Raw genomic sequence first — 134,820 nt, forward strand, 5'->3', positions numbered from 1 at the left:
GTTTCTCCTGCAAGTCCAGGCAGACCATCTGCATCGGGGTGATGATCAACTTCTGGCCATCCCACTGCACGGTGCTGTCCGGGGATTTTAGATCGGTTAGTGCGCGCATCAGCGACGGGGAACGGACGCTGTCCACGTCGGCGGTGATGTTGTCGCCTCGCATCGCTCGTTCAAACCATCTGGTGCCGTCGCTGAAGAGGGACCGTAAATCTTTGAGTTTCTGATCGGGACGCTGTGTGCTTGAAGGCCAGAACGTCGCCTGTAAAGCAGAGCACTAATTTAACAATGCGATCGAATAGAACTTTTACAATGAACACTAGCGCTATTTTCTATCTTTAAATTAATCTAATTTCTGTATTTATTCGCATGTCAAAGTCATTCTTCACATTGAGCAAAACAAATAAAATAATATAAAGTGTGTCTGCGTGCAAAAACTATGGTGCAATAACAATCATTTCGAATAATAATAAAAATATGCTTACTATATTTATCTAAACTTTATATCAATTTCGAGATTTAAAAATTATGGGAAAGATAAAATTACCTGCCACATTGCATCGGATAAGTCACCGGAAAAGGTCACATTGTGGCGGAATACAGGGGTCAGCTTTATCATCTGGTCAACCATCTGCTCGTCATCGACATACTCATCCGTTTCCAGGACCGGATTGAGGCTACTTGTCAGCATCTGTTGCAGGAGCTTGTGATAGAACTGGTTCTCCACAAAGACAAATCTGCTGGCGTTGAACTGGTCATTGATGGATGCAAACATCGGGGAATCGGCTAGGTGAATGCTGTTGACGCTGACTTCCGCTTTGCGCGGATAACGCTGTGCAGCTAGACGGAAATTCAACTGGACATTGAAAAGAGTACTGGGCATTTCATGGCGAATTGTCTTCCGGATGTTCTCGCACAGGTCATATCGGATGCAGTGGATGTTGAGCGAAAAAACTTGAGGATCGTCTTGACAAGACTGCCATTTTGTCCGCATCTCATAACGTCCGTCGCCGGTTGAGTATTTGATGTGCATCCATGCGAATGGAATCGGCAGAACGTGGCTCTGGGGGTCCTCTGTTATACTGTGGACAAGACTGGTGATTTGCTGGTGATAGCCACTCTCTCGCAGTCGTAACTGGACGCGGACAGAGTACAGGCCACTCGTGGGACTTTGTAATAATTCGGCGGTGTTGGTAAGAAGAGTGACCATAGGTGGATAGTAGTACCAGGGAAGCGATTGTGGTATCGTGGGGGCGGGGGCAGCCAACGAGCCAAAAAGGCTATTCTGGTACCGGGAATCTGGTTGCGACACTGCTTGGAAGATTCTGGTCAGATGTCCGCGGTATGGAACCACAATTGCCGGACTTGAAATGTCCCAGGTTTCTGCAAATAATCAAATTCTTACTTTACTAAAATTATATTGGAAAACTGAGATGCAAAACGATCTTAAACCAACTCCGAAAGCTAACGCGAAAATATAACCCATAGAAACATTTTTCTCTGCGGTGTGCAACAGATACCAACATGCAATTAAACCCTGAAAGGTCAACAAATTCGGCGAAAATGTAACCCCTAAATCGGTTATGATATCATGCATTAAAACGCAACAGCACAAGCCGGGTATTAAATTGCCGAATAAAAACCATACCTGCACCGATGGTAACCGTTGGCAGAAGTAACAACAAGAGTATTTGCATCGACATTCTCATAAATAAAGGTACTTCTATACAAAACTTAGCAGCATTGAGCAGATGTTGTTTAGGAGCAGCAACAGCAGTATTAGTCTCCAGTTGGAACTGAAATAAATACTCTAACTAGAAAGACAAACTGCTTACTAAAAGCAACTCTGATGGGTGAACCAGTGCAACAACAGCAACTCCCTGCGCAGAATGAACTGCGAAAGCCGTTTCTGTTGGCCTAATGCATCACAATATTAGTTCTAAAGTAGGATCCGTAAGCAGACACTAGTACTGTTGTTCCTTAAAGCCTATTATGCCCACAAAGCGCTGTAAAATGTTAGTATAATTTCGGATAACCGATTACAATTTATAGGGTTTTATGAGTACGGATAGCGCAACATTGCTCAACATTTTACTTTAATCTTCGCAGAAATATTTCCTGTTTCCAGTTTCACCAGGTGCTAGGCTGGCCGCTGCTGACTACACACTCGCTAAAAATCTGCCGACTGCGGGAATCGAACCCGCAGCCTCTATACTCTAACCTGGCCGAGAGAGGCACCACTAGGTAGGCTATCGGCATAACTGCAGAATATCGTAAGATATTCTTAGTTACAAACTTACAGCCATCAGCTCAACTTACAGCCGGCAACCTAGCGACAAGAGCCACGCTCCTAACACAGGGTACTTGTTATTTCATTTGGATGCGCCGGAAATTTTTTCTACAGAAAGCGATTACTGAAAACAATTTCCATCTGGTCAGGCGTTTTGAACGGCACTGCTTGTTTCTCTTGTTATGAATCCAATTGGCAAGCGACTCTGTTGCTGCTGCATACTGTATTTGCTTCCATTTGAATGTGTATTGTTAACTAAGGTTTGAAGAAATTAATAAATTGCGGTTGCTGTTTTCCATTCGTGAAAATGAAGAGGTCGCCTTAGAAGTTTACACAAATTACAACGCATAAGAATATATTCTAACGTTGACGCAGACTGTTATTAATATGACTGCAAATTAATATCTGTACGCGGAAAGATTATTAGGTCTGTTTGTGTTTTAAACATGATTAACGTTTCACACTACTCGTAATAAGATTTCGCGAATGCTCGTTAGAAAAATTAAGCGCCGAAAGCATCTGCAAATAACGCCGAAAAACAGGAAACATCCCAAGACGCGTTTTCCAGTATTGAAACCACTGCCAAATTTTTATAAGAAGCGTTTATAAAATTAATATAAAGCACTATACTTAGGTAACAATCGAAATTAAGTTGTTCTGCCTTGTGAACTTGGACAGGGCTTACAATTGTCTTTTAGTATTTTTGTTGACATAATAACTGCCTTGCCAGTAGCAGTTTCCTTGATACGGGTCAATATCGCAGCCTTTGGGTGGCGGTGGAGTGGTCACGGGGTGCGATCCATGCTGAGCAATTCCGGATGAAGGTCCGCGTCGTCGCACTCTCAAGGGGGCCACTGCTTGTGCGGTTTCATAGTGAAAAAAGCGAGATTAAGGGGCTTATGTGTGATGCTGTCGCTGTCAGCAAGGATCCCCACAACGCACTGTTAAACACAAAAGAAAGGTCGTAGTCGAACGTTAAAGAGCAACAGAAAAACTGGACTCACCGCGTAAACGATCAACAAGCGGAAAGAATGCATTGTAGTAGTAGTAGTAGTAAGCGCGGCTGGTCTTGGACGATGCAGTGACACTGGGATGTTAACAGGTTTCGGATTCGGAGATTTGGAAAATGTCGAGAATGGAAAATATGTATTCAACGTTTTTGTGCTTTGCTTATATACATTTGACTAAAGCATTTGTCAACAAAGTCAAGCCGTTGAGGCACTTAAAAGTAGCAACAGAAAGCATTTTTTATCCTGCTGTTCTGTGAAATCACTTATGTGGGCGGCTGGAAAACTGCAATGGTGCTAAAACATAAGCGCAGTTGTCCTGAAATGATAGCTAATACTTACTCCTGCTGTTGAGAATGAGGAATATTTAACAAAAATTTTCTGGAAACCTGTTGGATTTTTCAAGCGTTGGCTACCTTGAAAAGATAACACTAATCGAATTTCGGGAAAACGCTTCTGCGAATACCGCGTTCACCAAAAACCGGCACATAAGATGCTGTTTGTTTGCTAAGATCAGCACATTCTTCAGCAGACAGATCAGTGTACTGTACCGTATATTAAGTTGGCAGTCTTATGTGATAGTGCAAAGATTTAGCTATGGTTCCAGGCACTGCGGCGTTAATCCTGTTGCATTAATCAGACAATTGTTTATATGTAGTTGTTTATAAGTAATTGTTGTTTATATTTCTACATTTTTATCAGGCTGATGGAGCGATCGACGGACCGGAGGCTAGTTTGTTACTGATTCATAGCGGCGCCATAGGCTGGTGCCTATTAAAGTGTAATATTCCCGATAATCCAATCGAATACTGCTGCTGTCGTCCCTTAAGTAAATATAAGCAAATACCAACAGATTGCATTACCTGCTGACAAACAGACATGTCAATAAGCTACGCATTCACACCTTCCAAACGTTCACGTACAAACCGGGATCAAATACTTTTGAAAATCGATTTTTTCTCTTCATATGAAAAACCGTAATCGAGACACTGAGATCGCGGTATGTACCCCTTTTTAACCCATGCAGTGAAAAAGCCGACAAACTTTACTTTGCCAGTCTTTTTTCATCCACCGTATTATTATCTCAATACATTGTAGCTGTGATGTTTTCCTTGTGATATCCCTGTTAGTAATTAACCGTAGCACAGCTGACTGATTGATTATTTAACCATGGCTATCCATGTAGAAAAAGCTCCAATTTTTCGTCGTCACTATGTCGCAATTTTATTAGGGACACCCATATACAGCAAGCCGGAGAGCGGTTTCGCGACATGCTTTTCCAAAATCAGGATTCTTTCCCATCGTGTTCAAAATCTTGTGCATAACGTTATACGGTTCGTTATACCGTCTTTTCTCACTGTAATTTTTATTTCTGACTTTGGCGAATTTTTAATGCACAACGATGAATTAGCCGAAAAACTCGGTCAAGAAACTCTGGGTATTCACGGTCGCCAGAGTCCCATCATTACGACACTGGCGTATTTAACAACGCAAATTATTTTCGCTTCAATAGCGGCAACACTATGGGTGATAATTTGGCAGTCCCCGGATATAATAGACGCTATCCAGCAACTTCATTGCCTGCAGAGAAGGATGCGCTACTCAAACAATGATGGATCGATGACACTCATTCCGGTAAACACCGATGCCAGGTTCCGTCGACGTGTCATCGTCGCGCGGATAGTTCTGCTATATATTGCCCTATGTATTATCGGTAAATTTACCTTCGCTTCTGCAGTGTATATTCGATCGTTTAGCTGGAAAAAGGTGCCATATTTTTTGTTTTACCTTCCGCGGAGTCTCTTGTTTTTAATCGTGTTCCAGACGTTTTACGCTGCACAGTTTATGTTACTGAGCATTTATTTTCTCTACATGGATCTTCTTACAAATTACACACAATGTACGCAGCTGTTCAATGAAAAGCTGCACGCTGCGAGGAGAATGTTGACGGACAACGTCGATGCCAACGAACTGATCGCACCACTTCTCTTTATCGGCCGACATTCCGAAGCCGGGTGTCTGAATCATGTTGCCGTGACAAAAAGGTTTTCCTTCAAAGATACGGTTACCGAATTAAGCGTGCTGGATGATGAATTGACGCGTGTACTGGAATGTTTGGGTAGCGCACTGTCACCGATTATTATTGCACTGATCATCGGGAATTCAGCGTATCTCGCCGCGCGGACTTCGTTGTGTTTCATTGAGGGCGCGGCCGTGGGAATCACCAAGATTATGGATGTGGTGACGGCGCTATCTTTTCCGCCACTGCATCTCGGTTTTTTATTGTATTTTGCCGGCAAGCTGCATGAAACGGTAAGTGAGTGAAGAGTTGCAGATGATCAATTGCCGAGATTAAAATGTTTGTGTTTTGGCAGAGTTCTGACTCAATCGATTTGTGGAGGCGGTTAATAAAAACACGACAACTGAGCAGAACCGATGGCGATGTGGTACGCATTCTATTACATATAACCAGATTATTGTACGACGCCATTATTTGAAAATTGTATCACAACGTAATTGTGTACATAAAAACATTAACTTAAAATACATAAAACAGAGAAACCATTCACAGATTTGCGAAGCAAGAAACTGAACTGAACCAAACCAGTATTGAATCCTATTATTACAAGTATCTTTTACGTTATTACCAGATGTTCTTTAAAAAATTTTAATTCATAAAAAAATTTCTTCTCATTAATGATTTAAATAATATGCGATATCTTCCATGTTTCTTTTATGCGAGCGAAAACTCTTTTTAGCCTTTAACAAGGCCAGAATGCTTTTCTTTCAAATTAGCAAATTTCGAATAAATTTGAGCATGTCCTTAACGTACCTGTAGAAGGAAACGTGGAGTTGGTGGGAAGAAGACGCCTGCTTGCTGGTGCGGCTCAAGCTTGCTCAATTCCGATCCCATGCCCTCGTACTTTTCCAGACAGCTGATTTTAACCGACGATTCGGCAATACGGTAAATAATTATGAGATACTTACTATTGCATTGATTGGATTTGGAATAGTTGTTCTGCGTATACAGTACACCGTCATCAACCGTTGACTTTTCATTGCAGCTGGTGACAGTCTTCCTAGGATTTGTCTGCTTTGTTATTGAGCGCTCGGAAAACTACAACCCGGTACCTTCGCCGCAAATCCCACAGCCAGAAGCGATAAACCATACAATAACTGTGAACTCCACCCAAAATTTAATTTGATACTTTATACCTTTTGGCTCTGTGTGTGTACTGTTTCCATACCCAGATATGAAACTTGGTGATTCAAAACGATTGATAAAAAAAATTGAAAACCAGGGCGAAACTAAAAGTTTCGCGCTCTTTCTCAGTCAGTTCCCAGTGCAAACAACTGTGCGCAATAATAATGATTTCCAACGGAAGAATCTCCCATATTTCTTTTTTCTGAATGATTCACACAATCAATAAGTGTATTTTAAACAGTGGTTCCAATTTTAACAACTATCAAAAAAATTGCATTTAACGAACTGATTGACTGCTTGGTTGACTGGCGACGGCACCACACAACGTAAATACGTAAAACGTTGGTACTGAACCGTTTTCCATCACTTTGTGCTGTAAAACGGTACCTTTAATTGCAGTAGTGAACTTGCAGCCATGCGTGCCTAGGCAGTTGGCATCATTCAGAACTATGTAGACTACTTCTTCTTTTGCTGTTTAGCGACTTAGCGCCACAATTTTTGTACTTAAAAGTACTGTACTTGTTCATGGATAAAAAAAAGGAAAATTGATAGGCATCAATCTTGCGCAAACAAAAATCGTTATGGTTGCACAAGTACAGTATGTGGTACTATGTACGATCTAGGTAAATCTATCAGCGGTAGCTTCTATTAACAACATCAAATGAATGCTACGCACCATACCAGGAAACAATTAATTATCTCGCGCCCCATTATATGTACTTGCTTTAAATCGGCTTTGCCCGATTAAACGCAGACGCAGTTCAACTTCAACTTTAACCTGCTTCTGCCAGAACCAATCCACAACGATGGTGAATCGTCCGCTGTACAATAATAATTAGTAATTAATCACTTTGTTTTCTTTAATTCTATACTCATGTCAGCGGGCCGCACAAACTTTAAAGCGGGTGTATACAAACCATTTGGTTGTAATACATACAAGAAGATGTACTCGTACCATAATGCGCGAAAGGAGAGCTTTAGTGGATTCGTTTCAAAATTGTTACGGTCGTTTCTTGTATAACAGCTATGTATTAATTTTGCCGGGCAATAAAATTAAAAGGACAATCAAATGGGCTGTGTCACTACCGACTACGTGCTTAAAAACTCTGTATTGTGCAGTTGTTTCTCCAGCGAAGAATTTTCCGCTGTCATCGGAAGTTCGGAACTCAAACCTGTTGCACAAATCCCGACCGCACATTCACGGGCGGCTACAGCTTTGCGACGCGGGCGGTGGCGAGAGTCAAAAGTACTGGGCTGCAGGGGCACTAAACCGTTGGCCAGGGGGAAAAGTCTTCTACAAAGTATGATTGCTTCTGTTACTTGCAGCGTTTTGACTTTTAGAGTTTGGCTAAACCAGTAATCCGTACAAAGAACGCAGCCTGCACTTTCTGATGTTTAATACGCCATACAGATTTGCGAAATTGCGGATGCCTGATTAGCAGTACTTCGTGCCAAGTTCGTGGTTTAAAGTTTTTCTTAGATTTTCCAAAGGCGTTTTGTGAATTTGGCTAGACTTTGCGACCGACGAATATCTTAGTCTTGGACGATCTGGTGTGGTGCGGAAAACAAGCAGAAAACATGGCATCATCATGCAGCGTCTCCCAAGGCAAAGGCGCGATCGGTCTCCTGGTCGAAGTCAAAACCCACGCTGCTGTTTTGCGCGACTGCGTAAAGTCAGGTGCCCGTAAGTTGGCTGACAATATCTGCAGGATAACCTAATCATTATTTCGTGACATGGCAAGCGTTCTACATACATTTGTCTGTTCTCATTCATGTATGGTTTGCTGGTGATTTTTCTGCAGAGTACGTACGCAACACCCGCGCCAAACTGACAACGGAACAGTCCTACCTGGCAGAGATGAAGGCATACTGTAACGAAACTCGAACTGCCGTACGGGCTGGCACCCTAGCTACGCTGCGATTTCGTCCCGATGTGCAGGAGCTCGTCAAGCAGTCCGCAGCCGACCAAGACCGCCACTTCAATGATATGCGCCAGCGAGTTCAGGATGGTAGGTGCCGTGAGGTGTACAGTGGTCTGCAGAGGCGAGGGTAACCAGTCTCCTGGTTCCCGGGATGGTAGATCGTGTGCTGGTATTTTTGACAATTTTCGATCCAGTTTTTGTTAGCCGGGAACCAGCGCAACAGGTGAAGCATTTGCGGGGTAGTCTGTTTAGGGCATTGTAATCTATCAGCTAGGTTTCATCTATCCGCTCGGTAATTTTGCAGTTTCACCTCATATTCTATATGTAGATTTTTGTGCGCGAATGACGAAAACTTCTTGCATTTTCTTACATAGTAAGATCGAAGAATACCTTAAAAATCACGCGTTACATTACATCACTTCAGCACATAGTACGGTTCATCGGTTTTTGTTGTATAGTTTTTGTACATTACATCACTTCAGCACATAGTACGGTTCATCGGTTTTTGTTTTGTTGAATCTGTTTGTCACATCGTGATGCTAACGTCACAACGTGATAGTATATAAGCAGATAGCTGAAAATGTTTACTAAAATATAACGAAGTGTAACTGTCTGAAAATCCCCGTCTTTTCGAGATTGCCAGTCCTATGTTGCTACGCGCACGGCGCAACTACGGCGAGCAGCCACTGCACTATTGTTAAATAGTTATTTTTGATATAATTTTTCCTTCGTAGAGTTTAATAGCGCGGCAACTCAGCGCTCCATGTGGATGAGCACGGCGACAGCTGCGCTTCACGGCGCAATCGGTGCCGCCGTTTCGCTCACTGCTCTACAGATCCTACAGGCCGAAGAGCTCCGCGCCGATATGCTGGCGATCTACCAGGACTTCGTGGCATGTGCAGGTGAAAATTTAAATAGGAGTTACTGTACATTTTCGTTTCATGTCGCAGAGGACTTGACAGCGGCCGAGAACGTATAATGAGCGATATCAGAATCTGTTGAGCCTTGAAAGTTAAGTTAGGCGTGAACACGGGATATTGCTTTCTTTTACGATTACTCTGGTGTAATACACAGACGACGCCAAACTCCTGGAAGAGGACCTGCTGCGCTGTGGATTGGACAAAGTATTTCTGGAACAGGATTACGTCGAGGTGGTAAGTGAAAGAGAAACTGATTTCTGGGCTTACACAGTGGATAATGCAGCGTGCCTTGGTCCAGTGTATCGTTAAGATTTTCTTCGTTTATTGGTTTTTCTCGTTCTCTTTATAAAGATGTAATAGCTTTCCTATTTGTTGGCAAATAATCACTTTGTTTATTGTACTTTTTTCTTTCTAGGTGAAGCTAATTCAGGCGGAAAATGCGAGTCGAACTCCGCCTTAGATCTGTCTGGAACCGGAACTGAACTGCCCACGCCTGACTTGCGGGACGTTTCTACGTTGCGATTGACACTGGCCTGAAAATGTTTCTTAAAACTAGCAGTGTCGAGTCTGATGACCTTTGCATATTTTTAATTACATTGTACCGCGGTTTTCTTACGTTTCCATAAAAGCGATTGCACTCGGATGTTTGTTTTCTTCTACTTTATTACACCTGATCCCTACGCGTTGCCCGTTCGTAATGTGTCATAAACTCCGAAATGTTTTCCAGCAGTTTGCTAGAATTAGTCTAAGTCAGATACCAGTTTTTGCATAACGAATAACGAAAACTTAACGAGGTGAGAGTGAATTCTGGAATGTAATTCTCACATTCGGGTTTATTAAATGTAAGGAAATTTCCAATTTAGTGCGTGTAAATACGATAATACTTGATAGTGCAATCAGCAAGAACAATACTCAAGTGCAGAGAGAACACAGAACAACCGAGAAAAAATAAATGCGACAGAAAAATCGTTATTCTAAATATACGGAAGGTCCCGGTACGTTTACATCTTTTTTACATTCGAATTTTATTCTAATACACAATAAATGAACCTAATGTAGGTAGTGTAGTATCACTCGGAATATTTTATTAAATTCTACCGTTCATCTCGCAGTACTTCACGTGTCGGGTTTATATGCACCTGTGGCACGTTTAGTACCAAAGAAAAAAAATGAACCGTTTTTTCGCTCCTTGTAGTCACAGTAGACATCTGTATACATGCTGTAGACACCCTGTAGACCTATCAGTTGTCTCCTGGTTTCTTAGGATATATACAGCGTGTCTTCAACGGTGTCTACAGGTTGTCTACCGATGTCTACCGCTGTATACAGGCAGGCCTTCTCAGGTTCATCTCGATACTGTGCCCGTATACACCGGTAGTCATCTGTAGACAGCCCGTAGACACCACTGTAGTCTGTAGACATCTCTAGTCACCGTTTTCTTAGGCTTTTTGGATGTTTACAGGGTGTCTACAAGTTGTCTACAGATGTCTACCGGTGTATACAGGCAGGCCTTCTTAGGTTCAGCAGGATGGTCTGCTGTATACATCTGAAGACGCACTGTAGACAGCCCGTAGACACCACTGTAGACATACTGTAGACATCTGGTTTCTTAGGATGGATACAGGTTGTCTACAGATTGTCTACAGGGTGTCTACAGGTAGTCTACAGATGACTACAGTGACTGCAAGAAGGGAAAAAACGCTCCACTTTTTTCTTTGGTACGAAACGTTCCATATATGTACGATAGCAACAACAAAATATTGATCACCGACGATTTTCTACGGAAACAATTTGAGCGGAGCCGTCAGACCCCTCGAAAGTAATCGTAACTTTCCGTTTCCTTCTCCCAGCTTAGAAATAAGAGCGGATTGTGTGGATGAATTCGGAGACGCGAATGCCATCCGTTGGAATCTTTTGGGCTGACAACACAGCAGTTTGCCGCTTTGGACTGATGCTTTTCTCCAATCGCACCATCACATTAGGCACGATATTCCCAGTCAGACCTAATAAAAGAAAAGTGGGAAAATATAAATAAAACTGAAATAAACTGCGATGTCGTGTTCACCGCTTTTCCCGGCCAAACACTTATACCGGAGCTACAGTTGCGCGATTCACAACATAAGATCCTTCAGGTACGTACATACATAGTAAACGGCTACCGATACTTTGGACATTGAGGGAAACTAGCGCTGAATCCGCATCACCCATAGTCTTCTGCGTACGCAAGCGTTTAGCCGATTCCTTTCCAGTCAGACTCGAGCCAGCGGCAGTCGCACTGGAACTACGCTTTCGACTCTGCCGATTAAAGGTGACGGAGCGGGTGGGCAGTATGACCTCCTCTTGGGTTATGGGATTCAAACCCTTACTGATAGGACTTGGCAACAGCGTTTGCGCCGGATTGCTTCTGTGGCCGCTTAATGTCACATTCAGCTGGGAACTGATGGGTTCTGCAAACATCCTCGAAAAAAAAGGAGACGCCGCCAGGTTTGCGGGGGGCGTCTGTACATATGTGCACACTAATTACTATGCTTCGTACTATTCTTTTTGCTGGGAGCCACGGCCCCCTGGGCCGCGGTTCTAGTCTTCGATGGTTGCTTCTACTACTGCACTTGCAACGATTTTAAGTTTCCCTGAATCCTAAAAACAGTTAAAAAACGTAGTCTGTTTTTACGGTTTAAGACTAAGTAGTAATTTTTCTCTGATTTTCTTGAAGGCTGTTGTGACTTTGGCCAGACTTTGCAACCAGCGATTATATCATCTTCGGTACGATCTAGTGTGGTGCGAAAACCCAGCACAAACATGGCATCATCATGCAGCCTTTCCCAGCCCTGTGGCGCGTTCGGTCTCATGCTCGAAGTCAAAACCCATGCTGTTGTTCTGCGTGACTGCGCTACATCAGGTTCCCGTAAGTTGGCTGACAATTTCTGCGGGCCAAGTCAGGCACGCGAAATCACTTTTCTGCGACATAGCCAAATGTCATACCTCTGAGTTTCTTATTTTTTCTGTCCGCAGTTGTTCATTGCTTGTTGATTCTGACTTCTGCCATAGGGTACGTGGACAATGCCGGTGCCAGACTCGCTACGGAACAATCTTCCCTGTCAGATGTAAAGGCACGTCATAATGAGACTCGAGCTGCCGTAAAGCCTGGCACCACTGCCACACAGGCGATTTCGTTCCGATGTTGAAGAACTCATTAAACAGTCTCCAGCCGACCAAGAGCGCCACTTTGCTAAGATGCGCCAGCGAGTTCAGGAAGGTTGGTCTACTGATGTATTCTTGCGCCCTGTGTAACCGAGGGAAACCAGGGAGACCTGGTTCCCTAGATAGTAGATCTGAGATGGTGGTTTTAGAATTTTATATCATTTTCGTTCACCACAGCGCGCAACAGGTGCCTATACCGCGGATACTCTGCTCATGCCTAGTTGGTTTGGGCCCTGTCGCTTGCATAATTTTATATTGAATCATAATAAATTTTCGGTCGTAGAGTTTGATCGCGCGGCAACTCAGCGCTCCTTGTGGATGAGCACGGCGACAGCTGCGCTTCACGGCGCCATCGGTGCCGCTGTTTCGCTCAGTGCTTTACAGATCCCGGAGGCTGAAGAGATGCGCATCGATATGCTGGAAATGTACCAGGACTTCGTGGCATGTGCAGGTAAATACTAACGGTAGCATTTATACAGTAAATCATGCATATAACAAAACCAGTTGGCTCCGGACGGCTGGGTTTCCTAGATGTGATAATATTTTTTTACGATTGTTCTTGTATGATACATAGACCGCGCCAGAGTCATGGAAGAGGGCCTGCTGCGCTGTGGATTGGACATGGTAATTCTGGAAGAGGAATACATCGAGGAGGTAAGCAAAATTGATCAACATTCAACGGCAGTCGGCATTCGGCTCAATATGCTGTAATGGTACATGCCAATTAGTCTCCGTTTTAGGCGTTAACACTCCTATTATTTCTTAGTTTTTTGGAATTGAAATTTTGTGATGTATTGGGTTTTTCTTGTACTCTTTTTGTTTAAATAGTGACTTTCCCTTTATTCGGCAAATTAACACCTTAAACTTCTACTTTTATATTTTCTACCAGGTGAAACTCATTCAGGCGGAAAATAAGAGCCAAACGCAGTCTTAGATCAGTCTGGAACCGGAACTGAACGGCCCATGCCTGACTTACTGGACGTTAATATTCTGATTAACACTGACCTGAAAATGTTTCTAAAAAGCAGCAGTGACGATTTTGCGCGTTTAATTTACTCATATACCACGGTTTTTCTTTAAGTTTGCATAAAAGCGGTGACGTTTTCTTGGTGTTTGCGTTTTCTCCTACTCTGTTTTCTCCCGATCTTTCGGAGCAGTAATTTGTCGTGAACTGGGAAACTTTCGTGTGAAGACTGCAACTTGCGCTTGCATAGGCATCCAGCAGATGACAATTTTCAGTAGCGTGACTTTCAGTTCTACTCTAGACGTGCGGGTGTTCGTTCAATAAACACCCGTAATATCCGACTAAGGTCTTGTTTGACATACTTCTACGTATAGTGAAAAGAGCTCATAGGTCTTACGCATGGAGGCACACTAAACGATTGCCAATCGTCTGCATAAGATAACCAACAGAAGCCATCACTGGAAATAGAATTAACGTTATCGAAATATGGTCTGTATAACGACTTCGCTACTGATACCGTCCTTCTGCCATCATCGCTTTATCAGATAACTTACCGGAGATGTAAGCGGTATCCGTAGGGCCTCCACGGTGTAGCGTATACGCCGCACAGACCATAAATATGCATTAATTTTATGAAGTTTCAAGTTTTACGTATTCCGTCCTTGAAAAAGCGTTTTCCTTATTAACTGCGTACCCTTACTGCGTGCAAAATTATGGAAGTAGATGCTAACCAAGAAACTAAAAGCGAAGTTTTTGGTGGTGAATGCGAGTTCACAGTAGGTGATTTCATTGGAAGCGGAACTTTTGGTATGGTCTACAAGGGAGAAATCACGGTACGCAATGATTATGGAGGGCAAGGAGATAATGTGGCAGTCAAAATTGTCGATTGCGGGGACAAAGATGAAGTATCGGTCGAAATGCGCCAGAGATTTCAAACGTTGGTTCGTCTTAAACATGAAAACCTGGCTGTTTACCATAAAATTATCATAAAGACCATACAAGGAAAAACGTCGATCGAGCTGGTCATGGATTACTATACCGGTAAGTTAGAACGGTATGCATGAGCTTGTAAGGGCAGCACATTGGAAATCATCAAATTACGTACTACGAGATGTACATTGTACAGTACACTGATGGCGATGCACAGTACAGCTACTCGCGCTTAATTAACGGTCGTTGTCCGTAGGTGGCGATTTGGGGACAAAACTGAGCAATCTGAAGGAAAACAAAATTTTGCTCGAGAAACCGATTGCACTTCGCTACGCCGAGGAAATCACCAAAGGGATAAGTTTCCTGCACCACTGTCATATTATTCATGGAGATTTAAAACCAGCAAATATTTTATTTAAACAAGCCAATAACGGTCTGGAAAGTCTGGTTATTGGTGATTTGGATGATCTTGTGAAACTCCATACAAGCATTACAACTTCATTCGACCTCAGCAACCTTCTTAACATCTGCGGCACACTGCGCTACATGTCACCGGAAATGCTTCAGAAGTATATGTTGCGTCCCGAAAGGGCGCCTGAACCCGGACGCAAGACTGACATATGGAGTTTGGGATGTGTCATACATGATTTACTGGATCGCGTTATTGGTAATGAAGAGAGATGGCTTCAGCGAGAAGAGGAAAAAATGGAGGCTGGGGATAAAATTGGCGAACGGCCTTACGTTATTGCACTGGGCGATGGATTTCTTCCGTGTGTTTCTGAGTTAGCTCCGTTGGATCTGATGGAAATTGTTTGTCGATGTTTGAATCCATTACCTGCAGCTCGGAGTTCGGCACTTGAGGTTTTATGTCTTCTGCAAGATGCCAAAGAAACCCTTGCTGTGTAATAAGCTGTCTTTTCACTTTTTACTTTAATATCTATTTCATTTTATCGTCATTATCGTAACACTGATTATCAGTAACCGCATCAGTAACCGTATCGTAACACTGATTATCAGTAACCGTCTGTCTGATTATCTGCATCAGTAACCGTTGTTCTTATTTCTGCACGTGGCTGTGCCAATCGTCGGTTCCATGGCGTATGGCTTATCGTTAAGGCTAATCGTACAACACTCTTTGTATCGCTCCATACGGCACTTGAAACATCAGTAATGTACGTCGGGGAGCATATAGTGTATAACGTAATTCCCGGTTGTAAGTAAATAGTATGTATGAAAATCTCCAACTTTCCAACCGGCAGGTTGAAAATTCCTGTACTGCTCCGGAGATAGCACTGTTGGTGCAAGTAACTCAATTACATTATTTTTTACGTAGCTGGTAGCTATGTTCTCTTTTTTCAAGATCGAATCCCATGCCGCTTTTTAAACGACGATAGTTTGTTAGATTGTGCGCGCGGAGACGGTTGTAGTTTACAATTAACTGAAAGGCTTTATCCGTAACTTTTTTTCACGGCTTATGATTTTTGTCAGAGACAATTTTCATTCAAAGATGCTCTCATATTACAAAACCGGTATAAGCAAAGGGAAGAACAATAACTTTTCTTATTGTTTTCAACGGGTATATTCAAGGAAAAACACTCAACTCATAGTTTCATATTACTAAGCACCAAGAATTTTGTGACACTGCATCTAAAGTAATATTGTGGCAACACAGCTTCGGTAGTACTTCTACTCGACGTGCGTGTGAAGCTGTCAAAGCAAGTAGGGAAATATCCGGGGAGAAAATGATGAGGCGACTCGTGCTCCTGCACGGTCAAGAAACTTGTTAATGACATCAAGTGTTGGATAGAGCGATAAGTTACTTATAAGAAAACAAGCCGCATATTATTTCTTTTCAAGAATTAAGTGTGTTATCCAAGTTGTTTTAGACGAAATCAGGCGCCTAACTTTGTTGAGTGAAAATCCGGATAACAGCAAAAGGACGACATCGGTGGCAAGACGGCGCCTTTTATTTTAGAGAAATTATAGTTGATAGTCAACGGTCCAAGGCATTAAATATGTCCATGTGGTGGCGATTTTTGCTCCTGCACGGAAAAGGAACGCGTTGATTCCGTCCAGCGTTGGATAGCGTCATAATTTCCAGTAGATGCCGGTATGCATTTCCGGGTACGACATCGAGAAATTAAACCGTGCTGCATCATTTCTGTAATTAATTGACGAGGAATATAGTTCTTACTACCAAAGTTCTGGGGAATATTTGGAGGATTAGAATTCGTGTCATTATTTTTTGCCGGCTGCAAAGTGATTGACGAATTCTGCGGTTCACATTGTAATTAATGCTAACAATTATTCCGATCTGTACTAACCCCTCAACCGTGTGCACGTCGTCATCTCGTTCCCTTAAAGTGATGGTCAGTGTTATGTCATTCATCGTAACGGGATTGGCATCGTCAAAAGCCTGTTGCACTGCTGATATGATTCGGTCCGAATTCTGTAGGTCAAACTAAATTTCCGGCTAGGTAGTATTAATAACAATATCGGAGTTGCAAACGCCGAGCTTCCGTTCAGCATTTTCGTTACAATCGTGAGTGCCCTACTTACCAACATTTTTGCTGTATCGATATAGTAACTTCTCTTTCAATTAAATCGAAACGTGAAGACATAGCTCCAGTCATCTCAACGGTCAAAATAAATTCTTCTGTCACCGGACAGAAAGATTTCGGAAAGCCAAAGGATTCCTCTTGACAAGCGCGCATAATAGATTCCTGGAGTAGCGCTCGATCAGGAGGAGCATGTTTGACCAGCGTAAAGACGTTCCTAGGAGAGTCGCCGTCCGATAGCTTCGTGTCTAAGGTCAGCCCTGCCAATTTAGAGTATATTACAACGGAAGGCTGACGGTGTGCTCCCGTTTACTGTGGGTTGGCTACACGCCGCGCCACGCCGCTAAAAGGACCGATGTTGGTGGTCTAATTGTTCGCAATTAGGAAGTTTTTTGAACAGGAAATGGTCTTACTGTTTTCCGGGAAGAATGCTGCGTGATTAGGTGGAAGAACGAGAGGTTATTTCGACCGAACGAACGACAGAATGTCCATGGACCAATTTATTCAAATTTAGGAAGTTACTCCATCACCGACTGATCAGCGTCCAATTTCCCATTTCACATCACACCGTTAAACACCGTTAACACACTAGCCAGCTGTGACTCATCAATCCACACAGACTGACCAATCAAATAAAGTTCTAATTATTTGAATTTAACCACAGTCGCTATATCCCCGCCGTAAGCGGTTAATTAGTGAATTAACCAAGACACAAAAAAGAGATTACAAAATCAAATACTGTTATTCCAGCAAACAGAAATGAGCAAATTATTAGTAAAAATCCATGGAAATTACCGAATTCCATTCCGTCCATGCCTGTCCGACACTTCACTTGTCCGCTTCAGAATCTTCGTCCTTGCCATTCTGTCCGTTACGTCGCTCCTCGCGCCATTCCTCTTTCTCTTTCTTACGCTGATCCATCATCACCTTCAGATCATCCTCCAGCTGCCGTTTCTCTGCTTCTTCCTGCTTTTGCTTTTCTTGCATACGTTTGATCTCCTGCTGGTACTTCTCTGTTTCCGCTCGTAATCGTGCCAGCTCATCGAGATCACCACTACGAATCCGCTCTTCGCTCTGACTACGCTGTACGTCCGCTGGTAACTCTTTCACAATACGTTCTCCAATCTTATGAATGTCACGTTCCATTTCAATGTGATGTCCGCAGCTCCACATGTCAATCGAAGCATACTGTCTGCGGCGATCTGCATACCACTGTTGTCGCATACGGTCCAGCTCACGATACATACGCAAAACATATTCACGGCTCACTTCGTCATATGTTCCATCCCACATACAGTCTCCCGACCAAAAGGCAATGTCATCCGGGAAGAATCGGTTCGGATTAAAGTACAAAGGCGGCTCTTCACTACGTCGGAATCGTCCCTGAATAAGTTTAAACACCTGTCCATAACGATTCTCCCAACGAGTCGTACCGTCCTTCTGGGATTCATACGTGATCCACGAAGTCGCAGCGAAACGATCATAGAACCAAGTCTCCACATACTTTGGACTGAGTGACGTCTTTATAGGCTCTGGATACGTTACGAATCGCTTCTTATTTTCCGCTTCATTACTTCGCAATAACTCCAAAAATGTCTTCAACTCTAACACGTGCCATCGTTCCGCTCTACAAGTTTCCGCTTTGTCTGGATTCTGTTCGCTCTGCGCCAGTGTGTTAAGTCCATCCGCCATGCGATTCAAATCTGCCATCACGACACCATACTGCTCTTTACGGAGACGTTTTTCCATACTCATGAATGGATGAATCGGCAAATTCCCAGGTACACCCGGTTGGATACGGTACTTTACGTTCTTCAGGACAGCTTCTCCCTGGCGTCTACGCGCAATGTCCGCTTGCTGCTGATTTGGCTGCAGCATACGCTGTGGATTTTGCTGGGTCATACGCTGCTGCTGATTGTGCATTGACTGCACTGGTCCACTTTCCGCGACACGCTGTGCCATTGTCCGGTTTTCCATCTGCACATACGATTTAAAATAAGTATCTGACTCAACATACTTCTGTTCATCAGAATAACATACATTACGATCTGCGGTACGTTGCTGTGTCTGCTCTCGCGGATCGGAACGCATCATACGTGAGTTAACCGTGGCTTCGCGTCCATCCTTGAAAGTAATCGGAGGATGTGCTCTACGCTGCTCTGGCTCATTATGCTCCACAGGTTCATTACGATACACCGGCGTCATCATGATGAATGGCATATTGTCCCGCTCCTCATCATCACCACGATCCACGTGCGACGCTGGTGGCATACTATTCTGCTGCTGACGCTGACCACTCATACGCTGTTGTCGACGCTGGGATTCGAGCTCTCTGCGATACTTTTCCCGATCCCGAGCTTCCTCCTCTTCACTCCACGAAATAGACTCTGTCAGACGATCTACTTCCTTACGCGCACCACGGAGACGTTCTTCGGCTATTTCTATTTCAAGCTGATCTCCATAAGCTTTAATTTGTCGCAACTTCTCACTACGCTCTTCTACTTCACGACGCCATTTATCGCGCTTCTCCTTGTCTTCCGCACGCCACTGCTGTCTTTCCCGCTCACGCTCTGCACGTTGCACCCGCTCACGTTCTTGTTGGTCACGTTCACGTTGTTCACGTTCTCGTTGGAGATTCAAAGCATCAGCATCCTTACGCTCCCGTGCCATCTGCTCCATACGACGCAGGCGCTCTTCTGCAGTGTCGTCATTATTTCGCTCCATTTCTGTTAAGAAACAAAACATACTTTGTACAGATGCACAATACGTACTGGAGTAAGTTTACTACGAGTATTTCATTTCATTTTCTTATGAATTACTGGACAAGGTTTCGCAGACACTATACGAGTATTCTTGACGGACGAAACTATCGTCGGCTTATTATTTGCGTTATCTGTTTTAGTAGCTATACGCTCACTTCTACGTCTGATAAAGTCATTTTTGCTATCTAATACATCCGGATCGTATTCTTTATACGATTTTAATTTATCCATATGTACAGTAATTATCTGACGACTACGACTTGATTTATCCATTGACTTCAATTTGACGTTAACTACGTCTGTAATCTCTAAAATTCTGTACGGTCCTTTATACAAGTACTGTAATTTTTCAGTACTGCCAACTGTACGCTGCTCATCTTTCACCCATACGTAATCACCTACTTTGTACGTACTATCTTCACGATTTCTATCATAATTCTCCGCATTCTTTTCATGCATACGGTCAGTCAATATTTTTGAAAATTCCGTCGCAATTTGTAACGCTCTGAACATTTTGTCAAAATACTGCTTTACTGTTACGTTATCAGTATTTTCCGACTTAATTTCCTTGAATAACGTGTCTACTGTACTGAGCGGCTGCACACCAAACATTAAGTACGATGGTGCATATCCAGTAACGCTATGTACTGTACTGTTATACGCATACGTAATAAAATCTATGTAATTTGTCCAGTCATTTTGCATCTTGTTTACGTATGCAGTTAATTTCTCAGCAATAAAACGATTCATTCGCTCTACTTTGACATTCGACTGCGGATGATAAGACGTCGTAAATCTATGCTGAACTTGCATAATACGATTCAATTCTCGTACGATTTTGCTGATAAAATTCGAACCACGATCTGTCGTCAAATGCTTTGGAGGACCAAATTTTAAAATAATCTCCTTTAAAATAAATTCTGCGGTCTCTTTCGCATTCGTAGTTTTCACTGCTGCACATACGACAAATCTACTCGTGTTTTCCACAGCAACAATAATATGTTTAAAACCTTCTGCAGTTTCATGGAATGGTCCCAATATGTCTATTGACCAACATTCCAACTTATCATACGATTTTAACTGTTGTAAATACGCCGTCGGAGGTATATTAATCGGATTGCGCTTCTGACAATGTTCACACGCTTCTACATAATTACGCACATAATGCAACATTCTTGGCCAATAATACCGTTCAAGTACACGCTCTAATGTACGTTGTAAACCAACATGTCCACCACTCGGACTGTCGTGCATTACGTATAGTATGTCAGCACGCATAGTACTGGGAATACAGTACAACAATAAGTTCTTGCCTTTTCTGCACGCCTTTTTCATCAGAATTTCATCTACTATCCTGAACATTTCTAATCGCTTCTGTTTACGCTTCGTCGCTCTCTCATAAGCCTTTTTATCTGTAAGTAACATAATTATGTTACTACAGTATATATCTGTACGTTGTTCTTTAATTAATAATTCGTCTGCCTTATTATCCATAATCGAATGATACATAGGAATCTGATATTCCTCTTCTCCACAAGACTTTTTTACGCTATATCTGCTGAGATGATCGGCATCTTGATGTGCTTTACCACGACGATACGTAATTACATACTCGTACTCTTGCAGCATCAGTGCCCATCTCGCTAAGCGCCCGTGCGGTTCTTTTAAATTTAGCAAGTACTGTAGTGCGCTATGATCTGTGATTATGGTAAATTTCAGTCCCATTAAGTAATGACGGAACTTTTTACATGCGAACACTATCGCAAATAGTTCCTTTTCAGATACGGAGTAATTGACCTGGTGTTGGTCCAGCATACGCGATGCGAAACACACGACGTGCCATCCGTCGCTGTGTTTTTGCTCTAATATTGCACCTACTCCTATGTCGGAAGCATCTGTTTTCAGCTGAGTCTGCAATTTATAATCAAAAGGTTTTAATACCGGTACGCTCATAAGGACTGTTTTTAAATAGTCATACGCTTGTTGCTGCTCTACTCCCCACATAAACGGCTCATCCTTACGAGTTAGTTTTAGTAACGGTTGGGCATACGTAGAGAAATTTTCTATAAAACCACGATAATACGTTAATGCTCCGATAAACGATCGGACGGCTTTAACGCTATCGGGTACTGGTAATTTTGCGATCGCATCCACTTTACTTTTATCTGGCTTTAGTCCGTCTCTACTGATTAAGTATCCTAGAAATTTAATTTCGTCATACGCAATCTCACATTTCTTAGGAGATACTGTGAATCCTGCCTTCGCTACTGCAGCTAATACGCTATCCAGTAATTCCATGTGTTCGTCAAATGTTGCTCCGCCTATTAGGATATCATCTACGTAACATACGACACCCTTCCACTTTAAATGTGAAAGTATGCTGTCGATTGCTTTTTGGAAAGTAGCGGTTGCTCCCGCTAAACCAAAAGGCATACGTAGGAATTCAAATTGACCGTCTTGGGTCACGAATGAGCATTTTTTAACATCTCGCTCTGCCATACGAATTTGCCAAAATCCGCTATTGAAGTCCAGGCTAGTAAAGTACTTTGAGTTTCCAAAGCTATTTACGGCATCCTCTACGTTTGGTAACGGCCACTCCGATTTATGATATATCTTATTTAACTCTCTAAAATCAATGCATAATCTCGGTACTGCATTTGGATCTGCCTTCTTAACGAGTACGACAGGAAAACTCCATGGTGAAGTTGATTTGCGAATTACACCATTATTTTCCATTTCATCTACCTGCTGCTTAATAATCATACGTTGCGCATAAGAAGTACGATACGGTAGTTTCTTAATTGGCGGATGATCGCCTGTTTCTATCTCATGCGTTACTTCTGAACATTCGCCTAATTTACGATTCTCACAGGGGAATACTGCATGATGCTTTACGAATAAATTAACCAGACGTTTACGCTGATCGTTGGTTAATTTAGGGTTAAATTTCATCTCACTAATTTGATCCAATACGTTAACTTTAACTCCATGATCTGTCTCTTCTACGACAGCTGTAGAACTGAATACATTCTCTGCGACCACTTCACCTTCTTCCATAATTTCTGCAACACCAACCATAAGACCTTTACGTAAACGTATAGCCCGATCAGAGAAGTTAGTGATTAGTACTGCTGTTTTACCATCCTCCACTTGTACGATACTGTTACCGACCGATACGTGATGGTTAAACAGTAAGGTACCTTCAGGAAAAATTCTCATATTACCTGTGTACTGATCAGGTACATTCACTTCTAGAAGTACACCAGTTTTCGGTTTAATATGAGTATTATTACTCAATTTAATTCGCGTGCAATTCCAGTCATATTCTCCACTCGCATCAGTTGCAACATTAACTGCTTCATCGATTACGTCAGTCTCACTACGTACTTCATTGGTGCTGTGTACTTCACACTGTACTGATTTATCTGTACTAGCTACTGTCTGCACGACGATGGGATTATCTAGTACTACTGTACTAGTAGTCTGTAATTCTTCTTCTTCAATTTTATTCTGCATACGTTGCACTCTTGCTTGTGTTTTCGTTACGTAATTAAAATTACTCTTAATATCTTGCGTATCTGATACGCACTGTTTCTGTAAGTACCGGTCTTCATACTTTTTATGTACGAAATCTGTGCTTTTATTTTCAATCTCAAATCTGAATGCATAATTTTCTTCAGTTACGTATTTAATACGATTATTTGCATAATATTGTTCCATTATGCACTCTACGCACTCCGCTTTTGATTTCATATCTGTATCGATACTAGCAATTAATTTCGAAATTTCACGTACAGATTCATACGCTTCAAATGATATGTAACCTTTCTGAGTATTGATCACTACGCCTTCACGCTTAATAAAATCATTTCCGAGTATGCAAAATTCTTGTGGTGCAGTACTTAATAACCAAAAGTCCTGCTTGAATTTATGTTGACCCATAATAATTTCACATTCGGTGTAGCACGGTCTACTTTCTTTCACATCATTACTTATGGTGGTAAATCTTAGCTGCTGCCCTTCCGGTGCTTCAATACGTTGCAGTTTAAGATCTAACATCACAGGATAGCTCATTATGCTTGTACTCGCACCTGTATCTATCAGTGCCTCTACTTCCTGTCCGTTAATTACAACGCTTACCTTTGCGGGTTTACAGGATGCAGGTCCGCCATGTAAGTTAGTACTCAGCTCACTACGCTTCAATGGTACGGTGCCACTCAATGATACAATACGGTCTACAGGAGGCTTTCTATCCACGCGGCCATACGGACCTCCGTTTACGTATGGCGACAGTCTTTTCCCTCTTCTGACACCCAGAAGTTATCGTTCTGATTTCCCTTTTCTACTTCATCTTCATACGCTCGCTGTAGTTCTCGCTTCTTATCTTCAGGACATTTTGGCAATATAGATTCTAAATCTCTACGACTCTTAATGAAAGGACACATACGAAACCCATGCCGATAATCGAAGCACTTAGGACAAAAGTACAATCCATTATTTAGTCTGTACGATGAGAAATCGATTTCATTACGACTGAATTTCCACTGCGTAATAGGCAAATCACGTTGTCCAGGGCTACGAGAACGAGAAAATCTACGATTATCATTACGTTCTCTGTTGCGATTCACATCACGATCTCGACTTCCACTACGACCACGGGAGAAATCAGGGCGAAATCGGTCACCACGATCGCGACTACCACTGCGTCCTCGCTCATCCCGGTTCCATCTGTCATTTCTGCCACGATTCTCATACGTACGTGAATCGCGATTGCCATAACGAAAATCATTACGAGTATCGCGGTTATTATTATAACGATTATCAGTACGGATATCCCGATTTGCATACGTATTCCTGCTATTATTACTATATCGGTTATTACTGTACTGATTGTTACGGAAATCATTACGATCGCGAGATCCACTACGTTCCCGAAAAGATCTAAATTTGTCAAAAGATCTACTTCGGTCTCGCCGGTATTCATACGCATTAACTGCCTGTGCCGTACTCGCTTGCATAGTTTCTTTCGTTTCCGACTGGTCAATACGTGCCAAGTTACTTAAAACTCTACGCATTTCCGGAATTGTATTCACTTTAGCGACCGCTAGGAGCTTACGATACTCGACGTTACTGTCAATAGCTCTGCGTATTTCAGCAATCTTATCCTCTTCCGCCATATTTGGATTAATTTCCTGCATTAAGTCCAACATTTCATCGAAGAATTCCTCTACATTTTCACCAGGCTTTAAGGTTTTCTGTGCCAGCTCCATACGCTTTACTTGCTTATAGTCTTCCGGCAGATAACGTAAACACATGATATGCTTCCATTCCGCATATGATTTTCTGCTATTCGTTGACCACATACTTTCGAAAAATTTACGCGGACCTTCTTCCAAATACGTTGGTAACATACTGATACGCTTTGCTGATGACCAGCTTAAATTATCCGCTACCCGGTCAAACTGCTGGAAAAATGCTTTTATGCTGTAATTCGACTTATTTTTAAATTTCTCAATTGTATGGTCTTTTGTTACGTTTCTGCTGTTGTTATTAATAACATACGAATTTAATGCCGAAATTAACGAATTAATATCTGTATTCGTTACGGTCTGCGAACTGGCGATATTTTCTTCAGTCTGAGTACGTTCATTTTTAACTGGTTCATAATTATCTACATTATCAGCTGCATTACTATGTACTTCAGTTTCTTCATCTTCTACGTTGATAGTCCGATTTCTCAAGTGCAGATTTTCTCTTTCCAATCGTATTAAACGATTTTGCAAATCACTAAAATTTTCTGCTATCTCTGCATCTTTAATTTTAAGTAGTTTCGAAACTGCTGCCAGATCTGCGTCCGCTAAATTACTTCTAAGTTGATTCGCAATACGATCACACTCTGACTGCACATTATCACTTGTAGGTTCAGTGCCCAGTATGTTTCCTGCTTCTTCAGGCTTTTTACTTCTACGCCAATAATCCGATTCCTTAATGTCTGCAGTTGTCTTTAGATCTTCATACGAAATTCCAGTCTGAATACAGTAATTGGCAATATGCTCCACAGCTTCATTATTATTCATCGTTACTTTTAATACTGCATTAATTTTACTGGCAATTTCGTTAACTTTCGCCCTTTTCACTTGAGTCAACAACTCTACGATCTGTCTGCGCTCTGCTTCCAGTTCCTCGTCTTTTGTTCTATCGGCGCTGCCTCGCGCTGTCGGTTCAGTGGTCGACATGCCGACGCTCACTTATCACGATTTACAATCTCAAGCTTACATGCAAATCTTGCACGTCTAGGCACGTTTCGGAAAATCCTCACGAGAAACGAAAATTCTGCTCTTCTACAAATCGTCCATAAAACACGGCCGTTCTCAAAATTTTCAGATGGATTTCATACGAATTCAAACCAGAAATTGTCATAAAACTTCATACGATTGTATCAGAATTAAACCATACGAGTATGGACACACACAGGATACTGCACTACGTTAAAACGTCAGTCCTCAATACGAGTAAAATGTCTTTCCAATGCGTCGGTTTTCACACATAAAATCTGCCTCAAAACCTCACAATCTCTACGATTATAAACTTTGGGATAATGGTGCTTACCCTTACGTGTCTGCTCCTGCTGTCTCCACCACTTGTAATCCGACCACGAGATTCTGTACGCTATGGCTTCGGATCCGAGGTACTCTTGATGCTCTGATGCACTTCGCTCTACGTCCGCTATTCCAGCTCGCATACGCTTCGCACCACGATTCTGCACTACTTTCCACTGTTCTTCTACGTTAGGAGCTGATGGGGGCTCTTTGCGATCCCTTGAGTCAGGAAGCGCCATACAACGGAAGGCTGACGGTGTGCTCCCGTTTACTGTGGGTTGGCTACACGCCGCGCCACGCCGCTAAAAGGACCGATGTTGGTGGTCTAATTGTTCGCAATTAGGAAGTTTTTTGAACAGGAAATGGTCTTACTGTTTTCCGGGAAGAATGCTGCGTGATTAGGTGGAAGAACGAGAGGTTATTTCGACCGAACGAACGACAGAATGTCCATGGACCAATTTATTCAAATTTAGGAAGTTACTCCATCACCGACTGATCAGCGTCCAATTTCCCATTTCACATCACACCGTTAAACACCGTTAACACACTAGCCAGCTGTGACTCATCAATCCACACAGACTGACCAATCAAATAAAGTTCTAATTATTTGAATTTAACCACAGTCGCTATAATATGGCCTGCGCGTACGACAAACGACCATCGAGAACCAACATCTCTTCTCATGGGCGGTAAGTGAAGTAAAAACAAAAAAGTTAATGGTCAACCCATCCGGATCGAAGTTCCAAAGACGCACCTGCACTTTTCTTGTGGTAATAGTGCGCCGGTCAGACAGCCAGTGTTGGAGTTTGCGGAGTTACTGCACAGTGCACAGTTTAAATAACATAACATAATATATATATTCATGTACCTTTTCCCATGAGGGTTTTGTCGTTGAGACGCTCTGTCATCAACTTTTCCAGCTCTGGTAACAGCTGGATACTCATCGGGCGGTCCAGGTACATTCGAAAGGAATAAAGTCGATTCATTGGGTATTCCGGCAGATACGGGATACGGGATCGTGCTCGACTGCGAAGACTCGGGTCCGGTTGGAACTGATAGTATCGGTTAGTGTAATTTTCCAGATTTGATTCGTCCAGTCTATCGACGTACATTTTGCCCTTCACGGTCGCCACGAAGGAAAACGGCAGAACACTAATTCTAATGGAATAAACACTGATATCTTGCCAGAAGCAACAAGAATAAATGTAAAGGCTACTGATTAGCAATTACTTAAGTACTGACCGAGCTTTCTAATAAATGTACTACCTAAATACTGTATTTTCAAATTGAACCGCGAACCAACTCAATGTATGCTGACAGTAGGAGCCCAATGTACTACTTACAGTTAATAGCTTACTCAGAAAAGCTGCCAGCAGATCGGTTGGTGACTATTGCCCCGGTTCAAATCTTGCAAAATGTGGCTGGACGTCATTGATTCCATCCTCGCCGCAGTTCTCTCGCTTTCTACCTTGCACAATCAACGCGTTCAGATCAGAGTGCAATTGGTCAATATCAAAATGCACGGTCGCTGAACTGTTCTCCGATAGATAGTACGTGGAATACTGAGTTCGATAAGGGGCGGCGTTACGAAAGATTTTTCCAGTGGGCGGATCTAAGCTTTTTTCTCCTAGCCGCTGCCAGAACATTTTGGTGGAAGGAGGTATGATTTTTGGCAGGGCGAGGGAAGAAACGTTCTGAGCCAGGGGTCTAACATCGTTGTTTAGCGGTAGATTATCCACAGGCAGAATGTACACAACTGATGTTAGAGGTGACCTTCAAATTACAGCAAAATGTTTATGGTAATGGAACCAGTTGAATCTGTTGATGTGATAATAATAAGTGCCGATTTGCAATTTACCCATTGCTAGAGGAAAAATCCCATGTGTCTCCCAGCTTTATGATTTTAACGCGCTTCGCAGTCCAGTTACTTCTTTCGGGTAGGAATACGAAGAGCACCGTTGTCCCGTATTTTATTTGGTGGTGCTAATTGCAGCGGAGTGAAGAGCGCATGCACATTTTACTGCTGCATTATGAAAATTAATTTACCGAAACTGGGTGACCAAGCGTACGTCAGAGCTTCTTCCAACGCCGCAACGCTAAGGTTCGTTTGAGGTAATGCGATCCGGTGCATGCCGATATATTTTGGGATATTTAAGAACTTTCTGAAGTTCGTTATCAGGAGATCACGCTTAAAGCGCGCGTAAAACGCAATCGATTCGTATCCGCGCAGAATGAAAGCTTCCATACGCCGAAATATTTCCAAGGTCGTGCTGTCAGTGCCATCTTGTATGATGTTTGAGCAGAGACTCATCGTTGCTTCAAATGTTTCACTGACACCTACAAAGTACTGTAAGAAAAAAACGAACTTAAGACTTAAATTTTATTTAAAAACTGTTGTGTGCATGATACGAATAAGACATAACTGAATAACGGCATCAGATAATTATAACGCTCAATCGAAAGAATACATGATACGCACCTGGTTGGCTTAGTCGGTACATTCTCGTATCATTTGCGTATGGATGTACAATGGAATTTACAGCTTTGATGTGCCTTTCGGATTGAATCAGCGGCATAGATGCCATCAAAATCATTGGTCAGACAAACATGGTGCTATTGTTATGGTGCGTATTGTCAATTGCTTCAAATGCTTAGTAGTCAGAATAAAGTAAAAAAGATTGCTAAAACTCCAGTATACACGGGGAACGAGAGAACTTACCTATATCATTCTGTTTCCCAGTTTAAGCTGTTCCTCTGTAGTCAAAATGCACCATGTCCTGTAAGACAGATGGCCTTTGAATGGTCCACGGAATAAACTCTTGAGTTACTTAGTCATAACTCATAACTGCAAAAGTTTTGGGCGTGACCTGCATTTTTAAGAGCCTGCAACTTTTTGACCTTCTACTTTTCAAACATCTTTCTACCCGTATTATACTATTATGCGTGAGTTACCACGCCGAACATCTGGTTGCATACATTAATACAGCGAATGCGCTTGCCACATACAGTGTTTAATCAGTTAACAGCTTCAAACTCATTATAACGTAATCACTTCTGAAGGGTAGCAATCCATGTGGAAGACCATAATTAACTGCCTACCCTAGTGGTTCCCAAATGCTGCGATATTTTCTTATAAGTGCGGATAAATCATTTTCCATGTCACATTTGCGGAAGATGTGAACAACCAAGTGGTCTGTGATGCAATTTTAGTGGAGACAGTGATGGCTGCTTGCGGCATAACTATTTTTCAGATCTCTAACTTCTTTTGTGAAAAGCGCTCCTTCCGGACTGACTGTTCTTCAACTACTTTCCATAAATCTCTTTGAAAACCTTCGCAGATCATTGCAAGATGTTAAATAAAAAGAGCGAAACTCATCAAAAAACTTTCTTCAAGTACGCGCTTTCGCAAAATATTAATTAAAAATATTTTTTGCTTGGTCGTTGTGTAAGTATTCTTGTGACCTTTTTTACGCTAATAACCTAACATCCGTGTACCAATGAAAACATTGTAGTTTTACTCTAGTTTTTTGTGCGTTAAGGTTATTACAGCTGCAGGCTGAGATAAACCATGAACTTGAGAATTTGTCTAGTTTTACCGCTGCAACTGTACGTATTATAATAAATTTTCCAAATTTAAGCGAACAGTTGATTTATAGACTCGTTGGGCTTAACTGAGCGGCGGTAATTTTTAGTCTAGTTTCTTCCACAACGAACCGATAACATTCTCTAAGAAATTAAGGTCATTAAAAAATTTTTGACTGAATGGGATCCCAAAAGAATAAAAGCCCAACGTACGAGTAGATTGTCTGGCGTAATGGATTATTGCACGATTTTCATCTGACAGTACTCATAATAATTATTTGTATGACAGCTGCATTTGCGCGCCTTTTAGATAACAACGTTTAATTAGCACAAAAGGGCTTATGTAAGTTACGAACATGGTGCACACCAACCAAGGCAACAACAACGCGTGGCCGTAAGCTCAGGCATTGATTTACCAAATTTTTATCCTCAGGCATTACAATTAAACCAATTTTATTTAGCGCACGTGAAAGAACGGATGGCTCACATGCATTTCAGTTTTATTTCAGCAATATTTTCTTCATCACCACCGCTGCTGCTACTGTTTTTGGGTTGCAGGCAAAAATTTGTATGTACAAATATGCAAAGCGGAACGTTATCTTGTTGGGTGTTCCTCTTGCTGCTTTATGGTAACCACAGCATTGAGCTATCCAGTGTCCGCCGGTTCCAAGGCCCCGCCCCCGACCAACCGTTGGAGATCAGCTGGGGCACGAACGAGTCACACATTGAAGTGCAACTGTCATATCCGACGCACGGCTGGCTGGCCATGGGACTGTCACCCGACGGCGGCATGGACCAATCGGATGTGCTGTTTGGATACGTCGATGATTTGACTTTGGAAGTTATTGTTCAAGTAAAGATAACCAAACTTAAAGTTGCAGGTGACACCAGTTTCAGACTGCCAAGGTGTTGCATTTAGGACCGTTATTTACAAACCAACCCGGCCCAAATGGCGGTGAATTTAAGTTTGGATGCCCAACAAGACTGGCAGAAAATCTCTGGATACAAAAATGGAACATACACGAGTATCCGAGCAGCGCGTTGGTTGATAACGTGTGACGAGGCTGACCGGTCCTTTCGGGTAATTTTGTGATACAGTTGTAGGTCGGTCACCATTGCTGTAAAAGTGTAAATATTGCATATTTCGCCTTCTGTACAGGATGTTGCGCAGTATGTTATATACAGTCTACACAGCCAGCCGCTGACAAGTCCTACGTCGCTTGTGCCTTACCACACTTTCCGTGGTATGGCCAGCATTAATTTTGTTGCACAAAGTAAAGCCGACGAGGGCGATCGGCAAGCAGATCATGAAACAGCTACCAAGCTTCACAGCGAAGAGACCAAAAAGATGCTCTTCAGCATTGGAAATGTGAGTTAGGTACCGGCTGCAATATCTAACACCAATCGAGTGATACTTGCGTAAGCTTGCTATGTAAGACACATTGTAAAATGCGTCTACGAAAAAACGATGCGCGGATAGTGTCTTGGTGCGGTTTGCAAGCGTTTGGCTATCTTGAGCACGAGTTTTCACAATAAATATACAACTTAGTTTACTGGGCTTTTAAAGCTTTGCTTTACACAGGATGGTACGCATCTCGATTGCTGCCACGCGTCCCAGATATTGTGACTAAAAGAAAAAATACTTTTCTGCAGGTCGTTGTGACGAACGATACGGACTCGGTGTCCTGGTGCGCGCTACATACGGTGCCGAAACTGGAGAAAAAGTATCACGCTGTTGCAGTATGTTATGCGCTGTGTTATGCAATAATCTCGATAAATTAAGTGTACTTTTCATAACATGATTATTGCTGCCATGATCATGCAGACCCAACCCGACATCGACAAGCAAAATGCCGAAAATATTCGCCAGATACTGGTGTATGCATGTAATGACATTCCTCAGTATGCGCCGGAATTAATCAAGGGCAAATTTCGTTGCAATCCCACGGATGGTGTGTCGTTCATTTTGAAGTACTGCCCCGTCATAACGGTGGCATGGGTCATGGGCCAAGCGGTACGCAGTTTCTCTTAGATCAACCGCATTAGTTTTAATGCTAATGATTTGCCGATATGCGATGCTAAAGCCTGACCGTCGTATTTACATCGCTTTACCAGTTTCAGCGTTCTTTGACTTTCTATTGGTAATTTGAATTTTTGTTCGTTTTAAATGCCCCTGTTACAATTCAGAGCATCACTTCCTATCCCAGAGTGACCGGTCAACCATGGGAACCGGAAATGTCGGGGAAGTACCTACTCTTACAGGTGCACTACAATAATCCCGAGCGCCGCTGTACGTTCTATGTTATTATTTCTTCGCCGAATGTGGAACAAGAGGTGCTTTTTGTTATATTACAGCGTTTGCGGATGACTCCGGAATAATATATCACTTGAGCGAACAACTGCAACAATACGACATGGGCACACTGATGGCCGGGGTGACTGGTATGGATTGTGAGTACTTAAGAAAATTGTACGAAAATAATTTTCCTTTATCCGTGTCTTCGGATTATCTATCACATAATATGAAATGCTACATTTATTAAATAAACTCAGTAAAATAACAGCAAGTTGGACATTAACGAATGAGCTCATTTTATTTCACTACGGGTAAATGAAGCTCTCTTCTGTTTAAATGGTATTTAATTAATTTCTAATTCTATTTTATCTTTGGAGCAGTTACTATGACCTTGCCTCCAGGACAAAAAGCCTTCACGGTGCAAGCACATTGCTCCAGTTTCTGTACCCATGTGGTGCGTATAATATTATCTGGAAGCGTTTTGCGGTTTTGTGAATGATCAATGTGATGATTACAGCTTCCTACAGACGGCATTACAATCTTCTCCAGTGTTTTTCACATGCATACACGAGGTAGGCAAAGCATGCCGGTAGCGGAATGCAGGTAGCCTTTATATAAGTGGCAATTAGTTACTAATTGTCATTACTATTCAATGTTGTGATCGGTATTGTTTTCTAGGTTTGAGTGGCGTTATACGGCACTTCCGAGGCTCCAGAGAACTGCCGATCATCGATGCCGTTTCTAATTATGATGTCATTCTTCAAACTATGCGACCTGTTACTCCGTTTAGGAAATTTCTTCCGGTAACGATCGGTGCGCGCGCTTATACAAGTGACATTATGCACATCATCGGACTTGTGTTTATTGAGTGCGCCTAGAAAGACCAACATCTCACCGTGACTGCATAATGTTTGTTCCATTAATTTTATTTAGGGTGATCGGCTCGTCGTGGAGTGCAATTTTACCACGCAAAAGGACATTCAACCAGTGTTTGTACGTTAAGTTCTTAGACAACAACGGAACAATATTTTCCACAGGCTATATCCCGGTTTAGGGCGGAGAAAACTTTGCGGGAGAAACATGCCAAGCGTTCATCAACTATTACCCCAAGTCCGCACTGCAGACTTGCGGAACGCAATTCCGTGTACCGGGTTACTTGGCAATACTGTCGCAACCACGAAAAAACCGGTACTTTTATCGTAGATCTGTGCGTGCTAGATGAAATGACCATTTTGCTTCCTGATATATACCCGCAGTAAGATCTTCCGGCCTAAACTAACGCCGGAAGTGGCTAGCATCCTGCTGATTGGAAGTAGTGATTTACCTGCAGTACGTCGCTTCATGGTCCAGCAACTACAACCACAAGTACAAAAGTACTTCAGCAGTCACATGTGGAACGATGAGGACGTCCGACTACTGCAAGAATTCTACACGAAAAGTGGCAGCTATCTGGGCATTTGTGACGTGCAGGTTAGCGCCCATCCGTACGTAAATTTTATGAAAGGCTTATATGGGTGCGGGAATTATAATGACCTTTGTAGGGAAATATGACGACGATTCCCAACGACAACCCACCGGCGATCGCGCAATGGACTCCTAAAGATAGCGATTCGTGCCAATGAAGATACAACTGAAACACGTTATACTACGCAATCCGTCTAAATCAGAGGGTTCGTGCTTCGATAATAAAAAGGTGAAGGCTCCGCATACCACCTTTTACCACCGTTGGCTCCTAGTACCACCTTTTGCACACCACTTTTGACTCCGCATACCACCATTTAATTTTTCTTGCAGCGGTATTATTATGAATTAATAAGGACATCTGGTAAAACCGAATGGTTAAATCCTGGTCTTTTCAAATTACTTCACTAGCCATGTTCGGATACCGTGTTTGGTGTACGATGTTCGCAACGTAACGTTATGTACGGATATTACGGGCACACGCTTCCATACAAACAGTACGCATAAACATTTCCCGTGTGTGTTCGTACTGTTTTTCCATAGCGTCGGTTGCGATACTGAATGCCTTCAAGTTGCCGTCTTTATCCGGCCGGTAAACGGAAAGATTATCATCTTGTTTCTTGATGTTAAAAAATTCACTTCTAAAAATTTTAAAAATTAAATGGTGGTATGCGGAGTCAAAAGTGGTGTGCAAAAGGTGGTATTAGGAGCCAAAGGTGGTATGAAAGGTGGTACTAGGAGCCAACGGTGGTATAAAGGTGGTATGCGGAGCCTTCACCTAATAAAAATTATGAAATAATATGATTGTCTACCTATTACCTAATTGCTTTGTTGGTTAGCGCACGATTGGCGATTTTTTGTTATGTCAATAGTTACACTAGTTCACTTTACAGAGTACTAATTACACTAGTTTTTCTGTTATAAATGCCGTTTTCTTTGATACATAGTTTGTACTCGCATAATGATACTTATTAAAGTTCCGGTAGTTCACTTTGTATCCATTAATGGATACAAAGTGAACGGTAAAGAAAAATGCAAAGAAAACGGTAATACCGTTTTCTTTGCATTTTTCTGTGCCCTCAGAAACTTTCACGGATCCAGTTTGCATCAAATGCTAAAATTACTGCGTCAGGTCAGTTTGCGTGATAAGTACAAATACTTCAATGATCTACAGTATCATATACCTACAATTAAAATTAATCTTTCAGTCACTGTTGTTACGCCCAACTCACTATTTCTGGGAGTGGGAAGTATAAATACAAAATACAGTACAGACCTGTAAAGCATTAAAGACAGATACCTACATTAAACACACAGTATAAAATGCAATATTCATAACGTTTATCTAACGATAAGGTGCCTTGCTTTTAAACAACACAACTGAATTTTATGATAGGAGTTCACCCAATCTCAGATTTATCCCACTTTTATATCCGTGTTATTGTTAACAGTCGGCATAGGCTTTATTTAAAGTTTAGTAAAATACCAGTGCACAGTTTTCTTTATTCACTATCAGTTATCACTTATTACTGCATCATAACACTTGTTATTGCGCGCCATTTCATTCCCACGACTGCTCTTCGTTCTCATGAAAATTACAGCTGAAAGTCAACGGTCAAAGGCATCGAGTATGTCCAAGTTGTGGCGATTCGAGCTCCTACACGATCCAGATACTTGTTGAGGACCTCTTGTGCTGGATAGCGAAACAGCTTCCAGTAATCACCGGTGTTCATTTTTGGATACGATAAGGTGAAATTGAACCGCGATACATCGTCCCTGTAGAAGAGCCAGGATATACGAGATAGTCACAAAAAATACCAAATCTATGGCGGAAAGTTCTTGCAATATGATAAATACAAGTGAAATCATCGCCAGCCGCAAAACAATGGTCACGTCTTTAGTGCACAATAATAAAGTCGGTCTTTTACTCACCCCTCAACCGTGTGGACGTCGTCGTCGCGTCCATTTAAAGTGATGGTCAGTGTGATGTCATCTATCGTTATGGGGTTGGCTTCGGCAAAAGCTTGTTGGACAGCGGCCATAACGCGATCGGTATTCTGTGTACAGTAAATCAAACTGAGTGTGGTAAGACAGTCTTAGTGATTAATCCGTAAATGGTTGTTACAGATCCCCTTAAAACACTTGAGAACAAATCTTGGGTTGCGGAATAAGATATTACGATATGGGATAGCCGATAGAAGAACAGTCATGTTTTTCAGCTAACAAACATGAAGCTTCTACACGCTACTCTCTTGAAGTTCAGGTTCATGTTAGCAGGTATAAATTTGTGTTAAGTCTTTTCACTCACCAACATTTTTTCTTTCGATGTGTAATAACCTTCCTTTACAACTACGTCGTAGCGGGAAGACGTCGGTTCCATAAGTTCAACGGGCAAAATAAACTCTGCTCTTACCGGGCAGTACGGCTGTGGAATAACAGCAACGCTAGTTTGACAAAGATATTTTTTCATATCTCTTAGCAGTACGCGATCTGTCGGATCCTCCCGGATGAGCTTAAAAACATTCCCGACGAAATCGCCATCCGATTGCCTTTTGTCTAAGGTAAGCCCTTCTAGCTTAGAGTATATGGTCTGTGCGTAGGAAAGCCGACCATCGAGAACGGCTTTCTCCTCAAATATGCCGGTGTTGAAGTAGACGAAGAAGTTGACAGCTAGCCCTTCCGGGTCGAAGTTCCAGAGACGCACTTGCACGGATCCTGTTAAAATACTGTAAGTCAGTAGGCATTACATAGCTATTGCAGCTAAATGTTCAATTTGCAGCAGAAAATCAGTGACGTTGGATTCATATTTTTTTGCTCTACCTTTTCCTTTTAAATCAGTGTCGGCATTGAGACGGTCTGTCATTAATGTTTCCAGTTCTGGTAGCAACTGGATGCTAATCGGCAGATTCGTATACATTCGGAAGGAATGGGCTCGCATGATGGGGAATTCTGGCAGGTAGGGGATACGATTCCCCTTTCGGCTTTGGGCATCTGGGTCGTATCTGTAGTAGCGGCCCGCGCCATCTGCTTCCAAGTTGGATACGCCCATTGTTTCTTGATATATCCTTTGCTTGACGGTCGCCACGAAAGAAAACGGCAGAACACTTATTCTGGCAAAAATAACGCACAACAATAATCCAAGAAAAAGACCGCTCGGTTGTCAAAGACTGCTGTAGTTTATATGAAGTCAGCCTTTACATTTCCCGAAAGGGTATACAATAAATGAGATTACAGAGCAATGCTTGCTTCAAAGTGTACAATAACCGGCGAGTAATTAATCTACACTAGGCGCAAATCTCAGGACCCTTTCGTTAGTAATACTACGAAGTTATGAACGTACTCCGAAAATGCGCCATTTGATCTGTTGATGGCTATCGCTGGTTCAAATGGGGCAAAATGCAGTTGTGCATTGCTGGTTCCGTCCTCGCCACAATTTTGCTCCACTCTATTTCGCAGGATTATAGCCTTTTGATCAGATTGCAACTGATCAGTATCAAAATCCCCGGATGTCGAACTGTTTCCCGCCGCAAGATAATATGTTGTCGCGGAGGTATGATAAGGGGCGGCATTAGTGAAGACTTTCCCAGTGGCGGGTGTTAAGCCTTTTTCCCCCAGCCGCTGCCAGAAAGTTTCGGCGGAAGGAGGGGAAATTTTTGGCAGCTCCAGGAACGATAGCTTCTGCGTAGGTTTGAATCTAGGCGTGTAATCACCGGGTGAAGGAAGCTTATTCGCCGGCAGAATATAGATGACTGACACAACAGGTGACCTTCAATAACATCAACATTTGCACAATACCCTCGCATAACCCAAATTTAAACGAGCGGCTTGGAGAGCTTTACCCGGTGCTAGTAAAATCATCCCACGTATCCCCCAGTTTTACGATTTGAACGCGTTTCGCAGTCAAATTGCTTTTTTCTGGTAAAATCACAAAGCGGTGAATACTACTTTGAGGTTAAAAATCTAATGCCATTCAAAAACATTGGACTTTCGAAAATCATCGAAATCACGGTTTATTGCTATAGTTACCGAAACTGGGTGACCAGGCGTATGTTAGTGCTTCTTCGAGTTCCGGAACGCTCAGGTTATTTTGTGGCAGGGCAACCCGATGGAGACCGATAAACTTCGAAATGTTAAGGAATTCTTTATACTGCATTGCAGGGATGTCCCGCTTGGGTCGTGAGTAGAATGCCAGAGGTTCATATCCGCGCAGAAAAAATGCATAAGCGCGCCGCTTTTGGACATTTTCGCTGTCGTCAGCGCCTGTGTTGTTGGTGTCGAAAACGTCATATCGTGAACCGTTTGAGCAAAGACTAACTGTCGCTGCGTAGGTTTCGTGATCACCTACTGCAGAAAAAAAGCCATTTAAAATCGCTATTTTCGCCATTAAAAATCGCTATTTTCGCCATTAAAAATCGCTTTCAGCCAATTAATGGCAAACAATATTTAACGCATGTGAAACTGTTTTCGGTCAGTGACGTGGCAGTATATTGACTTGCAATACATCGCCTACGTAAAATAATTTGAGGAGTAAGAACTTACATGGTTCGGTTAGTCGGTGCAATCTCGTATCGTCTGGATATGGATTTGCAATGGTATTGACAGCCCTGATATGGCTTTCCGATCGGCTGAAAGTTGAAGATAACATAAAAATTAGAAAAATGATAATCATGACGTCAGTGGTAGTGTTGTAGGCTTCTGCCTTCGATTACAGTAAAAGCGCGTTATAACAGCTACTCTGTGTAAAATGAAGGCAGAATTTGATCAAAGTCGTTTTCCCTTGGTCGATGTGATCTGCCGTATAAAATCGTTTTGTTGTCGACACAATGAGTCGCCAACTTTGCACCGTGTTAAGGCACGAGGAAAAACAGGTTTACCAGCACAAATTGGACCCAACGCTTGCACTGCTTATCAGATTTAACAGTGCAATAAAGGAAGTCTCAGTAATGCATATATCACCCACAGGCTTAATAAATTTCCTCTTATTTAATTTTTCCTCATAACGAAAGGAACGTCAACCAGGATATAACCGCTTTAAATCAAGGTTAAAGAGATAAATCAGCACAACCATAATGATCCTTCTAATTACAGCTACGACTGTCTAGACTGAGAGCGCAGTAAACAAGCTAAAATGGCTAGTTAAACAGCAAAACAAAACGCAGCCTTCAAAAAACCCAGGTCAAACTGTCCTGATTTATCTTTACTGAGCTTACTGTTACCTTAGCTTTACTGAGCTCTAGGGGACAACTTAGTCACACAGATCGGTTAGTATCATAAGCTCACAATTTAGAGTTTTTGGTGATAATCGGTAAAATCCAGTAGTAATTCGGAAGAAATGTGGTGATAGACGAACATGATTTAAGTAAAACTTAAGCTGTAGTATTAGATAGATCACGGTAGCATACGGTAATCGTGTAACTGTTCAGTGAGTGTGCGCATGCAGTAAAGCAATCGCCCGGTCGGATTCCGTGATTTACGTACGTGAGTAAAAGTGCTAAATTTACTGATCGATCTCGACGTGAGCAAAAGTGAAAGTAACAGTGGGCACATAAAATCCATCATTAATTTTAGAGTTATGCCGACAGTAATACCAGAACTGCTATGGTACTCTGTACTGGCGAGACATTTCATCCACCATGACAACTGTTCATCAGAAGTTAAAGCTGATTGTCCATGGTCAAAGGCATCGAATATGTCCATGTGGTGGCGATTCGGGCCCCTGCACGGTCGAGATACTTGTTGAAGACCTGTTGTGTTGGATAGCGCCACAACTTCCAGTAAGCGCTGGTGTTCATTTTCGGATACGACAAGGTGAAATTAAATCTCGATGCATCGTTCCTGCAAACGATCAAGGATATACAAGGTGGCGCGCTCGTAGGTACATCGTGCGTTGCTACCAAATTATCAAATCTACAGCGGAAAATTTTGAAATGTAACGACTATAGGCGAACTTACGAATATCGCCAGTTGCAAAACAATGGCGAATTTCAGTCGTCCGTAGTAATAGGGCACTCACCCGTCAACCGTGTGGACGTCGTCGTCACGTCCATTTAAAGTGATGGTCAGTGTGATGTCGTCCATCGTTAAGGGATTCATTTCAGCAAAAGCTTGTTGGACTGCGGCCATAATGCGATCGGAATTCTGTGCAAAATAAAACAAGCTCAGGGTGGTTAGATACCTATCGTGTTAAGATATAATACGAAAATTCTTTTTCGCCGTAGAAAGGACCCAGTCTATAGGCGTTGCTTTTTTGTTCCGTCACGTCGACATGTATAAGCTGCGGTTGTGACGGTAACCCACTTACCAGCATCTTTTCTTTCGAACTATAATATCCATCCCTATCTTTTACATCGAAGCGCGAAGCCGACCCTTCCGCTGACTCAATGGGCAGAATAAACTCTTCCGTCACGGGACAGTATGATTGTGGGATAACCGCCAGTTCTTGTTGACAAAGGCGTACAACGGAATGTCTAAGCAGTGCCCGATCGGCCGGAGGCTCCCTCATCAGCCTGTAGACATTCCTGGTAGAATCGCCATCGGAACTCCTTTTATCTAGGATAAGCCCGTCTAATTTAGAATAAATGGTCTGCGCATAGGACAGTCGACCATCCAGGATAGCCCTATCTTCAAATATGCCGGTGTTGAAGTAGACGAAAAAGTTGATAGTCAGCCCTTCCGGGTCGAAATTCCACAGACGCACCTGCACGAAGCCTGTGATAATAATACCGCTGTTAGCTGACAACGCTTTAATTTGAGTTGCCTAATCTGTGTTGCAAAGATAATTATTTGTGCTACCTCTTCCTCTCAAATTCGTGTCGGCATTGAGGCAGGCTGTCATTGGTCCTTCCAGTTCCGGTAACAGCTGGATGCTCATGGGTCGATCCGTGTACATTCGAAAGGAATACATTCGCATCAGCGGAAATTTTGGCAGGTAAGGTAGGTTGTACCAATGTCGGCTTTGTGGATCTGGGTGGTATATGTAATAGCGGTCCCGGCCATCGATTTCCAGGTTGGTTATACCCATATTTAATTCTTGATAAATCTTTTGCTTCACGGTCGCCACAAAGGAAAATGGCAGAACGCTTATTCTGGTAAGGTAAAATACACGCATGACAGTAATCAAAGGAATGAACCATCTAATCGCGTAAATTGGTATTTATTGTTACTGACCGCTGCCGCTTTACAAGAGCAAAATAATTTAAGTAGGCAAAAATTCAGTACGAAGTATATCATGTACACCCAGTAGCACTGTAAGTAACGTATACGAGTACAATACTCTTATTCACGAAGCAATTCCGAACAATCCGTTAATAAGTTACTAATAATGTTAACTTACTCAGAAAATGCGCCATTAGATCTGTTGATGGCTATGGCCGGTTCAAACGGGGCAAAATGCAGTTGCACATTGCTGGTTCCATCCTCGTCACACCCTGCCCCTATTCTGTTTCGCAGAACTATAGCCTTTAGATCAGCCTGTAATTGGTCAGTATTAAAAACGCCTGACGTCGAAGTGTTTCCCGCCCTGAGGTAAAAAAATGTCCGGTAAGCATCAGAAGGGACGTTGTTGATAAAAATTTTCCCCTTAATTGGTGCTAAGCCCTTTTCTCTCAACCGTTGCCAGAAAATTTCGTTAGAAGGAGGTACAATTTTCGGCAGCTCCAGATACGACTGCTTCTGAGCCGGGTAATCTCCGGAAGACGGAAGGTTATTTACCGGCAGAATGTAGTTGACCGTTATAAGAGGTGACCTTCAAATGATAATGACATTTACACCCTAACATTGCGTGCATCGTAAACTTGACCAAGAAAATTTGACAGCCGATTGGCAGTTTACCCGTCAATAGTAAAATCATCCCATGTGTCGCCCAATTTCACGATCTGGACGCGCTTCGCGGTCCAGTTGCTATTTTCTGAGGAAAAGACAAACGTTGAGAAATTTACCGTGAATTTTACTTTCCATCTATCATCCTGCTAACATCCGAAGGAGAAGGTATTTTAAACTGTTGCAATATGTGGCTACATTACCGAAGCTGGGCGACCAGGCGTATGCCAAAGCTTCTTCGAGTTCCGGGACGCTCAGGTTATTTTGTGCCAATGCAACCCGATGGAAACCGACAAACTGGGGAATGTTTAGGAATTCTTTGTACTGGATTGCAGGGATGTCCCGCTTGGGTCGCGCATAGAATGCCAGGGGCTCATGGCCGCGTAGGAAATACGCGTAAACACGGTGCTTTCCTATTTCACGGTCATCGCTTGTACGGTTGGAGTCGAAGACGTCATACTGCGAGCCGTTTGTGCAGAGACTCACCGTCGCCGTGAACGTCTCGTGGTCAGCTACTGCAGGGAAAATGCGGCCTTAAGAGAGTATTTACAAAACCAACAGTGGCAACAGTTACATATGTCTTATTAATGTGGGATATGTTGCAGTCATATCATGATTATTGGTACCCAGAACACCTTCCAATCTGAAAAGATAATACGCATTTACATGGTTGGGTCAGTGGGTGCCATCTTGTATCGTTTGGATATGGATTTCCAAAGAGATTGACAGCTTTGATATGGCTTTCTGATCGGCAAAGAATAACGGACAGCGAAAAAATCAGAAAGTGAATCATGGCAGTATAAGTCTAACTGTCTTAGCAAGGATTCCAGTGGAAATACGGCAAGCTAACGTTGAAATAACCGTTTTCGCGTGGTCGGTGTGATAGATATACTGTACTCTGTACATTGAGAAGGTATGATATCGTGCTTGCGCTGTGGTTATAAACTTCCCTTTTATTTACAGCGTTTTATAGCCAGCGTTTGCAACTGCAAACTCAAGAAGTGTAACAAGTCTACAACAGCCAAAACTGGGCCCAACCCGTTGGATTATTTAATCAGATTTAAGAGTACAATCAAAGCTCTATCGTGAAGTTGCCACCCGCAGCGTCATAGTGAGCGAGTAACTAAGTAGTTGCATAAATACCCGAATAAATTGTTTCTCTTATTTCATTCTCCTTCGTAAAACTAGGAGCGGTAACCAGAATGTCTACCGTGCATTAATCAGCGTTGAAAAGTGTAATGCTAATAACCATTGTACGAGCAATATTCTGTTATGTATATACAACATGTGATTATGCAGCTCATGCCTGCCCTATCCTAGCGAAATAAACTTAGCATCAGTCATTCCGGCAAGTATTTTGGACTGGATGGACAGTATAGCTTGAGCTTCATTCTAGAACAGGTTATTTTATTTTCAGACCACCCGCGCCGCATGACCGGATGAAAATCACCGTACAGCCAGTGGCTGCATTGTGTTTCGGGTGATCGTAACAGAAACTCAACAGCGTTTGCTGCCCGGGTTGATTTTTCTTGCTTTTTAACTTTATCTTTGTGTTTATCGTCGTCAAAAGCTTAATTGTCTTACTGGCCATTGACAAACGCTGGTTTGAACGTATTGGCCGTTGATTAGCCTTTATAAATTACCGTCAACACATTGAAATGACTGGACTTCGTGTTGTTCCTTTACTGTGCACAGAGCAAATTCCCTGGGAACTGACATATTTCACAAGAATTTGGCAGATCGGTGTATTTTACAGTAGTTCACTAGTCTGTTGGATGACCACGTTAACTGTTTTACTGAAAATCCTGTAAAATGATTTTAAGGTGGCATGCGAGTAGACTTCCGAGTTAGTTACATAAGTATAAAGATTTTTAATAACATAACCTAGGCCCACAACATTCTATGACCCTCTTAAACAAAGCATTCTATGCTGGCTAACCAGAGGTCACCAGACTTCTGAGAAAAGTATTTTTTCATTGATGATATAATATTTTATCGCCAAGGCGAAATTCTCACGGAACAAGTAGCTAGGATTGACGGGCTAAAGCAGATCATCGGATGCAGGCACCGCGACTGTCCACGTGTGGGCAACTTTAGAGTCTGCAACACTTTGCAAAGCTGCGTTTAGCTCATCATATGATGGATAGCGCCACAGTTTCCAGTACACTCCGCTCTTCATCTCTGGATACGACAGGGCAAAACTAAACCTGGAAGCGTCCCGCCTGTGCAGGAAAAGCAGACACAATTATTACTATATTTAATAACCAACGATTTGTGGTACTTGTTGAAATAGCCGGGGAAACGTCAGCAAACCGAAATTAATTAGGAAATACTATATGTAGGTACGTCTGCTGTGTGAGTGTGTGTAGCTTACTCTGTGGTTGTCTGGAAATTGTCATCACGTTCAATCAGGGTTATGGTCAGCGTGATATTATCCATTATTACAGGATTTGCGATGGCAAAAGCTTGCTGCACTGCATCCAAAATTTTTTCCGATTTCTACGAAGAAACGGTTTCTTATATTGTAGCTCTTGTTATAAGGTAGTGGCTATTTAAACTAAATGATGCAACTGATGACGGTGCCCATAGCACCAGACTTCCACGGTACTGTGCGCACAAGTATCGGAAACTCAAAGTTCGGCTTTATTAAGGTTTTCAAGTACTACCGCACCACAACTTCAATATGGCAAATTCTGTCTATTAAAGAGTTCTGTGCAGTTACGGGGACACAACTAAAATGTCCGGGAGGGCGTTTTTGCCGGTTGCACTCGCGTATTGCTGGTATTATTGGGTTTCCTCAGTCGGGCAAATAAATTTACAGCTTACCGGCCGCCATTTTATAAGTGTATCCTCCCTTCGGAAGTTGGATGACCGTTCTACGAACAAAGTGAATGTCATTTTGGAGGACACGGCTGTTCTTCTGCCGGTAAGGAAAGCCACTTATTCTCTCCTTCGCACGTTGTTGGGCAACCTCCATCATATCGGCCTTCAACTGGTCCGTGTCGAAAAAGCCGTATGTTGAGTTTTTCGCTAGATAGACATGTTCCAGGACGGAGGTCGTGTAAAAAACGGGACCATCGTATACTGGCAAACTCTTATTCTGCAAACGCTGGATAAAATCGCTGACAGATGGTGGAACAATTTGGGTCAACTCGTGGTTTGTGGAGTTGCGATCGTATAACCAGGGATACCGCGGAAGACCCTTGGAGAAATTCGCCGGCGAGTAGATAGTTGACACCGGTAGCGTATAGCGAATCTGCATCAACGGAGACCTACGAAATAACAAACGATTTATTCTGATGTGAAAAAAGATGAAGCCATAACGTATGGTTACCCGTTTGACGAAAAATATGTGGTTCCATTATCAATTTCCAGGATTTCAGCACGCGTCGCTGACCAGTTGGCGTTTTCTAACATACACGTTCATTGTAAATATTACCGGATTCACTAATATTGAGGCAATCTTACCAAGACTAGGTAGCCAAGCGTAGGTAAGAGCATTTTGCAGCTCGGTTACTGTTCGGTTATTAATCAGCAGCGTGACCAGGTGCTGACTCATAGATTCCTTCAGTTCCAGGAATGTTCGAAAAAGCTGCATGAGAAAGTCAGGCCGTACATTGAAGCTTGTGCTGTTCATCCCACGTAAGCCACGAAGGTCAAGGTAACGTCGTATGCCTTGCGTTTCATTGAATCTTTTCGCGTCCGACACATTGGGGCATAGACTCAGTGTTCCTGGCAGGGTTTCGTTTTCTCCTAAAATACAAAAATAGTTTGTATAAGCAAAGCCATATTTCCGTATATACAGTATAAGTGCTGGGCCGGAATGTATCAAGACCGACAACAGTCGAAGCACCGGTAATTTTTATGCTCCGGGTGGCTGCGCAACAGCGCTATAAACATTATTGGACGTATAATCAATTTTATTTGCACGGAGCGTAATAAGGTTCCACAGTTAAGAAGATCGTGATAGCAGGTGTGTCTGATCATGATAGATCGTGCACGTGATAGTCTGTCTGTCGCCACGAAGTTTGCCCGTAACAAAAGTAAATCTACTACAACACGTTCCACGGGTCCTGCACCATTCTCAAGTGTTACTCAAAATGGCTTGCTTCAGAAACTGGACTACGTAAATAACCATGCGCCAGCAGTATTGACCTTACAACATAAATGTCTCCGTCGTTTGCAATGGGCATTGAGCTAGAAACACCTACCTAAGTCCCTGATCCAGCTTGGCCTCCTCGTCTTATTAAGGAGTGGGCTTGCAATCCCATCAACAGTTTGGATAGGAGTCGAGAATGTGGCTGGAATAACAATTAGTACCGAAAGAAGAATCACTGCCGCGCACTTTGGCCAGCCACAAAATTTGGTCAAGTATTCTAGCAAGTTACCCATTTTTCCTTGAAATTCAGTAGTCTTCGCGTTACCGGTATTTTAACAAATTGCAGGACGTAACATGGTTTTATATTAATACTCGTGTATGCATCCGTTCAGAGTCCGCCATTTGCGCCGGAAGAAATGTCTGTTACACGTTGTCAGTTCCGGTTATCCTGGCAGTGCAACTCATTTATAGAGTATTAACATTTAGTGACTATGCTCTGCGAATCATTTGAAAACTACTAGCAGACAACTGAATCACTATTGCTGGAACACTTTTCGGTTTCCGGAACTGCTTTGAACCTGTTCAGCATGCAAGCATTTTGCTATTAAACAACACCACTGCCGCAATCTTGATTACTGTCGGTGTTAGTGAGTATTGCGTTAATTTTTCCTGAGATAGAGAAAGTAAACAAAAATCGTTATGTTATATTATATATTCGAGATACGTTGGGTACAGTAACCATTAACTGACATCCGGTGCCTGAGCGAGTTTTAATCTAGACATGTGAAATTTGCGGTGAGAATCCCATAACGCAGCCTCACATTGAATTCCGCTGCTAGGAATGGCTGAATAAAGCTGTTTCGAGTGTTTTAAGCGGTGTTGAACGTGTAGTTTCATTATAATTATTATGGCATATGGATTTGAGCGGAGCTGTGAGACTAGGCAGCTTCGGTCACAGGGGGAAGTTGATCCCTTTGCACATCAGATTTTCTGCCGCAGGCTAAAATTACATATCACAGTGTAAGTCATGCAGGAAAAATGTTGAAGCGTTTCACTTGTGTGACCGTGTTCGTAGAAGTTGCCTGCAGAATCGGCACACGAATGTCCTCAACCAAAGTCGGTACTGTTTATAGGTACTTTGGTGTCTATTGTTAAATGGGATTGTTGTTTTTCCGATGTTGTCAACTGCAGCATCAGTATTGTTAGCCTTTAGGACATCGTTTGTATCAAAAAGTGAGTGCTTCTGTTTGCTTAGTTTACTTACTTGTGCAATTATAGCAGCGTATGTCTGCAATTTACTTTTAGGGTCAGCGTAATAAAAAACAAAATAATTTCTGCAGAGCAATGGGAATTTTATTTCACCGAAAATATTAATACTATGCTCTTAAAGCATCTGAACTCGAATTGCGTAATCCGCGCTTCGGGGGAGCTTACAACTGTACAGGATAGAAAAGGATGCAAGATCACGAATGAGCTATGATTACGATTACCAGAAGCGAGAGAAACACCACTTCACTGTGCGGCCAGATCGCAGGCCTAATTTATTAGAGCGGAAGAAGAAAACAAAATCAGGTTTAGAAATAGAATGGACAGCTTCCTATAATATGTTAGTCATGCTACTCTCACAGCCAGCTGGTCAGAACAGGTAGTCACACATGGTGAACCGCTTAGACAACATTCATCCGCTTTAATATAGACATTTCGTATGGTATTCAACTAACGGGATCCTATAAAATACAACGCACAAGGGTTGTACATTCGTCCAAACAAACTTACGTTAAGGTGGGATTGACTTCTTTAAATATTAGCTAATTCTGAATTGCCTTTTGCCGCTTAAGAAATTCTATAACCTCTATCCGCGGAGAATAGTCGACGCAGCACGTCTCCGTCGGTCCACAGTCCTTGCCATCTCCTGATATCTGGCTGGTGCATTTGCGGGCAACGTCACCGACCTGCATGCACACACCATGGTGGCTGCCCAGCGAATTCACCGCACTGAGTGCCACACACTGTTTCGGTGTCCTTTGCGTCGGGGCCGTTACACCGAGGTCCTGGCCGCTTAGGCCGAGTGCGCGCGTCTCGTTATTTAGGGGGTCTACACTGGCCGGACCCGTCAGTGTCACCGCATTTTTCATGCTGCCCGAGACACCAGGCACAATTCGCCCACTGGACGGTCCAGGTCCATGACTTTCCGCTCCGGCTACCGTAGTCCATGGAGCCACGGTGGTTGACTGATTCTTTGTCTTATTAAATAATGGGCTTCCAGTCTCGTTGACAGTTTGGATAAGGATCGATGATGTGGCAGGAATAGTAACTAGTACAGAAAAAAGCACTACCGTGAGCTTTGGTACGCCACGAAATTGAATCAGGAGTTCTAGCAAATTATCCATTTTTTTAGAACTCAGTAGTCCAGGCGTCACCGGAATTTTAACAAGCTGCTGGACGTGACATGATTTTGTTCCAATATATGCCCCCGTTTAAAGTCAGCTATTTGCGCCGGAAGAAATGTAAGTTACGTATTGTCAGTTCCGGTTATTCTTGCTGTGATAACTGTCTAAAGTATTCACTTTTCGTGCTTGTGCGGTGTGCCTTACTCTGTTCACCTCGGAATCATTTTAAGACTGTTAACAAACAACTCGATCACTGTTGCTAGAAACGCTTTTCGAGATTTCCGGAATCGCTTCGAACCGGTTCACCAAGCATTTTGCTATCAGACAGCACTGTTGTCGGAATCCTGAGTTACTGTCGATGTTAGTGTGTTTTGTGGTAATTTCTCCTGAGGCGCAGAAGTTAGCAAGATCGTTTTGTTTTACATCCGCGATAGGGTGAATGCAGTAACCGGTAACTGACACGCGACGCTTGTGCAGTTGTTCCGTCGAAGTGGCTATGCGCAGGAGTTTCGTACTGTGGTGCTGTACAGAGCATCGTAAGTTACATAGCAACCACAGTAATGTATGATCGTACTTGCACGACGCTGCACCGTGCTTGCACGTACAATGTTTTAAGGTAATATTTTTTTTTACCTTCCCTGAAATTTGTTATGCCCCTGGGGGCCGGGGGGTTCTCTCACCGCAATTTTATATTGATATCAGCATGCGCAAAACATGAGCTGCAATGGGTGGAGACGGAGGCGCAGAGAACCTCAACTTCTTAATTTTATCTTGCAGTTGCCATGGACCATCTCTTTGTATACGGCATTTGTAGCTTATTCTTGCAGTCAGTGAAGTAAAGTGCGTTGATGCTCATACAATCTGTTACCATAATACACACAGGGTGTTCGCGCCAGGTGTGGGCCCCGGTTCGTTTCAGTAAAAAACTATATGTGCCCGAGACGTTTTCAGGTGTGCGCGGCTCGTAGAGAACACGACGGGGGCACTGTATGTTTACGATAGAGCCCGATAAAGGCACCCTTAGCATATAACCGCCATCCTGGCGATAGTGCCTACGGTCTGTCGCCCACGTTATCTTTTACCAGAAAAATACGCTCGCTCGAAATTTCAACTTTGAAATTTGTCTTCGATTTCAACTGGTGATCAAACTGGAAGACGTTTAGTTTTTTGTTTGGCTCTCATTCTCGACGTCATCGTCAACGAATCCGAATTCTAACAGAACAGAAGGAGCACCTTTTGCTTTTCTTGTAGTTTTTGCGATATCGCAGTGAAATGCTTACGAACAGAGTTCTTCGTCCTTCTGCTAGGAGACATTGGAGAAATCTGCTAACTGATAGCTTACCCTATGCGAACTTCTGCTCTGTGACAGCGCTTATCGCATTCCGGAAACTCTGCCTGTAGCATCCGTTCCTATTAAAAATGAAGTCCCAGCCAAATGTGACGATATCGTTCATACCCAGCCCGTCGTCTGCGCGGAGAGGAAAACGGAGAAGAGCTGCGTGCGTTCCAAATTTTCATTCACAGAGTAAGAATAAATTAGGCGATATCGCTAAAAGTTCTGTAAGGTGCTAGTCATTTACGATAGCGTAAACTGAGCATTCAGCGAAAGCGCCGTCTGTATTACACTGCCAACATTAATGCAGTAATTTTCAATGCGACTAATTTACTTCATTTTTAGTTTTGTAGGTATTTTGGCTTTATTAAGCAAATTTTCTTTATTTTTAGGCCGCAGTACCATACGACGGTAGCTTTACAACGCCACACAGGGCCTTCTTGAGAAATTATAGAAAAAGTTGCTCAATGACGAAATCGTCGTCGTGGAAAACAGATTCATCGTCGTAAGTTTTCTTCGTGACGCTTTTACACCATGACTTTAGCGAAAACCAAGATATCCAAACCTGTTCTAAGACAATTTTGTCATTTTAAAAATTAAAAATAAATTTCGTGTCGTTACGGACATGTTGTGGCCAACTTTTATATGCTGTGAGAAATTTGAATTGATTTAACGATTTATGGATTCTGCAAGAGGAGTACGTAGATTACAAAGTAGATTTTTAAGTATTTTGTCGTTGTTGTAGCACCATTCACTGGATGAAAACGCCAACCAAAGGCTTCGCTTTTTGCGGCTTCCTCAAAGATCGGCGATATCGCCATGTCATGACCACCCAGTTCTACAGTAAGCCTGTCTAATTTCTGTATAGCAAAAGTGAGTAATTCTGCTCCTCAGTTTATCTATGGAAATGTTTTTCGTAGTGTACTCCACAGTTCCGGTTGCCACATCAGTAGCGGAAATTAGCTGGATCTTACGTGAGAATTCATCAAAAAAGAACCCCAGTTGAAACTTCAGAATAAGTGTTCCAAAATTCGTCGAGCGAAAGGTGTGCTGACGACATCGTCTGGGCAGAGAATTGCATTTATTGACAATATTGTCTGAATTTCCCGAGGCTTCACACCTGTCTAAAACCTTCCCAAAGTGTTTTTTCCCTTTCATTTTAATGTTTTTTTTAATTAGATGCATTCAGCGTAATACGAAATTTTTTATTTCATTTTCAGTTGTGAATATCTTAATGTTTGAGGGTACATACAATTAAAGTAATAAAGATTAAGAACCTAAGCGAGCACGTCGCGGCCCGGTAGAAAATTACGTATATGGTCGGAAATAATAGGTAAAATCAACAGAATTAGCACGTGTCCTGAACCCGTTTACTACGGTTTTCTGAAACGTTTCCATGGAGCAGCGGACACATTTTGGGCTACGTCGTGACCACAGCAGTACATTCTGCAGCACACTTTCGACACGTAGTCAGTAACGTCAGGAAAGCGACGATAACTCTACTAAAACTATACACATGCAGAACGGTAGCCTTGCGCGCTGTAAAGGTCTTACACGGCGTTCGGCGACGCTTCGAGAACGATTGGCACACGTTGAAAAAGTGCGTGCTGTCGAACCGGGGGCAGCTACATAAAATAATTCACATTTATTTCTGTAAATAATTTTTTCGTATTCACTTTGCACTTTTCTTGTGTAACTTTTCATTTCAGATTCATCGAAAATGAAATCGGAATTTTTTAATAATTTTTTAAAAACATTTTTTAATAACGTTTTAAAAACTGTTTATGAGAACAGGCGAGAGTCGTTCCACTCCTTTTCTCTTTCAGCGTTTAAGTTTGGAGATTATGCGTGATAATGCTATGAGTGTATTGTGCACAGTCCCTTCTCGTGTTAACTGGGACAAATTCTTGATTTGATTGTATCTGTACATACTGAGTGGCGCTCATTGATGTGCATATTGAAAAATAAATTACGGTTTTTTAATAATTTTTTTAATAGCTTTATTATTTTTTTAGTAACGTGTCAGTAAGGGGCAGGGTGAAGCTTAAGGAGAGAGGGCAGCGGACATTTTCGGGGGTTCATAACTGCCCTTCTAAAAACTTCAAGAAGTGTTATTTTTATATGGACTTTTTTTGGAAATTACTGACTGGCCCGAACGGTGTTTTCTGTGGGTAAGCGAAAGATCGCTTTGGTCAAGATGTTCATATTTGAAAGAAAGCTAGGAAGGCATTTTCAAGGCAATATCAAAACACTATCTTATCGCTTGTCAGCTGTCAGCTAGACGATTGCAATTTTTTAAATTTTATAGACTAAACACCATTTTTTCGTGTTACGCAGCGCGTTTTTTTCGGAAAAATCGAAAGTAAAGCTTTGATTCCCGTTGCCTGCTCCTCAGCTTTTTGCAGTAAAACTCTATTAAGAAAGTTGCTATATAACAAGAACTATCATGCAAAAATAAAATAAAAATTTTAGACTTCATTAGTAGCGGTTGAGGAATTTTTGTTACTTCCCACACTTGGCGCGACCACCCTGTACTATACCATCGAATCAGTTGGATCACTAGTCTACGCAGAACCGGTCCACAATATTCCACATGTACAGTACGTACTAGGCAACTAGCACCGCAAAAGAACCGTGTCTATTCATTTTGTCCACCTATCATTTTGTCCACCGCTAATTTTGTCCACCATTCATTTTGTCCACCGTACACTTTGTTTACGATACAATTCGAAAAGTACGGTATTTCTATTTTTTTATGACAAAACTAGTATGAATTTAATAAAATCGCATAGTATGTAATCCGATAAGTATTAATTACATAATTAATTACAAATATTAATTACATAATTTTGCAATCTTTTGTTGCAAAACAGAGTATCTTTTGTTGCAAAACAGACTTTTCTCACATTACAGAGTATTTTTTGTGAGAAAAGTAATACCAATAGGCAGTGGTACGGAAAATACTGTTTTTTTTCCTTTTTTGTTTTTTTGTGGACTGTTTTTGTACTTTACATAAATTACTGATTACATTTTTTTACTGATTCACGGATTCACGGCGTGTGGGAAGAATAAAGTACAGGCAGTACTTTTAATAAAGTACTGACCTTTATTCACGGATTCACGGCGTGTGGGAAGAATAAAGTACAGGCAGTACTTTTAATAAAGTACTGACTTTTCACCGATTCACGGATTCACGGCGTGTGGGAAGAATAAAGTACAGGCAGTACTACGGTAATACCTTACATAAAGTGCTGACCTTTCACCGATTCACGCATTCACGGCGTGTAGGAAGAATTAAGTACAGGCAGTACTAATACCTTACATAAAGTATTGACTTTTCACCGATTCACGGATTCACGCCATATGGGAAGTTTAAAGTCCTGGCAGTACTTTAATTTTCACTAACTCACGGAATTAAGTATATGTGGATGAATACACACTGTGCAGTACTTTAAGTAAAGTGCTGACTTTTCACTTTTTCACGGAATTAGGTATATGTGGATGAATACACATTGTGCAGTACTGGCTTTTCACTTTTTCACAAAATTAGGTATATGTGGATAGATACATCAATCTGCAGTACTTCACACAATCCAGGCATAGTGTGAAGGGCTTTAACATGAGACGTTACAGTAAAGCTATATACTTGTATTTTTGTATGTCTTACTTAATACAAGCACTGTACTGTAATTCAAGCACCAAATACGTACGCGCAATCTGAGTTGGTACACCTTTTCTAGATACAAAATTTTGACGTACAAATGCCTTCTATACAGTAATTAAAAAACTCCTGCGCATAGCTTTGACCGTTGTTCCGTATACCAGTAGCTAATTTTCGAATTAATTGTCTCCAAAGCATCACGACAGCTTCGGTGCTACTGCATAAATAAATGTAATCTTTTGTTACAAACATATTTCAGAACATAAAATTGTTTTTATAGCAAATTTAGACGTAAACGGTTGTTGTAATTATGAAAGCAATTTGTTATTGATTTTCAGGCCTGCGCACTGATCGTTAACTTCATCCTGCTCATTCAATAAGGGGAATTACATAGTTACTAGAAGAGTTGGCAAATAAAATCGCGTGGTTAGCACCGATGAATTGTGGCCAAAGCGCTTATCACTGCGCTATGCGAAGAACGTTGGGGAAACTGATCTATTTGTGAGCTACTGTCCATGTATCCACAATCCGAGCCTTTGCGGTTATATTCAGAAACTTGTTGAGCCCATCCGCTGTTGGATAGCGCCACAGTCGCCAATAGGATCCGCTTTTCATCTTGGGAGTCGATATTGCAAAGTAGTATTTCGAAGCATCGCCTCTGCAAAAAAAAATCATACCGTCAAATGTGGATTTTATTTTTATGATAGTATACTTTATTTAAAAGAATTCTATGGTTCCAGTCCTTCGTTGCTTAAAAGGTCACTGTTGGATCTGCGCTCACCCATTAAGGGTCTTCAAGCGGTCGCTCCATTCAGTGAGCGTTATCGTCAGTGTCATGTTGTCCACTGTCACGGGATTGGCTGCGGCAAAGGCTTGCTGGACAGCCTCCAAAATCTGATCGGAACTCTGCCGCACGTCAATGTGAGGTTAAGCTAACGCATCTTGTTCGCGTGACGATCATAAATACCAAAGTATTTTTTTTTCAGAATTTTGTAGGAATTTTCAACACTCTTACCAAAGTTTCGGCTGACCAACCGTTGACCAATGCGTGGAGGCGCGATTGTTGCGATTTAACTGGCTCGACATATAAAGTGAAAACATTTTTCAAGGGACATAACGTTTCTTGTTCAATGTACAAATCCTTTTCCGTGTCACAGTTTTGCAGGGTTAAGGACTTATTGTTTTCTTTTAAAGTAATAGGAAGAGGAGAAGTTGTCATGGTGTAAACAGCTTTAATAGACGGTGACGTCAGCTGAAGGCCCTCTAATTTTCGATAAATGCTGTTCGCGTACGGCAGTCTGGCATCTAAGTAGATATGATAAGGATACGAGTGTTTGTGGAGCACAACAAAAAAGTCAACCACCCAACCGTCAGGATCGAAGTTCCATAAATGCACTGTTACCACACAGCGATCATCGTCTACAAAAAAGTAAACGTCTAACACCTACATATTACCATAAACTGAAAATTCTGTGCTATACAAAAGAATACCTGTGCCATAAGTCCATGTATTCAGGCGTGCTGCCATTGCCGCTTCCAGCGCTGGCAAAAGCTGGACACTCATCGAGCGGTCAAAATGCATGCGAAATGAATTCAGGGGATTCATTGGCGGCGTTTCTATGTAACGCGCATTGGATGGAAAATACTTATCGCCACCCAAGAATTCTGAACGTGCATAGTAGCGGTCGGTATTGTTTGCCAGCGATGTCAGGTTAATGCCATTGAACACGACAGCTTTCTGCTTAACAAACAGTTTGAAGTTAAGTGGCATGACCTTTATGCTGAAATTAAAGCCGCAAAATATATCGGTGCTGTCCAAATAAATTGCCTGATTTTCTTACTCAAAAAACGAGCCGTTTTTCCGCATGGGCGCGATCCAAGTTGCGAACGGACTGAAGTGGACCTGCACATCACTCATGTCGGCGTCGCCGCAGCCTTCTTCCACTCGCGCCTGTCGTACGCGTTCCAGTAGATCCTGTTCTAGCAGGTCAGTGTCAAACTTGCCGGAAGTGGAGTTAATGCTAAGGTACACCTGTCCTCCTCCAGAATTGAAGGTGCCCGAAAACACTCGTCCCAAGTACACGGTCAGCCCTTTACTCTTCAAACGCTGACAGAAATCTTCGCGATCAGGTGAAGGGGTTTTCGGTAATTCATGGTAGATCGTATTGCGGGCAAATATCCATGGATATTCTGATAGATTTTTGGAGAAATTTGCCGGAATTGCAGCAGGGGAAACGGGTAAAATATATACAATCCGCATAACAGGTGACCTGTCAAACGTTATGCGATTAAAATAATTTTCGGTGAACCATGCGGAGGTAATTACCCGTTAGCCGAAAACAGCGGGCGATCGGTGGCGTTGTCAATCTGAACGATTTCGGCGTGGGTTGCTGTCCAGTTGCCTTTTTCTGTCATGAAAACAGTTTCACTCAATTATGCTAAAATATTAATACCTCTTCATTTTGACAAAAATTTACGTTTTTCAAATCCCTATCAGTGATTAACTTCGCCGGCTATGATTTATACTTGCGGTAGAAATAAAAAGATTGTAGGAATGCTATGGATTAGTGTTGAATAGATGTACGAGTATTGTTAAAATGTTATTATGATCGTTTAATTCATAACCGGTGGCGGTATCGCACCAGAATAATTACGAGAAAATGCCGTTTGTTAGGCAAAAAACATGTGGTGTTTGCTGCTTTAGCTTTTATGCATAATACTATTTTTTGTTATCGTCTTTTCAAAATCTCACCGAAACTGGGTAACCAGGCGAACGTCAGCGCGTCTTGTATTTCGGTTACCGTGGCATTGCTTAACTCCAGCGTTACCATATGCGAGCTGACAAAAGGGTCCAGTGCCAGATAGTTTGCGAAATCCTGCAAATCCAAGTCCGCTCGTCTGTTAAAAGTAATTGGTGATGTTCCGCGTAGAAAAAGGAGTTTGTCAAAATGCTCCCACTGGTCCCGATAAGAATTGGACATGTTCCGAGGTAATCCGTCGCCACCATATTGGCTAACATTGACCAAGTGTGCAGTAGACGCATTGGGGCACACACTCAGCGTTGCCGCTAATGATTCTCCCGGCTCTAAGAAATGCAGCGGCCAGTGTAGTACCGGGAATGGGGATAAATTTAGCTATTTAACAGCAATCAAATGCGAGCAAAATGCACACAAGCGTACATACACTCAAAGATACAATTTAAATCAAGCACGTACGCAGTTCTTTCCCGAAAATTAACGTGTCATTCGCCCATGGTTTTGGAACCTCGTTGATGGCACTGACGTGGCTTTCTGATCGGCTGGGCATAAACAAAAGGACCGAATGCAAACAAAATACCGTGATAAGAGAGACGTAGCGCAATTTCGCCAGTGGCTCACTTTCGTCGTCCATGTTCTATAAATAAAATTCTGACCGAGTTTGTCCCTGTTAGTTTCTTTACTACTTTGATATGCGGGTCACAGCGGGTGATGTGGCATCCTGTTTGTAGAGACGTTAAATATTTATAGATATAACGGCTGCAAAAGGGGTGTCAATTAGGGTTTTGGAATTCCGGTTATTGCGTTACCGGAAGGTAACCTGTCGGAGTCACAAAAGACTATACTTATTGTTAGTTTTACCGGTTCTGTTGAAAATCATTCTCAGGCGCGTAGAAAAAAAACCTCATTCCTTTATTAGTCTTCATTCCAGCTGACAAACAACAGTACATCAGAGCACATTTTTGTTTTCTTTCTTTTGTTAGCAAAAAGGTTCGCGAAACGACGGGAGTAGAGCCTCGTTCTTTCGGCTTTTCATAAAGGATCCTTTCTGAACTAATTGACTGAGTGACAGACAGCAATGATAGACAGCAATTCTTAGTGCAAATGTTTTATGCAGTTACAGTACATAAGGTGGATTTATTGCATGTTCAAGTGCAAACGTCATTCAGAACCAGAAAAATCTTTTGAGCATCAACTGTCTTCATAACTGCAGCGATGGAGCGAGTAGAGACCAAACTGTAGTTGCTCCGACGCCAATTTAAACGGCGTTTTTCCACGTGCAGGTAATTCTGCTATACGTGTTGGTCAACGAGACCGTGGGACTAGTCACAGCCTGGTGCGCTAAAAGGTATTTACATCAATGAACACTTTACATAAGTAAATGAATCGGTTCTGTTTCAGACGATTCAGAGCCGTGTTGTGTGCACTAAACTAAAGAGTCGCTTTCGCGACCAACAATTGCTGAATGCTCAGCTGATCTCCGGGTTACGACTAGCATTTCTATCAATAAATGCAACAACTGGTCTACGATACCAAGATATAGCACAAACAGAGAAATACCGCTCGTGCACAACCTGTTTTATTATGCTGTTCACTTAACAGTCGGCGATAGTCACACTGTTGGTGTTGGGTACATTATCGCGGTATCGTGATTACATAACTTCCTGTTCACCGTTAAACTTTGCTTTATATTTGGTTTTGGTAAGGGAAAACATCTGCGCGCAGGCTGTTTACATATTATATACACAAATAAATTGAAACGGCTATAAAATCCCAAATGTTGCTGAATTGCACACCAACGGCATCAGTGGTCGATTTCGTCGAATTCCTGGGGTGAAATGGCGCCATCTGCAGCGGTGTATGTAGTACTGAGACCTCCGCGAACAGTCATCACCGCAGCGAAACTAGAGGATTGCTTCTGTGTAGTGGGATTCACTGGGATTTGCGCTTCTTTAAAGCGGAACAGTGCATTCCGGTCGGCATCTGACGTCACAACGCCGATTACAAACAATTGACGATTCACCGAACCATGTCAAGAGCCAACTTACCAATCGTGTTAAACCTCTCCCAAGAGTTTAATGGTATACTTGCGACGTTCCCGAACAAGAAAACTGCAAAAGCACAACCGGTTCATGCTGTTCTGCACACTAGCAAAATTTTATAAAACTAGTTGATTTATATCGCTTCCGAATCTGGATAATTTTGCTGCTTATTATACAGTATAAGCTATAAATACTTCTTACTGCTTAACTTCTCCTTATCCCGTTTTGAACTACAGTACTACGGCTAGAATTTGTAAAATAACATAAGGTGCAAAATTTTACGAGTGCGAATCTCACTACCACATCCGATACACCATCAAACACCACCATATTAGAATGCGCCAAAACGTTGCACGAAATAAGAAACAAGAATATACTTTAAACCGCAAGCGCTAAGTAAGGCACCGATAAGTGATTATAAATATATTACTTTGTTTAAGTTTTACTATATAAAAAAGGCTGCGCAGGATTGCAATAACTGAAATGAATATATGTTATGCACAACTGTATCTGTACTACTCTCGTAGTACTTACTGCCAGCGTAAACCAGGGCTGCTGAAAAGAAGAATGTTACAGGCGCCATGTGTATTGTGTAGCGCAGCAAGCACTTTGCTAATAAAAGTTACTCAGTTAGCCGCTCGGTTAAACCTGTTATTGAGGTAGAAAAAGCAAAACCAAGTGGCAAAACAAATTTCGGAATGCAATAGGGAGAAGCTTTTACAAGACCTGAATACAGCTTAAACATTCTTCCCGCGAGCGCTTGTGACTAACAGATGAAACAAGTTAACTAAATCAACTTTTAAGATCTTACATAACCATTATGCTAGTCTGATATACGGGAACATACATGATACAGGTAATCGCAATCTATCAGCTTAACCGTTGTTCATACAAGCGATGATCTTCTCAATTCGAAAAAGACCAGAGAAGTCGAAAGAGCTGTAATTCTATGGAATGTCCAGTTGTAGGTGAATTTCGTCCACCTACTTGTCCAAGTGTGCATTGGCTATTTCTGGCTACCATGTTGCACATAATATTATTTATTAAAGAGTGGTTAAGGACGTACGCAAAAATAGAGCATTGCTTGAAAACTAGGTGTTTATCAAATGCTCACGATTTTGGTTCACTGTATTATAACGGATGATATTATAGCGCTTCTACGAACTTTTAAAAACTAGAGAAAGAACTTCAAATAGCCTTAAGAAATAGAGTATGGGTTGCAATGCCACCATAAGACACAACGTAGCAGAGTTTCCTAATAGTAGCGTCTTGGTGTTCGAAATCATGTACCGGAAGTCAAAGAAAAAATATTTTGCGAAACTTGCGGACTGGCTTGTTTTAGGTGGTCTTTTTAACCGATGAAGATGTTCTTCATTTCGGGAAGGAAAAGAAGAAAAGCACCATTTCCCTGGACACCGCAGTCAGTCTAAAAGCACACGCATTATTTTAAGGTTTTGTTGCTAATGTTTAGCGCTAATCCGCATTTCATCAGTGGGAGCATGGGAAGTACAGGAAATGTATAAAAATTGTTAGTTACAATCGCTATGGTATACCCGGCCATTTGGCGGTCGATCACAAAGATGGTACAACTGTCGTTCTTGAATGCAGAAGGAGTGGCAAGATAATTGTGACTTAAGGGATTTCGTCTAGTGTTTGTTTGTGCTGCGTAGCTATTCATATACTATGTCAAATGTCACGCCTGTGGTTCATGGGATACGCTTCTGCAGAAGGACGACCAGATACGCTTAATATTCCTACAGTGTGATATACTGTACGCGGATCTCGCTGTTCTGTCAGCGAAATCTCCGCTGGTTCTCTGTGGCTATGTTTGTATCTTCATTGGAGAAAATGGCTCGCTATTGCTGAATAGCATTTTTTTAAAGTGGCATCGATACGGTAAAAAAGTACGAGTGCGGCACGACTAGGAACAATGCTGTTGCAAAGGTGTGCAATTCAGTCATATTTATTTATAAAGAAACAGTAATAGTAATCCTTCGTATTTTGTAAAATGAGAAGATCTAAATTGGTCAAAAAAATTCTGCACATGTAAAAAACCTAAGACGAGCACATTAGAAGAAAAAGCAGAATCGTGCAATCATCGAAGAATGCAACTCTGAACTCATACCGCCCTATTTAAAAAACCAAATGTGAAACGGAAAATCAAATGCACATCAAAATGGCACTACTTTTGCAATTTGCAGCGAAAACCTATCGGAAATCGCGGGAACAGAATACATAATCGCAACAACTGCCCTCTACGAGCGTTAGAGAATCCGGCAGCTAATATTGATAGTTAAAATAACTGGTAATGTAAACTTGTACGTAAGAGATAATTCCAGTAACGCATTTTCTTCAGTGTTCGATGGAATTCGCTGCTGCGTCTGCCCTCTTTTTAGCTTGGATAACTTTCACCTGGAAATGCAATCACGCAGTTATCCTTTGAGCAGTACGCTAACACCTGTACTACCGGCTAAAAGTTGGCATACAGTACGTAAATCGTGGTACTGATTGTAGAACTGTAATTTTCCTATCACAGAGCGCAAACTACACTTTATCCAAACTCATAATTCAGAAACTACAGTTTACTCATAATTCAACCGCAGTGCTCAACTGTCTTAAACGGAATACCTAGAGTAAAGGTATGGGAAATGGGTAAATTTATACGTTTTTCCGGTTTACTTTCATTTTTATATTAGGGGAAATCCACTTTACGCCAACCGTTTCCTTGTATTTTCGAAACCCGTCGGGTGGGCATGTGGCTGAGCACTGCGCTTAAGTATTGTTGTGCCCTGCTGGATTTAACCATTTGTAATGCCTTAACGGCAAACTCCAGGCGAGTGACGGCAGCAGAACAGGGAAACGGTCTGAGTAGATTCATTATCTCATCATTAACATTCACCAGGGCACATTTTCCCACTCCCAATTCAAAAAATTCTCATATTTCGTAAAATGGTAGTGTGCTATTGTAGTATGCTTAAAAAATTTTATTTTTAGCTGACATCGTCAAGGGGGCGTGGCCAGACAACAATTAAAAGTTTGCATACTATCACATACTGTGTGATGGAGTGCAGTACAAGTTAAGTATTAGTAATTGCTCGTAATATGTTTACTTTTTCCTGCAGCACCGTGGACTTTGCAGCTGTCCGCTGTCGTGAAATGATATACTTAAAAGAAGCCGACGTGCGTCGGCTCGTGCCATTGCTGCCTGTGTGCACAATGTTATGAAGTACAGGACATATCTGTTTATTAGCAGAAAAAAGTTTTTGCACAACTTATTGTTCACAACACAAATCGATGAAAAATTTCCGAAAATGTGTACTCAGGCAGCAATGGCGCGAACTGGCGCACGGGCAGGGTGTAAAACCTGGCACTGGCAAGTGCCTATGGCGTTGCCACTGGCATGGCAAGGGATAAAACCTGGTATGTTACCCCTCTTGACACGCAATAAAATATGGCATTTGCCAGAAAAAAGGTACCACAGCGTTTAATACGAGTACGTAAATAAGGTAGAAAAATGTTGACGGGTGTCTCCTTTGTACAAGTTTAATACGAGTACGTAAATAAGGTAGAAAAATGTTGACGGGTGTCTCCTTTGTACAAGTTGCAAATAAAATTGCGATGGTATCAGTTACAATAACTGTTACATTAATAGCTGCTCATACTTAAACCCGTACATGACAAGAGTTACAACGCCTTATTAATTTTCTCAACGAATTATGGCTCAATCAGCAATTAATTGCGTAACGGTGTTGCAAAAAGAATGATTTTGAGAACCACACTAAGCTGCAAACCACGCCGCTCCACGAAACACTATTTCCGTGTTTCGATTTGCAATCCTCTGGCAAGGGCCGTGTACGCCTAATACTGTAATGCAAAATCCTTATCGCCTAATGGACACCGGTTGGTGTCCAGACAAAGTTCGCTGGTGTAAGTCGCTGCAATAATTAGTAAAAATTTTTATTTTACAATCGTTTTTTACAGAAGGTACACACGGTGCGTAGTTATTCCGCGCCGTCTGTACAGATGCTTTTACACGATGGTACAAAGGTCACTGTAAAAAATTAAGTCCACACAAAACATATGCAGTTAAATATCTCAAAAATCATTATGCGCTCACTGTTTGATGTGGTAAAAGAAGCACACCGCAAGACTGTAATGTGGTTCATTGAAAAGCCGAGAAATACCCGTTATTCTGCATTAAATAGACGCACCTGTGAAAATAAGGTCAACTTTCAATTGTTATCATCATCATTCAAAATTTGTAATCAGCAGCATCATTTGCATCCCAGTATATTCGAATTGCTTTTAAAATGTACGTGTTCAAATGAGCACTTAAATTTCAATACGAGTACTACTTAGAGACTAGAGTAATGTTTACATGTGCAGGCTTTCTACAACCGGCACAAAGTGAAACGGCACTCATCGAAAACAGAATACCAACTTAACCCAACGCTGGTGCATTGTTGCCTTTGACAGCATGTGTAAAAATTGGCATGACTGATAATTAAATTAAATTAAAATTGGCATGACTGATAATTTTCACAAACAAACAGGCTCATCAGTCTGGAAAACAGATTTATTATGCAATGATAAGCTTGCATGCAAAAAGGCAGTTGGCATGTGTACTGATCTACTTGTATTACGCTTGTGTGTGTATGTTTATGTTTATGAAATTTGTATATGGCGCCTCTGTTTTTCGTGCAACGGTACAATTTCATATCGGCACCGACCTTCTTTTTAGCCGGACCAAAGTTCAGTGCACATAGACACAACTTTATTATGGTAGTTAGTACTAGTTACGGCCAATGTCAAAAGTAAGAAAGAACTTTTGTAAGAAAGAACTTTTATGTGGTCAAAAGTAAGAAAGAAGTTTTAGAAGAAAGAAGTTTTCTTAGGTCAATAGTAAGAAAGAAATTTCCCCAGTCAAAAGTAAGAAAGAAATTTTTGTTATAGCTGCTGCAATGTATTGCTGACATATGAAACACATATGAAACATATTGCAAGAAAATAAAAGTTATGTATCGAACCAAAGATGCGGTTGCAAAAAGCGCAATAATAGAAATAAAAAACAAAATAAGTGGCATATTAGCACAAATCTCTTACGCCGGATATGCGTCTTCGTCGCTGCTTGCATCTTCAGTTTCATAGCCTTGCTCCATGTTAGCCATTGCGGAGCGAATGCTACATAATGTAAAACTATCCCTTGGTGATCTCCAGGATGTTTCCAAACATAGGTTTAAAAAGGCAACAAAGAATCTCAGCAAATTTCATTGTCAAATTTTGGGCTTGATTAGTGCAATTTATATTTTGAGGAAAACATCACCCATATTTATATTGAAGAAGCAGCGGCAATGCGCTGCACAAGAAACGGCTTTGCATCTGCAGACTTTATGGATTGCATTGCACACACACGCACAGGTGCATCGCATCTTTGCGTAACGATTGTGCTGTCTACGCCGGGAGAGAACAGACCTGTGCCCGCGTGCCCGTCAGCTGTACAGATACTGGTCTAGACTGGAAAAATTTGTTGTTTTGCGGATGATCATAAGGAATCAGACCAGATCACACCTGAGTGTCACCGCAAGAATACTTTATTCAGCGTGGTATCTGCCGCTTTGATATCGCCTTGCTTTCCGCTCGTTCTAGTGAGCCGGTCAGCAATACACGTTTCAGGGAAAGCGCGTAATGTATTGCGCATGTAATCTGCATAACAGAGTTAATAAATTTAATTTGTGTTGTACATAATAAATTGGCATCAACAAAAATTTCTTTCTTACTTTTGACTGGGGAAATTTCTTTCTTACTATTGACCTAAGAAAACTTCTTTCTTCTAAAACTTCTTTCTTACTTTTGACCACATAAAAGTTCTTTCTTACAAAAGTTCTTTCTTACTTTTGACATTGGCCACTAGTGGCCATTCAGGCATCAAACGCTAATCACATTTAGGTAACTTAAAATTACTGCGTTCAACCATCGTTGTTATATCTAGACGACACGCTGACACTTACACTTGCAAGTGTAAGTGTCAGCGTGTCGTCAGTGTTGCTGGCAATTGCCAGCAAACTACTTACGCATAATTTTATTAGTTCAAGTTGTACGTTCGGAACATTATTGTGTTTGCTTTAATCTGTCATGAAGAACTACTGGAAGCGTGGCGATACTGGACACTATAGATGACCACTCTGTAAGCGTTTGAAGCTATATGATGTGCAACACCGAATATAAGTACAAATTAATATTGATAAGGACCGATGTGATGAAGTGTTAAAATTATATTATGTTGCGTATGCTGAATAAGATGAATGGCGAATGTTACTACTGCTTTATTTTTATCTCGTTCTAGGATCCCAACAGCGGGCCTGATAATTGATGCAAAAACGATCGTGAAGTACTGAACAGGTTACACTCACCAGCTCGTAGCCTGTTCATTAGAGAAAGCGATTGTGGTAAATAATCAGGCTGATGTAAAAAGATATTAAGATATCTGATTTACACTGGGTACAGCCTTGTCATTTTCTTTTATTTTCATATTACGTGAAAAAATTGCCATCTTGAGTCTAATAATTCTAGTTTTTGGCATACTTCTAAGCCAGTACAGTACAGCAAGGATATATTAAGTGCGAAAGTTGCAGTACAGCAAGGATATATTAAGTGCGAAACATGTAAAATAAAAAAATGCCCGAACTTGGCGTAGCAAGGCTGTATATGTAATCTTAATAAATTTGTCTGCTTCATAAAACTTATTTCACGAAATTAACTTAATAGCTCTTTAGTGACCTATCGAATGATAAACTGGCAGTTAATTGGAGGAACTTTCTGCATCTTGCTAATCTACTGAGCGATTTTGCAAAACTTGCATGCATAACGCATTTATGCATAACGCAAATTTTTTTATGGGTACGGTTGAGAAATTTTGCAAGAAAGTGCACGGCTAAGAAATTTTGCAGGAAAGTGGCTTAAAATAGGGTTACAAGTGGCGTTTTCAAAAATTTAGGCAAGTGGCATAAAGTGTTTTTGTACTGCCAACTGCAACGTGCTGCAGCTTGCCCATTCCGCCATTTGTACATAAAAGTCTCGCGTTTTTGTTGTCGTAATATCGTCAACGTTTTCCTAATGGATCGAGTCGAAGAACCCTGTTATTCAGAACTATCATTCATGTATGTGTCTAAATATAATTTTTTTATAATATTAAATTTTATGCGTTTTACGAATCCAATTAAGTGTTTTCCGGCACATGCCATGTGTTATTGCGAGACAGAGGGAAACATACCAGATTTTATACCTTGCCATGCCAGTGGCAACGCCACAGGCTCTTGCCAGTGCCAGGTTTTACACCCTGCCCTGGCGCACGTGGGCTTCTTTTACATCGTTTCACCACAGCGGACAGCTGCAAAAGTCCACGGTGCTGCAGGTAAAAGTTAACATATTACGAGTAATTACGAATAACTTGTACTGCACTCCATGACGCAGGATGTGATAGTATGCAAATTGCAAACTTTTAATAACTATTGTTGTCTGGCCAGGCCCTCTTGACGATGGCTAAAAATATTTTTTAAGCATACTAGAATAGTTCACTATCATTTTACAAAATACGAGAATTTTTTGAATCTGGAGGGGAAATGTGCCCTGGTCTCCCACGACTTACCAGCTCAATGTACAGCTCGTCAAGACGCACGTGCCGCAGATCGTACCCGAGTTGTTTCACCAGGCGAATCCGGCCCTTCTCTACGCATTTCCACACAAACACCGTCAAAAGATGTTACCAGAGCTACGGTACATAAGTTGCTGTCTAGGGAAAAAATATTTTATTGTGTCGGTTTTCTTGGTTTACCTGCAAGTGCCATGAACCTGCGATACATCGCCAGCAGCTGAATGCGCAGATCCTCGGCTGCCGGAACATCCAGAGCGCGCAGAGAGTCAGCCGCGCCCATCGTATTGCGGTACGCTGTCGTCACCGTGGTAACCCACATGGTTAGCTCCGCTTTCGCCTCGATGAAATCTGCAGTCGTAAGCCCCAGAAGTAATAAGGCAAGCGGAAGCGAGCAATCAAACGGAATCGGTGAAATTTAGTAAAATTGCGACATTAGGGGAGCAATGTAGGTCTTAATACGCCTGCAGTAGCGGCTACCTGTAGGTCAGACTAATGACTATCCCGCTTTTCCGCCGCAGAACCCTGTTTTTTTCACCACGATGAAATCTGACTTATGCCCGTATGGTGAAACTTGCGTTTAATAGCAGTACATACACGTACTTCGATTCTATTTCTGTTCGCCAACCAGTGAACTGAATTTTACGGTTCAGCGAACCGGCCACCCACATTTTCAATTTTCCTAAATTTTTTGATTCCAAAGTTAAGGATTATTTAGATGTCAAATAACTTTCATCGCTGTCAAACATGTACATGCTAAGCTAGCGATGAAAGCACCCAGAAAAAATAGTGATTTTCATAGTGAGTGTCTAAAAAAATAGTGAGTCATTCATTTTTTCTAGTGTCCAGACAAAAGAGTATTTTTAATCGCTAGCACTGACTTACAGAGTACGTGCCCCAGCACCGGAATGTCAGTTTCCTTGGGGGAACATGTCCGCAAATACTGGATGAGATAAAATGGAAGAGAACCTCTTATGCCAAAAATTGGGATATATTTTGAAGGAGACACTTTTCCAAGGTTTAAAAGAGATCTTTTGTTGTTCAGAAATTTCGTCGTTACATATGGTTAAATCATATGTACCGATATGTACTAAGACCAGAATGGAATTCGTTTTTTTATCTACAGATTTTTTCTGCGGTGCCCTTGCAACAAACCCGGCCTCCTTCAATAAACTTTCAGTTTAGACCTTGGCGGCTCGGCCGTGTTACTTTGATTGCCGGTTTAGAACTTTCACACTAGATTAATGTTAGCAGCTTGGTAGATGTTTTTAAGAGTGCCGCAACTGTAATTCGTTCATTGTCCACTGCTGTGAAGGGTAGGTCCCCTAAATTCGTTGCAGCAATAAGAGATTCCTTATTACTTACGATTTATCTATTTCAGATTATCCCGACAATTTTACAGTACTGTGGGAGCGTACGTACCGTTGTTGGCTTTTACGCGCATTTCATTAAAGTGTTCCTTTTGAACGGCTGCGGTCTGCTTGACGAATTCCTCTATCTCCGGACGAAAGCGCAGCGTGTTCGTAGTGCGAGCAAAGAGAGCCTTCTCGATCTCATCATCATCAGCTCTCGCCTGCGCCAAGGAGGATCGAGCTGCAGTATTCTTAACCATGGCGTCTTCGATGTATTCTGTACCATAAAAACCACACCTAAGCTATGCACAGTCAATCATATTACAAGAATCAAAAAGGGTTTCTCGAGAGTCAAGAGCAGACCAGCCCATGAATCTCTCTAATGAGGAACTGAATTTATCACTGCTGGAAATTGTTCATGCAACGTACCAGTAGCCGATCTTTTGCAGTTGCGCAGAACAGTAAGGTTGATGTGGACTTCTTGCCGCAGACTCCTGACACTTCTGCCTCGGGAACGACCGCATGATGCCATTTTTTTCTCCGTCGGAACGATCGAAACCGTGCACAACCCTTTCCCGGTAAGAGGACCTGTCGCAGCAGACGGTAAAAGAACACAACTGTGTCAGCAAAGAGCCGTAAATGAAAATGTACTGTAATTGTGAGAGAATCTGTGCGGATGTAGGTGGACAAAAATTTCGAATTAAACGGAGCAGCACGTGGAGACTTTGGTGGCTGGTGAGACAGTTTAGCAAATCAGCACAACTCGTGATCCAGGTAACCGCCATATACGTTGCTTCGTACGTCACCAACTTGCAGAAATTTAGCCTTGCGCCAACAGGGATCCATGCGCACGCTACGTAATGCGTTAGACTGGCCCACGTTAGGCGTTCTGCAACATCGTGGCCGGTGGCCACATCACCACCGTTTATTGTCAGCGTAAGAATGCGTTCCATTTTCTTATCAGACATTTATTGCTCTATTCATAAAGGATAGTTTTTTTACATATGTTAATTTAGGGCTTCACGGTTTCAACCGGCCAGCTTTAAGGATTTGACACCCACTGTTTATCGAAGCCGGTTAGTTCGTCTAGTGGCTGCTAGTCCATTCAGCGTCTGTAGCCGGCGGAAAGGTGGACGGGTGGATGGTGGAAGTTCAATAAAATCGCATCCACCAATCTGCCGACCTTCGGCAGATTGGTGGATGAGCCGTCCACCTTTTTGCCATATCACATCCACCTTTCTGCCGGCTACAAGCGTCGCTCTACGCTGAACACAGTGTCGGCAGACTTTCTCCATTCTCATCATTCTGCACCCTCTGGTGGCTGGAAGCCGTCAAATCGGTGGGAACGGGTAGCTAGCAATCTCGGTCTCCATTCCGGTGCACGGGTGCATACGGTAAAGTCAAAATGTTCACTTAATCCACCTTCCCTTGCGCTTTTTGCTTCATCTTGACAATCTTTTCCGTGAACTACTATGCAGATCTGTACTAGCTCGATTGCGTAACTGGGCAACGGCTGCAAAGGAAAGATATTTCCAAGTTCTCCAGTCTTTTCTAACCTGTAAGCTTTTTTGTGTTTAGACATTAATTTTTTAGCACCATCAATACCGTACGCCGGTAGATTAGGAAGCCTCATTCCTGACTCAAAAAAATTCATTATGGCTTAACGTCTGCGTGCACGGGTAAGCACTGGCGTTGGCTGCGTGCACGAGTGACCTTTTTGGATCCGCACGCGTTCTGGCTGCATGCACGGGAACGCCACGGGCTTTCGCTGCGTGCACGAATTTTTACATTATTTTATGCTTAAATATTTTTGAATTTTGCATTCTAATTTCTAATTGCGTACTCGTAGCCTTCTTTTCACAATGTATTAACAGTGATGTTGATGGTCTTGAATGCGGCCTTCAGACTACCTTGCATAATTTCCGGTTCGAATGTTGCCGTTCCCTGGTCAAGCCCGTAAACAAATGCGATGGCCATTGCGATAGCACAGAGTCACCGTATTTAACGCCCCTTTGTGCTTGACACCTTAATCCCTGACCACATATGTACATCCACAGTATGAACAGCGGTGAATGCAGTTGACGCCCGTGTTTTTCCGTGCACGCGCAGCATCCACCAAAAAAATTTCATGGAACGCGATCCTTGAATATGACTCGTTTAAATGTCAACAAGAGTCGACATGATTTTCTGTGGTTTTCGGTCAAAGTCTACAGATACCTCCAACACCTTAAAATTGACCTCAAAAGTCAGGGTAAAACTTTGTTATGTACTGTTAAAAATTTACTTGACATTCTTTTGCTTTGATCAGATTATCAAGCACGCTACAAAAATCAGCAGAACGCTAAATGGGTACTACACGTAAGCACACAGACTAAGCGATGAATGACGCATTTTTACTGCAAAGAGAATCTGGAAGCAGGATTTAGAAATCGAACTAACATTAACTAGAAGCCGGCAGTGTCAATGCCACTGTCCAAGTGCGAACAAGTTTGGCATCTGCAACGCTCTGCAAGAAGCCATTCAGTTCATCAAACGATGGATAACGCCACAGTTTCCAGTACAATCCGCTTTTCATTTTGGGATACGACAGGGCAAAATTCGGTTTGGAAGCATCTTGCCTGTGAAATGACAATATACATCCTTATTTGCAAGAAATAACCAGCGACATGTTTATCCATGGAATTAAAAGCACTGGGAAAAGTCGCTAAGATCACTTTGGTAGATTCACTGTTTTTATTATGCAAATGGGTAGACAGTAAACTTACCCGTTGGTTGTCCGTAAACTGTCATCGCGCTCCGTTAACGTGATGGTTAGCGTAATGTTATCCAATGTCACGGGGTTCGCGACGGCAAAAGCTTGATGTACTGCATCCAAGATTTTATCGGAACTCTGCAAAAAACATTCCAAAAAATGGTTGCAGTATTCTTTCCAGTGTAGCAGTTTCCAATTAATAGACGCATGACTGTTCCACATGCCCTGGCCGTATAGGCATAGACCGGGATTCAACTAACCCAGCACAACTAATTTCACAGCTTACCGGTAGCTCTTTTATTAACCCGTTCTCCAGATAATGCTTATGGGAATGCCGTTCCGATGGCCACTCAACGTACAAGGTGAAGGCTTTCTTCAGAGGGCACGCTTGTTCTTCCACTGGTAAGGAAAGCAAGTTATCCTCTCCATCGCATTGCTCAAGAGTCGATGCTTTAATCGCATCCTTCAAAGAATCGGGTAGAGGATACGTCATCAGCGTATAAGTTCTATTAGTCGATGGTAAACGAAGCTGAAGACCATCGAGTTTACGATAGATGCTGGCGGCATAGGGCAATCTGGCATCCAGCACCTCTTGCTTCGGGAGCCAGGCGTGAGGCAGCATCACAAAAAAGTTAACAGTCCAACCATTCGGATCAAAGCCCCACAGACGCACCTCCACTCGATCAGAACCTGGAAGAACCACCTTGAGGCACACATTTCTTATACACTACAAGTTTATAATGTAGGAAAGATCACCATTGCCGATGTTTAGCTGAGATGTCATCAGAGACTCCAGTAGCGGCAGCCGCTGAACACTCAACGGTCGATTCAAATGCATCCGAAACGAGTAAGCCGGGTTCCGCGGCGGTTGGTCCACCAGATGGAAACCAGTTGTGTTCTTCAGAAGTGTTGTTCTTACGTTAAGATAGTAACCATCGGTTTTGTTGACAAAAGGGACTAAATATGTAGCTCCGATCAAAAACAAGCGTCTTCTGCTGCACGTTGATCATAAAAGGAGCGGACAGTGCCACCGTCCTGTTAAAACCAAGAACCGGTGTTTCAGCAATACATCTAGCGAAAATGCTATGATATACACAACATATGTATGTACATATAATTAAATTATGTACCACACTAATGTATCTATAATGTAATATGTATGTATCTATAACGGTATGTATCTATAAGGTACTGTACAAGTATGTATCTATAATGTATGTATCTATAACGGTGTATGTATCCATAAACCGATAATATGTGGCGGAAATGAAATTCTGCTCCAAAATTGTAGACAGAATCGGTATGCACCACAATGGATACTTTTGCATTGAAAAACTGCCCTTACTCCGAAAAGGTGCCATTCAACCTTGATGTCACAATTCCCGGTTCGAGTTGGCCTAGATGAATTTCCACCCCATTCAAACCCGCGTCGCTACAGTTCTGTATAACACGTCTTCGTTGAACATTTGCCATTACATCCGCCTTCCACTGATTCGTATCGAAGAAGCCGTAAGTAGAATTTGCCAGAAGATAGACATTTACCCACGGTGTTGTAGAAGGCCGTACCGTTGTATACTGTTAAGCCCTTCTCCCGCAGTCGCTGAATCAACTCATCAACGGATGGTGGAACTAATATGGGCACTTCGTGATAGGCTGAGTTGCGAGCGTACAACCAGGGATACCGCGGTATATTGCGGGAGAAATTCGCGGGTGAGAAAGCATCCGATACAGGCAGCACGAAACGAATCATCATTAGCGGCGTCCTAAAACTTCGCATAATGTATCCCACCCTGTAATGGTTTGTTAATGGAAGCATTAGCGTTAATTACCCGGTGGTAGAAAAATACGAAGTTCCGTTTTCAATCTGCACGATTTCGGCATGCGTCGCCTCCCAGTTGCTCCTTTCTGCAACATGCTCACACATTTAAAAGCGTGAACAGAAAAGTCACTGGTTTCTTGGCAGTTTTACCGAGCGTGGGTAACCAAGCATAGGTGAGCGCATCGTGCAGTTCGGATATTGTTCGATTATTGATTTGCAGCATAACCACGTGCTGGCTTACGTACTCCTTCAGTTCGAGGAACGTTTGAAAACGTTTCATAATAGAGCCAAACTGGGCATCGAACCTTACGCTGCTTAATCCACGTAATAAAAGAAGATCTTCGTAGTACAGTTGTCTTGCGTGAGTTGCATCCATATTGAGCAGTTTGACCTCCGACTTATTGGCACAAACGGTAGATGTTCCTGGAAGGGTTTCGTTTTCTCCTAAAAAAATGTTTTGTGCACAGAAGTCATCGTCATACCAAAGGAAGAACCAAAATCTAACAATACCAAAAATCAAAACGACCAAAATATTTACGTCCCGGTTTGGCTGCGTTTGTTCAACAGCACCGCATTCAGACGACTATTACCGGATGTGGAACTACAAAAATTTATAATCCGTAACTGGTACGTGGTACAGATGCTCACCCAGTTCGCTGACACGGCCGAATATTGTGCTGTTAGGAGTGGATGTGCAATCTCGTTGGCAATTTCGATGTGGTTCGAGGAGGCGGCCGGCTTAGCCGCCCAAAGGTAAAGAAGAAACAGTAGTGTTGTGGACTTTGGTAAACCATGAACACGGATTAACAGCTTTAATGTGTTTTCCATGTTCAACAGATCAATGTAATTTTCACGTTGCCGGGATAGTAGATTAGCAGACTACGAAAGATGACTAATTTTGCTTTCTTATATATGTCCTTCAGCTTGCGCCAGTTCCGCCCGAAGGAATATCCGTTACGTTGTGTGAATTCCGGTTATCCCGGTGCTTAATATCTGAGTAATGCGCTTTACTCTGTTTAGACCAAATCGTTTGCAGCACCGGCAAATGTTTGTTAGTCACTATGGTAGGAAGCTCTTCGAGGCATTTCCGGAATCGAATCGCTTCATACCTGTTCAGCATGAGCTTTGCTATCGCTATCAGCTAATACTGTTTTCGGAATCCTGATCTTTTGCTGGTGCATGCATGATACGAGTATTAGCCCCAACCTCTTCTCAGGCGCAGAAAATTCATTATAATATCGTTAATTTCCCTTTCACACCCCGATGCTTCTTGTTATTTGTGCATTAATTAGCTACATGACATAATTTTATATCGATAACAGCGTGCATGCACTCGCTCAGCGAATGTGTAGTCATGTATTCACCCTAGAAAATTCTTTTTGACACAATCGCCAAAAGAACAGGAGTCAAGTAAAACAGCAAAACGCTAAAATATTAATTTATTACGGCAGGTTGTGAAAAAAACGAGGAGAGAATGATTTCGATTTCAAATTTGATCTTTTTCATTCCTTTTTATTTTTTGCTGATTGGTTTTGAACTTTTTAATAAGCTTAGCGGAACGCTTGCGCCGTAACTGTCGGTGTCTGGACAATTTTAGGCTCTGCAACATTTTGCAAGGAACGGTTTAATTCACTAAATGACGGATAACGCCACAGGTTCCAATACAGCCCGTTCTTCATTTTCGGATATGACAGGGCAAAACTGAACTTGGTAGCATAGCGTCTGTGAACAGAAAGCAGATAAATTTAATTATGAAAAATGGCTGAATAATGCATAATGCAGTGTACGCACTTAAACAACGTGCGGAGAAAAATTGGCAGATTATCTGGGGTGATCGTTTATGTTTTCGTCGTGCGGATAAGCATGCTCATCCTTCCGTAGTACGTAAACTGTCATCGCGATCCGTCAAGGTGATGGTTAACGTGATATTATCCATTGCAACGGAGTTCACGAAGGCGAAAGCCTGCTGTATTGCCTCCAGGACTTTACTGGAAGTGGGCGTCTGCGAAATACAGTAACCCAGAAACTTGCCGGGATCAGTGAATCACAGCCCGCAAAAAATTTACACCTTGGTGGCTATATCTTATGGGCCATGGTCCGCCACGAGGATCAATCGTTCTAGTATATTATCCATGTTGTAGACATCGAAATAATGTAATAATCGCGTTACCGATACATCAGCAAGTCAGAACCAGTACCTAGTACATCAGCCGGTACATTAACAAGCCATGATTTTTTGTATATTACGGAAATATGTATTCATTCAGCTTATTCCATAGAGGCATAGACTCTAAAAGAAATGACAATTATTCACATCGAGTTCCGGTTATCTCGGTGCTATACAGTAAGAGTATTCAGGTTTTGGTGCCTGTACGGTGGGACTTGCTCTGTTTCATTGGATTCGGTTGCATCAGTGGGGAACAACTCAACCACAGTTGCGAGAAACGCTGTTAAGCATCTGAGCGCCCTATTCAAGCGCTGTATTCTCTCCCACGGCGCGAAAAGATTTCAAGAATGGTTCGTGCTTTTCTTCTGCGGTGCGTCGGTATATAGAAAATAAGATGAGACACCATGCACCGCTGCGAAAATCTTCAATCAGACTTGGTTAACATGACAGTCTAATCACTATTATGACTATTGTCATTTGGCAGGTTTGATTCTACTCGTAGCTGCCCGCAGCTTATTGACAGCAACAGCATGTCAATCAATTTTCCGTATGCGGCGCGCAACTTTGCGCAGCTCTCAGTATCTGTACCAAGCAACATCTATGTAGACGTATCGCAAGAAAAGAATGCGGAAAAGAAAACGAGAAGCATCGTGAGCTTTATCCTTCTGGTTTTAATCCATCATGTTATCGCGCACCTCGCAATTCTAGTTTGAACTTCGATTCGTCGTCGATTACGATTCATGTTTATATTGTAAATAACCAAAAGTATCCTTCGGTTCTGCCGTTGTGGAAGAAACTTTAAAATAAGTACGTAAACGACGAAGCTAATTTACAGGGAGCAAAAGTGAGTGAGTGAGCTAAAGTGAGCAATTTAAAAGTTTTGTTACGGTTTCCTGTGTGTTATAAATTTCAATATTATCTCGCATTTTATTGGTTAATGGGATGCGGCGGAAACTGAACTGCCTTGAAGAGAATTCTAATTTTTTTGCGGGACGACGAGGATCACCATTAAAAAATCTGAGATTAAGATAACTATTTATTTATCTCCAGTAAATGGTATACGCCCGTGCAACGGACGGGCGTAATAAAGTGCAGAGAAGCCCATTAACAGAATTCGCAGAACTACATGGCTGAAAAGAGCCTTAAAAAACTATTATTGTGGTTCCAGTTTCCAAACTGGTTAACCAAGTTAAATACTATTGATTCGCATTACAGAATTTTTATTCAAATACACTTTCATCTTAGCGCAGATACGCGCTGTTTTTATAAGAAACGCTGTGGTATCTTCAAACTGCGTGACAGATCCGTTATGGTGTTACGCTTGCGGGCATAACAAAAACACGTGGTCTCGCACTCGGCGCCGGTCCCTTCCAGACCCTCCACTTCCACATTGCAAATCCCGTATTCCACTTCCAATTCGTAGCAGTTGGACCATTGGTCTATAAAGCGTGTCATCGTTACTCCGAATGTTGTACATCCGGATCAGTTAGTGGTCGATAAAAAACCTACCTGGTCGCGCCGTATCACAATCCGATACCGGTGAAGGCGGACACTGGCATTCCGCGGGGCACTGCACCTGACCGACTGATGCGGTGGTGGGCGGAGGGCGTGCCGTAGTCGCCGAGGCTGATTTACCTTAGCATGAAAGCTAAGGTTAGTCGGCGAATGAACACTGTACAGATAATGCATGTGCCCTTACTGCATAAATTGTTGTCGCAGGTATTCCAACCGGCAGGACAGGCGCTACACGGTGCTCCACTGCGGTACGGCTTCTGTAGTCCGTTACCGTCTTGCATATTGCCCCTGTCAAAGCTCATGAATACCCTTAACGGAAAATTGGTTTTTAGCGCAGTTTTGTTATTGCACTCACGGAGGACAGTAATTGCAGACGTAGTAATGCCACGAGCTGCTTCCGAAGGGACTGGTATTTCCCGGGCACAATTTATAGCCGCAACCCACTTGATACGTTTCGCCCCAGATCATCTGTCAATAATGTGTGTAAAATTTCTACAGTACTCGTATCGAAATTATAAGCAGACCCTTTTGAGTCTGCAGTGTACTGTTGTTCTTACCGCTGTCCAGTGACCAACCGGTTTCGGATCCCACCAACCGGTGGCCATACTTGTCTGGCCTGGCCAGACGTATAATTGTCTGGCCAAACGTATAATCATGTCGCTCATCCGCCCACGGATCAATAGCGTCGTTGGCCCAGGACGCCGCGGTACCTGCGCTGGCAGCCAGATTCTCGCCACAGCCCTACAGTGACAACGTAACAAGAATGAGGAAGCGGTGACATGCACCATCCTAAAAGTTTCCAGTATTTAAAAACTGTGCCATTTCTTAAATAAATATAATATGCCACTGTGAGGATGTCCGTCTAACAATTCAGTCATGCACTACGATTGCTGTTATCAGGCATTCTTAGACGGATTTCTTAAAACCTCCATTATGAAAATGCGGCATTATGCCGCAAGGTTTCAGTAGTGAGTCTAGTGGCTGGCCATGGTGCATACAGATAGGCATTTAAGAAAAATAATTAACACTATTATTACCGATGCGCTCAAGTGGTTTCTTAACTGACCGGTCGATGAGAACTGGGACTATGCTCGTAGTTGCAGCCCTTGGCCCAGGTCTGCGCCATCTGGGCCACAGCGGCGCTCCACTCCAGTTTGCGCATATTGGCTGCCGACGGTGAAACCGAGGAGCGGTAGGCATTATGCCGGTCGACAATGTCTTTCTGTACAGCGGGCGTCGCTGTGTTCACTTGTGCGGAGGCGTGAAGAACTGAAAAAACAGCAGGTTGCAGTGGCATGCAGTAACAAATGCAACACTTAAATAAATCAACACAACGCTCTGCATATGCCAAGAAGAATACAAACGCAGATTCTCTTCAAAAATTAATGTTGTCGCTGTGCGAGCTTCACAAGGTTGTTGTACGCAATGCCAATATGTAGTGCTAGAACGCATAAACGGGGGCGACATACCTGAGAAACCGCTCAAGGTCAGAACTATTACTGCCGTTATGCCCATCATCGTGGAAAGCCGAGCAAAAGAAAATTCGCAATCGAAAAAAATTAAAACTATGAATTTTACAAGTGCGTAGCTGTGCTTCGCGTTATTGTTATATATAGTTAGAATCGCATAATTTTTGTAGGGCATCAAGGTTAGGCCAGTTAGCAGCCTGGGAACAGTCGTGAATGATGGAAAGCGGTTACGCGATGGTTCTGACAATGGACACCGATAAAGCACCGATAACGAACCGAACCTCTTATTTAACAACTCGGCTGCTGTTTGCGATGACAACTGGCAACACGACAGCCCGCTTTGCTATCAAATCAACCATAGAAATGCACCGCTTCTTATCAAGGTACGCACAATGCAGTGAACGTATACACATTTCCAGGTGCGCCACAGCAATTACACAAGCATTATTCGCAATTTTGCTGCAAACGCCAGACACTGCAACCGCACTGAAGTACTTCCATGTACATAAATATTAGTATTGACTATTTATAGTAAATATAGTAAATAATACAGATCGATGGTGTCCAGCAGAGGAAGAATTCAAGACAGTGGTCCGGTACTGTACTGAACTGGCTGCTTTCAGGCAGCCTGTTTACGGGTAATATAAAACTAATAGTAAAATCATGAAATTCCCTTTTATTCTAGAATCTAGCCTATAATTTTCAGTTCCTATAATTTTTCAGTTCCTAAAGTTCCTATAAAAATCTTGCCAAAAGTAGCCTGGCGTAATCTACAGCATGGTTCAATTCAAAACACTCATGCAGTCATGGTGCGCATTTTGCTAGCCTGCCATTTTTAAAATTTTTAAAATTACCGAAATAAACCACAAAGAAGGCCTCACAGGAAGTTGACAACTCAAGCATCGGATCAAAGTACTGTACATGCCCTTCCGCTCGATCATCAGAGCCTAAAAGTAAAACGTTGGACTGCGCAGTTTTAACAAGCTTTGCACACTATGAAAAAGTCACGTATAGAGTATCTGTATGTCGGTATTCGTACTGTTTGCACTAGGATAAACAATTGTGTAGCATTTTTAAGCGGTCAGATGTAAAGCTTAAATTCCGTCTTGCAGATAAATTTTCGACTTAAAGGTTTGTTAAATTAATGTTTGCTAAAACGCGTTTTTTTAAAAATGTGTCACGAATTAGGGATTGCATATGACGTTTACCGAGTTTACTCAGTTAATGCCATAACTCATATGCAATCTCTGATTCGTGCATGGACACATTTTCAAAAAACGCGTAGAGAGAAAGAGCAACATAGAACAACAAGAGACAACCGGAGGCAACATCATAGCGCAACTGATTCAACCAACAGCACAATAGCTAATAAATGTTGGTGGTTTTTACAGCGTAGTCACTGAGTGATCACTGCTCTAACAAACTTTCGATCAAGGTCATCTCTTCACGGCAGCGATGTTATTGCATTCTTAATGACGGTTTCCAGGATAAGTCTTAAATACCAGCTTTATCAAGTTTTAATGCAAAATCAGTACAAAACTTGCTCAGCAAAAGGTTTATTTGACTTTACTTTTGCCGTTATCAAATAAATAACATAATAAATGTTAATACGCTACGAAGACTTGCACAACTTTTAGTAAGTACTGCAACTTAACATAAGAACAAATTCAAACGGTGAAATGTCGTCGTTTCTTTGCAAACAGAAACGATAAATGGGACACTGAACTATGTTAATTGGAAACTGGGATCGCAACTGTCCAAGTGCGGACAAGTTTAACTTCTGCAACACTCTGCAACAAGCCGTTTAGTTCATCGTAGGATGGATAGCGCCACAATTTCCAATACAATCCGCTCTTCATTTTCGGGTACGACAGAGCGAAACTTAACTTGAAAGCGTCGCGCCTATAAGTGGAGCAAACATGAGTGAAGTATGTGAGACTAACTGGTAACCACGGAAAAATGCGCTTTGGAATAGCACCACTGAGCACCGCTTTGGTAATTTTATGCTTTTCCTGTGGAAATGTCATTGAATAAACTTACCCTATGGTCGTTCGTAAACTGTCATCGCGATCCGTTAAAGAAATGGTAAGAACGATATTATCCATTGTCACGGGGTTTGCAATGGCAAAAGCTTGCTGTACGGCAGTAGCGGCAGCCGCTGAACACTCAACGGTCGATTCAAATGCATCCGAAACGAGTAAGCCGGGTTCCGCGGCGGTTGGTCCACCAGATGGAAACCAGTTGTGTTCTTCAGAAGTGTTGTTCTTACGTTAAGATAGTAACCATCGGTTTTGTTGACAAAAGGGACTAAATATGTAGCTCCGATCAAAAACAAGCGTCTTCTGCTGCACGTTGATCATAAAAGGAGCGGACAGTGCCACCGTCCTGTTAAAACCAAGAACCGGTGTTTCAGCAATACATCTAGCGAAAATGCTATGATATACACAACATATGTATGTACATATAATTAAATTATGTACCACACTAATGTATCTATAATGTAATATGTATGTATCTATAACGGTATGTATCTATAAGGTACTGTACAAGTATGTATCTATAATGTATGTATCTATAACGGTGTATGTATCCATAAACCGATAATATGTGGCGGAAATGAAATTCTGCTCCAAAATTGTAGACAGAATCGGTATGCACCACAATGGATACTTTTGCATTGAAAAACTGCCCTTACTCCGAAAAGGTGCCATTCAACCTTGATGTCACAATTCCCGGTTCGAGTTGGCCTAGATGAATTTCCACCCCATTCAAACCCGCGTCGCTACAGTTCTGTATAACACGTCTTCGTTGAACATTTGCCATTACATCCGCCTTCCACTGATTCGCATCGAAGAAGCCGTAAGTAGAATTTGCCAGAAGATAGACATCATCCAGTATACCCACGGTGTTGTAGAAGGCCGTACCGTTGTATACTGTTAAGCCCTTCTCCCGCAGTCGCTGAATCAACTCATCAACGGATGGTGGAACTAAATTGGGCAGTTCGTGATAGGATGAGTTGCGAGCGTACAACCAGGGATACCGCGGTATATTACGGGAGAAATTCGCGGGTGAGAAAGCATCCGATACAGGCAACATGTAACGAATCATCATTAGCGGCGTCCTAAAAATTCGAATAAGCCATAATGTACGTATCCTACCTGGTAATTGTTTGTTAATGGAAGCATTAGCGTTAATTACCCGGTGGTAGAAAAATACCAAGTTCCGTTTTCAATCTGCACGATTTCGGCATGCGTCGCCTCCCAGTTACTCCTTTCTGCAACATGCTCACACATTTAAAAGCGTGAACAGAAGAGTCACTGGCTTCGTGGCAATCTCACCGAGCGTGGGTAACCAAGCATAGTGGCATGCAGTAACAAATGCAACACTTAAATAAATCAACACAACGCTCTGCATATGCCAAGAAGAATACAAACGCAGATTCTCTTCAAAATTAATGTTGTCGCTGTGCGATTCACAAGGTTGTTGTACGCAATGCCAATATGTAGTGCTAGAACGCATAAACGGGGCGACATACCTGAGAAACCGCTCAAGGTCAGAACTATTACTGCCGTTATGCCCATCATCGTGGAAAGCCGAGCAAAAGAAAATTCGCAATCGAAAAAATTAAAACTATGAATTTTACAAGTGCGTAGCTGTGCTTCGCGTTATTGTTATATATAGTTAGAATCGCATAATTTTTGTAGGGCATCAAGGTTAGGCCAGTTAGCAGCCTGGGAACAGTCGTGAATGATGGAAAGCGGTTACGCGATGGTTCTGACAATGGACACCGATAAAGCACCGATAACGAACCGAACCTCTTATTTAACAACTCGGCTGCTGTTTGCGATGACAACTGGCAACACGACAGCCCGCTTTGCTATCAAATCAACCATAGAAATGCACCGCTTCTTATCAAGGTACGCACAATGCAGTGAACGTATACACATTTCCAGGTGCGCCACAGCAATTACACAAGCATTATTCGCAATTTTGCTGCAAACGCCAGACACTGCAACCGCACTGAAGTACTTCCATGTACATAAATATTAGTATTGACTATTTATAGTAAATATAGTAAATAATACAGATCGTGGTGTCAGCAGGGAAAATTCAAGACAGTGGTCCGGTACTGTACTGAACTGGCTGCTTTCAGGCAGCCTGTTTACGAGTAATATAAAACTAATAGTAAAATCATGAAATTCCCTTTTATTCTAGAATCTAGCCTATAATTTTCAGTTCCTATAATTTTTCAGTTCCTAAAGTTCCTATAAAAATCTTGCCAAAAGTAGCCTGGCGTAATCTACAGCATGGTTCAATTCAAAACACTCATGCAGTCATGGTGCGCATTTTGCTAGCCTGCCATTTTTAAAATTTTTAAAATTACCGAAATAAACCACAAAGAAGGCCTCACAGGAAGTTGACAACTCAAGCATCGGATCAAAGTACTGTACATGCCCTTCCGCTCGATCATCAGAGCCTAAAAGTAAAACGTTGGACTGCGCAGTTTTAACAAGCTTTGCACACTATGAAAAAGTCACGTATAGAGTATCTGTATGTCGGTATTCGTACTGTTTGCACTAGGATAAACAATTGTGTAGCATTTTAAGCGGTCAGATGTAAAGCTTAAATTCCGTCTTGCAGATAAATTTTCGACTTAAAGGTTTGTTAAATTAATGTTTGCTAAAACGCGTTTTTTTTAAATGTGTCACGAATTAGGGATTGCATATGACGTTTACCGAGTTTACTCAGTTAATGCCATAACTCATATGCAATCTCTGATTCGTGCATGGACATTTTCAAAAAACGCGTAGAGAAAGAGCAACATAGAACAACAAGAGACAACCGGAGGCAACATCATAGCGCAACTGATTCAACCAACAGCACAATAGCTAATAAATGTTGGTGGTTTTACAGCGTAGTCACTGAGTGATCACTGCTCTAACAAACTTTCGATCAAGGTCATCTCTTCACGGCAGCGATGTTATTGCATTCTTAATGACGGTTTCCAGGATAAGTCTTAAATACCAGCTTTATCAAGTTTTAATGCAAAATCAGTACAAAACTTGCTCAGCAAAAGGTTTATTTGACTTTACTTTTGCCGTTATCAAATAAATAACATAATAAATGTTAATACGCTACGAAGACTTGCACAACTTTTAGTAAGTACTGCAACTTAACATAAGAACAAATTCAAACGGTGAAATGTCGTCGTTTCTTTGCAAACAGAAACGATAAATGGGACACTGAACTATGTTAATTGGAAACTGGGATCGCAACTGTCCAAGTGCGGACAAGTTTAACTTCTGCAACACTCTGCAACAAGCCGTTTAGTTCATCGTAGGATGGATAGCGCCACAATTTCCAATACAATCCGCTCTTCATTTTCGGGTACGACAGAGCGAAACTTAACTTGAAAGCGTCGCGCCTATAAGTGGAGCAAACATGAGTGAAGTATGTGAGACTAACTGGTAACCACGGAAAAATGCGCTTTGGAATAGCACCACTGAGCACCGCTTTGGTAATTTTATGCTTTTCCTGTGGAAATGTCATTGAATAAACTTACCCTATGGTCGTTCGTAAACTGTCATCGCGATCCGTTAAAGAAATGGTAAGAACGATATTATCCATTGTCACGGGGTTTGCAATGGCAAAAGCTTGCTGTACGGCATCCAAGATTTTATCGGCATTCTGCGAAGAAACAGCAAAAATTATAAGGGCACCGTTCGCTTCATTATTTCAGTATACTGCATTTATGTCCAACGTTATCCCAGCAGGAAAGTTTCCGCAAACTTTTGTTCTGGGATCGCAGTCCACAGATTACAGAATGATGTCTGACACATGTGCGTACTGTACTGCATTTGACCAGGCCAGTAATAATCACCTGGCGTCCAAAATGTTGCATCTTACCGGTTGCACTTTCACAAATCCGTTCTGAAGATAACGTCTATGTGGATACTCGGATAGCCACTCGACGTACAATGTGAAGTTCTTCTGCAGAGGACACTCCTGCTCCTCTACCGGAAAGGAAAGCCACTTATCCTCGCCTTCGCAATCTCGAAAGGCCCGTTCTCTAACCACGCGCTTCGAAATGTCATCAACAACATACGTCATCAGCATATACACTGCACTAGCCGATGGCAGACGAAGCTGAAGACCTTCGAGTTTACGGTAGATGCTGGCAGCGTACGGTAGTCTGGCATCCAGAACGTATCCCAGCCATAGCATGGGTTCAGAACGCAGAATCACGAAGAAGTTGACAACCCAACCATCTGGATCGAAGTTCCATACTCGCACTTCCGCTCGGTGATGTGGACCTGCAGGAGTAAACGTTACTCTATTTTTTCTCTTACGCTGCTAGAACGTTATAGAAAAGGTCACCGATGCTGGTGTTCAGCTGCGATGTCATCAGAGTCTCCAGCAGCGGCAACCACTGCACATTTAATGGTCGACCCAGATGCATCCGAAACGAGTGTGCCGGGTTCAGCGGCAGTTGGTCCAGCAGATGAAGACCCGTGGTGTTTATATTAACTCGGCGACGGACCGATTCTGAGTCAAAATAGTAGCGATCGGTATGGATGGGTAACGGAACCCGTCGAAACGATCGGAGACTAGGGTCCTCTGCTGGACGTGGATGGCAAGCTGAATGGGCATCACTGTCACACTGTGCAAAACAGTAACTGGTGCTATATCAAACATCTCATAAACGAGACAAAGAGTAGTACGTACATAAACGTAATACGAGTACCATGACAGTTTATATCAACAGTCCTTACTTGCAGAACAACATCGCACCCACAAAACGCGACCTGCTGCGGGCAGCAGTTCCTGCGCTCATATCAAATAGAATTGTAATGACCGTGTCGACATATACATCATTAAATCTGTTACAAGCGTGCTGAGCAGTTGTGCAAAATGTAAACTACAAATTAATGAGTAATGGTAAGGAATGCCGCAGGATGCATCATAATGGATATCGTCGCTGAAAAATTTCTCAAATACCTTACTCAGAAAAGGTGCCGTTTGTCCTTGATGTCACGATTTGCGGCTCGAGTCCACCAAAATGAATTTCCACGTCGCTCATGCCCCCGTCGCTACAGTTTTTTCTAGCACGCGTTTGTTGAACCATCTCCATCACATCCGTCTTCATCTGGTCGGTATCAAAGAAGCCGTATGTAGAATTTGCCCGCAAGTAAACATCGTCCAGTATGCCAGTGGTTTCAAAAAAGAGCGGACCGTTGTATGCTGTCACACCCTTGTCCTGCAATCGCTGAATGAACTCATCCAGAGGTGGCGTAACTATTTGTGTTAATTCGTGGTACGTGGAGTTGCGAGCGTACAACCAAGGATACTGCGGCTGATTGCGCGAGAAATTTGCCGGTGAAAAGGCATCCGAGACCGGTAGCATATAGCGAATTAGCATCAATGCCGACCTGCAAACGTACATTATCCAATCTACAATAGCACAAATTACAGACAAGCCATGACACGCGATTACCCGTCTGTTGAGAACCTGGTCCCTTTTCAATGCGCAGGATTTCTGCACGTGTCGCTGTCCAGTTGCTTTTGCTGAAATATACGCACACTCAGTTAAAAGCGTCTTCTCTGCTTGATTTCCGAGTCTGTTGAGGTGTGGCCATCTTACCAAGACGAGGTAACCAAGCATAAGTAAGGGCATCCTGCAGCTCAGCTACCGATTGGTTACTGATCTTTATTGCCAGCTTGTGGTGGCTCACAAATTCTTTCAGTTCGAGGAACGTTTGGAACTGCCGCATGAAGAAGTCGGGCTGTACATCGAAGCTTACACTGTTCATTCCACGTAAAACCTGTAGGTAATCGTAACGTTCGGGTAGTGGGATTCTGTTGACTAGCTTTGTGTCCGAAACATTGGGACACAGGCTGAATGTTCCTGGAAAGGTTTCGTTCTCTCCTAGAAAACACTTTGTGAGCCAGTTTATTATGGAAAATTAACTACCGAAACCTTCACGGCATACGGTAATAACCTTTGGCGGATGCGGTAGTGTGTAACATGAATGGTTCTGTGGTTTCTTCTAAGCACGAAGCATTTGTACATACCTAATTCGGTGATTTGGGAATAGATCCTTGTATTATTAAGGCGTGAGCGTGGAATCTCGTTGACAGTTTGGATGTTGTTCGATGATATGAGCGGCAAGGTAGCGAAGAGAAAAAACAATGTTATGGACCTTGGTACGCCACGAAATCGGAGCAAGCATTCTAATAATATGTTCTCCATGCCGGTGAAATCAAACTAAGTTTTGAACATACTAACGACATAATAACGGCTGTGCGAGACGGTTTTGTCTTAATATATGCATCCATTCAACGTAATCGATTTGGCCGGATATCCCGGTTGTACACGGTAAAGGATTCACATCTGGTGGCGGCACGATCTACGTTCACTTTGATTTTCCTCCGCATTATTTTGAGTGCTGGCAAAGAAAGTCATCCACTGTTGTGAGAAACGCTTTGTGGCATTCCGGAATCGCCGCAAAGCTTTTCAGGCACGTTGCTGCCAAACACGTTTCACGACTCTGGTTTATTGTTTTACGGAATTCTAACTAACTAACTTGCTTCTAACTGAATAACTAACTTACTGCTGTTTTGCGGAAGTTGTCTGTCATATTACTCTTACAACTGTCAGACGAATACAATAAAGACGAATAGAACAGGTGCTGGTTCGTCTTCCGTGAAATGTTAATTATTTAGTAATGGGCTCCGCTTCTGTAAACCAGACAAGTCTTGCTACACAGCTTGCTGTCTGTTTTATTCTCCCAGCATCGTGGTTCATCGCGTTTTACCTCGTTCACATTAATTAACAGCATTCAGAATTCTTTCAATTTAGATTTTAGGATTACTGAAACTTCTCTCATTTAAGACAGTCGACAGTCCATAAATTCGTCACTAACCGTAAGTAAAGTTAAATAATACAAGAAACAGACTCGGCTTTGCCCGTGTTTCTTGTGCTCACGACCATTTTATTTGATTTCGATGAATATTTATTAGTATAACATCTATATTTCATCGAAACATGATAAATACTTCGCAACAGCGCAATAACACAGATTAATTTTATATAACAATCAATTCCTGACTCTCTTCTTAACCTCGAAAGAATTCCTTAGACTGCACAGATAATTTTTATTCTATCTCCTATCTGAAAATAAACTCGAAGTCAGATTGTAAATATCGCATTAAATTTTAAACTCACAGTGGACTGGTATTTCCGGGCACAATTTATAGCCGCAACCCACTTGATACGTTTCGCCCCAGATCATCTGTCAACAATGTGTAAAATTTCTACAGTACTCGTATCGAAATTATAAGCAGACCCTTTGAGTCTGCAGTGTACTGTTGTTCTTACCGCTGTCCAGTGACCAACCGGTTTCGGATCCCACCAACCGGTGGCCATACTTGTCTGGCCTGGCCAGACGTATAATTGTCTGGCCAAACGTATAATCATGTCGCTCATCCGCCCACGGATCAATAGCGTCGTTGGCCCAGGACGCCGCGGTACCTGCGCTGGCAGCCAGATTCTCGCCACAGCCCTACAGTGACAACGTAACAAGAATGAGGAAGCGGTGACATGCACCATCCTAAAAGTTTCCAGTATTTAAAAACTGTGCCATTTCTTAAATAAATATAATATGCCACTGTGAGGATGTCCGTCTAACAATTCAGTCATGCACTACGATTGCTGTTATCAGGCATTCTTAGACGGATTTCTTAAAACCTCCATTATGAAAATGCGGCATTATGCCGCAAGGTTTCAGTAGTGAGTCTAGTGGCTGGCCATGGTGCATACAGATAGGCATTTAAGAAAAATAATTAACACTATTATTACCGATGCGCTCAAGTGGTTTCTTAACTGACCGGTCGATGAGAACTGGGACTATGCTCGTAGTTGCAGCCCTTGGCCCAGGTCTGCGCCATCTGGGCCACAGCGGCGCTCCACTCCAGTTTGCGCATATTGGCTGCCGACGGTGAAACCGAGGAGCGGTAGGCATTATGCCGTCGACAATGTCTTTCTGTACAGCGGGCGTCGCTGTGTTCACTTGTGCGGAGGCGTGAAGAACTGAAAAACAGCAGGTTGCAGTGGCATGCAACAAATGCAACACTTAAATAAATCAACACAACGCTCTGCATATGCCAAGAAGAATACAAACGCAGATTCTCTTCAAAAATTGTCGTTGTCGCTGTGCGAGCTTCACAAGGTTGTTGTACGCAATGCCAATATGTAGTGCTAGAACGCATAAACGGGGCGACATACCTGAGAAACCGCTCAAGGTCAGAACTATTACTGCCGTTATGCCCATCATCGTGGAAAGCCGAGCAAAGAAAATTCGCAATCGAAAAAATTAAAACTATGAATTTTACAAGTGCGTAGCTGTGCTTCGCGTTATTGTTATATATAGTTAGAATCGTAATTTTTGTAGGGCATCAAGGTTAGGCCAGTTAGCAGCCTGGGAACAGTCGTGAATGATGGAAAGCGGTTACGCGATGGTTCTGACAATGGACACCGATAAAGCACCGATAACGAACCGAACCTCTTATTTAACAACTCGGCTGCTGTTTGCGATGACAACTGGCAACACGACAGCCCGCTATCAAATCAACCATAGAAATGCACCGCTTCTTATCAAGGTACGCACAATGCAGTGAACGTATACACATTTCCAGGTGCGCCACAGCAATTACACAAGCATTATTCGCAATTTTGCCAAACGCCAGACACTGCAACCGCACTGAAGTACTTCCATGTACATAAATATTAGTATTGACTATTTATAGTAAATATAGTAAATAATACAGATCGATGGTGTCCAGCAGAGGAAGAATTCAAGACAGTGGTCCGGTACTGTACTGAACTGGCTGCTTTCAGGCAGCCTGTTTACGGGTAATATAAAACTAATAGTAAAATCATGAAATTCCTTTTATTCTAGAATCTAGCCTATAATTTTCAGTTCCTATAATTTTTCAGTTCCTAAAGTTCCTATAAAAATCTTGCCAAAAGTAGCCTGGCGTAATCTACAGCATGGTTCAATTCAAAACACTCATGCAGTCATGGTGCGCATTTTGCTAGCCTGCCATTTTAAAATTTTTAAAATTACCGAAATAAACCACAAAGAAGGCCTCACAGGAAGTTGACAACTCAAGCATCGGATCAAAGTACTGTACATGCCCTTCCGCTCGATCATCAGAGCCTAAAAGTAAAACGTTGGACTGCGCAGTTTTAACAAGCTTTGCACACTATGAAAAAGTCACGTATAGAGTATCTGTATGTCGGTATTCGTACTGTTTGCACTAGGATAAACAATTGTGTAGCATTTTAAGCGGTCAGATGTAAAGCTTAAATTCGTTTTGATAAAGGTTAAAGGATTGTTTGCGTTTAAACCGCGTTTTTTAAATGCCATAACTCATATGCAATCTCTGAGTTTACTCAGTTACACCAAACTCATATGCGTAGAGAGAAAGAGCAAAAAACGCGTAGAGAGAAAAGCAGAACAACAAGAGACAACCGGAGGCAACATCATAGCGCAACTGATTCAACCAACAGCACAATAGCTAATAAATGTTGGTGGTTTTACAGCGTAGTCACTGAGTGATCACTGCTCTAACAAACTTTCGATCAAGGTCATCTCTTCACGGCAGCGATGTTATTGCATTCTTAATGACGGTTTCCAGGATAAGTCTTAAATACCAGCTTTATCAAGTTTTAATGCAAAATCAGTACAAAACTTGCTCAGCAAAAGGTTTATTTGACTTTACTTTTGCCGTTATCAAATAAATAACATAATAAATGTTAATACGCTACGAAGACTTGCACAACTTTTAGTAAGTACTGCAACTTAACATAAGAACAAATTCAAACGGTGAAATGTCGTCGTTTCTTTGCAAACAGAAACGATAAATGGGACACTGAACTATGTTAATTGGAAACTGGGATCGCAACTGTCCAAGTGCGGACAAGTTTAACTTCTGCAACACTCTGCAACAAGCCGTTTAGTTCATCGTAGGATGGATAGCGCCACAATTTCCAATACAATCCGCTCTTCATTTTCGGGTACGACAGAGCGAAACTTAACTTGAAAGCGTCGCGCCTATAAGTGGAGCAAACATGAGTGAAGTATGTGAGACTAACTGGTAACCACGGAAAAATGCGCTTTGGAATAGCACCACTGAGCACCGCTTTGGTAATTTTATGCTTTTCCTGTGGAAATGTCATTGAATAAACTTACCCTATGGTCGTTCGTAAACTGTCATCGCGATCCGTTAAAGAAATGGTAAGAACGATATTATCCATTGTCACGGGGTTTGCAATGGCAAAAGCTTGCTGTACGGCATCCAAGATTTTATCGGCATTCTGCGAAGAAACAGCAAAAATTATAAGGGCACCGTTCGCTTCATTATTTCAGTATACTGCATTTATGTCCAACGTTATCCCAGCAGGAAAGTTTCCTACGCAAACTTTTTGTTCTGGGATCGCGCAGTCCACAGATTACAGAATGATGTCTGACACATGTGCGTACTGTACTGCATTTGACCAGGCCAGTAATAATCACCTGGCGTCCAAAATGTTGCATCTTACCGGTTGCACTTTCACAAATCCGTTCTGAAGATAACGTCTATGTGGATACTCGGATAGCCACTCGACGTACAATGTGAAGTTCTTCTGCAGAGGACACTCCTGCTCCTCTACCGGAAAGGAAAGCCACTTATCCTCGCCTTCGCAATCTCGAAAGGCCCGTTCTCTAACCACGCGCTTCGAAATGTCATCAACAACATACGTCATCAGCATATACACTGCACTAGCCGATGGCAGACGAAGCTGAAGACCTTCGAGTTTACGGTAGATGCTGGCAGCGTACGGTAGTCTGGCATCCAGAACGTATCCCAGCCATAGCATGGGTTCAGAACGCAGAATCACGAAGAAGTTGACAACCCAACCATCTGGATCGAAGTTCCATACTCGCACTTCCGCTCGGTGATGTGGACCTGCAGGAGTAAACGTTACTCTATATTTTTCTCTTACGCTGCTAGAACGTTATAGAAAAGGTCACCGATGCTGGTGTTCAGCTGCGATGTCATCAGAGTCTCCAGCAGCGGCAACCACTGCACATTTAATGGTCGACCCAGATGCATCCGAAACGAGTGTGCCGGGTTCAGCGGCAGTTGGTCCAGCAGATGAAGACCCGTGGTGTTTATATTAACTCGGCGACGGACCGATTCTGAGTCAAAATAGTAGCGATCGGTATGGATGGGTAACGGGAACCCGTCGAAACGATCGGAGACTAGGGTCCTCTGCTGGACGTGGATGGCAAGCTGAATGGGCATCACTGTCACACTGTGCAAAACAGTAACTGGTGCTATATCAAACATCTCATAAACGAGACAAAGAGTAGTACGTACATAAACGTAATACGAGTACCATGACAGTTTATATCAACAGTCCTTACTTGCAGAACAACATCGCACCCACAAAAACGCGACCTGCTGCGGGCAGCAGTTCCTGCGCTCATATCAAATAGAATTGTAATGACCGTGTCGACATACAAAATACATCATTAAATCTGTTACAAGCGTGCTGAGCAGTTGTGCAAAATGTAAACTACAAATTAATGAGTAATGGTAAGGAATGCCGCAGGATGCATCATAATGGATATCGTCGCCTGAAAAATTTCTCAAAATACCCTTACTCAGAAAAGGTGCCGTTTGTCCTTGATGTCACGATTTGCGGCTCGAGTCCACCAAAATGAATTTCCACGTCGCTCATGCCCCCGTCGCTACAGTTTTTTCTAGCACGCGTTTGTTGAACCATCTCCATCACATCCGTCTTCATCTGGTCGGTATCAAAGAAGCCGTATGTAGAATTTGCCCGCAAGTAAACATCGTCCAGTATGCCAGTGGTTTCAAAAAAGAGCGGACCGTTGTATGCTGTCACACCCTTGTCCTGCAATCGCTGAATGAACTCATCCAGAGGTGGCGTAACTATTTGTGTTAATTCGTGGTACGTGGAGTTGCGAGCGTACAACCAAGGATACTGCGGCTGATTGCGCGAGAAATTTGCCGGTGAAAAGGCATCCGAGACCGGTAGCATATAGCGAATTAGCATCAATGCCGACCTGCAAACGTGCAAATTATCCAATCTACAATAGCACAAATTACAGACCAAGCCATGACACGCGATTACCCGTCTGTTGAGAACCTGGTCCCGTTTTCAATGCGCAGGATTTCTGCACGTGTCGCTGTCCAGTTGCTTTTTGCTGAAATATACGCACACTCAGTTAAAAGCGTCTTCTCTGCTTGATTTCCGAGTCTGTTGAGGTGTGGCCATCTTACCAAGACGAGGTAACCAAGCATAAGTAAGGGCATCCTGCAGCTCAGCTACCGATTGGTTACTGATCTTTATTGCCAGCTTGTGGTGGCTCACAAATTCTTTCAGTTCGAGGAACGTTTGGAACTGCCGCATGAAGAAGTCGGGCTGTACATCGAAGCTTACACTGTTCATTCCACGTAAAACCTGTAGGTAATCGTAACGTTCGGGTAGTGGGATTCTGTTGACTAGCTTTGTGTCCGAAACATTGGGACACAGGCTGAATGTTCCTGGAAAGGTTTCGTTCTCTCCTAGAAAACACTTTGTGAGCCAGTTTATTATGGAAAATTAACTACCGAAACCTTCACGGCATACGGTAATAACCTTTGGCGGATGCGGTAGTGTGTAACATGAATGGTTCTGTGGTTTCTTCTAAGCACGAAGCATTTGTACATACCTAATTCGGTGATTTGGGAATAGATCCTTGTATTATTAAGGCGTGAGCGTGGAATCTCGTTGACAGTTTGGATGTTGTTCGATGATATGAGCGGCAAGGTTAGCAGAAGAGAAAAAAGAAACAATGTTATGGACCTTGGTACGCCACGAAATCGGAGCAAGCATTCTAATAATATGTTCTCCATGCCGGTGAAATCAAACTAAGTTTTGAACATACTAACGACATAATAACGGCTGTGCGAGACGGTTTTGTCTTAATATATGCATCCATTCAACGTAATCGATTTGGCCGGATATCCCGGTTGTACACGGTAAAGGATTCACATCTGGTGGCGGCACGATCTACGTTCACTTTGATTTTCCTCCGCATTATTTTGAGTGCTGGCAAAGAAAGTCATCCACTGTTGTGAGAAACGCTTTGTGGCATTCCGGAATCGCCGCAAAGCTTTTCAGGCACGTTGCTGCCAAACACGTTTCACGACTCTGGTTTATTGTTTTACGGAATTCTAACTAACTAACTTGCTTCTAACTGAATAACTAACTTACTGCTGTTTTGCGGAAGTTGTCTGTCATATTACTCTTACAACTGTCAGACGAATACAATAAAGACGAATAGAACAGGTGCTGGTTCGTCTTCCGTGAAATGTTAATTATTTAGTAATGGGCTCCGCTTCTGTAAACCAGACAAGTCTTGCTACACAGCTTGCTGTCTGTTTTTATTCTCCCAGCATCGTGGTTCATCGCGTTTTACCTCGTTCACATTAATTAACAGCATTCAGAATTCTTTCAATTTAGATTTTAGGGATTACTGAAACTTCTCTCATTTAAGACAGTCGACAGTCCATAAATTCGTCACTAACCGTAAGTAAAGTTAAATAATACAAGAAACAGACTCGGCTTTGCCGCCGTGTTTCTTGTGCTCCACGACCATTTTATTTGATTTCGATGAATATTTATTAGTATAACATCTATATTTCATCGAAACATGATAAGTACTTCGCAACAGCGCAATAACACAGATTAATTTTATATAACAATCAATTCCTGACTCTCTTCTTAACCTCGAAAGAATTCCCTTAGACTGCACAGATAATTTTTATTCTATCTCCCTATCTGAAAATAAACTCGAAGTCAGATTGTAAATATCGCATTAAATTTTAAACTCACAGTGCGAGTGCACTGGGCACTATTACTAGTTCGGTGACTCGATCACTTCACAGGCTCTCTTCAATGGAAAACGGTGTGTGTCCGGTGGTCTATATCCGGTCAGTAGTGGTAGATCAGTTACTTGCTCACCTAGCGGGCTCTGCGCACTGGACGGTCACAGAACTGTTACCTAACGGGCTCCGTGCACAGGACAGTCGTAGCTCGGTCGCCAGTTCTCCTAACGGGCTCTGTGCACTGGACAGTAGTGGTAGCTCGGTCACACATTCACTTAGCGAGCTCTGTGCCCAGGACAGTAATGGCACCCACTCAATGATCGCGGCACAAATGCATCTTTATGAGTGTTTTTATTGCGAATGGTTTTTTAAACGTGCACGCAGTCTTTTCTATACGTAGTTCATTCTGATCCATCATGTCAAAGTTTTACCTGATCTAAGAAATAGGAGTTCATAGTATGTATACGTCCGGATGTAGATGTCACTCGCCCTGGGTAAGCTGCGGCGATTTACATAAAACGGGTTCCCTTTTAAGTATTTTACATGACAGTTCATGTGTAAACTTTACACCCGCTAACGACTTTAAAAGGATTGTAATGAAAGGTCAGCCGTTTGGACGATGATTATGGTGAACTAAGACCTTAATTTTTTTATCCAAGTTAAGAGTTTACAGTTAGAACGTATTAAGTTATTGATTTTCTGCTCTATGCAACCACATTTTTCAGGTAACCTTAACATTTATCGCTCCACCGGCACGGGCACCGGCATCTGTGACAGGGGTTAGGAGCTGCTCTTACTTCTTTTTTAAATCAGAATTCATGTGACACGGTTTCCAACCATGCTGAATCGAATGGCGCTTTCAGTTTTTTTCTGTTTCTCTCTAGTCTTTCTGATCCACATGTTACGGGGTTGTTGTAACATAGATCTTGTTCCTTGATTGTTCCTTGATATAACTTTGCTTAGTATTGTGACATTGTCATCCTACACAGGGAACAGCGGAACTCACTCACTCAGAAGAAAGTGTTGATATAGTTGTAATAAACTCATTAAAAACTGTACACATAGGGTGCATTATGAAACCAGTTACGATAAAATATTCTAACCAGGTAAGTCATATAACACAATTCCCCATGATACCTAGCTCAATTAAGCAACCTTAGTTGTGGGAAAAGTTCCACTAGGTTTCGGGCACGACTTAGCAGCTACGGAAAAAAATCCTACCGGTTTAAAAAAAAATCCTAGAACTGTGGTTTGGTTTACTGTAGAATATAATTTATAGCGTGTTTTCAGAAGTTTCATGCCCGATTCAGGATGTTTTACCAATTATCAAAATAGATAAACGTCGAAGCAACTTCGTTCTCTTTTGTTCGCACAGACCGGTGGCGATCGCCAAAGGAAGAAACAACCGTACTAGATCATCGTGAAATTTGACACGTGAAGTGCGATGTTTGTACTGCTGCAGTGTAGACTTATAAATGCATCGCGCCGACTGAGGAATAGTTTTTCAGGGCAAAGATAACAGCCGCCTCGGATGGTATACGGTCCAGGCGACAGGAAAGTAGCGCGATGGTCCAGCGGTTATCAATATACCACGCCGACATTATGCTTCTCCGAAGGTCATCGATTGGACCAATGCAGTGCCGACATACAACATAGCCGATGGTCTCCAATATGAGGACAAACCCGACAATTCGCGTCTGACCATAAAAAATATCGCCTGACCTCGGATCGGCACTCTCTAAAACGTAATAGAATATAGCAAAGTACACGGTGCAGACGGCTTGTACAGTGGCGGTACAAAGGAGCCGGTAGTCATGGCACTACGCGCTTGTTGGCACGCGTTAATGCACGATAGCGTGGATGCCGCAGTTAGCGGAAATATCGAGGATTCCGGTGCCGATGGGCGGAGTTTTCGCAGGGACACCAAGAGAGCGAGAGTTCTGGCCTGGGCGCCGAGGGGAGCAAAACAGAACAACAGGGACGGTCCAATCATAGCAAACTGCTTCACGGCTTGTTCAAGGATGCGGTGCTCTTCGCTCAGCGTCTGCAATTAACGTCTTGATAATTTTATGCGTTGACTTGTTTCCATTTCCTGACTACTGTCTGACTGGTACTGTTTCAGTTATTACTAGTCTAATTACAGATAGAGATCACTATTAATTACTGCAACTATTCTTTCTTGGATGGCTGTTGCCGTTAAGCACCGCTTATTAGCTAGATCCTATGTTTTATGAGGTTTGGTATGTTCTGTGTTATTTTTACTTATCTATTTGTGTCACAGTCATTAACCGCATCGAAAAGCCCATTCTAACAATCATAATTGGCTTGATCTTGCACGAACTGTGATCAGTTCGACACTACAGTATTGACTATGCACTTATGGTTAGACTACACAAATACAAGTTACCACAAATTTACAAAATATTGCAGTATTATTATTATCAACTTAAGTACTGTATAAAAATTTGAAAAGCATGCAGGCATTTCAAGTACGGCAAGTGTAAATTTGACTTACGCTAGCTAACACAGTAATAAGGATGCTACGTAACTTTACAAACCAATTACCATTAAATTTATTGGCAGGCGTGGTAATCGTTAATATGTCATAATCCATTTCGCAAAAGCAGCTCTAAAATACTGTAAGTAAGAAGTCGCTCACCGTTTTGGTGGAAAAACCCGGGGCCTTGCAGAAACTTGCCGTGAGTGCCATTGCGGTAATCTTAAGGAAGAACAATGCCGTGTTTATTGCTGTGGCATAGTTCGCGACGACAACACGCTCCCATAAGTGAATGCTCTCGGTTGGAAGAACATAGTGCTGACGTCGGCTGTCGTACGGACGAGTACATTCATGGAGCGCCATTAATATTCCGTTCGTTACTTGTTAAAAAGCATTAGACTTATTAACTTGAACCATGATGGTCTTTGCAATTGCAATCTTGTTATGCGAACGAGTATTACTGGTACGTTGAAGTGAAGTGTATAAATTTATGGTGAAGTGCAGTACAGATACAGCAAGCAACACAAATAATATGTCTGTACAATCCGATCAGCAGCCCATACGTCTTATATCTATCTATACTGCCATGCACAATGTATTGTACCAGTACAGAGGCTGCACAGCACCAAAGTGCGCCGGGAAGTCAAGAAAGTCAATCGATGATCCCCGTCTTCAGTATGATTCATCCCATATTAAGCAGTGCACAATAGAGAGTGAATCTTCATTGTAAGAATCTTCTTCGGACGACAGTGACGAATATTATCAGATCGTTACACATCCTCTATGTTATTAAGCTAACAGCTGCAGCATAATACTCTTCTTTGTCGATCATGTTTGCACCATCGCAAATATAGGCCCCATCTTTTCCGGCCATTTCCGGCGTATGATCTCAATACAATTCGTTATCTTTTAAATTTTTCCGAATAGAGCTTGAACTTAACATTCAAATGCAGCCGAAAAAACTTTAGTTACATTTACTACCTGTTCGTGTGCAGTTGTGAGCAAGTTGTTACGAGCAGTAGCACTATCGTAAAGTTTTCACAACGAACTGAGCAGCTTGCATTTGCTTTTTGACCTTTATCTGGATATTCCAGCTAATTAAAAGACTTTTTTCAAAGGTAACTCTATCGAGAGCAAAGCCGTTTGTTGATAAATATGAAGGTTTTATGAGTCTTTGCTATGATATCACGCAGTAACAAAGTACCGACTACTTTGTCAATTGTCGAAAACCAATACAAAATAATGCGAATGAGACAGTGTTATTGCGGGAGTGCCATTCGCAAATACGGTGAATAAACACTGAAAAGTGATTAATCTGAAACAAATTTTAACACCTTTGGTTTTTCCTGGTCCAAGTACAGCGATAAACGAGTTACGGTGGTGCACCCAGATCCACCAGCATCCAAGTGTATAGTGGTCGCAGCTCAGATTGCAGTATCGTATAATGGACATTCGATAAACCATCTGTCTCCATTCTCTGTGTGGCGTTTTTGGCTAGTTCCTGACCTTTGGGATTGAATGGATTGCCAGAATCTCTGCCGTGCTTAATCATGGTGTACTGGCCTATATCGAAGGGCACTCTTCCCGGCTTACCCAGCTTCGTTCGGACCCGCTCGCCCAAGTCATCGTCTTCGGAACCTTTAAACAAAACGACGGTTTCGCTTTCTGATCGTTTGAAACACTGATTTTGTATTTTGAAAGATAACAGTATAAGATCACCTTCATCGACCCGCTATGTATTTCTGTGTTGTGAACAACGGTACTAAATGAGCTTTTTTCAAAAAGTCGTTTACGAATACGAGGATGCGCTTCGTGTTCATGATAACCTAAAAAAGAACTGGCGAGAATAACTGTGTTTCTTGGCTTTAAATTGCGCTGTTCCCATAGATAATGGCTTGCTTGGTATCGAAAATCCTAATTTTTTTCTAATCTTAATTTTTTCCTATTTAATTTTTATCGAAAATCTTTATTTTGTTCTTGCTCTTTTGAGAGATAGATTGTACGATTAAATTCTGAAATGTGCAAGATGCAAGGGTTTGAGTTTAACACAGAAGTCTACGCGTCGTGTCACTGGACTGCCTTCCCTCGGTGGCTGGCTGTGCCGCACAAGCCGGGCAAGGTGATCCCTTATTCTCGCCAGTTTTTAGGCGATCACGAAGTCGAAGCGCATCCTCATACCTTCATTCAGTTGCACACAGTGGTTGGTATCTCATGCTTACAATACGTGATCGGATTCATGTTCCTTTCAGTTCTACCATCAACCAAAGTGCTGTTGTGCAGCATTATTTAGAATAACTACTTACCCCAGCCCCAGTAGACATTGGAAAACCCATTTATTTGCTGAAAATGTCGACGAGAAACGAGACAGCTCCACCAAAATAAGTGTCGTAAAACGGCTTGTACTGATTCTTATCCATCACACTGGCTAAAAGAGTCGGTATCGTGGGACAAAAGTATGAATTATGGTCGTTTTCCGGTAAAAGATCTACGTCGTGGAAGACAAAACAACTGTAACCGGACAATTTGTTGACCTCTTGGAATCCCGTGTTGAAGAGCTTGCCTAGGAATTAAGAGCACAAAATGAAACCTTATCGCTAGCAAAAATGCAACCTTATCATCAAAGTCTCACTCACATTAATTTACTAATACTTCCCACTGTTTTGACCCATCCTACAAACGTTTTCCGATAATAAAGTCATGGCGTTATTGTTTCCTTTACCTCGGTTGAATGTTGCATTTCCACTTTGTTCCGCGACAAAAATGGTATAGTCCAGCTGCTGTCGTTGAAGAAACGGGTGGAGATTGTTCAGCAAGATTTCTACAGATCACAATAAAATAATTATAACTACCAAGGCGTTACTTACGAGTTACGACGATTTCAGTGAGTGCTCTACCGAAGACAAAAACCAACCTACGCAGATGTTCCGTACGGCTCCGGTATGCCACCAATACCGCCACTTTCATTCGACCACGCTGGACACAATGCTTCGGGCGATAGCTGCCGCCATGTTCCACATGCGGATTCTCAGCCACAATTTCCTTGTCAGATTTTATTTCCTGAGAAATATTTCGTCGACCCATCAACGTACTGGGTTTCGCCTCGCACACCGGTACGCTGCCGGTGGCGCTTATCATATCGCTGTCTCCATAGAACGCAATCAGTTTGACTGGGCGTTCGGTCCATGCATCAAAGTACCCGGTTCCGTTGCAGAAAAAATTTTTCCTTGAAATAATCACGGGAACGGCGAAATTCGGACACTTTTGACGAGATCCGTTTATGTGCCACAAGCAGAAGATTGCCAGAAATAATGCGCAACACAACAGGAGCACGGGGAGATTCTTACCAAAACCGGTGCGAATAGGACAGAAGGAAATGCCATTAGACATGGTGTATCGGTGTGTCGTTGATGACCTTTTTGAAGGCTGCGCTGACATTAAATTTTAGTTAACACATCACACTCAGAACAGTGTTCTGCGCAGAAGTTACACGCCCATATACGGGAGGATAATTACTTGTTTTGAGAACTTGAGCGACAGCCCCAAGTGATATAAACCGCAATCTGGACTGAAATTCACAGAAATATATTCATTTAAAAGCCTTGTTATTCATTTAAAAGCCTTTTTTTAAACGGGTCCAGGAAAAACCTGTGATGCTAATTTCTTGGTTCTAAACCCCCTTAAAAACGGTCGATCAAAAGGTAATCGCTATCACGCAGTTATTCTATCAGATATAATACACTTCCGTTGCTTGATGATGAGAAATCAAAATTTTGTCAGGCGGCTTCCTTGCGTGATTGTCCAAGGCCCGGAAGAAAATGAATAAACTGCTATCAGTGCTGAATCACTGCGGATAAAATGACCTAATGCTAATGTAATCAACCGGTAGTACGACGTATAATCTTTATTTCAACTTGTACAAGCCAATGCCATTTAAATTTAACTTTACAACCCAATAATTAGAACAAGTAAACTCTCGAGAACATCCGACCGTCCCCAGGAAAGAAGCCGCATTTCCGCGCTGAATTTCTACGCTTATACGTTGCCACAAATACTGAGTAGCGCGCGCTTCTCCTGTTTGCTCTTTGATACGCCGGCCGACTTCACTGATGAACTGACGTGTACTTTCGCCCCAGCTTCCCATAGTTTCGAGGGCCACTGGTTGGAAAAAATACCGATCAGTGACCGGTAGTTCGTCGATATGTTTTGCAAAGCAGAGATCGGGTCAGACTCAAGCTCGGTGTGAAGGCGAACAGATCGCATTAGGGAGCAGTGCTTGATAACATAGTTACATTTGTACAAACACCATCTTGCTTTGAAAATTAATCTCGGTACCATTTTCCTTGAACACTCTCCCTGTCTCTCGCAAAGACAACCTGGCATGAATAACGGTTGCGCTTAGTGCGAAATACAGTATGTACACCGCGGGGGCACAGTTTCAGCGGCTGAACAGATAATCTGAAGTCCGCTGCCAGCCTGTTGATAACACTCTCACCTGGTCAGTCAAAGCATTAACCGACTGCATAGTGAATAGAAATGTAAACATTTCCATATTTAAACCAAGGATGGTGTTGATATTTTCAAGCCACGTTAAATAGTGCCTCCTTCACACAAGTGCGACGTTTGCGACATTTTTGAATGCGATGGGGGAAAATCGTTAGTTTTATCGCGAACTTGATACGGTTAGAAACAGGATTTAACTTCTCTCCATTGGGTTTTTGATCACGGACCACGGTGCAGGATTAAGCAACATTCTGATCGCCATTTCCCTCCATGCAATGCGTTACATAGATGACCACGCAACTATGCGCACGTAACACGGCAGTAATCAACGAGATTTGCACTTGCAGTTTACATATCTTAGACAAACAAAGTTGTTTCGCGCTGTGAGAACATAGGAATTGCCTTGTAATCAATCTTATCTTCCTTGTGACAAACACAATTTCGTCCCAAACCGTCTCACTTTCTGTTTGTCTCAGTTTTGATTGCTCCATTGTTGAAATTGAATTTTCTCTCTGTTGGGATTATACTTCGTTTAACATTATGGAATAGGCTGGAATGTTTATCTGAGATGTGCTTTCTTTTCCCTGTGGAATAATTGGAAATTTCTGTTGGAGTGTTTACTGTGATTATACAGACTGTAGGCACTTAAATTTTTATTTGAACTGTGCATTTTTCATTACTCTGGATTCCCGAGTCGGGAATAATCAGGAATTTGTTTCGGTGACCGTGTGAATTTTGAAATTGAAAGTATTCTGACACCGGTCGGAATGCGAAAAAAGCCAGTGTACAGTATTATAAAATTACCAGCGTCTGCAGCTGTAATCATTTCTCTCCATCACTTTAATATTAGCTCTCATCTACATACAAAACTGGTTAACTTAACACAACTGACAAGTAAAACTCCGAAACATTAAAAAAACGTCCCAAAACAGAAAACACAATCGCAGCCAATTAAAAAACATTTACGCCAAGTGAAAGGTGACTTTTTGCGGTCGCCGCCCCGGGGCAGAGATGCGAGGGAGGATGGCTCGCCGTAGCTGTCGCGCGTCTCATCGTAATATAAACGGAAATTGAGAAACAGCTGGCTGATCAGCGGCAGCAGCGTCGTCGGTCCGCTCGGTTCACGCAGCGACGACGTCTCTAAATTGTCTTCCAGTTTGTTCAGGAAAGCGTGCAGCGACTGCTGCAGATCCATCTGGAGGGAAAAAAACAGATTTTGTTGTAAACAAAATCAGAAACGATAAATCAGCTACAATTCGAATGCCTGAACGACGCACAACTGCTTCGCATGAACTCCGCGGGAAACCTCTAAAATGGACCCGTACACTACGACGCTACACAGCCATCAGCTACAATGTCGCAGTACAAATCCATTTTAATTTAATTTATTATTCGATTTTAGTTATGCACGGACAATTCTGACTACAGTGATACGCTCGATTTAGAATCATTTGCTTACGATTTCGTTGTTGAGTTCCCGCAGCGTTTCCTGCCAGGACTCGTCGGACAGCTGGCCGAATCCCACGACAAAGACACTGGCCTGTTGCAGCAACAACACTGCGGTGCGCTGCACGAAATGCAGCAACGGCAGAAAATCGGCGCTGGTGGACGCGGATTCCCGGGCGAACACCACGCTGGCCAGCGGAGCCGGATCGACCTGTAACCGCGTAACGATTTATACGAGTATACAAAAAAATGCTGCTCCTACAGCACATAATAAACAGTAAGAAATTAATCTCAAACCTTTCCAGCCGAAAAGTAAAGCTAACATCATAAAAAAATATCATCAGATTTAAATAATAATTACTTTCGGCAGCAGAATCATCTGGAAATCGCCAAACGAAGACTACGCAGCGTTAATATTTGGGGAAAACATGCAAGCAAATTCATAGTTTTTTCATTTCCTAAATAAGCAAATGCGAATAACCGCAAGAAAAAAAGTGCAAATTAATTTCTCGTCCTCCAGATAAAAATTGGGAAATACTGTCTGACCTTTTGGAGGATTTCCACACCCGTGCGGATGATATGGACCAGCGTGCCGAAAGACAATGTCGGCGCCAATTCCAAGGAGATCGGACTGCCGAAACTGTAATCGACGATGCTGCGCACCGAACTGGACGGCAGAAGGAATTTCTGAAAAATACACCATGTTATCAGAATAAAAATAATCAGCCGGAAGATGGCGAAAAATAGATAAAAAATTCGCCATCTCTTCTTGCGCGGAGAATCAACACAACACTCAAATATTCTTCTCTATCGATCGAAATTTTAGTCTTCCATTTGATTAAAATAAAAGAAAATTAAAAAATAAGGAAAATAAAAGTAAAAATTAAGTAAAAATTTTCTTGTGGGCATGAATAACATGATTCAAACAGAAAACAGTCGAATAAAAAGAAAATAAAAAGGGAAGCAGAAAACAGAAGTAGATAGAAAATAGAAATTATAACAGAAAATAGTCGAAATCCACCTGATCAGTGAGCATTTCATACAGTCCAGGCTGATCCACGCCCATAATCTTCAAACAGGACAATCCACAGTTGAGCATCAGCTGGATCAGACGGCCGGAGAGCAGCGTCGCATCGGCGGTCAACACGTCGGCGAACTTCATCAGCTGATGGCAGACGAGGTGGTACAGACTGGGAATGTGCGTCTGACACACATCTTTGGCGCTGCTGTTCTTCCCCGGGACCACCACCGCGCCCAGCAGACGGGTGAATAATTCCAGGAAACGCCAGGCAGCCAGCGTCGGCTCACCGCGAAAGACATTGATCACCTGCACAAACGACACACTCCTGTTGAATTCAGCTGGGAAAGTTCCTGCTCATCAAATAATTTGCAAAATTCTGTTCGGTAATAAACAAATTAAAAACACTTTTCACACTGCATGTGTTTATAAACGAAAAAATTAAGCCATCAAAAATTGTTAAACGGCACTCTGAAAATATTAATGGACATTTGGCAGGGCAACAGTCAGTTTTACTCACGGTGTTCGCTGTATGGATGCGCTAAAAATATGTTGTTCACAACTTGCGTCGAAAATGGTTCAATTCTACGCAATTCAAAAAAAAGATACACGTAACGTAAAAGAATCTTAACAAAAAAGTTTAAAATAATTTTTCATAACTTAGTTTTATTTCTCGGGTATTCGATGTTCTCGCTAACCACAGCACCATCGCGCTTTCATATTATGCAGAGGAAGATTTTAAGTTTAACCGCTGCACTACCAAATCCTTCGCAATTAAGCGTTGACCGTAGCGATCGTATGTGGCCGCAATGAACGGACGCGAAGAAAAACTAACGCTTAAAAACTTTTCCGATGACACCCGAACATTATTTGCCAGATATGAAAAATTCACCAAAACAGAGCAAATGGTGTGCAACACAATTTTTTATATCGCTGTTGAAATATCGCAAACAAATGGCAAGATATCACCAGGTTGACTTACATGGGGCATACATCCCAGCTGCGGCACGATAAACGCATCGGTCTGCGTGTGGCGCTGACGTCCGCTGTGAATGACATTGTAGCTAACAGTCAACCCGGTGAGGTACACGTCCAGCCACACCGGCAGCCGCTGTCGCTGTTCCCTGACCAGCACCGTGTCCTCCACGTTCATCTCCGCCGTGTTGCGCTCCACGAACAGCTCCCTCACCGGCGCAAACACGCTGGACAACGGTCCGGCAATGCAGGTTAAATAACCGATATCGCGCAGCAACGCCGCCCCGCTGTCGTGCAGCGACAAGTGCAAAAAGAAATCCAGGAATTTTTGCGCGATGAGCGGATACTTGAGCAACTGTATGAAACGACAAAGAGAGAATCAGGCTGATTTTGATACATTCCCCAGGAAATCTATCAAATTGCCAATGACACGCTCGCGCTAAGCACCGAGAAAAACGCAACGAAATAAAGGTAACAACTAACAAGTACTGCATTGCGAAACCTTCGCTGGATTATTGAAATATGAATTGTATATTTTAAAAAAACTAATTCACTGAACACTCTCTGAAACCCGTCAGTAATCAGTATAGTGACCAGCAATCACCCGTTGGACGACTGGACGTCAGCCAGTATTCATTAATACTGAAAGATTCATTAATCGTGCGACTAACACAACTGAATTTGGCCAACAGTGCAGACTACAGAGTAACGTAGTACAGTGGAAATGATCACATAAAAAAGGAATTTAACGGAGCTTTTGCGTTCCTTCGCAATCCTTGCTTAAAATGGAAACACTTTACGACATTAAGTTTTAGAATCAAGGAAATGTTTTTTTTCTAAAACTCAAGCTTTTACCGGTATGAGAAATCAGCGTAGGATTTTATTGTAGTTCAATCTGTAGCAGCCCCTTTTATACTGCACATATTTTAATGTAAGGACATTTGTATGCCGTACAAACCTTGAGCATTTCCACGGTTTTCATCAGAATCTTCTCGCACAGACACTCCGACTGGAAGATCTGCACCCCTTCGTCCAACCCGTTCAGACTGTTATTCCCCACCAACTTCACGACGGCAACAAGCAAATTCACCTAAAAAGAAACCGGCGAGAGCTCAGAGGACTGCGAAAAATTTAGTCACCGAATCGTCTACACTGAGATTTATCGTTAAGAATCGTCTACACCACTTTATCCGCAACGAACAAATTAATAATACTTTAACTTAATATTCCCACACATAATGTGAAGCCAAGACAGAACTGCGATGTACGGATCAGCGTATCAGCGAAAGAAAAATCCGAAAAATCAGCCATATCGCCGAATTTTAAATGATAAAAAAGAAGAAATGCAAAATAACAATATAAATTATATTAAACTGAGCAAAAACACCACACTGAACGTAAAAATTAAATAAGAAAAAAACAGATTAAAATAAGAACAAAGAATTTACGACAAAAAGTACTTCCGGAATTAAGGAAAAAAAGAGCAACCAAAAAATGATATATGAGTAAGTAAATCATATTAAAAACTTTTAAATACTATTTCTTACAGCATTTCCCAGCATGTTGCCCATCTCCTCCTCCTCGTCCTTCTCCACACTCCATCGCAGCGTCCAATGCCCGACGACGCCCAGCGCCGTCTCGAACAACCCGCGCAGGGGTCGCTTCAGCGCCACGTCCAGCTCCTCCTCCGCATCCAATCCGCCAATGATCCCCAGCATGACGCTGTCCAGATGCAGGACACTACTGCGCGCCGCGTGACTCCACTGCGCCCCGTCGGCGGCCGAGCAGATGAACTGCGTCAGGTCGTCGGCGATGTGCAAGACCGAGAGAAAAAGATCCGTGGTCAGGTGGCGGCGCCACTGTGTCAGCATGCGCAGCAGACCGCGCACGATGGCCGCGCTGAAGAGGCCGGCGGCGGGACTGGCCAGACTGCGGTTTAACAAAATAAACGTCGGACGGATGATGTTCTGCAAGGTGTCGGCGCTGACGATGCCTCGCAACGACTCCTAAAAACATGAATTAACAAATCAAAATTTTAATAAATAAAAGTTATCGCAAAAAATGTAATGTTACTAAAGAAACAGCAATAAATGATCAAGAAGGAAGCAAAGGACACAAAAACACTAGAAAATTTGATTACTGTTATTACTTTAATTATTAATACTTTATTATAATTACTTCTTACTTAAACTACTGTATTAATATTTTCGAAAATATTTTAAGTACGAGGATGAGGAAATCACATAATTATTATTATTACATCTAGTCCGGATAATCCAGTTCACAGCGCAATCGTAGAACATGGGATGTTTCCGTATTAACCACAACCACTGTCTGCATTTGTAACTGAAAGTTCTTTCGATCGGATACAAAAAATGCTCAAATGTTTTTATTTATTTAACTTCAATAAAAAAACCAGTGAATAAAAACAAAATACATGCAGTACCTGAGTTAAGCACAGCAGATTCACGGCGCACCATGACTCGAAGAAACGCGCCACGATCTTCATCGCAATACTGTCAAACGGCCATGCGGCAGCGGCTTGCGCCACATCCCGGTTTAAATGCTGCAGAAATACAAAAACAAATTCTTATTATATACAACACTTTTCGAAAAATTAATGCAATATTTTTACCGAAAGAATCTTTGGTATTTCGTCGTTGATGTAACTCGTCCAATTTTCCTCTATAAACTGCTTGTCAAACAGCGGCGAATTCAGCTGACTGCGCAGACATTCACCGGCAACGAGATCACAGGCGTACACGCAGCATAATTTCTTCTCCCACGGCAACGATGGGCTACTGGCGCTGATCAGCACATCCATCACCAATCCCCAAAATTCTCTCCTACAACGAGAAAACACAGCTCCATCTCAGCTTACCTATCTCGCCATCATTATACACTAAGTAACTACATCATTATCGTAGTGCAGTGGCATACTGCAGCTTTCAGCGTGCAGTACGTATTGCTGCTGACTTCAAAACATTTTGAAAACCTTTAAAATTCCCATACTTTTTGTACAGATATTCCGCGAGATCCGTTTTCGAGCTGAACAACTGCAGACAGAAATCCAGTGCGCCCTGCTGGGATTCGTCGCAGGCGGGGTGTTTCAGGACGCTGATGACAATGTCCAGCAGACTGCCCAAATGCGGAATATCCAATTCATACTGAAAAAAACAACAGGAACGCTTTTTCATATTAGAATTGCGAAACTGCGTTCCGTCGCGGCTTATCAGAAAAAAAATGAAAATTATTCATAATTAATAATATTCATTCATAATTAATAACTAAAAAAATGAAAATGAAAAAAAAAAATATTCATAATTAATAATATTTATTCATAATTAATAACTAAAAAAAGAAAATTATTCATAATTAATAATATTTCATATTAATAATTATTCATTCATGCACTGGATTGACAAAATTCACAAGAACATATCTGAAGTCTAGGTAATAAAACAACGCCTGTACAAATACACTGTTATTTTCATGGGAAAATTTCAAATTTGAAATTCGAAAACCAATTCGAAAACCTTGAAAGAATAGAAAACCTTTTTTCATTCCACTGGCCACTTCCAGTGAAATAACAAAATGAGCAAATTACAAAAAATGAAGTTAGTGACCCAATAATAATTATTCATTCATGCACTGGATTGACAAAATTCACAAGAACATATCTGGAGTCTAGGTAATAAAACAACGCCTGTACAAATACACTGTTATTTTCATGAGAAAATTTCAAATTTGAAATTTTATTATACGTGTATTTTTATATCAAATCAATAAAGTAAAAAAGCTATCCGTGCACGATCTCGCTGATACAATGTAAATACAACGCAAAGTGCAAACTGCAAACAGAGACAGCAACCTTTATGAAGCACCCAATGCCATTGTTCTACGAACTTCGTCAACACTAACTGCAGTTGTACATATTAACAGTACCTTCTTGCTGCCGGCGTCATACTGCAGATTGACCAACACATCCAGCATCCGCGGCTGCCGCGCCTCGCACACCGCCACGAACGTCCACATCTGCCGCACCACTTCCGGTCGCGGACACTGCAACAGCCGGAACACGCCCTGGACGAAATCATCGGCGTCCTGCTTGACGACGGACACCAGGGAAATCCGCTGCAGCACCAGCAGCCGGGTGAGGACGGCCGCGGCCAACTGGACAATCCCGGCATCGCTGGCGTTGTAGACGTAGCGGCACAGCTGCAGCAGGCCGTGTTTGGGGTGGCGGTACAGTTCGGCGTAGGCGTTGGGCACGCCCACGCTGAGGACCTGCCTGTGCTTCTCCAGGCTGCACAGGGACCGCTCCAGGGCGGTCAGGGTGTCGACGCGTTCGGGGAGGCGCCGGAGAAGGTGTCGGAAGATGCCGAGGACCAGATGGACAAAGTGGACTTCATCGGAACGTTCAGACAGAAACACCCTGTTTAAATTATCATTATTTAATATAACTAAATATCTCATCAGTTTATAATTAAAGTCGTATTTAGTTAAAACGCAGATCAGGCCTAAGCCACGCTCCGGTCTACCAAGTATTTCGTGGGCAACTTATAGGAATATCGTAGTGCGAAGGTTACAGTGAGTGTTTTAGTCTTCGTTCAGTTATCACCCTTACACTTTACTGTTTCTAAAAAAGCGATAAAAATGTTTTGAATTTATTTTTAACATAAAAGTATTCTAAATATTTTTAATGAATAAGTGTCAATACAAGAGCGTTGAAAATATTTTTTCTGAAAAACGGTAACAGCAAATCCAAGCCGCACGCACAAATAACCGTAATACAACATCACACGAGTTATTAACTTTAAAAAAATCACAATTCTAAAAATTTACAGAACAAAATCGTACTGAATCTGAAAAAAATTAATGTTAAATATAATAAAAGTAATATCAGATTTCTGACACAACGGCATGCGCGTTACGTACCGCGAGGGAGCGTCGTTGTGGAGGAAGAGATTCAGCAGGCGGCCACCGCGGTTCAACAGCTCCACCAGCGCTTGGCCAGCCGGGCCTTCGTACAAACAATCCGCGGCCACGTTGCGGATAGTGGCCTCCGTATCCGCCACAGCGCCCAGGGATTCCACGATACTCAGTGCGTACTGCAGAATGGGGATGCCTACGACGACAACATTGTTGTATATTGTTGAATATTTTGTTGTTGTATATTGAATATTTAAATTTGTTGTTGTTGTTGTTGAATATAATTGTTGCTAAATATTTAAAAAATTGTTGTTGTTGAATATTTAATTGTTGAACATTGTTGAACATTTAAAACAGACAGACCTAGGTGTTTTTAAAACATTTATTTGATTAATCTACCTGCACGCACATTTATTTTTCAATTCTGCTTTATTGTTTTGATGTTTTACTACATTCGTGGTCGTTTACCTTCGGAGAGTTCCTCCAACTGGACCACCAACGGAATTCCAATGTTCAAGAGGAAGAGGTTGGCTTGTTGTGTCGTCGCATTCGAGCTACTGCCACCATTTACGTTCTGCAAAAATACAACACATTAAAAAGGAAGCCACAACTAAAGAAGAAAGTAATAAAATAGCCGGTAAAGAAAACAATCAAATAATAACTTAAATTGAAAGACGATACATATCTTGGTAATAAAAAAAAATGATAAAGTACAGTACGTAAAATCAGAAAAGTGCCGCGTCCTAGACTGCACCGTTGATTGAGCCGTAAATTCAGCAACGCTTACTGAAGCGTTAGAAGTGACAACATGAAATTTATTACCCGAACAATGCTTTCCATGGCCGATGCTAATTTTCCCAACGTCCGCATAAAATCTTTGGAACTGGAATGCCTGGCTAATTCCTGCCAGAACGGGGAAAACCACGTGAAATTTCCATTACGAATCCAGTCAGCTTCGGACGCGCCCTGCCGCACCGCCTTCGGGAAGAGGTTCCGTGCGATGAAGTCCAAATCATTGACAAACTAAAAGAATAATTTCCAAATACTGTAGGTGAATAAGGAAGGCACATAACGGTTCTTAAAGGGATTATCGTCCGAACGTTAGATGAAACGAGCATGCTCAGCTTCTAGAAAAAAAATGTTGCAAAATACTTGACATAAAAAATCGATACACTGACAAATAACAATTATTATGAAAGATGTTTCGAAAAAAGGAATCACCTCACCCAAAATAACTTCCTACTAACGAAAGTTAGTACTTAAGAAGTAGTATACATCCATGATATTTACCACAACGTAATTGTACAGAATCCACTTCACTACGATTTTGTCTTGGTTGATACTATTCATTAGTAAGATCAATTTCGCACAAATTATAATCCACAAATTTCTGGCTGTCATTTACCAACAAATGTTTTAGAAGGCTTATGATTTTATTGTTATAAAAACGGATAGTACAAACAGCAAGAGCAGACATCGAGAAAATAAGCCCAAACTGTAACAGAACATAGTACATACCACCAAATCACGGAACTTGGCTTCCACGGCGCAGAGATCAAACGCAGTCTTCACCAGCGCGTGCTTGGACTTTTCATCGGCCACATCCTCCCCGACCAGCATCAGCTGGCCAATGACGCGGCACATCATCACCAGCACCTGCTCCAGATCGTCGTGCGTCTTCCCGTCCGCTTTCAAGCTGGACACGTAGAATTTAACGATTTTCCCCAGGTCATCCACCATCTCAGCGTATTTTTCTATTGCGACAACAGCATTTTAATTAAATTCTCCGTCATAAAAAAACACGGGGCAACAAAACTTCTTACCAGCAATTTTTGTGGACTGGGACATGCGGAGTATATGACCGGCAATGAGCGCCCAGACACTGTATTTCCCTTTGTTGTGCAGCACCCATTTCAGATCAACCAGGTGATCGGTGGTCAGCATCCAGCCCATGCTGTTCGCGGGGATCACCAGTACGCCTAATAATGAAGTAATAATACGGTTCAAAAAGGAAATAAAATTTCAAATACTTTAAGACAGTTACAAAAAGATTTCGTGTTTAAAAAAGACAGCCAGCCTAAGTAGTAACTGAATAAAAATAAAGGTATAGTAAAATTTTATGTCATAAACGAACAAACAAAACATACAGTTTTCAGACATAATTACAGAAATAAAAAGTAGACCGGTTATTAATTAACGTACATAAAAAAATAGTAAATTCGCAATTTGTACTTTGTTTTAAAAATGTGAGCAACTTCTACAATTCGGCGCCACTCTTCTACAATATTCGACACACAAATGAGACGAACATTCCATAAAAGGTGTAACTTGATATATTCAATTTTAAATCACACACGCAACACGGATGCAAATAATTTTCAGAAATAAAAAAAGAAAGCGTACTACAGAAAAATACCAACCTGGTCCAAGGGGGAACCGATCGGTATCACACCGCACCACCGCCACGCCCTCCGCCTCCGTTTTGACGAGGGTGAGCCCCTTCACCTCGCGGTCGCCCAGCTGCTCCACAAAGCCATCCAGATTCCATAATAAGTGGTTCAATTTCCCGGCGCGTTCCGCGACATCCGCACCGCTCTCTTTGAAGCCCTTGAACACGCTGCCCATCACCGTGATGAATTCCAGCAGACTGCCGGGCAGGCGGTCGCGCAGGTCGGAGACCAGCAGGCCCCAAGCGTAGTGCACATCCGCGCCGTTGCCCTCCACCCAGCGCTGCCAGAAACGGTTCGTCTCCTTCGGGTGGTGCAAGATTCCCGCGGCCAGACTGGCGAAATCCCCGGCAAACTGCTGAATGCCCTATGGGAACCAGACTAAAATAATATCGTATCATAATAATGTCATAAATTATTAAATAAAATAATATTAAAATAATAATAATATGTTATTTAAGAAGAGAAACCATAATAGGATTCCTAAAATATTGTTCATATTATTCAAATAAAAAAATCAAAATATCATTCCGTATGTACAACCGCATTAAGAAATGTCAGCCCAAATCAAACTTCCATTTACAATATCACTGAGCGTCATCAACAACAAAAACAACAATTTGTCGGAGCAAGTCAAATATCAACGCTACCAAACTTATGAAAACTTGCTGAAAATAATCTGCACAACTACAAATAACGTAATTTTAATGGCAAACTTTGTTCCTTGAAAGTAAAAAGGGAATCGGTTAAGTTAACACATGCAGCGAGGGAATGCAATTTCGGGAGATAAAAAAATCCTCTAATAAAATTCATTATTAATATATTATAGCCACCATTATTAAGACAACAGTTACGATTTTTTTATATTCATATTTTATAACGTACAACAAAAAATACCAGTAAACTAATGCCAAACAACAGAAAGAAACATAAAACGACAGCAGATTTTTATTTTACGAAACGCATGCGTAAATACGCATTACTTACAGACTGGTATATGCGATCTGTACCACACATTCATTTTCGTATTAAATATGCGTTGCATATTTATTTACGTATTAGGTAATATCCTATTCATACAATTATCACAGAACATTCCATTACAAGTTACCTTCAGTCCGAACACGCGAATAAACTGCTCTCCCACATCGTGCACCAGTCCCGCCAGGCGCTCCTTCAACTCCAACTGCATCACTTCCGCCCGCATCAGGGAGCACAGGGCGGCGAACGGTTTGGCCTCGGCGAACAACTTGCTCAGACCCTCCACGGCGTCCTGCTGCGCGGGATCGTCCTGGACGCGGGTGGTCAGGTACAGCACCGCTGCCGGGCCCAGGATGAACACGGGAGCGTTCTGCGGGAAGAAGCGGTCCAGGTAGTGGCGCGCCTGCGGATCTAGGAGGAAGAGCGGGGTGGCGATGCTGAAGTAGTGCAGGGTGAAGGCGGTGAGGGTGAGGAGCACCTGCTGGGACAGTTCCATCTGCAGGAGCCCGGTTCTGCGGTCGGGGGAGACGGGGAAGCGCTGCAGCGCGGCTCCGGCCAGCTGGAGGGGTTTGGTTAGTTTCTCCAGAGAGACCATGGTTTTCGGGAGGATTGGCGCCAGATTAAACAGCAACAGTGATAAATCTCTGCAAAAAAGTTTTGTTTAACTAAAATTCCCCCGAAAAAATCGTTAGGTAAAAAAAGTAATTTCAGGTTACGCAAAATGTAAAAATGGTAAAAATTGCTGTTATTTATTAAATAATAACTGACGTATAATAATTACTAAAAAACAGACTGTCACATAATGAAAAAGTTAAACTATTGAACAAAATCAACATTAACAAAAATTCCAAAGAAAGCGTACACATATCCACAAATATAAAATTGTAATCGCAAAATTGGAGAATAAGCTAGTTTCTAAATGAAAATTCAAAGTGATTAATATTAAGGACTTTGGAAAATTCAAATATGCGAAAAGAACGACGTTAAAATTTTAAGAAAAAATTTCTGTTTTATTGTAAATTATTATTCTATAATTCAGAAAGCCAGAAGAACAAAGTCAGTGACAAACCCTGTTTAAGAAAATGGCTGGGAGGACAATAAATTTCAAAATTTACTAACAAACGTCTGGCAAAAATTACGCAAAATCCAAAAAAATGGGTTAGGGCACACTGGCACAGTTAGCACAACTGCCAAGGAAAATGGAAAATAAATAAAATATTATGTACCTCATTTCTCCCAGTTGTAGCGTTAACCACTCCGTCTCATCACGTCCAAACACGGGTTTCTCCGCGTGATCATTCAAGCGCGTCAAAATCAGTCCACACTGCTCGATGAGATCATTGATCAATCCACTGGCATCCTTCACATCATCCACAAACTTCTCGAATAAATTAGCCAACGGATGACTGCTGGAGATTTTGGAATTTTCATAGCACTCGTAAATATACCGATGAATATTCAGAAGCAGCCGTCGTTTCTGGAAATAATGTCGAAGAACCCTCGCCACGCTCCGCTCCGCGGCCAACGTCACCACGGACTCTTTGGCATCCGCAGCGCAATTATCGAATAGGGAGACAACAGATGAAGGAGTGCGGTACAGAATGCGGGCGACAGAGGCCAGCTGGCGGGCGTAATTGTCGCGGAGATCCGCGGGGACCTCGGCGGGGGTCTTGACGGCTTTCTGGACGCTGTCGGCCGTCACGGCGACCGCTTCGCGTTTCGGCAGGTAGGGCTGCGAGGAGAAACTGGAAAACAGGAGGGGGTGACATTTCTCCAGGGCCTCGGCCACAGTGGTGGGGGATTCGGGAAGGGAGGGGTTGGTGATGAGCTTCCAGAGGGATTCCAGCGCATCCATGGCCAGGCAACAGTGGGATACTGGATCAACCAAAATGAGCAAACCAATAATCGAGACTGCCAAACTATTAATGAATCAGCCCGAAGAATAATTATGAAAGTGCAAACATTCTAGCTCAGTTGGGATTTCTTTTTTTCTCAATGGCAGGCAGACTGCAGGCTTTCAAGAAAAAGTTAGAAACACTAAAGTGACTAAAGAGATAACAGATTATTCATTATTTGATTATTACAAAGTACACTGCTCAAGTGCTCGTCAGTCGTCGCTGCTCAGTGCTCACACTGCTAAATCAGCGGAGGGATAGGAAACATACCGCCCGGGCGGTTGCTGCTTACGAGTTACGACAAACATGGACGCTGAATTTGACTGACAAATGTTACGTCAAAAAGATGGCTAGATTTTGCGTCGTGTTGTCTATGACTCTATGAAGAAAGCCGGAAAATTTGTAGGTAATGACTGGTATCATAAAAAGGGAATCTGTGCGGTTCAGCGAGGAAACATTTAAATCACCACATCAAAATGTCGACGCAGCCAGATAACACAGAGGATAAAAGTACCCAGAGCGAATATTCTCACAGAAGTCGACAACCAAACATTGTTGCTGTAAATAGCTGCCTTGTACAATCTCACTAACAATTTGATTATGATTTCACTCATAAGCAAACCAAATACCGTCAACAGTATTTCACGAACCGACATTCTTCAAAGGAAAGGAAGAATTAGTTCTACATGAGAAGGAAACAACAAGCAAATCCTAGAGAAACCTGAGAGATTCGATCCGGTTGTATTATTCGATCCGGTTGTACTTGACGACTGGTCAGAATCAGACAGGAATTTCCTTCAAGCCTTCGGCAGGTCGTTGAACGCTTCTGCTTTGCGTCCTCGCCGTCGCGCCTAGCGGATATACAGCAGAATGAGCAGACCATGTACGACGTACGTACGCATAACTCAACCCAACCCGGATATGCCGGTGCAAGTATAAACAATCGATTGTTAATTTTATTGCGCATGTACTGCAGTTGTACATTGTCAATTTGTTTTGTCAAACAGCTAATTTTTTTACGATTAATGGTAGGTATTCTGGAGTGGACATCCATTAATTTTACCCGTAGAGTTTAATAACAATAAGTAAGTATGTACATACCCACACGTTTGTACGGTATGATGTTAATGTCGGCTGTGGAATGTGGATGTTGTTTAAACTTTAACTTTAACGCGAAGTTTCCAGTGGTTCGGTCTTTTTGCGGTAACTCATATTATATAACACGATCATAGCACGACTTGGCCAAGGTCAAAAAGAGGAAGGAATAATTAAAGGAAGGAATGTTTTTTGGTCAAAAGAGGAAGGAAATTTCGATGGTAAAAAAACGAAGGATATTTTTGCGGTCAAAGAGGCAGGAGATTCCGATGGTCCAAAACAAGAGGAAAATGCGCTAAGAAAATGTTTCGAAGTTTTGAAATTAGACTTGATGGTCTGTACGGTTGAAAACACAAATACATAAAGTAGGTAATGCAGCAAGCGTTACAGCTAAACATATTTTTCGAGAACAAGTAATTACCCGTGCACTTAAATGTGCTATGAATATCGTGTGAAAAAGTACCAGGAAAAATGATACGAAAAAAGTAGTACTATTTAATCAAAATAAGTACGGAGTACAGTGCGATCTAGGTAATGTAATGCGCTTTGATGTGTTGGATCATGCAGAGCCTGAGTCAGCCTTTGGGTCAAAGAATAAGCATCAACGGCGGTTGCCTTTGATGTCTTACCGGGCAGCCCCACATTCAAAAAATGATATCCTCCTTGCAGCTGATACTGCCATTCCATACGAAAATGAAAATCAGACATCTTTCTCTGTTGGCTGGTTTACGGCCAGTGCAGCGCATTATGGTGCATAAGTTATGATTCATAGAGATAAGAACGGGTATGTTGAAAAACGGAGCTGTGCAGCGCGGTATCTCGAATACGTGCGGTATGGTTGTTTTGACCATTCGGAGCGTAGACAAGCTCCGGATCGTGATGACACACGTTACCGGCCCTTATCGGCTGCGCGTTATGCACAAAAAACCTGTACGGGCGTTGGAAGATACCCGAATGTCTGAATAGCTCGGTTCTTTGTTGAAACATGACGTAAAGATGTGGCGCCTGTACCGACTGTATCTGTGAAGTACAGTATGCAGAAAAAAACTGAACTTTGAACGTCGTGAAATACCAAATATTGTAGTTGCACGCCATTGACGCATCACATATTTGCATCAAGCGGGCTATTTGGAAAGCGCCAAACATTGCTGCGATTTACCGCTTTAAAGTGCTTTAAAGTGCAATCGGTACATCTTCAAATTATTGTACTGCGAGTTATTAACGTGAAAGCCTGAAAGGTTACCGGTCCCAGTTCAAGCCATCATACGAGTAATTATTAAGCTCACAGATTATTTTAATTCATTAGACGCATGATAGTACTTTGTAGAAACTGAAAGTTCACTTGGTCAGAAACTTATGCATGTGCAACTGCTACAAAACGCTGCGACCACTTTTTTAATGAGCAATTATAATTATAGCGATAATCTTACCCAGTACGCATGATGAACATTTCATCAACAACAAATTATGATAGTTAGCTATTAGCCAGTACTACAGAACGAATAATACTTGAATAATACTGATTATACTCAGTATATGTAAGATGCTATAATTACTCATTGATATAGGACTGCAATACTGTAATCATTACTTTACTAATTAGTGACATTGTTAACATTATTGATAATTACTATTGTACTCGTAATGTACGGAGCCTGGATATAATATTATAACGCCCACGTTTAAGTTTTTCGTCACACAGAAAATTCTTTCCTTTTTTGACCATCGACACTTTTTTCACTTTCTCAACAAAAAAAAACATTCCTTCATTTAATTATTCCTTCCTCTTTTTAACCTTGGCCGCACGACTTTACATCAAACGCACTTGACGATATAATATCAGGAAAATGATTTTACTATAATAACTCCAAAAATTAATGGTGGGCAGTACGCTATATCTGTATATCTATAGATATTCTATACGAATACCGAGTATAAGTATTAAGTACAAGCCCAGCACGGATGAATACTGTCTTAGGATTTCGAGCATGTAAAAAGGTTAACTGCATATGTATTAAATAATGGCACGATGTTTATTACAATGAGGAGGCACGAACAAAATAAACAGGCGTGAGCAGAACCTGTTATTTTTCTAATTCGCAGTTCGCTAATTTCCAATGACAATTCGATATAATAACACATAGTAACAATCTGGGAATTTACAAACAGCCCATGTTAAGATAATGGCCACCATGGTAACAAGCTTTTGAGTGACCACTGGACTGTAGGGATTGGGCTTTCCAGAAATTTGAAGATGCAGGATTACTTTCGACACTGAGAGGATTCTGTAGAACTTTAGAGCGTGCAGATTGGATGCGTAGAACGGGAGAACATTGAGTACAACGGCAAAGTGTCGAGGACCCTTGTTACTTAGTTAGTATTCATATAACCAGTTTACGGAGGACTACATCCGTACACAATTTTTGCGACGGCCAACAGCTATGCAGTGCACACTTCGCATTAGTTAATTCCGCCCACTGTGCAACCTAAGAAACCTAAGAGATCTAAGAAAACGCTAAGAATGCCTAAGAACATAAGTAGTCTACAAAACTTAATAAACCCGAAACTCCAAATAAACCTAAGAACCCTATGGCACGTAAGAATCGTGAGAAACAAAGCGATTACGCTAATCGGCAGCCTAATTACCATATTTGTCGGGCTTTTTTGTAATTGTTAACGAAGCGATGACGAAGGCCGCGGGCTGCCTTTGTTATTCCGCATCACCACACGTTCCTCTATGGAGGCCCATGGCAACAATTCGTTTTTTGGGGTTCCTGCTTCCCCCTTGGGGCGTATCAGTTCCGCATTAGCGTATGAACCTTTGCACCGTTGCAACGGTTCTAACGCACTTGACCGTGTCAAAATCGGCCTACCCGTTCTCCCAAACATAGGTTTTTTAACCTTACGCCGTCACGGTTGTTACGGATGTAGTTAACAAGCTGAGCACGGATGAATATTGGATTACGACTGGGCAAATAGACTAGTTTAAAATTCAAATGTTGCAGTGTATTCGAGGAGGAAGTAGTTATGATTTCATAGTTAGCAGTTATGACTGTATATTTTGTGGTAGCCAGAGCTGGTCCGATATGAATTTTTCGCCTCCGCTACGATACCGCTCCGATAATTAAAATGTCCGATACGATTCCGATACCGCTACGATTTTGCTCAAATTTTCCGATACGATAAATCCGATGATCCGATAAAAAAAACCAAAACTTTCAAGTGAAAATTCGCGCAGGCCGGCATTCACCAGTGCATTTCACAAAATTCAGTTTACGATTTTAAAAAATAAGCTGCTATATTTTGGCGGAAAGTGCGCTTCATTAGTTTCGTGACGTCTTTTAGTGAGGCACCAACTTAGAAAGTCACCTTCTGACTCATTTTTTTCTGAAAAAGTTCGTCGAAAACCTTTAGAACTACGTTTTTTTGCTTCTATCGGGTGAAATTTCCGCTACGCTAAAGATTTTGCAGCTCCGCCCGATAAACAATTTTTCCGATCCGCTACGATGCGCTACAGAACTTTTCCGATACCGCTTTTTCCGATGAAAACATCGGAATTATCGGAGTTATCGGACACAGCGGCGGTCTCCGATGACTTATCGGACCAGCTCTGGCACTGGTAGCAGTAGTAATTCACTAGCAGTTAGGAATTTGTTTGAAAAGAGATAGTTTTGGAATATGAGACAATAGATCGCCTTCAGTTTATTTGATTAAACTGGTCACAGCGATTGCTCTGCGGTCAACTTGCGTTTGTATCTGCTGAAATTACCTGTTTCTGTATTCAAATTGGTGACTAGTCATCAAGCGGGCATCAAGCCAACATTATATATTATTACGTTAGCAGTTTGCACTTTTTTTATGAGTTGAGGTCGATCAGGCCAATATCTGGTGCCCGGTTTTTCAAATGTTGACCTTTCGCCATTAAAGTTTGTTTCATTTGTGCCTCGGCTGCTAGTTTTCATTTTATTCTAAAACTAACCGAATCATTCGTTCACTCGGTATGTGGCCCACAAGAAACGCAGAGGCGAAGCCAAAGCTGTTTCTTGTGAAACCTTAATTTGCCCGTGGTGACAGACAAGCGCATGTTAGCCCTATGGCATCCATGGCAACAAGCCATTGAGTGACCACTGGGCTTATCCTACTTGTGTGAGTAAAAAAACCACTAGCTTTGTGTTACTCTACGTTTTGAAAGGATTCTGTGAAAATTTAAAGCTGCAAAATCGGCTCAGTGGAAGCTGAGAACATAGGTAACAAACAGGAGAGGCCGAAAACCTGCAAGAGATGTACAGTATTCATATAACCAGTATACGGAAATCTACATTCGCGCACAACTCTTTACCGAATTCTATTTTTGGCAAATAACTAACGGGTTTCATATCCGTACCCAACTTTTGCGGCGAAAGTTTGCATCGTCGCAATCGACACCGCACCGGTTAATTCCGCCAAGAAAGTGTGAAAATATAATAAATGCGTGAAAGCCTAAGAAACCTAAGAAATCTCATAAACCTAAGAAACCTAAGAAACCTAAGAAACCTCAGAAACCTCAGAAACCTCAGAAACCTCAGAAACCTCAGAAGCCTCAGAAACCTCAGAAACCTAAGAAACCTAAGAAAACCTTGGAAACCCAAGAAACCTAAGAATTAGGTAAATTGTAATGAATAAAGGTCGTTCGTATTTAATTACAGCATAATTTAATTATAGGAGAATACGTAAGAATACCTAAGAAAACTCGCAAATCTACGTATTACGCCGCGATTTTTCCCTGAATATTGTTTTTAGCGAATGTTTTCGAAGAACTGTGGTCGTGTCTTCCGTTTTCTTAAAGATTTTTTCCAATTTTTTTCGTGATTTTTTAACGAACCGATGTGCGCGGTGTATCTCTGTCAATGAGACTGTGCAAAGCCTTAGCCCATATCCGTCTATGGAGGCCCATGGCAACAATTTGTTTATCGAAGTTCCTGTTTCCCCGTTGGGGCGTATCGATTTCGGAATAGCGTATGAACCTTCGCGCCGTTCCGACAATTCTAACGCACTTTACCGCGTCAAAATCGGCCCACCCGTTCGCCCAAACATCGCGTTGGTCAGTAGTTCCTGTCATAACTGTTTCGAATGTAGATAACAAGCTGAGCACGGATGAATATTGGCTTACGACTGGGTAAATAGACTAAATTCAAAAGTTGCAGTGTGTTCGAGGAGACAGTAGTTACGATTTCATAGTTTAGCAGTTATGACTGTATTCGAAAAAGCAGTAGTTATTTAATAGCAGTTATGAATTTGTTTGAAACCAGTTAATTTTAATACGAGTATAAGACAACAGGTCGCCTTCAGTTTATTAGATTTAACTGGTGACATCGAGAATGCTCTGCGGTCAACTTGCGTTTGAATCAGCTGAAATTTTTCCTGTTTCTGCATTTAGTTTGGTGACTATTCAACAAGCGGACGTTTACTGGCATTATCTATTACGTTAGCAGTTGGCACTTTTTCTTATGAGGTGAGGTCGATCAGGCCAGTATCTAGATCTGATGCCCGGTTCTACAAATGTTGACCTTTCGCCATTAAAGTTTGTTTCGCTTGTGCCTTGGCTGCTAGTTTTCATTTTATTCTAAAACTAACCGAATCATTCGTTCACTCGGTACGTGGTCCACAAGAAACGCAGAGGCGAAGCCAAAGCTGTTTCTTGTTAAACCCTAAATTGGCCGTGGTGACGGACAAGCGTATGTTAGCCCTATGGCATCCATGGCAACAAGCCTTTGAGTGACCACTGGGCTTATCCTGCTTGTGAGAGTGAAAAAACTACTAGCTTTGTTTTACTCTACGTTTTGAAAGGATTCTGTGAAAATTTATAGCTGCAAAATCGGCTCAGTGGAAGCTGAGAACATAGGTAACAAACAGGAGAGGCCGAAAACCTGCAAGAGATGTACAGTATTCATATAACCAGTTTACGGGATCTACATCCGTACGTATTGTCGCAGCGTACTTTAGTTTCGAAGGTTTCGCAATTTTTTAGCTAATGAAGTATACGAATCTTCTGCATTCAAAAAGTTTCATGAGCGTAAGAATTGTAAGACGCCTAAGAAACCTCAGAAAATCGAATAAAACCTAAGAAACCTAAGAAACCTAAGAAAAATAAGAAACCTAAGAAACCTAAAAAATCTACGAAAGCAAGAAAGTTAAGAAAGGCAAAGAATACAGATTACGCTAATCGCCAGTTTGATCACCATTATTATTTTGTCGTACTTTTACGATTTTTTAATTTTTTTCGCCGAAGCGATGCCGAAGGCCGCGGGCCGCCTCTGTCGCTGCGACTGTGCAGATTAGCCCACGTCCGTCTATGGGGGCCCATGGCAACAATTTGTTTTTTGGGGCCTCTGTTTCCCCGTTGGGGCGCATCGGTTTTGCATTTGCGTAACATTACCGGCGTCGTTGCGACGATTCTAACGCACTTTTCTGCGTGAAAATCGGCCCAGCCGTTCGGCCAATCATTCGGAACAAAGCATACTCGTGATTAAGATGTTACGGATGTAGATAACCAGTTTACGGAGCACTACATCCGTATCTAATTCGTCGGCGTCGGTTTGGCGATCGGCGTTAGTTTTAGCGATTCAATTTCGTTTTTTTTTGCGCATCGAGGCCGGTGGCCGAGGAGTGTTGTGTCCTTTACGCAACGGAGAAGATACTTAAGTCACAACACTGTGCTTAACTAGTACCGTACTTAGTTTGGAGCGAGGTCCGAAGCCGCGACATGCAGGCCCATGGCAACAATTTGTTTTTTGAGGGTCGTGCTCCCCCTTTGAGGCGCATCAGATCGGCAATAGCGCAACATCACCCGCTTCGTTGCGACGATTCTGGCGCTCTTTACCGCGTCAAAATCGGCCTACCCGTTCGTCCAAACATAATTTTCTTAGCAAAGGCCGTCACGGCTGTTACGGATGTAGTTAACAAGCTGAGCACGGATGAATATTTGGCTTACGACTAGGTACTGTAAATAAGTGAGTTAGGATCTGTTGTTACTAGTAGTCGCAGAATTACGTCGCAGTATTACTGTTTAGTGAACTGGGCTGCGAGATTGACCGAACTATTGATACAGCTCAGTGCATTGGCCCGCAAGGTGCGACAGTGATCAAGTGAAATACTGCAAGAAACGCAGAGGCAAAGCCGAAGCTGTTTACTGTTTGAGTTAACTATGTAAGACCACTATAATGTGACCGTGGTAACAGACTAGCCCATGTTAGCCCTGTGGCATCCATGGTAACAAGCTTTTGAGTGACCACTGGGCTTGAGGTTCTGAATATTGCCAACAACAATTGGTCTTAGATCAACCCCTAGACCTAGAGGTTTTTAGAACATTTTAAAGCAGGAAAATCGGATGAATAGAAGCTGAGATTACCGCGGTCTAACAGCAGAGGCCAAACACCTGCAAGAGATGTTTAGTATTCATATAACCAGTCTACGGAGGACTACATCCGTAATAATAATCTAGTAACTACTTGGGTGGCGCCTGGTTTTGGCTTTTTTCGTATATTTAGCGCTTCGATTCGGTGGTCGAAGCGCGTTGCGTTGTTTAAATCTTAATATTTTGCATGAACTACTACAAATACTTAGTTTGAAGCGAGGTCCGAAGTCGAGGCGTGTAGGCCCACATACACCACTGCAGGCCCACCACCATATTTTTATTTCTGTAATTTTGAAGTACTGTATTGGAAAACAGACGAATGCTGAATTTAACGGTAGTGGACAAATAGGGGGTCATTTTATGTCCTAAATTATACAATCGTTAAAAAGTTCGATAATAAAGGGACAATAACGGTAGTGACAAATAAGGGGTCATTTTATGTCTTAAATCCGCAACCAGCTTCGTGGCGTTACGGCGCATAATTTTATGAGGTTTGTGGAAAACATTTGCTTTTTTTACGCATCGAGGTCGGTGAGCGAGGTGCGCCCTGTACAGCATGGACAAAAAAACGCATAATCCCACCCACAGCATTCCGAACGCATGCGGCGCAGTTGCGCTGTACGACGCAGCTAAAATATCCGGTTGTCGTATAAGTGCACTTGCCACATGCGTACGGATATCTGGGTGTGGAGTTATGCGTCTTTTTATAGTCCTCACACCGGAAATAATAAGCAGTTAATATTGTTAACAATACTTTGCTTTACCGAAATGGAAGCGATATCTGAAGCCGAGGCTGTCAGGCCCATGGCAACAATTTGTTTTTTGAGGCACCTGCTTCTCCCTTGAGGCGCATCGGGTCGGCAATAGCGCAACATCACCCGCTTCGTTGCGACGATTCTGGCGCACTTTACCGCGTCAAAATCGGCCTACCCGTTCGTCCAAACATAATTTTCTTAGCAAAGGCCGTCACGGCTGTTACGGATGTAGTTAATATTAATAACAAGCTGAGCACGGATGAATATTGGCTTACGACTATTCAGAAAATTCTGTGTCATAACATTAGAATGTCAACCCGTTTATTGGAGGCTAGCAAAATGAGAAACACAAAGGCTGAAAGATTAGACGCTAGTAATCTAACCGTGCATTCGTTTGATCATTTTTTAATCTGAACGTGGACTGCAGGAAACGCAGAGGCGAAGCCGAAGCTGTTTCCTGTTTAAGTTAACTAATCGTAAGTACACTGTAATGTGACCGTGGTAACAGAATAGCCCATGTTAGCTCTATGGCATCCATGGTAACAAGCTTTTGAGTGACCATTGGGCTTGAGGTTCTGATTATTGGCAACAGCGATTGGTCTTAGATCACCCGCTAGACCTAGAGGTTTTTAGAACATTTTAAAGCAGGAAAATCGGATGAATAGAAGCTGAGATTACCGCGGTCTAACAGCAGAGGCCAAACACCTGCAAGAGATGTTTAGTATTCATATAACTACGGTATTGTACTACTAGTACTAACCGGTTTAAAAAGCGCGCCAGCCAAGAGAGCAGTACTAGTATCGTACTGTACGATCGCACGACTACTAATACATTATTATTTTTACTTTAATACGGTAGCTTCGCAAGTTAAATACCAACTTTTTTGGTACGTATCGTCATGGGCCAAGGCCTTGTCTGAAACCGTTTTGTGACAAACCGTCTTGCGACAAACATAACGAATTCGGGGAGCAGCATCATAACTCTAATTTTAACCTATTCTTGCTCAATTTCGTAACCTCCCACTTTTACTTCAATTATGGGGAACAGTGGAAGGATTAAGCTTTAGAGGGAGTGAAAAATAATGGTTTGTGTAATTTACGTATTGTATAATGGTCCTTTTTCGCTGTAGTAACTTTTGCAGTGTAGTACCCAGGTAATACTCGTATAAGTACTTAAGTTACTTAACGGTAACGTATGGTAAAGGTATTTCCGGTACATAATAAACTTCATATTAATTTTCCTTCGTTTCGTTTTCATTGTATTAGGCTGGCATGTGCTATGTGCATCGAGCTTGCATAATCTGAATTAATAGCACCAGAAAGACGCTTAAGGATCTATAAAGTGTACGTATCATGCGCAATTTTCAGACAGTTCCACATCTTCACTGCCGACACACATTGTACAGGTAAACATTCCGCGTGGATCGACATGTCGTTTAATACTCAGCAACCGATCGTAATTGCTGCCAAAGGAAGCGCGCTGCCAGTTCGGCTCATCTATCCACACTTCATTGGAATACACACCGGAATCGGGGTAAATATCCCTCCACACTTGCAACCCATCATTCAGTGCCGTTTTCTTCGCGGTGATCGCCGCCTCGGATGTTGCAGCATCCCAGCTGGTGACTAGAAATGCCACCCAAGCCGTGCTACGCCATGCTGGCGACACCGACGACTCTTGAGTGGAGCGATGCTGATTGCGCACAGCGCTGCCAGCCACCATCAAAGCATCCACGCCCGCGGAAAAACCGTTCTTTATCGCTCCGGCTACAAGGGTCCGGGCGAGAGTGCGTGGCTCAGTCAGGGCGGATTCCGGGATTAAACGTGTACCTAACAGCAGACGCGCACCGGCACTGTAGCCTTTAAACTGCGGAATGGTGGCAATCCACGCTAGCCAATCCTGCAAAAATTACACCAATTTAATGACAAATTCCAGTCATTATTGTACACATTAGGACACATTCAGACCAACAGATCAGCCAATAAAATTTTAAGGAAAGTCGACGCCCACTCTGGCCATGCATACAGCCGATTACGATTATCTGTCTTCGCTCAAAAACCGGTTTTTCTGCCCGATGTGTCGAGTGATTCTTATACGTACTTTTATACACGGACTCGTAATCACGTATGAAAGCGGAATTACCTAGCTGTGAAAAAGATTACAGTACCTATCCTAAATTATTGCACTTTACGCACACATGTTCGTTAATTTGAACGTAACCTTTACATGGTGCACACTGCACAGTGCACGTATGACGTACTGTAGTGGCTCGCACATCTTGAACCACAGAGTTGGTGTACGGGAAAAACGTGCATCCAGTGTACACACTCTAACAGGGCCAAACGCACGATTCGCAGTTGGTGTGCATTGATAAATTTCTGATGTTTCACAACATCTGGTCTGGAGAACCTTCTTGAATTTTAAAAAAATTAGAGCTCTAACAATTAATAACTATGTTTATGCTCAAAAGCAGCCATTAACTTAAGTCTTTGCCGTCAGCTCGAATTCTAGCGCTGATTTGTTGTGGTTTTTGGGGTGCTCCTGCAGTGTGAGGGGTACGTTCAGCGTCCACATGCTGCAGCTATAGAACAATTCGAGCTCTCAAATACAGATCTTTTCTTTCTAAGGTGAATTACAATTTTAATGAAAATGCTTAATTAATTGGACAGATTCAGAAGGAGTGTTCATGTTGAAGTCAAAATCAAGCATCATTTCGCCGCCGTGCATTTTGCCCGGTTAGAGTGTGTATATTGGATGCACTTTTTTCCCGTACACGAACTCTGTGGTTCAAGATGTGCGAGCCACTACAGTACCTGAAAACCGCCGAAATGTTGAGAATATGTTCCGGCAGTAGCGAATGGTCCGATATAAAGGTCTTCCTTAGATGCTACGAAACCAACCAACTCTTCTCTTAGAGCTTCCATGGGTGCTGCGGCATTCAGTAGATCAGCCGGACTTAAGAACACCAGTGTGAAACCGAAGCGCGGATCAAAAGCCAAGAAGCCACCCCAACCAACCGTATCCAATGACGACGAATGGCGTGCCAAAATTTCGAAAATATCCTCCACGTGCTGCGGTAACAACTGTCCCGTTCTGTTTGCATTCAGGATTTCTATGGAATAGGCAATAAGCCCGTTGGGGAGTGGGTGCAGTTTGTAGGTGACGGACGTGACGATGCCAAAGGTGCCACCGCCGCCGCCGCGTAATGCCCAGAATAGGTCTTTGTTTTGGCAAGCGTTGGCCGTCAGTAACTGACCGTCTGCGGTGACAACTGTCATCTCCAGGACATTGTCCGAAGCGAGACCAAAGGCGGGTGATAAAAGACTGTGGCCGCCGCCCAGAACGTACCCACCGGTCGCACCAACATCCTTGCAGAATCCGCCGACAATACCGTATGTCCGATTAAGGCTGTTCTCAATCTGCAACAACAAATTACTTTCTCCCTATAAAAACGTAATTGCAAAAATGTTTTTACAAAAATAGGTATTTCAACAAAAAACAAGTGACTATTTTACAACAAATATAAATAGTTTTGCTAATGCTGTGCAAATGGTTTTTGCAATAAAACAATTCTATCAATAGAAAATCCAGATCAAATGCGGGCAACAAATAATAAGTTTCGTTACCATACCCTTACCACTGTATAGACTTCTCCCCAGGTTTTTCCGCCTCGCACTGTGACAACAGGGCCGCTGTGCCGAGCGCTCTCATCACAACCACTGGCTGTAAAGGTCATGTTAGTCTGTATCTCTCCCTCAAAATTCCGCATCCAAATCATCAACGCTCCCGGTGCCGTGCTGCGCCCGAGATAATTGTGCCCGGTGCTCTTCACCACAATTCGTACGCGATGTTCATGCGCGAAAGCCACCGCTTTTTGGATATCTTCCACGCTGTGCGCATCCACGCCGTAGGCCGGAACGCTGCCGGTTTGACAGCGATCAGCGGGGGTCAGATCGTTTTTCAACGGGCACCGCTGCTCTCCCGCATCCTCCCAGTTAAAGAGGTGCATGCTACCGGGTTTGTTAATTAAGTAGCCTTGTTTGTTATAGTTTCTCCGGATATCCTCGCACTGGTTTGAGTCAAACAGCGGGCCATCATAGCACGGAACCGCTGGATTACAAAAACGCATCACTGTTTCAAACTGATCAGAGCCACCGTGTCAACAAATAGCAGCGCTTGGCTGTTTTCTCGATAAAAAGATTTTTATAAATTTTTCACGAAAGGTTTCAATTCAGCACTACATTACGCGCTTTATATACCTGTTGGTGTCGGAATAAGCATGCGCCCGTTAATGCTGGTGTTAAGCGCGTGCCACTGTTCCGCTGTTGGCCAACAGGAATTTCCTGGGATGCATCGACACCGAGACCCAACAGTTCTGTTTTCATGTTGTTCGGCAGAGGGGATCCTACAGAGTAGAATATTCTGTGGTTGTATCAACCCTCGCTCAGTTCTTGGTACGCAAGACACGAAGTATTAGTCAGCACTTACAGTGATTCACTGCCAACCGCTGCTAACAGCCATAAACAAAACGTCTGCAGCAAAAAATCAGATTCAATGTTAACGAGCAACGTTAAAAGTAAACTATTCCTACCAGTTACCGATTCAACAGTGTGCGTTTACGACTTACCAGCAACCAGACCATTGTGGCAAGATGGAAGTTACTGACACAGAAGAACCCGGTTTCACATATTTCACTCAAACAAAGAAGGGATAAAAACGTGTACCAGCTTTACAATTTAACTTGCGCTGTTGACCCACTAGTTTTATTGAACTTTGCTGCATGCACTCAGGTATGGTTTGCAACAGACGTGAGTCAACGGCGGACAGTGGTTTTACGGTTCTTTGCGGATGTTCATGTCCGGTTACATGTCCTGTGATGCCCATGCATGTGCTGATGAGTGGCTCTATCGTGTTGGTTATCATAATGCCAACACGATAGAGCCCAACATTAATGTGCCTGTATAAAGCATTAAACAGTATACGGAAGTGGTATAAGGCTGCATTTTCATCAGGTGGTCTTGTACTCTTGTATGCTGAGCGTGAGAATTCTTACTCCTATCGTGAGATCTGACAGACTGGACTTACAGTCTGTAGAAAAGAGGACACGGTACAAACGTCTGTGCTACGTACATACCTCGTGAAATGGAACCGGTTTATCTGCAATCTGTATCAGCTCACCACTTTCACCGCTGTACGCAGCGCTACCGCTACTTTGCCTTTCTATCTTCGATTGCGAACCGCTACTGTATCAGTTACGAGTATCATCGTCTTGAACGCAAAGGCAAACCATAGGTGGAAAACGGGACATTTTTGTTTACTGGCTGTTCAACATGTGATACCTGGACGAGCGTTTCCACTGCAGTATACACATAATTATTATTATTGTAGCGTGCACTTGCTGTATCACTCACCACAATCTTTTGAAAAAAGATCAAGGTCGCTGATATCCTGCACCGGAAAGCGGAAACCGTATAAATGGCGCTCATTTGCTGTGTGCGGTTAGTAGCTCCTACTACATTTTATTCTGGTCGCCATTGTGGGAATCGCAACGACGTAACGGAAAATGGATTTCGTGGTGGGCATCCTCCTGCTGAGTGCGGTACGTGATTCAATAAAAACTTGCTAATTTTTTCCGGGTGTCTGTGAAAAAACCATGTAATTATGCCGATCGTAACGAAAGAAGAGTGCCTGTCGGGCAGTACTTAAGCTATTATAAGTGTATTTCTGTAAAAACGTACATACTTGTACAAAAGAAACACTCTACAGATAATCACTAAACTGTTTGTTTGTAAATTTAAAAAAAATTTAATCTAGTTGCTGATGAGGTATATAGGTTTTCAAGTGGAATTTAATTAACGACTACATCTGTTATCATGGTTTTCGTATGCTCTTACATTTCCTGCAGGTTTACAGCGTTCAAGCGGGGAATCTGATTACACGCGATGAGTTCCAAAGGGCAGTGACAACCATCGGTTACTGGCGCTACAAACCGCCCACGGATGAACAGTATGAGCTAATTATGCGCGATGCCGGACCCAAAGGCAAGATCACCACCAAACGGGAACTGGCCATGTTCCTTGCCAATGTATTCCACGAAAGCGAAGGCATGGGGGCCACGGAAGAGCGAGGACCCAGTGGACCGTATGGGAACTACGTACCGTATGAGAAGAACCCCAACAACCCGGAGCTAAAGTATCACGGGCGCGGTTACCTAATGCTGCGCGGCTACTGGGCGTATAAGGAAGCCTCACAAGGACTGTACGAGGACAATCGACTGGTGGAGAACCCGGAGCTGGTAAAGGATGCGCCGGCTGCGTGGGACACCGCGTTCTGGTTCTGGGCCAACAAAGTGCACAACCAGCCCGGTATTGCTGATGGAAAATTCGGTGTCTCAACCAAGGCGATTACCGGTGGCCGGGAATGTCAGGAGTACGAAGAAATGCCAGAGAGATTGGACATCTACACGAAATTGTTGAGAATCTTCGGTGTGGAAGAGACCGCCAATTATGCTGGATGTTTTAGCGAATAACTGGGGCTAGACTCATGTTGTTTGCTTGAATCAACATTAGAAAGGCGTCTAGTTTAGAATGCCGCTTGGTGTTTATCTAGATCCACCTTTATCACTTACCAAAATTATGGGTTCATAGACACCAGTTTTACCTGCTTAATTGGAAATAAAAATGAAGTTTTGTTACCTACTTACTTAAGTAACATAAGGCAGTTATTACGAGTAACAGTTACGAGTAACAATACAACTCTACGGCGAACAATTCTGGGGCTATTCCTGGAGAATTTGTGAGACAACGCTGGGTAATCCCATTATTCCCTTGTCTTCGTTTTAATTTCGAAAGCGCCACCTGAGACCGAGATGATTCCCCTGTTGGTTTGATACTGTTCGTATTGACGATGTACTCAAATATGGCACAGACAACTGAGAAAATTTTCTCCCAGTACGATCTGTCGAGACAGCGCGTTAACTATCCATGCTTCCATCAAGTTCATGCCATGATTCAACATACAGTAATATGCTTGAATTGATGCAGTGAGAGTTCTCACACAACTTACTGTCAGCACAAGCATGGAGAAGGTAGGCGATTACAGGGAAGAAATTGCTGCCGTGTTTGCTTGGCAAGAAAGCTGTCTGAGGTTGTTCGGCTTCTTATACGTTCGCAATGAAGCGAGCCTCTTCAAAAAGCTGTACAATGTGAGTGCGGCCAGCATTTTTTTAATCGGCGGGATCTTTTGCGCAATCACCTACGCGCTTTCTCTTATCTGGCTCATCAAGGATAAAATAACGATGTTTGGCACTCCCTTTTTCCTCATGCTCTCGTATTTACCATACTTCTTCACGAACATCCGTGCTCTGTTTGTTCTGCTGGAGTGCTGGTGTAAACGCGCCCGCTATATCAAATTACAGCAGCAGGCCGCTGTTCTTCTTGGTCATCACTCAAGACAAGACCTTTTATTGGCCAAAATGCGCCGATGGAAGCATCTGTCTGTGGTGCTCGGGATTGCTTCGTTTCTAGCCGTGTTGACCTTTGAGGTTGTGGACTGGCTGAGCTGGTTGGATCGCGATCCGCGACGCTGGAATATGGCGTATGATCAGTCATATATGCCCTTACGCATTCCAGCATGGTTGTTTATCACTATCTGGGCACTTTTCAATGACTTTCCGTACATTCTCTCACAGCAGCTGTACATCAGTTTACTGTTGTATTCGCGGATAATGAAAGAAGCTCTAACTGATATTCACAGCTGTTTACCGGTACGAAATAAGAAGTCATTTGAAGAGGTCACTGGACATCGTGTTGAGGGGAAAACCACAATTTCTTACTCGGTAGTAAAAATGCTAAAGCATCGATATTTGGATGTTTTACGCTGTTCTTCGGATTTGAATGATGCATTTGGAAATTCGCTGTTCGTTATTTACGGATTGGACTTGCTGGGCATGTGCGGGTTCGTCGCAGCGATAGCAGCCAATGGGGAAACGCAGTTTTCGGCGTACTTGGTGAATTACGTCAGTGTGGTCGTGTTTTGTGCGTATATCAGCTGCATGGGGCTGATGGCTGGAATGCACGAAGAGGTGACTTTGCACAGCTAACAAACGCCGCTAAATACATCTGTTAATTCATACGAGTAAACGATACGACAAATATTCGTGCATATCGTAAACCCGTAAGTGTAATGCGGACATTATTACCTAACCGTAAAACGCTTTAAGGTTTCATGGTTGTAGTGCGAAGCACTTGGTCTGGCGTTATATGAAGCAATGGAGCAGGCAGAAACTGGTTCACAAACGGCAGTCTTTCAGGTATGACATACTGTCAAGTTGTACTTACATGACGATACTTACTAAAGGCTATTACACTGTCAGGTAGATCTTATTTTTCCGAATGCGGCTGCTTAAAGTTAACAGAAAACTTACCCTAATTAAATCCTCGTTTCGTACGGCTTAGCTGGAATCATATATGGGCAGCTTCATTACGCTGGTTCGTGATCATCCTGTAGTATTCAGGGGTGCCGATATTTTCCGTGTTACGCGCAGTTTTCTTGTCGGCGTAAGTACCACGTTAAACTTATAGAACTGGCACGTGCAAACAAGTAGTTGCTTTGCAGACCGTGACCTTTATCATATCATCTACAATTGTGCTTAGCGAGGTTCTGGAACGGACAAAGAGCACCGAGGAGACGGCAGGCAACCGTAATTTCAGCTGTCATGCCGACAATGCCACGGCTGCTCTCATGTATTCACAAGGAATTCATCTGCATTGTAATTCACGATTGTAGCAGTTTTGAAAGTTTTATCCGAAAGCGGTGTGTCATTTTTTAATGCTGTTGTAGCCGCTGATGTCCGTAAATACGGCAAAAACTCAGGCCAACCAGAGCGCTTCAACTTTCCTACTTTTCCTGGCTCTGTCTTCATACTCTCGAATTTATACAACCACAACAATCTGTTAAATCTCATGAGCTTAGTAAAACTACTCTATAAAATTAGGTGTATTATGCTTCCTAAAACGCGGATTTCTCTGTCGCGCTGCTTGATTTCGCGGCTCGCCATTCCTTTAACATTGTATTGTGGATTCCTATGCTGCTACCAGAATCGTGACTGATACAAGTCAAACAATTCAGCCAGGATTAAAAGATCTCAAGTTGCGGTGTCGGTTGGGGAAATGGACAACTGCCGCTCTGCACTACCGAATTAAGCAGTCTGTATACGCTTACTCCCACGACTCTCCTATCTGAAAGGTGTAAGTGGTGTAACTTGAGCCTAAAGGGAAAACTGTCACACTATCTTAGTTTTGAAAACATCCGTGGAGACAAACATTGTTTGAGTGAATGCTCGAAATTTTCATTAACTTCAGACTATCCGTATATTCGTAAACGGGCCGCTTAGATTAAGTGGGCTTGGTTAATAGTATTACAGCTCCAGTATATTACCCTGTACTCGCCTCTAGGCAGTTACGCCGCCTGGGTTTAGCACTGCACCCCAAAAGTTGGAGTAGTTATTTTTCGTGATGCGATCCATTTTACAGAAGCTTGCATCACTCGAAGTGAAGTGGCAGAATTTTAGCGCTACCCCGCAATATCATACATGATACAGATATGCCCAACTGTAGCACTCGTGTCGCCAATGCCACGGCAATCCTTTAAACCTTCGCAGATATATCACAAGTTTTCGGAATATGTGTAAGTGGTGATCGAACATATTAAGATAAGCATGACCCTCTCCTTGCATCACCGACATAAAGAGTTCGACGAATCTGATGGTGTGGTATACTCAACACTGTGTAGGACATGCAAAGAATTCACTGACAAACCCCGAGATGCTGAATCTCATATTGTCTGCAAGCATCGGAATTCACCGGATTTATTTTCGGTTGTAAGCTGTAACCAGTAATATTTCAAGCCGAATGCACTGATTGTTATTGTCGCAAACAAACGGCTTTTCGTGATAGCAGCCAGTGTTCAACTGTGACGTAATTTACAAGCACATTTTCGTTTGTAGCAGCACTGAACTTGATAGCAGCTTAGTGCGACGCTTTTAATATTTGCCTTATGTCTTGAGGACACTTGATGTGACCACTTTCCATGACGAGAGGTTGTTAAATCATCAATGTATTAGTTCTGACTTCTACTGTATGCAACGTAATAATATGAAGTTTAACGAAAGAAGCAGAATCTCTATATATACAACTGCATGTGTCATTGCTCTGACATGTACATAGAATAATTGCCAGCCATTCTGTTTCAAACCCTTTTGGCAAAAGGAAGCAATATGAGCGCAATGTGAGTGTTGAAGAGAGGAAGCCTCGTTGACACTCCAGCGTTACATTAAATGAATTACGAACCGCCTAGTGATTTCACTGCAAGCTGTGCAATCGAAAGCGTTGGCAAAAAGCAGCAACAAAAAAAAAATAAAATATATATGGTTTGACAGCGTTTATTCTGGTCGTCTGACCAAATATGCGGCAAACTTGTTGTAGAGTTTCCGCTGGCTTGAACACTGCAACGCGACGGTGCAGTGTCCGTCACGACAACTAAAAATACTACGACATACTCCGTAGATGAATGCAGTGATAGCTTCCCATTCTCTGAGTCATGGAGAAACCCTACGATTATAAGAAAGAGGTTGCTGCCTTTTTTGCTTGTCAAGAACGCTGTCTTCGATTGTTTGGCTTCTTATCCGGCGCCGGTGAACAATTAAAGCTCTTTAACAAGGTGTACGGTGTCACCGTGGTCAGCTTTTTTGTAATCGGTATGGTGTTTTGCGCTACAAACTACGCGCTTGTCCTTGTTTGGGTCATCAAGGTTTGGGTCCTCGTTTGGGTCGTTTGGATAAAATTGTGACTGTTGGTACTCCCTTTTTCCTCATGCTCTCGTATTTACTATACTTCTTCGGTAACATCCGTTCTCTCTTTGTTCTGCTGGAATGCTGGTGTAAACGCACCCGCTACATTGCGTTACAACAACAGGCCGCCAACCTTCTTCGACACTATTCAAAACATGACCTGTTACGGAGCAGAATGCACCGATGGAAGCAGCTGTCTGTGGTGTTTGGAGTTGGTTCATTTTTAGCCGTGTTGGCGTTTGAGATTGCGGACTGGCTGAGCTGGCTGGATCGGGATCCGCGGCGCTGGAATATGGCGTATGATCAGTCAATTATCCCTTTACGCATTCCGGTGGGGTTGTTTATCGCTGTTTGGGTACTTTTCAACACTTTTCCGTATTTCCTCTCACAGCAGCTGTACATCAGTTTATTGCTGTATAGCCGGATCTTCAAAGAGGTTTTTGACTGATATTCGTTGCTCTTTATCGGTGCGGAACAAGAAATTAGGCGAACGGGCTGGGATGAAAACAAAAATTTCTTACCGGGAACTGAAAATGTTGAAGCTGCGCTATTTGAATGTTTTACGCTGTTCCTCGGACCTGAATGGTGCATTTGGAAATTCACTTTTCGTTATTTACGGATTGGACTTGCTATCCATGTGCGGCTTTGTCGCCGCTATTGCAGGCAATAGGGACTCACTTCTTTCGACGTACTTAGTGAATTACGTCAGTGTGGTCGTGATGGCTGGGTGCATCAGCTGCATGGGACTGATGGCTGGAATGCACGAAGAGGTGACCGTACTCGGCCACTAATGGCGCCTACAAATACCGCGTCTCTGTTTATTTGTGTCCACATTAATGATGGCACTAATACTGGTGCATGTCGTAAAAGTGAAGCCAGGGCATTATTTTACTGGACGCTTTACAGTGTCGTGATTGTAGTGCGAAGCGCTCCGTCTTGACTTACATGAAGCAATGGAACAGACCGAAACTGGTTTAGAAACGGCAGTATTTCAGGTATAACAAAATTTTGGATTTCTTTACTTTTCGGAATAACGAGAAACTGCGGCCATTAAAAGCGAATAAAAGAACTGGATCAGGTAAACATTTGTATTTTTGTGTTCTTTGCGGTTTAGGTGGAGTCGTACGTGGGCAACTTTATTATGCTAATTCGTGATCATCCTGTTGTATTCGCGGGCGCAAATATTTTCTTTGTTACCCGCAGTTTTCTTGTCGGCGTAAGTACCGTGTTTAAGTAACTTTTACTGGTAGAACTGGTACAAGTAAACAAATAGTTCATTTTTGCAGACTGTGACTTTTATTATATCATCAACTATTGTGATAAGCGAGATTTTGGAACGGACAACAAGCACTGATGCGGCAGCACCGCCAGCAAGCAACCGTAATTTCAGCTGTCACGTCGTCAGTTCCACTGCTGGTCTTCAAATACTCACAATGAATTCACCTGCGTTTTAATTGACTATCGGAAGAGTCTGAAAGTGTTACTCGTAGTTAGAAAGTCTTGTGTCCATTGAAATACTGTAGGTGCGGCGCCAGTGAATATACGGACGAGAAAACCGGCAGATAATCAGGCCAGTA

At 42.4% G+C, this 134,820-nt stretch overlaps 21 protein-coding genes and 3 long non-coding RNA genes across 29 annotated transcripts; 8 read left to right on the top strand and 16 right to left on the bottom strand.

The window, feature by feature from the left end:
* The first annotated feature begins 5,235 nt into the window (after window positions 1-5,235).
* Window positions 5,236-6,500, top strand: LOC129589576 (uncharacterized). The gene is made up of 4 exons (XM_055484376.1): window positions 5,236-5,607; window positions 5,670-5,741; window positions 6,134-6,259; window positions 6,360-6,500. Exons 1-4 carry the CDS (start codon window positions 5,236-5,238, stop codon window positions 6,498-6,500), a joined length of 711 nt encoding a protein of 236 aa, XP_055340351.1.
* Window positions 6,501-7,776: 1,276 nt separating this feature from the next.
* On the top strand, window positions 7,777-10,109 carry LOC129589701 (uncharacterized). Its single transcript, XM_055484542.1, has 5 exons — window positions 7,777-8,183; window positions 8,302-8,508; window positions 9,156-9,323; window positions 9,496-9,575; window positions 9,757-10,109. Exons 1-5 carry the CDS (start codon window positions 8,078-8,080, stop codon window positions 9,799-9,801), a joined length of 606 nt encoding a protein of 201 aa, XP_055340517.1. The 5' UTR covers window positions 7,777-8,077; the 3' UTR covers window positions 9,802-10,109.
* Window positions 10,110-12,001: 1,892 nt separating this feature from the next.
* On the top strand, window positions 12,002-13,759 carry LOC129589707 (uncharacterized). The gene is made up of 5 exons (XM_055484545.1): window positions 12,002-12,246; window positions 12,390-12,597; window positions 12,826-12,993; window positions 13,117-13,196; window positions 13,432-13,759. The coding sequence occupies exons 2-5, from the start codon at window positions 12,576-12,578 to the stop codon at window positions 13,474-13,476; spliced, it is 315 nt and encodes a 104-aa protein (XP_055340520.1). The 5' UTR covers window positions 12,002-12,246; window positions 12,390-12,575; the 3' UTR covers window positions 13,477-13,759.
* A 314-nt stretch (window positions 13,760-14,073) lies between these two features.
* LOC129589674 (probable serine/threonine-protein kinase fhkD) lies at window positions 14,074-15,641 on the top strand. Its single transcript, XM_055484513.1, has 2 exons — window positions 14,074-14,547; window positions 14,693-15,641. The coding sequence occupies exons 1-2, from the start codon at window positions 14,220-14,222 to the stop codon at window positions 15,340-15,342; spliced, it is 978 nt and encodes a 325-aa protein (XP_055340488.1). The 5' UTR covers window positions 14,074-14,219; the 3' UTR covers window positions 15,343-15,641.
* A 2,181-nt stretch (window positions 15,642-17,822) lies between these two features.
* Window positions 17,823-27,341, bottom strand: LOC129589577 (trichohyalin-like). Its single transcript, XM_055484377.1, has 3 exons — window positions 27,224-27,341; window positions 19,035-19,720; window positions 17,823-18,971 (listed from the first exon to the last, which is right to left on the bottom strand). The coding sequence occupies exons 1-3, from the start codon at window positions 27,339-27,341 to the stop codon at window positions 17,823-17,825; spliced, it is 1,953 nt and encodes a 650-aa protein (XP_055340352.1).
* Window positions 27,342-30,459: 3,118 nt separating this feature from the next.
* Window positions 30,460-33,924, top strand: LOC129589685 (DBH-like monooxygenase protein 1 homolog). Its single transcript, XM_055484525.1, has 14 exons — window positions 30,460-30,790; window positions 30,857-31,018; window positions 31,097-31,306; window positions 31,591-31,677; window positions 31,763-31,951; window positions 32,125-32,227; window positions 32,293-32,388; window positions 32,614-32,687; window positions 32,751-32,805; window positions 32,912-33,036; window positions 33,167-33,226; window positions 33,288-33,421; window positions 33,490-33,703; window positions 33,775-33,924. The coding sequence occupies exons 1-14, from the start codon at window positions 30,518-30,520 to the stop codon at window positions 33,853-33,855; spliced, it is 1,863 nt and encodes a 620-aa protein (XP_055340500.1). The 5' UTR covers window positions 30,460-30,517; the 3' UTR covers window positions 33,856-33,924.
* A 1,152-nt stretch (window positions 33,925-35,076) lies between these two features.
* Window positions 35,077-38,553, bottom strand: LOC129589615 (uncharacterized). Its single transcript, XM_055484432.1, has 8 exons — window positions 38,234-38,553; window positions 37,721-38,038; window positions 37,534-37,609; window positions 37,035-37,460; window positions 36,515-36,804; window positions 36,003-36,409; window positions 35,627-35,751; window positions 35,077-35,470 (listed from the first exon to the last, which is right to left on the bottom strand). The coding sequence occupies exons 1-8, from the start codon at window positions 38,361-38,363 to the stop codon at window positions 35,290-35,292; spliced, it is 1,953 nt and encodes a 650-aa protein (XP_055340407.1). The 5' UTR covers window positions 38,364-38,553; the 3' UTR covers window positions 35,077-35,289.
* Window positions 38,554-39,002: 449 nt separating this feature from the next.
* LOC129589618 (uncharacterized) lies at window positions 39,003-42,521 on the bottom strand. Its single transcript, XM_055484436.1, has 8 exons — window positions 42,179-42,521; window positions 41,716-42,027; window positions 41,525-41,600; window positions 41,028-41,438; window positions 40,487-40,779; window positions 39,996-40,402; window positions 39,708-39,832; window positions 39,003-39,529 (listed from the first exon to the last, which is right to left on the bottom strand). Exons 1-8 carry the CDS (start codon window positions 42,303-42,305, stop codon window positions 39,349-39,351), a joined length of 1,932 nt encoding a protein of 643 aa, XP_055340411.1. The 5' UTR covers window positions 42,306-42,521; the 3' UTR covers window positions 39,003-39,348.
* A 783-nt stretch (window positions 42,522-43,304) lies between these two features.
* LOC129589678 (uncharacterized) lies at window positions 43,305-46,002 on the bottom strand. The gene is made up of 7 exons (XM_055484515.1): window positions 45,724-46,002; window positions 44,981-45,265; window positions 44,847-44,922; window positions 44,471-44,784; window positions 44,339-44,388; window positions 43,887-44,011; window positions 43,305-43,734 (listed from the first exon to the last, which is right to left on the bottom strand). Exons 1-7 carry the CDS (start codon window positions 45,902-45,904, stop codon window positions 43,554-43,556), a joined length of 1,212 nt encoding a protein of 403 aa, XP_055340490.1. The 5' UTR covers window positions 45,905-46,002; the 3' UTR covers window positions 43,305-43,553.
* Window positions 46,003-48,714: 2,712 nt separating this feature from the next.
* LOC129589677 (uncharacterized) lies at window positions 48,715-50,601 on the top strand. The gene is made up of 4 exons (XR_008690643.1): window positions 48,715-49,526; window positions 49,727-49,839; window positions 50,080-50,177; window positions 50,255-50,601. It is a non-coding gene; the product is annotated as an uncharacterized LOC129589677 (long non-coding RNA).
* Window positions 50,602-53,116: 2,515 nt separating this feature from the next.
* Window positions 53,117-56,472, bottom strand: LOC129589633 (uncharacterized). The gene is made up of 8 exons (XM_055484456.1): window positions 56,211-56,472; window positions 55,748-56,080; window positions 55,322-55,403; window positions 54,837-55,265; window positions 54,487-54,776; window positions 54,011-54,414; window positions 53,777-53,901; window positions 53,117-53,653 (listed from the first exon to the last, which is right to left on the bottom strand). Exons 1-8 carry the CDS (start codon window positions 56,383-56,385, stop codon window positions 53,491-53,493), a joined length of 2,001 nt encoding a protein of 666 aa, XP_055340431.1. The 5' UTR covers window positions 56,386-56,472; the 3' UTR covers window positions 53,117-53,490.
* A 3,273-nt stretch (window positions 56,473-59,745) lies between these two features.
* Window positions 59,746-67,588, bottom strand: LOC129589643 (uncharacterized). Its single transcript, XM_055484475.1, has 5 exons — window positions 67,223-67,588; window positions 66,864-67,070; window positions 65,625-65,792; window positions 65,439-65,518; window positions 59,746-60,205 (listed from the first exon to the last, which is right to left on the bottom strand). The coding sequence occupies exons 1-5, from the start codon at window positions 67,323-67,325 to the stop codon at window positions 60,146-60,148; spliced, it is 618 nt and encodes a 205-aa protein (XP_055340450.1). The 5' UTR covers window positions 67,326-67,588; the 3' UTR covers window positions 59,746-60,145.
* Window positions 63,847-68,636, top strand: LOC129589644 (uncharacterized). Of its 2 annotated transcripts, none has more exons than XR_008690634.1 (9): window positions 63,847-63,977; window positions 64,137-64,239; window positions 66,329-66,459; window positions 66,568-66,687; window positions 66,823-67,371; window positions 67,476-67,567; window positions 67,632-67,729; window positions 67,810-67,869; window positions 68,069-68,636. It is a non-coding gene; the product is annotated as an uncharacterized LOC129589644 (long non-coding RNA). The 2 variants fall into 2 exon arrangements; XR_008690635.1 differs by lacking the exons at window positions 63,847-63,977; window positions 64,137-64,239 and adding exons at window positions 65,059-65,204; window positions 65,454-65,733.
* Window positions 68,637-69,015: 379 nt separating this feature from the next.
* On the bottom strand, window positions 69,016-72,202 carry LOC129589642 (uncharacterized). Of its 4 annotated transcripts, none has more exons than XM_055484473.1 (9): window positions 72,013-72,202; window positions 71,515-71,808; window positions 71,375-71,450; window positions 71,112-71,308; window positions 70,891-70,985; window positions 70,302-70,580; window positions 69,832-70,235; window positions 69,559-69,683; window positions 69,016-69,411 (listed from the first exon to the last, which is right to left on the bottom strand). In XM_055484473.1, the coding sequence occupies exons 6-9, from the start codon at window positions 70,381-70,383 to the stop codon at window positions 69,234-69,236; spliced, it is 789 nt and encodes a 262-aa protein (XP_055340448.1). In that variant the 5' UTR covers window positions 70,384-70,580; window positions 70,891-70,985; window positions 71,112-71,308; window positions 71,375-71,450; window positions 71,515-71,808; window positions 72,013-72,202; the 3' UTR covers window positions 69,016-69,233. The 4 variants fall into 4 exon arrangements, with proteins under 4 accessions (XP_055340448.1, XP_055340446.1, XP_055340449.1 ...); XM_055484471.1 differs by having other exon boundaries at window positions 71,088-71,308; XM_055484474.1 differs by having other exon boundaries at window positions 70,891-71,308; window positions 71,675-71,808.
* Window positions 72,203-74,583: 2,381 nt separating this feature from the next.
* Window positions 74,584-76,681, bottom strand: LOC129589641 (uncharacterized). Its single transcript, XM_055484470.1, has 7 exons — window positions 76,516-76,681; window positions 76,113-76,315; window positions 75,604-75,787; window positions 75,402-75,514; window positions 75,231-75,334; window positions 75,041-75,166; window positions 74,584-74,970 (listed from the first exon to the last, which is right to left on the bottom strand). The coding sequence occupies exons 2-7, from the start codon at window positions 76,244-76,246 to the stop codon at window positions 74,795-74,797; spliced, it is 837 nt and encodes a 278-aa protein (XP_055340445.1). The 5' UTR covers window positions 76,247-76,315; window positions 76,516-76,681; the 3' UTR covers window positions 74,584-74,794.
* A 1,339-nt stretch (window positions 76,682-78,020) lies between these two features.
* Window positions 78,021-79,778, bottom strand: LOC129589692 (uncharacterized). Its single transcript, XR_008690644.1, has 4 exons — window positions 79,714-79,778; window positions 79,211-79,636; window positions 78,556-78,900; window positions 78,021-78,417 (listed from the first exon to the last, which is right to left on the bottom strand). It is a non-coding gene; the product is annotated as an uncharacterized LOC129589692 (long non-coding RNA).
* Window positions 79,779-81,545: 1,767 nt separating this feature from the next.
* Window positions 81,546-83,094, bottom strand: LOC129589682 (uncharacterized). The gene is made up of 4 exons (XM_055484523.1): window positions 82,894-83,094; window positions 82,423-82,829; window positions 82,079-82,203; window positions 81,546-81,940 (listed from the first exon to the last, which is right to left on the bottom strand). The coding sequence occupies exons 1-4, from the start codon at window positions 82,973-82,975 to the stop codon at window positions 81,769-81,771; spliced, it is 786 nt and encodes a 261-aa protein (XP_055340498.1). The 5' UTR covers window positions 82,976-83,094; the 3' UTR covers window positions 81,546-81,768.
* LOC129589578 (uncharacterized) lies at window positions 83,035-84,022 on the bottom strand. Its single transcript, XM_055484378.1, has 3 exons — window positions 84,011-84,022; window positions 83,520-83,945; window positions 83,035-83,176 (listed from the first exon to the last, which is right to left on the bottom strand). The coding sequence occupies exons 2-3, from the start codon at window positions 83,933-83,935 to the stop codon at window positions 83,035-83,037; spliced, it is 558 nt and encodes a 185-aa protein (XP_055340353.1). The 5' UTR covers window positions 83,936-83,945; window positions 84,011-84,022.
* A 1,734-nt stretch (window positions 84,023-85,756) lies between these two features.
* LOC129589711 (cysteine-rich secretory protein 3-like) lies at window positions 85,757-86,538 on the bottom strand. Its single transcript, XM_055484558.1, has 3 exons — window positions 86,404-86,538; window positions 85,895-86,078; window positions 85,757-85,808 (listed from the first exon to the last, which is right to left on the bottom strand). The coding sequence occupies exons 1-3, from the start codon at window positions 86,497-86,499 to the stop codon at window positions 85,768-85,770; spliced, it is 321 nt and encodes a 106-aa protein (XP_055340533.1). The 5' UTR covers window positions 86,500-86,538; the 3' UTR covers window positions 85,757-85,767.
* A 1,698-nt stretch (window positions 86,539-88,236) lies between these two features.
* On the bottom strand, window positions 88,237-91,711 carry LOC129589639 (uncharacterized). The gene is made up of 8 exons (XM_055484464.1): window positions 91,302-91,711; window positions 90,871-91,155; window positions 90,722-90,794; window positions 90,228-90,653; window positions 89,592-89,875; window positions 89,120-89,526; window positions 88,770-88,894; window positions 88,237-88,631 (listed from the first exon to the last, which is right to left on the bottom strand). Exons 1-8 carry the CDS (start codon window positions 91,483-91,485, stop codon window positions 88,460-88,462), a joined length of 1,956 nt encoding a protein of 651 aa, XP_055340439.1. The 5' UTR covers window positions 91,486-91,711; the 3' UTR covers window positions 88,237-88,459.
* Window positions 91,712-96,329: 4,618 nt separating this feature from the next.
* LOC129589580 (beta-1,4-galactosyltransferase 3-like) lies at window positions 96,330-98,092 on the bottom strand. The gene is made up of 4 exons (XM_055484379.1): window positions 97,873-98,092; window positions 97,677-97,775; window positions 97,332-97,517; window positions 96,330-96,595 (listed from the first exon to the last, which is right to left on the bottom strand). Exons 1-4 carry the CDS (start codon window positions 98,090-98,092, stop codon window positions 96,330-96,332), a joined length of 771 nt encoding a protein of 256 aa, XP_055340354.1.
* Window positions 98,093-100,293: 2,201 nt separating this feature from the next.
* LOC129589547 (uncharacterized) lies at window positions 100,294-113,901 on the bottom strand. The gene is made up of 19 exons (XM_055484342.1): window positions 112,483-113,901; window positions 111,387-111,900; window positions 110,249-110,642; window positions 109,652-109,807; window positions 109,347-109,582; window positions 108,651-108,851; window positions 108,297-108,402; window positions 107,835-108,024; window positions 106,842-107,331; window positions 105,909-106,063; window positions 105,532-105,742; window positions 105,343-105,462; window positions 104,444-104,902; window positions 103,855-103,986; window positions 102,904-103,251; window positions 101,925-102,230; window positions 101,450-101,590; window positions 100,917-101,114; window positions 100,294-100,652 (listed from the first exon to the last, which is right to left on the bottom strand). Exons 1-19 carry the CDS (start codon window positions 113,109-113,111, stop codon window positions 100,368-100,370), a joined length of 5,271 nt encoding a protein of 1,756 aa, XP_055340317.1. The 5' UTR covers window positions 113,112-113,901; the 3' UTR covers window positions 100,294-100,367.
* Window positions 113,902-123,634: 9,733 nt separating this feature from the next.
* On the bottom strand, window positions 123,635-128,258 carry LOC129589597 (uncharacterized). 2 transcript variants are annotated; one of them, XM_055484405.1, is made up of 7 exons: window positions 128,137-128,258; window positions 127,806-128,034; window positions 126,883-126,926; window positions 126,654-126,799; window positions 126,032-126,504; window positions 125,208-125,813; window positions 123,635-124,293 (listed from the first exon to the last, which is right to left on the bottom strand). In XM_055484405.1, exons 2-7 carry the CDS (start codon window positions 127,878-127,880, stop codon window positions 123,745-123,747), a joined length of 1,893 nt encoding a protein of 630 aa, XP_055340380.1. In that variant the 5' UTR covers window positions 127,881-128,034; window positions 128,137-128,258; the 3' UTR covers window positions 123,635-123,744. The 2 variants fall into 2 exon arrangements, with proteins under 2 accessions (XP_055340380.1, XP_055340381.1); XM_055484406.1 differs by lacking the exons at window positions 127,806-128,034; window positions 128,137-128,258 and adding an exon at window positions 127,022-127,518.
* Window positions 127,838-129,088, top strand: LOC129589608 (uncharacterized). The gene is made up of 2 exons (XM_055484423.1): window positions 127,838-127,993; window positions 128,300-129,088. The coding sequence occupies exons 1-2, from the start codon at window positions 127,958-127,960 to the stop codon at window positions 128,921-128,923; spliced, it is 660 nt and encodes a 219-aa protein (XP_055340398.1). The 5' UTR covers window positions 127,838-127,957; the 3' UTR covers window positions 128,924-129,088.
* Window positions 129,089-134,820: the final 5,732 nt, after the last annotated feature.

Source organism: Paramacrobiotus metropolitanus, unplaced genomic scaffold (assembly GCF_019649055.1).
Source record: "Paramacrobiotus metropolitanus isolate TYO unplaced genomic scaffold, Prichtersi_v1.0 Parri_scaffold0000036, whole genome shotgun sequence".
In the NCBI taxonomy this organism is placed as follows: Eukaryota; Metazoa; Tardigrada; class Eutardigrada; order Parachela; family Macrobiotidae; genus Paramacrobiotus; species Paramacrobiotus metropolitanus.

Excerpts from the sequence above, each read along its gene's own strand:
- LOC129589576 (XM_055484376.1), top strand. The coding sequence starts at position 5,236 with ATGTTGACGGACAACGTCGATGCCAACGAACTGATCGCACCACTTCTC. Across the intron at positions 5,742-6,133 it reads GCAGAACCGATGGCGATGTG|AAGGAAACGTGGAGTTGGTG; the intron begins GTACGCATTCTA and ends ACGTACCTGTAG. Across the intron at positions 6,260-6,359 it reads ACCGACGATTCGGCAATACG|CTGGTGACAGTCTTCCTAGG; the intron begins GTAAATAATTAT and ends TTTTCATTGCAG.
- LOC129589701 (XM_055484542.1), top strand. The coding sequence starts at position 8,078 with ATGGCATCATCATGCAGCGTCTCCCAAGGCAAAGGCGCGATCGGTCTC. Across the intron at positions 8,509-9,155 it reads GCGCCAGCGAGTTCAGGATG|AGTTTAATAGCGCGGCAACT; the intron begins GTAGGTGCCGTG and ends TTTCCTTCGTAG. Across the intron at positions 9,324-9,495 it reads GGACTTCGTGGCATGTGCAG|ACGACGCCAAACTCCTGGAA; the intron begins GTGAAAATTTAA and ends TGTAATACACAG.
- LOC129589707 (XM_055484545.1), top strand. The coding sequence starts at position 12,576 with ATGCGCCAGCGAGTTCAGGAAG. Across the intron at positions 12,598-12,825 it reads GCGCCAGCGAGTTCAGGAAG|AGTTTGATCGCGCGGCAACT; the intron begins GTTGGTCTACTG and ends TTTCGGTCGTAG. Across the intron at positions 13,197-13,431 it reads AAGAGGAATACATCGAGGAG|GTGAAACTCATTCAGGCGGA; the intron begins GTAAGCAAAATT and ends ATTTTCTACCAG.
- LOC129589674 (XM_055484513.1), top strand. The coding sequence starts at position 14,220 with ATGGAAGTAGATGCTAACCAAGAAACTAAAAGCGAAGTTTTTGGTGGT. Across the intron at positions 14,548-14,692 it reads GGTCATGGATTACTATACCG|GTGGCGATTTGGGGACAAAA; the intron begins GTAAGTTAGAAC and ends CGTTGTCCGTAG.
- LOC129589577 (XM_055484377.1), bottom strand. The coding sequence starts at position 27,341 with ATGAATCGACTTTATTCCTTTCGAATGTACCTGGACCGCCCGATGAGT. Across the intron at positions 19,721-27,223 it reads CAAAACCCTCATGGGAAAAG|AAATGGAGCGAAATAATGAC; the intron begins GTACATGAATAT and ends GTTTCTTAACAG. Across the intron at positions 18,972-19,034 it reads AACGTACCGCAGATCGTAAT|ATGGAAAACCGGACAATGGC; the intron begins GTATGTTATTCT and ends TCGTATGTGCAG.
- LOC129589685 (XM_055484525.1), top strand. The coding sequence starts at position 30,518 with ATGCAAAGCGGAACGTTATCTTGTTGGGTGTTCCTCTTGCTGCTTTAT. Across the intron at positions 30,791-30,856 it reads CTTTGGAAGTTATTGTTCAA|GACCGTTATTTACAAACCAA; the intron begins GTAAAGATAACC and ends TGTTGCATTTAG. Across the intron at positions 31,952-32,124 it reads CATGGGTCATGGGCCAAGCG|AGCATCACTTCCTATCCCAG; the intron begins GTACGCAGTTTC and ends GTTACAATTCAG.
- LOC129589615 (XM_055484432.1), bottom strand. The coding sequence starts at position 38,363 with ATGATTATCATTTTTCTAATTTTTATGTTATCTTCAACTTTCAGCCGA. Across the intron at positions 37,610-37,720 it reads CGCCTGGTCACCCAGTTTCG|AAAAAAGCAATTTGACTGCG; the intron begins GTAACTATAGCA and ends TGATTTTACCAG. Across the intron at positions 36,410-36,514 it reads CACTGATTTAAAAGGAAAAG|GATCCGTGCAAGTGCGTCTC; the intron begins GTAGAGCAAAAA and ends GTATTTTAACAG.
- LOC129589618 (XM_055484436.1), bottom strand. The coding sequence starts at position 42,305 with ATGATTCACTTTCTGATTTTTTCGCTGTCCGTTATTCTTTGCCGATCA. Across the intron at positions 41,601-41,715 it reads CGCCTGGTCGCCCAGCTTCG|AAAATAGCAACTGGACCGCG; the intron begins GTAATGTAGCCA and ends TCTTTTCCTCAG. Across the intron at positions 40,780-41,027 it reads TCTAATGGCGCATTTTCTGA|AATAAGCGTTCTGCCATTTT; the intron begins GTAAGTTAACAT and ends TTACCTTACCAG.
- LOC129589678 (XM_055484515.1), bottom strand. The coding sequence starts at position 45,904 with ATGGGTAACTTGCTAGAATACTTGACCAAATTTTGTGGCTGGCCAAAG. Across the intron at positions 44,785-44,846 it reads ACATATTTTTCGTCAAACGG|GTCTCCGTTGATGCAGATTC; the intron begins GTAACCATACGT and ends GTTATTTCGTAG. Across the intron at positions 44,389-44,470 it reads GATGGAGGTTGCCCAACAAC|AACGGTCATCCAACTTCCGA; the intron begins GTGCGAAGGAGA and ends CTTTGTTCGTAG.
- LOC129589633 (XM_055484456.1), bottom strand. The coding sequence starts at position 56,385 with ATGGACGACGAAAGTGAGCCACTGGCGAAATTGCGCTACGTCTCTCTT. Across the intron at positions 55,404-55,747 it reads CGCCTGGTTACCCAGTTTCG|AAAAAGGCAACTGGACAGCA; the intron begins GTGAGATTTTGA and ends TTTTCATGACAG. Across the intron at positions 54,415-54,486 it reads TACATGGACTTATGGCACAG|ACGATGATCGCTGTGTGGTA; the intron begins GTATTCTTTTGT and ends ACTTTTTTGTAG.
- LOC129589643 (XM_055484475.1), bottom strand. The coding sequence starts at position 67,325 with ATGGCATCATGCGGTCGTTCCCGAGGCAGAAGTGTCAGGAGTCTGCGG. Across the intron at positions 65,793-66,863 it reads GCGCGTAAAAGCCAACAACG|ATTTCATCGAGGCGAAAGCG; the intron begins GTACGTACGCTC and ends TTACGACTGCAG. Across the intron at positions 65,519-65,624 it reads CAGGTTCATGGCACTTGCAG|AGAAGGGCCGGATTCGCCTG; the intron begins GTAAACCAAGAA and ends GGAAATGCGTAG.
- LOC129589642 (XM_055484474.1), bottom strand. The coding sequence starts at position 70,383 with ATGCATTTGAATCGACCGTTGAGTGTTCAGCGGCTGCCGCTACTGGAG. Across the intron at positions 70,236-70,301 it reads TCAGCTAAACATCGGCAATG|GTTCTGATCGAGTGGAGGTG; the intron begins GTGATCTTTCCT and ends TGGTTCTTCCAG. Across the intron at positions 69,684-69,831 it reads GGTTAATAAAAGAGCTACCG|AGTTCCGATAAAATCTTGGA; the intron begins GTAAGCTGTGAA and ends TGTTTTTTGCAG.
- LOC129589641 (XM_055484470.1), bottom strand. The coding sequence starts at position 76,246 with ATGCCTACCGCTCCTCGGTTTCACCGTCGGCAGCCAATATGCGCAAAC. Across the intron at positions 75,788-76,112 it reads GTCCCAGTTCTCATCGACCG|GGCTGTGGCGAGAATCTGGC; the intron begins GTCAGTTAAGAA and ends TTGTCACTGTAG. Across the intron at positions 74,971-75,040 it reads TTGTGATACGGCGCGACCAG|ACCAATGGTCCAACTGCTAC; the intron begins GTAGGTTTTTTA and ends CACGCTTTATAG.
- LOC129589682 (XM_055484523.1), bottom strand. The coding sequence starts at position 82,975 with ATGCATCTGGGTCGACCATTAAATGTGCAGTGGTTGCCGCTGCTGGAG. Across the intron at positions 82,830-82,893 it reads GCAGCTGAACACCAGCATCG|GTCCACATCACCGAGCGGAA; the intron begins GTGACCTTTTCT and ends TTACTCCTGCAG. Across the intron at positions 81,941-82,078 it reads AGTTTACGAACGACCATAGG|GCGCGACGCTTTCAAGTTAA; the intron begins GTAAGTTTATTC and ends CTCCACTTATAG.
- LOC129589578 (XM_055484378.1), bottom strand. The coding sequence starts at position 83,935 with ATGCTAATTCGCTATATGCTACCGGTCTCGGATGCCTTTTCACCGGCA. Across the intron at positions 83,177-83,519 it reads ACAAACGGCACCTTTTCTGA|TGTGACAGTGATGCCCATTC; the intron begins GTAAGGTATTTG and ends TGTTTTGCACAG.
- LOC129589711 (XM_055484558.1), bottom strand. The coding sequence starts at position 86,499 with ATGCGCAAACTGGAGTGGAGCGCCGCTGTGGCCCAGATGGCGCAGACC. Across the intron at positions 86,079-86,403 it reads GTCCCAGTTCTCATCGACCG|GGCTGTGGCGAGAATCTGGC; the intron begins GTCAGTTAAGAA and ends TTGTCACTGTAG. Across the intron at positions 85,809-85,894 it reads CGGTTGGTCACTGGACAGCG|ATGATCTGGGGCGAAACGTA; the intron begins GTAAGAACAACA and ends CATTGTTGACAG.
- LOC129589639 (XM_055484464.1), bottom strand. The coding sequence starts at position 91,485 with ATGGAGAACATATTATTAGAATGCTTGCTCCGATTTCGTGGCGTACCA. Across the intron at positions 90,654-90,721 it reads ACCAGGTTCTCAACAGACGG|GTCGGCATTGATGCTAATTC; the intron begins GTAATCGCGTGT and ends GCACGTTTGCAG. Across the intron at positions 88,895-89,119 it reads GATTTGTGAAAGTGCAACCG|AATGCCGATAAAATCTTGGA; the intron begins GTAAGATGCAAC and ends GTTTCTTCGCAG.
- LOC129589580 (XM_055484379.1), bottom strand. The coding sequence starts at position 98,092 with ATGATAAGCGCCACCGGCAGCGTACCGGTGTGCGAGGCGAAACCCAGT. Across the intron at positions 97,776-97,872 it reads GAGCCGTACGGAACATCTGC|AAATCTTGCTGAACAATCTC; the intron begins GTAGGTTGGTTT and ends TGTGATCTGTAG. Across the intron at positions 97,518-97,676 it reads AAATGCAACATTCAACCGAG|GCAAGCTCTTCAACACGGGA; the intron begins GTAAAGGAAACA and ends CTTAATTCCTAG.
- LOC129589547 (XM_055484342.1), bottom strand. The coding sequence starts at position 113,111 with ATGGATGCGCTGGAATCCCTCTGGAAGCTCATCACCAACCCCTCCCTT. Across the intron at positions 107,332-107,834 it reads CACAACGACGCTCCCTCGCG|GGTGTTTCTGTCTGAACGTT; the intron begins GTACGTAACGCG and ends TAATTTAAACAG. Across the intron at positions 103,252-103,854 it reads AAACCGTGGAAATGCTCAAG|TTGCTCAAGTATCCGCTCAT; the intron begins GTTTGTACGGCA and ends CGTTTCATACAG.
- LOC129589597 (XM_055484405.1), bottom strand. The coding sequence starts at position 127,880 with ATGAGCGCCATTTATACGGTTTCCGCTTTCCGGTGCAGGATATCAGCG. Across the intron at positions 126,505-126,653 it reads GCTTATTCCGACACCAACAG|CGGTTCCGTGCTATGATGGC; the intron begins GTATATAAAGCG and ends TTTGTAATCCAG. Across the intron at positions 124,294-125,207 it reads AACATTTCGGCGGTTTTCAG|GATTGGCTAGCGTGGATTGC; the intron begins GTACTGTAGTGG and ends TAATTTTTGCAG.
- LOC129589608 (XM_055484423.1), top strand. The coding sequence starts at position 127,958 with ATGGATTTCGTGGTGGGCATCCTCCTGCTGAGTGCG. Across the intron at positions 127,994-128,299 it reads GCATCCTCCTGCTGAGTGCG|GTTTACAGCGTTCAAGCGGG; the intron begins GTACGTGATTCA and ends CATTTCCTGCAG.